The 144,179-nt window shown below is 41.4% G+C and overlaps 4 protein-coding genes across 9 annotated transcripts; 3 read left to right on the forward strand and 1 right to left on the reverse strand.

The window, feature by feature from the left end:
• The first annotated feature begins 26,226 nt into the window (after window positions 1-26,226).
• Window positions 26,227-72,008, forward strand: LOC128757165 (hippocalcin-like protein 1). The gene is made up of 5 exons (XM_053862255.1): window positions 26,227-26,571; window positions 59,514-59,670; window positions 61,707-61,988; window positions 66,227-66,332; window positions 68,887-72,008. Exons 2-5 carry the CDS (start codon window positions 59,575-59,577, stop codon window positions 68,982-68,984), a joined length of 582 nt encoding a protein of 193 aa, XP_053718230.1. The 5' UTR covers window positions 26,227-26,571; window positions 59,514-59,574; the 3' UTR covers window positions 68,985-72,008.
• A 313-nt stretch (window positions 72,009-72,321) lies between these two features.
• Window positions 72,322-79,910, reverse strand: LOC128757164 (transmembrane protein 54-like). Its single transcript, XM_053862254.1, has 6 exons — window positions 79,820-79,910; window positions 77,748-77,944; window positions 77,121-77,180; window positions 73,624-73,815; window positions 73,258-73,404; window positions 72,322-73,191 (listed from the first exon to the last, which is right to left on the reverse strand). The coding sequence occupies exons 1-6, from the start codon at window positions 79,830-79,832 to the stop codon at window positions 72,862-72,864; spliced, it is 939 nt and encodes a 312-aa protein (XP_053718229.1). The 5' UTR covers window positions 79,833-79,910; the 3' UTR covers window positions 72,322-72,861.
• Window positions 79,911-85,037: 5,127 nt separating this feature from the next.
• zgc:91944 (uncharacterized protein LOC436941 homolog) lies at window positions 85,038-100,230 on the forward strand. Of its 5 annotated transcripts, none has more exons than XM_053863623.1 (11): window positions 85,038-85,309; window positions 85,888-85,999; window positions 88,718-89,144; window positions 89,360-89,445; window positions 91,816-91,926; window positions 94,088-94,300; window positions 95,975-96,131; window positions 97,131-97,213; window positions 98,241-98,336; window positions 98,417-98,535; window positions 98,971-100,230. In XM_053863623.1, exons 2-11 carry the CDS (start codon window positions 85,918-85,920, stop codon window positions 99,034-99,036), a joined length of 1,440 nt encoding a protein of 479 aa, XP_053719598.1. In that variant the 5' UTR covers window positions 85,038-85,309; window positions 85,888-85,917; the 3' UTR covers window positions 99,037-100,230. The 5 variants fall into 5 exon arrangements, with proteins under 5 accessions (XP_053719598.1, XP_053719597.1, XP_053719596.1 ...); XM_053863622.1 differs by having other exon boundaries at window positions 85,042-85,309; window positions 98,420-98,535; window positions 98,967-100,230; XM_053863621.1 differs by having other exon boundaries at window positions 85,044-85,309; window positions 98,967-100,230.
• A 17,329-nt stretch (window positions 100,231-117,559) lies between these two features.
• khdrbs1b (KH domain containing, RNA binding, signal transduction associated 1b) lies at window positions 117,560-135,764 on the forward strand. Of its 2 annotated transcripts, XR_008414377.1 has the most exons (11): window positions 117,560-117,854; window positions 119,735-119,856; window positions 122,987-123,103; window positions 123,408-123,554; window positions 125,560-125,684; window positions 126,029-126,239; window positions 126,514-126,581; window positions 126,797-126,855; window positions 127,246-127,435; window positions 129,309-129,377; window positions 135,117-135,764. XR_008414377.1 is itself a non-coding variant. In XM_053862788.1 (9 exons), exons 1-9 carry the CDS (start codon window positions 117,761-117,763, stop codon window positions 127,350-127,352), a joined length of 1,050 nt encoding a protein of 349 aa, XP_053718763.1. In that variant the 5' UTR covers window positions 117,560-117,760; the 3' UTR covers window positions 127,353-129,296. The 2 variants fall into 2 exon arrangements, 1 of the variants encoding a protein (XP_053718763.1); XM_053862788.1 differs by lacking the exons at window positions 129,309-129,377; window positions 135,117-135,764 and having other exon boundaries at window positions 127,246-129,296.
• Window positions 135,765-144,179: the final 8,415 nt, after the last annotated feature.

The raw sequence follows: 144,179 nt of genomic DNA on the forward strand, positions 1-144,179 counted from the left end.
AATGAGGACAGGTTGAGTGAGGCTTATTAGTGCGATGTAAAAACTCATGAATAATTCTTACCGCATGAATACCACCACACCACCTGGCTGAAAGACCAGAGCTTGTATTTGCAGTACACTGCTTTAATTTGCCTTTCTAGCTGCAACACTCATCAGTGTTAGGAAAGAAATGTGGCCTCTAATTAATGTGTTTGCTGCAAGAACAGGAAGTGGCTTCACAGAGAGGGTAGCACAGTGCTCCTCCTCTGTGCAACTGAGTGAACATCAAATCTGTCTCAGGCACTTTTTCTTGGCATGAAGAACGTTCCTCTATTTAGGAGTTTTAGAAACTAATCCTATGCAATGTGTTGTGTTAGCTCTGCCATCCCATCCTGCATTCCTGTTGATATATATATGTTTTTTTTGCTGATGCAAGAAGATTAATCCATGGCCTGAAATTGCAGAAGAATTTTGGAAATGTCTGGAATGTTCTTACAAATGCAAACACCGAAAATGTTCTGTTGACTGTAATGCAACTGCAAAGGTAGGTGAGATTCTATTACTGAAGAAGACAGAAAAAAAATAGTCCCCCTTAAACCTCTGCTGTATTGTACAGTTAACTTGTGAACTTGAACAGAAAAACACATTTTTGTTGTATTATCAAGACAGTTTTGAAGTTGCTTCATCAGTTATTGATCATTAAATATTTTATTTGAACCCACTGTTGAGTTACAGTGAAATTGTTTAATTCTTCGATATACTAGTTGTTTGACCTTTTGTTGTTGAAATACGTATCCAGAAATCATCATAATCTATCATCTTCTCTGATATTTTTGTTTAGTTGTGTTTTTAAACTTTGAAATGACGTTTTCAACGAACAAAATAATTTCCTCTCTTCCTATTGAGTTACTGTTTAACTAGTCAGTTTAAATGAACTGTTTAAGTATAACTCAATCACTGAATGATCCGTTTGAACTTTTTCATAATTCTTTGTTTTAAGAATGATTTTAAATGGTTTTCCAAAACACTAATGTATCACCTTTTACATTTATAAAATCCCCAAAACATTCAGTCCTTAAATATTGACTTTGTAAGCAGAGATAAATGTTTAAATGTGTGTGTTGAACAAAAACACCACCATGACTCTTTCTCCAACTACTGCACATTACAGTCATGAGTGAAAACACAAAATGTGCTGCAGTTTTTTTTTCTTTCTTTGTACATTCAGCATCATCAGACGACTGCTCAAAGTCTTTCTCCTCCTTCAGGGGAACATTACATGCGACCTGCATGAGTGGATTGGCAATTACAACATTTTTTCCCCCACATAATGTGTAAGTGAAAAGCAAACCCGCTCAGGCTTAATGAGCTTGAGTTACCACTTGCCAGCGCCGCAGCAGACAACAACAGATGGTTAGCATCTTTATTTTTAATAACTCCACCAAGCTATTTAGATTCCAATGATTCTGGAACCCTTTACAAAGTGGGATAAAAGCAAATTGGAGGCATTTGGTACATGCAATAAAACCTGGCTGCCTAGGTACCCATTGATCTTTACCAAATCTGGACTGCTATTAAAATATTGTCTGACTGACAATGAACAGAGATGCCTTATATTTATACATCTCACTGCTGTGCGACTAAAGAACATAGTTAAGCACAGAATTCTATGAGAGGAATTACTGTATTTGGTGATGGGTAGATGAGGCCTCATGAAACAGTATTGTAGGGTTGATGAAACAGTGTCCTAATTCTCAGCGGCCACTAGATGTCACTCTTACTTTAGAAGTGATGCAAGGTTTCATTGACTAAGTTGCTCAAGTCACAAACACTATCTAGTGGCCTCTGAAAAACGGGACACCGCTTCATGAAACCTCATCAACCCACCACTAGAAAACACTGTCTTTACCGTCATATATTCACCTGCAATGTCACTGACTTCAAACAGATTGGGTGCTCTTAGTAGATCAAGCATTTTCACTTGCGTGTGGGTTTCCAAAAGGACGCGATGAAGTCAGAATATTTGGGCTGCACTTGTAATTGTTTTTCAACTTGAGAGCCTCCTTCAAAGACCACACTGCGACACCAAGGAAGAGAGCCGGGGGGGGAAAGCTTGCTGAAAGACTTTCAAGAGTGACAGTGCATCAATCCTCTGGCTCCTTTTCTTGGTAGCCTGCCACTAAGCACAACAAACTTGCCACTTTCATCAGCGGCAGAGTGCTTGTCACTTTTCCATCAGATTATAAAACCATCTTTTAATTAGTCCGACTGGCCTGACTGTGACCCACAGTGACCAATTTTTTTTTGTATGAGGAACAAAAAAAAACATCACTCAGGGTGCATTTAAAGTGTTTACTTAGTGTATTGTCTTCAGTGCGTTCAGTGCGCTCTGTGCTTCTTCTTGCGTATCAGCCAGAAACACAAGAGCAAGTATCGTCAAACCGTATGGCGTGAAAATGAAGGCGCTGTTTCATGAAGCTTCATCATCCCATCACTGCTTGGCCACACCCAACTGATCGAACAGTAAATCTTTTGTTGGTTTTGATTGGAATTGAAGTATAAACCCAGCAAGAAAACTGCAATCTCTGCAGCCAAATAATGCTGACAAGGACGTTAACAAAATGATAGTCAATCATTTAAACATATATAATATATACCGGTAAATATATATCATTTGAACTCATTCCTTTAATAGTTGCAAGTACGACTACGTACAAATAGCTCCTTCATTCATTCGGCTTCACACTGTTCCCTAATGCTTTTGTCTTCTTCACAGGCTGTTTTATTTCACACATTCGCTCCTGTCTCAAGGCCTGTTGGACATAGAAACACCGTGACACCATACTTTATTGGGGTCAGCAATTGGATGTGTTTGTTGAGCTGGAAATGGTCTGCTGCTAGCGGTCAGCACTCAGGTCACAGAGGTTCTCTTGTTCATTTCTTTACACAATTCAAATGGTGTTTGTGTTCCCTCCAGACTACCGTGAGGCTCATTCTGTCTCTTTCGCTTTCAACGTTGTGTACTGGACTTTGTTTTGTTTTCACACGGCTTTGATCAGTTCTAAGAGCTGCCTATGGAGGAAGTTGTTTATTTGCATGTTCAAGCCAAAATAAAGACACAACAACCTAGCGGCAATGAAGGATAAATGATTAAAAACAATTTCAAAATACAGAGAGGAAATAAAGGCAGTTACTATGAATGCCAACAGGCTTTAAGGTTGTGAATGCAATGATGAACATAAAATGACAAAAAAGAAAAAAGGTAAATGGTAACAAAGTATTGCATCACTATAAGCTTCCAAAATGCTAAACGCAACAGTAGTATTTCATGCATCAAATTACATCAGTCCAAATAACACACACAATAAATCTCCTAACAGCAACAACAAACAAAAGAGTCAATATTTAATTCAACTATGTGGGTGTTAAACATCTACAAATTTCGAAACATGAGTTCTGTAGTGGAGTCTTTGTGGTGCAACCTGAACACTCCATCATCAATCAAAAGATGCGTTGGGTCACCTTACCCAGGGGACCCGATGAGGAAGAGTAGTCCTCAACCTGTGTCCAAGTAACTCCATCACGAGGCTGTCTCTGCCACCAAGATGCCTTCTGTCTCTGCCTCCCTGGGGGTCCTTAATGCCCGAGGATCTGACGAGATGACTCTCCTGCAAAGCCCTAGCAGCCAACCTTGATGGGTTGGCAATGTTTCCTTCCAGCCTCAAACAGTCAGTCGCTTCTAAAGAGCGGATTGTTGTGTCTCTTCCATCCTGTATTCTCAGGTGACAGTTAACTGAAGTGACACCACCAGGACATGAGAGTCATGTCTGGCCTGAGAGTGGTGGCTATGATGCAGTCTTTTGAGGTCAACAAAGACCTGCCAGTCATTGGGGAGTCTTCCTCACTGGATCTTCTAACTGGATTTGGGCTTCTCTCTGGTACCCACAAAGGAGATGCAGCACCTCTTGAAGGGTCGTTGCCTGCTGGGGATGGTGCCAGCGTGAATGGAATGTGATCGACTGGTACACAACTTGCCTGCAGAAGTAACAATGCCCCTCTCCCGAGATCTTTGAGCGACAGTTCTCCAATGATGTGCACCAAAGACACCCTTTTCTGGCAAAGTTGCCCAGCAAGTGTTCCTGCCGAGCCCCAGGTGGACAGGTTGGAAGGACATGGGAAGGCGTCCTAAATATCATAGACCAAGAATTTGAAGTGGTGTGGTTCCATCCTCCATACTTCTGTGTGGGTAAGGAGGCCCTCACAGAAAAATACTTTGCAGGCTTTTAGCCAGAAAGGCATCTGGGCATCTTGGGGATAGAGAGGGGCCTGAACTGCTACTTATGACAAATTGGATACAATGTTTTTTCAGTGCGACACCCTTCATTTCTGATCATTAGTGCCTGTAACATGAAACTGTTTTTCTCCCGGTAATTTTCTCATGCCTCCATGGACCCAGCGCTTTAGCACTCACATCTGACTGGCTGAGGTGGCATAGAAGAGCGCTGTTTATTGGTGGGAAGCCTGGTGGCTGTGGACAGGTAGAGAACGTCCCACCCACGGTTGAAGGAGACGTGGGACGCCTTGTGCGGCTCAAGGTCTGCTTCTTGGTCAGCCACCCGTCCTCCACTTCAGACGCCATATGTTGCTGCTGATATGTATCCTTGCCAATCTTTTGGCGTCAGTGTAACAGTGTGTGTGGCCGTCTCACCCCTGCAGGAAAGGGTGAATGAACAATTTTGAGTAACTTCAAACGAATGCTCAATTTATCATGCGCATCAAGTATAATTTCAAAGAAAGCAAAATTTAAAGAGAATAATAAATGGTGATGTATTGCAACTAAATAACTGCTTGGATTGATCTGTATGAGTTTAAAAAAAAACAAATACAATTTCTCTAAGTATCAAATAACGACACCATTACACTTAAAAATGCTTATCACACAGTGTGACAAAAAAACACTCCACCAGAACTGAACACCACACAAAAGTCCTCTACTGATTTACTGAGGATTATTATACTCAAACAGATCATTTCCAACACACTAAAACACAAAAAAACAATGTTCATAATAGCCCTTCATAAAGTACTGATTCAATAAATCTTGGTATCAAGGGTGCTTATGAACTATATAACATGCACACGCAGGGAGAAACAGAAGCCATCTCCCCCTCTCCCAAAAGAGCACCTCAAACTTTGTTTCCATAGCAACAGCGCTCTCCTCTTCCCCTCATCCTCTATCTACAATCTCCTTCAATTAATGTGCGCAAGAAGCCAAAGGCCAGTCATCCTCACTGACTCTTACTGTCGTGTTTGCTCTGACTCACTCCGACATTTTCTTTTTCATCACACCAGCACTTGAAGAGCAGTGTCTTTAATAACCGTCAATTTCAGACGGTGGTCTGACTTTCTGACTCACAAGAATGGGTGGGATGTGGAGGGGAAATCTGGAGAATGATGTGTTGATATGAAGTTGAGAGTACCTTTGTTTCAGACATTTAATAAACTTAAGTTAAGTTAAGTTTAAATACTTTTTTTAAAGGTGAAATAAGGTGTCCATCAAACAGTAATTTAAAAGACTTGGTTGAGTGGGGGCAGCCCCCGCCTGGGGTGGCGTGGAGCGATGCCATGTGACCTCTGGGAACATACTTTTTTGCCGCACTAGAATACAGTGGTACCTCAGTTTTTGAACATCCTGGACTTTGAACAAATCAGAGTTCGAGAGGGAGGTGCTCGCTCTCGACACCTCTGAGGCTGGAGGGCGCACTCCAGGGTTTGATGTCCTGTTGTGGGCTGGAGCTGGGACAGGGATGAGGCGAGTCTGGGACAGAGCGTTACTTGGTTTATGACTTTGTCACAGCCAAACTGCACAGAAGCGCACATTCAGAGCTGGACACGCACCGGGCACCTCTTCACTTCTGGAGAGACGTCACTCACTCGGCAACCCCTCCCACATGCAGCGGCCACACACATAGAGGAACAGCGCACCTGCAGCAGACACTCTACATTCACTCCCACAAAAGCCTCTTTTAAGCCGTGGACCGCATTATTTCTTTTTCCAGTCATTGTAATGGGAAAAATCAATTCAGATTTCAAACAATTCGCTTCTCGAATGGCCGTCTGGAACGGATTGTGGTCGAGAACCGAGGTACCAATGTAGTTGATCTATATTACTTTCTTATTTCTTGTCTTTCATGTCTACAAGGACACAATGTTATGCAGAGGTGTACTTAATATTATAGACAAATGACACTATTCACAGAGGCGGCGGAGAGTTGGGGGGGTGAAACATTTACTTCTTCCTATCCTTCATGCGCTGTGTCTCTAGGCAAGGCTACAGTTGCTAAAATGGGAGCCATGACTGTAGTCACTGAGACATCGATAGGCCTTAGTGAACCTTGCCTGGACAGCGTGAGTGATGCGTTCAGTTTTGCATACAGTGTATATACGTGTGTGTGTGTGTGTGTAAAGCAAACCTACAAGGCCACAGCCCGGATAATTGGACTGGACTGAGAGGAGTCCGCACCTCATCTCCTTGTCAATGACCAGAAGGGAAGGTCTTTGACGTTTGATTCTCCGTGTGAACGTCGGACGCAGTCACCGTACGGAGGACAAAAAATCAAACCCTGGCCTAAGCGGATTAAAATAATCAGGCGTTTTAAACAAAGTGTTATGCTTTCTAACAACGCGCGCTCCCCTCCCCCCTCTCCCCAGAGAGACCATGGAAGGAATTGGAAAGCGCAGCACTCATCTGTCACGTCACATTTCATACGCCAGCAAATTACTACTAATTAAGAGCAGAGAGAACCAAATCGGAAACGTTCGACCTCCTCAGGCTTAAAAATAAGCCCCGCAATCCTTTGGGTGAGCAGCGCTTTGGGATGTCCCGCTTTACTCCCTGTGTATTTTTGTAACTGTGTGATAATCACTGAAGTGCCAGGGCTAATTGGGCTAATGCATATTAATTCATTAAAAGCATTTCCCTGCTGGAATCCATTTCAGATCTGGGCCTCATCTGTGGAAGGTTCCTGAGAGAAATGTGCGGTGGAATTCATTTCAGGAATGAACTGACAAGACAAGTGCCCTCCTTCTCTTGCAAGTCTGTGTCCAACATAATGGACAGCACAAAAAGGCAGTTCAACTGTCCCGTACTCTCGGAATCATCGGGAGTTAAGAATTTTGAAACATTTTTCTTATCCGTCTTCATATTCCATGCCTTCCATATACCATACCTTTTCAGTTATCTGTTTATAATTCATTATTAATCCCTTTTGCATCCATTGCATCCAAGAGACTGTAAACTATAATAGCTTACACAAGCGATGATAAGGCAAGAATTTCAATACATACAGTAATAAATCATCCATCGCTTGGTGCTCAGGTCGCAGAGGCAGCAGCTAGAAGAAATAGGTCCAGACTTCCCTCTAACCAGGCTCCTTATTTGGCTCCTCTGGGGAAATATTGAGGCCAACATGTCATTCATATTTTGATTACAGACTAAACAAATTCGTACATACCAGTCTGAAAATGATCTGAACATGTGTCATGTAGTGTTTAGTCATTACAGCTACTATATTTGCTTCGTAAGAACCAATGAAAAGGAGAAAGATCTCGATAACCTGTTTTTTCTTGTGAATGATTGTCGTGGAATGAACAGTCAACAAACAAACTTTTCAGTTGCCCGCAAAGCCCATAATGCACCACTCTGACGTCACCCTTTTGAACGCTGTATAGATATGTTTCAAACTTTCCCTTTGAGTTCTGTAACTATTCTCATCAAAATTCTACATAACTGTGACTATAGGCATTGATTCTATCAGGACGTTCTGAGCTCTTGTAGACTTTAGTAGCTGGTGACCCTGGATGTTTCTTACAAGTGAGCAGTAAATCCTGAATCTCAAGAAGTCATCCTCGTCCACAAAATATTAAATTCATTACCAGTGAGCCGCACTCCTGTTTATGAATATTGATGTGGATGACGGGCATGATGTGCGCGCCACTCTGCTCTTCTAATGTTCCTGACTTCCAGATGGAAAAGGTCCTGAAGATCAGTCTTGATGAGAGCATTGATGTGTGTGATGTAGGACACAACTAAAGGCTTCGAGGGCCCTCAGGGGGGTTTGCAGAGGCCTGCATTGGGATTGGTTGCCATAGCGAGCGGCTTAGTATTGACTTCTGGCATAAACTGAGATGCTCTGGTTTTTGTCTGATTTTCGCGAGAGCTATTCTGCCTTTCAGTGTATGTTCAATGAACCACATGAGCAGATTGCCATCAGCTCTGGAGCCATCTAAGTTCCTGCCCAGCAAGTGTGAGTGAGAAAAACTGACAATGGTCGAAGGAAACACTACAGATATGTCTGCCTCTATATTTCCCCAGGCGCTCACCTGCTTTGACTCTTAACAGCAGATATGATGTGATCATCCCGTGACAGACCTAGAGAGGCGAACCTGAGAGGCCCTTCACCAGAGACAAGTTCGGAGTGAAATCCTATTAGTGCTGATCAAGGCCTTAATAGAGGATCTGAAGAGAACCAGAAAAGACGCAGGAAATGGAGATGAATGTCATGAGAGCGGGAAAGTCTTGGTGGAGTAAACAGATCTGCCAAATGCGGAATGGTTTATGAAAGTCAAATGATGATGAGGGGAAGTGAATGTGGTTAGTCCAGGGGAAGCCAGAAGGGAGAGAAAATGACAAGCTGATAAACCAAACTGCCCTGTGCCATTATGGGACAGGGCCATCTAGGAATTGGAGATGAACAGGAAATGGCATAAGTAACTCATTTGTACGTGTGATGCTTTTAACCTTTTCCTGCTTATTGCTTTCCTGTTGACTGTTTTCCAACGGGGCTTTAATGAAACACACAGTACCAGGGGAACATAAAACCGCTGCCCCCCCCTTTAAAACAAGATCTATGTCAAAGCTTGTCTAAACATTTTTAATTCTGATTTCATTGCAAAAATAGTAATAATGTTTTGGATGACAAAATGCAGTCATGTTGCGCTTCACATTTTTCTAAACTAAGCCAATATGAATAGGTTTCAGAAACCAAACACAGGTAATAAACTGAGATCTTTCTCATTAATTCATATTGAAATAAACTTGACGGCTGTGTTGAAATTAAACTGCAAAATCTGATTGTGTTTTTAATACTTTCTCACGTAAATTTGCACACAAACTGAAGTGTTCGCAAACCCTGTGCATTCTACTGTGTGTTAATGGCACGACTCCCAATATTAATTTGAGAAAGTGATGGTTTATTTACTCAGTTTTTAACACGTTCTCGGTTACTTATTGGCTTCTATATTTATAATGTTAAAAACTGACATATTTCAAGAATTCAGTTTAGGATCATGTATTCGTAATTAATTCAGTGTTTGTAATACACATAAAAAAAGTTTTTTTTCCAAGATGATTTTGAGTAATATTTGAGATTGTGTCCAACTTATTTCCACTGCTGTACTTTTTCTCCCAAAGTATAGTCAATTGGACAGGCATTATTGTGTACTATTGTTCAATCTTCCGGCTTAAAAAATGCAAATCATTAACTCATACAAGCTTCAGTTAACTTTTCTGCTCACCCTGTCTCATTAATAATGCAGGACCAGCAGCCACAGAAGGCTGGCGTTATAAACAAGGAGGCAAACAAGGCTTGGGGTGGGAACATGGCATTTTAATGGCTGAGCTAGACGGGTTTGTTGGCCAGAGCATTATCTCTGCTTGACAGATTTATTAGCCATTCTTGAAGAAAAAGCAACATCATAAAGAAAAATACAAAACAAGAGGGTCACCAAGACACATATTAAAGTACACAAGATTGATAGGAATTTGGATTTTGATAATAGCCCTAAAGTTCACTGTTTTTTTCCAATGTAGTTTTCGTTGATTTTTATTTATTTTATTATATTTTTTAAAACTAACAAACTATTGCAACAATGGGCACAATGACAGACACGATGGTAAAAAGTCATTCAAAAGCGAAGGCAGAGATAATAGAATTAACCCAAATATATCACCCAAAAAGTACTGTGCAACACTCGTGTTTTGTATTTATCGTAGAAAGGGAATATTACCGTGCTTTTGCACTGCAACAGGAGGAACTTGTAGTCATCTCAGTGCCGCATTTGCAAGTTTTCTCAGAGATGTCAGTTGTGATCTGTGGTCTACATGGCCATTACATTAGGGGACGTGAACAAGATGTCCAACTACCACATACAGCCTGGAAAAGTTCCAGTCTGCCATGGCGGTGGACTTTTGGTCGACAAAAACAGATGGTCCAAAGGGATCAAAATATATTGCTGATATACACTTCGAGCCTGCTTTATGTTTTCTCATGTCATACAGTAAATAATAACGGCATCTCATGAGGAGGGCTGGTTCACAGACTGTGGGTGGCTACGACTGAATGGGCAGTCGAAAATGGGTGTCAAGTCTCAATGGCACAACTATTAAACTCAGACTTGTGTTCCATGGTTTGGAGCAAGACACAGTTGGAGGGAAGATTAGAACTTTCCACAATTACATATAGTGGCATGTTCCTTTGTGATACACTAAATCAAGACTGTAGTTTTCAGGAGTAGGTATATTCATTTCCATTTTCTCCTCATCGAACACGCCCAATGTTCATTGAAGCAAAAACACTCCAACACTATTTTGCATCTCTGGAAGTTGACAACCAACCCAAGAAAGTCTCTTACTATTGGGCCTTTTTATTTTTTGTCTTTTTTTTTTGTCGTTTTTTGTGCCTTTCACCTCGCAGAGGCACCATGATTATTTGAATGTATCTATTTAATGAAAGTCACATCTTCCTAATTGAAATTAAACCACTATCATGTCTGCGATCTCAATCTCGTTCCTTAACGACTAAATAATTGTTTTGTTTTGTTTCCTTAAGCACCGTCAACATGGCTGCATGCCTCAACAACAGCAACGTTTTATTTCAGCTGTTAAAATCTAACTCCTACAAAGGAAATCAAGGAACAAATAGTGAAAGTTCAGCATCAGCAGTGCCAGTAATAGGGACAACGCTGAGCAAAGCAAATGTTAAAAGCTATTTGTTGAACTTAAACGTTTGCTACGCACAAGATCCCTTTCAGAATTATTGCAGATGCCCAACTGCAGTGAACGAGAGGCATTTTAAACAGGAAGGTTTTGCAGGGAAAAAAACACCCAATGATTCACTGGCTGTTCTTTGCTGTAAGTCATTGGAACCACTGGGTTTCTCAGCCAATAAATCTTTCATACAACCCCCATCTAGCCTTTTATGAGACTGAGATTAAGTTTAATGTCATTTCAGCATCGTCATCAAAGGTCGCCCCTTCTCTCCAATGAAGGTGCTGCTGTGCAGCATAGTCAGCACTTTTTCTATTTATTTCTATCCAAATGATTTGGTCATGCAGATGTTATTTGGTTTATTAGTGTTTTACCTTTTTTTTCTCAAAGCTATGTAGGAGGAGGTGATCATCTCACTTCCACAGCACAAATAACAGTCTGCAGGGTGCACTTTGCTGTAGATCAGCATGAACTGCCAAAACACCCTCTGGGCGAAAAGCACAGTGACTGCAGTCTTCCTTTTTCCGATGGAATGATTTCCACCTGCTGTGTATCACGACTCCCATTCTGTACCTGGGTGAGGAGGCGAAACACCCACCCACTAGCATGACAGTCATTGGAAACCATAGAAAGATAAATTATATGTTATGGACCCAGAGTGACTCTGGGCTACAAAGTTTCCTTTGATGTTTATTCACCCAAGGATATGGTTCTCATCAGACCATTAAATGGCCATTTATCATTTGTGCATATCGCCCATTCATATGGGCCGTGTGTGTGTACTCAGGATGTGACAGTCACACACTCGGCCATGACCGTTTCATTACAGGGTCTTGGGTCCAGTTGGCGCACGGACTGATCCAAGTGCATGTCTAACTAAAGAACTTAAATGACACACGGTCTGCAAAGCGGCAAGGCAGCCACAACAAATCAATAACTGGAGTTTATAGTATGTGTTCTCTGTGTGATGACTTTGATGTTGGTAGCGAGTGACTGGATCAGGAAGTGGATTGCACATCCCATCCAGATTTAAGCTGCAACAATACCCAATGATGGTCTCCCATTTCAACCACTTAAACGTCGAAGAGGATTTTTTTTAGATAGTTTAGAACCATCCTGCCTACAGAATCAGGCCCACAACAATAAGTTTCATTTGTGTCCTTTGATGTACCGAAAACGTTCAGAATCAAAGCCTTAAAACTTTATATTTATATTTTTTGACTATCGTGACGCAATTATTCCTAAACCTAAACTGGACATTCAGTGGCCCATAAGAAGGGGTCATCACTGAAGTATGAAGTATTCAATATGAGGGTGAGAATTAGTTCATACATAAAGTCAACTTTCATATGCCAAAAATTGATCCAAGTATCTCCAATACGTTTTTCCAATATACTGGCATTCAGCTCAAATTCCTACTCAGATAATTCCACACAGCCACACTAATTACGCCTCCTGGAGCCCAATAAAAGCGCCTCAATGTAAAGACTCGCAGATCCAAAGTGTGTGACTTCCGGCTCGGAATTTTTTAACGGTGCCACTCATGTTGTGGAGAGGCAAAGTGTGCGTTACTGCTTATCTATAATTGATGTTCCACGTTCAGCACACAGAGGGACGACAGTGTAAATGGATATAACCCAAACTCCAGACTGAGAGAAAAGTACACAAGAGCGTTCTCACTCTTGTCAGCAGAATTAATGCCAAGTGCGCTCCACCAATATTTAGTGAGGTGTTGAAAATTTAATGGAGAGCTATGAGGGTAATGTGTGACAAATGTGTCTAGCCTCAGAAGGCCTGGGCCAAAACCTGCACAATAATAGTATCTTAGAAGACGTTTGTATTTTTCATTTTTTAGGTATTTCTGTGACAAAAAAAGACCACATTCATCAGGACACTTCCTGTATTACCATCAGTCAACATACTACTTTCATAATTTGCTTCATTGATTTGATTGTATGCTGTTGTCTTTTCATAAACTCATGTGAAACAGGTCACTTAGTAGTCCTCTTTAGGCGTAAAAGTGATCCATCTGGGTCTTGTGCATGATAATGTTTTCCCTGACAGATTGTTCGAATGGTTTATAATCTGTTGAAGAAGCTCCTAAACTTTAGCTCCTTTTTCCAGACTAGCCACATGCTAGCGCATATAGAGATCAACTTTTGGATGTCTCTGACCACAACTTTGGCTGTCCAGGTGACGTTACACCAATGGAATCATTTTGCTCAAACAGTGCGAGCAACATTCAGCATCAGACTTCAGCTTGTCGCAACACAGATTGTCCGCTTTGGCTTTCAGCTTTCCTGTACAGTGAGAGACATTAAGCCAAGTGTCAAGATAACACACATCACTTCTGACAATCTTGAGAAGTTCCATTACAGGGTGGACACTCTTTTCACATGGTTAATACACTACTGATGCTCTAATCTAGACCACCACAGTTTGAGGTGTGTGCAGTTGCATTTTACAGAGTGACAGTTAGTATATAACAAGTAAGGCATCATTAGTATTAAGGAGCTCAACGGATGAAACAAGTTTGTTCTGACCTCAGAGTGAACTTGCAGCATCACAGCAATTGGCATGTTCACTTCTTCCACTCTGTCCTTATCAAATTCAGAGTGCCGCACAAAAGAGGCAGCCCATTTACCACATCGTGATAATGGGTGTCACACCACGGCAACATTTAGAACCCTTGTTTTACTGGATTCATGTGTTTAACGTTTCATATCAAACCTCCCTCCATTTCCTTTCTGCCTCTGATGAGAATTCCACATAAGCTAAACATAAATAACTAATGTTCTTTTGTGTGCAGTCCACGTGACAAGGGGTTGGACAGAAGATGACCGAGGAGGTGTCAGTGATGGCAGAGCCGCATGGTTCTATGTGGCTTTTTTTCCCCAAAAGCCCACAAAGTGCGCAGCAAAGGGAGATCAAATCATACTTGAAAACATCTGTCTCAGACGGGGGGATGGGAGCATGTGAATATGAAGGTGTTGCTTTGAGGAAACCTTATCTACAAGGTGACCATCTGGGAGGTCTCTCCGTGGATGCTAGGGATGCACTATCGCTGAGAGGTGCTTCCATGCTGCTGAATATAGCAACAGCACCTCGTCCTGGTTCCACCAAGTGGTTCCTCAGAGGAAGCCTTCCCCATAAATAATCCATGTTATGTAATTATACAGCAAAAACACTGCTATAACATAAGACATTTTGAAAGTCCTTCATCTCTAACTGGGATTAATAATCCAAGTGTTGCCATAGCAACAAGCACCTTCCAATTAAAATGATCTCATTTAGGAACCCCACTAAGTGATGGCATTGCTCTCCGTTCCCTCCAGCCCTGCATCATAAAGAAGCGCGTCCATGATAAGATCCATGGAGATTTGGCGAGTGATCAGTGGACGCAGCACAGCGAGGGGACTGCTTTTTCAAGATAAGAAAATTAGTACGATTGCCACTGCGTTAAAACCAAACACACGTTGTGCTCATTTGCAGTTCAAAGAATGACTTCATTCATCACACTGCGATTGTTGAAGCCTCTTATCTTCCTCAGTAGAAGCAAAGTCACTTGTTGTTTTTGTTGATGAATTTTCGATAATGAGTCGGCGTCTCGGTACAAATCAGAAAAAAAGGATGTCTGAAACAAAAGAAACACTTGGCAATGACATGAAAGCCAAATGTGTGAACTCAATGTCATGACAGACACAGTGAAGTGCCTTGGAAAAAAATGGGAATGGAACACAAATGGGGTTCTTATTGTTCAATGGAAAAGGGTCGTGGTGTGAAGAATAACTGTCATCTATGGAGTCACATTACTGAGGGACACATCGTTCACTACCAGAAAGATTTAAATGGAGAATTAGGTCACGAAATGACCATAAAATCCTCAAAAAAGATTTGTTTCAACTGCCATCGATGCTGCACAACTACCTACCGATGTCTTCCACACATACTACATATCTACTATTGTCAGGAGTCTTGCAGTTAAAGGTCACTTGATCAATAAGGTTCCTGCTGATGAAATCAATACAGTGCCCAAGTGATCCATGAGGCCTTGCTCTCACACAGACCCGAGTGTCTTGGCTCACAACCAGTCCTCATTCAGTCCTTATTTACCCCGGTGGTAAATAAGTACCACAATGGGTCAGTTCCCATTAGTGCCCTTAGACGTGCCATCAAACAACACGTGTCGCCCAGTTCTGGACCTGTAGAACTGCATGCTGCTGTGCATGAAAAACAATGTGCGTTGCAGAGATGTCTGGACATCTCCATTTAAAGCCACGTCCATAGTAGAACCATCAAAAATCCTGTGTATATTTAACAGTAATTCCAGTGGTATTAAATATAATAAAAACTTTGAACGTATTTGAGGGGTGTTTATTAAGATCCATCACTTAAAGGTTGTTGGGTCCGGTGATAATGTCATTCCATTCACCTTGGAGAGGCTTATTTCAGGTGCCGACGCCAGAAGGCTGGTGCTGATATTCTCTTCACTCCTCATTTCTTCCAGGATATGCCTTCATTTCTTTTGGATAGTTTTACTGTCTTTACGTAGAAAACACTGCAAATCCAATTTATTCACTTTTGAGTTTATTTAGTTATTTTGAACAAAGACAAAACAGTGGCATTGAAAACACGCCCTCTTTGGTGGAGGTAATGGTTACAATGATGGAAAAACATAGTGATGCTTTCATTCTAAAGGAGGCCAACTTTGGATAAAAAATCTCCACTGCAGAATAGAACCTTTTCTGCAAATTTTTTGAAAATCATTTATTTTTGTTTTTCATTTATTGATTTATGTTTACCTTCTCATTTCAAAGTCGTTTTGCTGGTTTGCTAGTTTTTTTTTTTTTTTTTTTTCCAAATTAATGGGATGACAAAGTGGTGCCATCATTTACAAAAAAAAATTATAATAATAATACAAAAATGCTTTTCTTCTTTCTTATTATTTCTTCAATGTTTGTAGCAGATTTACTATGGACCCAATAAAGCGTAGACAGGTAGGCAAGTTGAGTAAAACTGTACATTTTACCAAGTGAAATTCTTGTTCTTGAAACTCCTGGCGGTCCAAATGGTCTAATCGATACAAACACTCTTGAAAATGTACACTGTTTTGCCAGCAAAACATTAAGCAAATTGCATTCCTTTCCACAGTGCTCGAGGACAGTTGTGTGAACTGTAATTGGTATCTTTGCAAAGGCTAAACTTAAGGTCTGTACATGGCCATGGTCTTTTTTTAATCTCATTTATATGAGGTTATGTTGCTCGACCCTCTCGGTCTTCACTGTGCCCTCTTGTGAATCCCTGAATTCCCGCTCAAAGGGTGCAGGCAGACATGAATGAGTGAACATTTTACTTGAAGCAGCTTGGACGTGAACAAAAAAGGTCTTGGCGAAATTTCTGCTTCTTTTTTTTAAATCAAGTCGAGTGCTTCAGCGCTGGATGAGTCATGCTCGCTGCACTCAACTCATCAATATTACAGAACTCCTCATGGAGGCCCTCATTGCCGGCAGGCACTGGCTGCATTACTAATTTAGCTTTTATTTTTCTGTTTTCTCATCCTGACTCACCTCTGCGTGCTGGTATCACTGGAGCTGGGGAGAGCAATAACAAGCCAGTCCAGCTGAGGATCCAAACATTGATGTCCAGCCATTGACTTGGTACATTATACCTCAGCACCAGGTGTTGTCTCTCCATCTCCTATATGATTCATTTATTTTCATGCTGTTCGAGGAGAGGATCATTTTCCAGATACAATCTTGTGAGCTTCATCAACCTGCGAGATCGTGATAATGAGGATGGCGTGGGATGGGTTTGAACACAGAGGTGAGTCATCCTCACCTCACTGCTCAATGAGGGAAGTATTGATCACGGGGTTTAGCAATAGGTCAGCCTTTAGTGCTCTCAAGGTGAGTCCCCGAGACAAGGAGTTTCTTCTTTCTTTGTTTTTTAGCAGCACAATACTGCACATGTATCATTGTGTTTGGAGTTTCACCTGAAAGCCGTGTAGATTGTTGCGCGACAACATTGTAGCTGAGGTCTGTTCTGTGCAACTATCAAAGTGGCCCTGGCATTTATCTAATCTGCTTAAGCCCTTGGTGGTACTCTTCTCACTGGCTGCTGAGCAACAGTACTCATCATGCGTATCACATTACCTCACAATACCTCATCATTACATTCCCACATTCTGATAAAACCCACTGCTTGATCTTATTGATGTAAGACTGTGAGTGATCCTGTGAGTTAAATTCAACTCCAGGCAAATCCATCGGCAAATGTCTATGATGTTGTAAATAGAGGTGCTTATCATAAAAAAGGTATATCAAAAGCACAATTTCAAAAATAAGTAGTGATATATGATAGACAGGTCAGGCACTGTGACTGTGACAAAGTGCCATTTCCAGAGGGTCACGTCACAGAAGCTTGAGAAGTACAGTGCAGAGTCTTTCCTGAGGGAGGAAAATCCTGGGATTCTCACTCAATCCCAATCGTCCTTCATGTACACGATGTGTGCTTCATCATCACTGGACCCACATACATGACTCATCGTCATTTTGGTCTTCTTAAAGGGGTTCAATTATTCCTGTTGTCCTTCGTGAAAGTTTAAACACATGGCGTTTGTATTTATATTGTGTGGCAGAGCATAATTGAGAAAATGGCAGAGGGCATCCTCTAACAGAAGCGAGGAATGTCAAGTAGAACCATTCTGAGATCAGCGTTGCATTCATACCGAAAGTTTAAGCACCCTTCTTGGATATAGAATTGGACTCGAATAAAAAATTTAAAAAAAAACAGTAATTTTTAAAATTATTCCACGAACACCATGCTGAAGTTCAACCTTTGCTGCAGTACATTAGGAGACGGCATGGCCAATAAACAAAGTTGATACTGTATATACGAAACTTCAATTCTTCAGTTCTTTTTTTATGTGGGAGGAAAACTTTGCAGTGCACCTCACCAACTACTGTATATACTGTTAAACGCAACATGAAACTCAATCATTGAAATGATTGAGTTTCAATAGCCCGGGATACTGCAAAGCAACTACATATATATATATATATATATATATATATATATATATATATATATATATATATATATATATATATATATATATATATATATATATATAACCCGAATAAAAACACATGATATGGCAGAAGCACACAATGTCGCTGTGCCACACCTCCAAGCATCACATTTCATGTCTTCTGCCATGAAAACAAATGTTATTTTTTACCCTGAAACACTACGCATGTCAATTGTGTGGAAGTATCTTGGAAACATCCTTTTTTCTCCCACCCATTTGTATTCACCTGTGATTTTAGCAAGACAATCTGCAAATCCCAAAAAGAAAACTCAACTTTCAAATTTGGTGTATTTTAAAGCCAAGTCTTGTCTTTATTTGCTACACCAGTTACCAGCATATGCTAATCTGTAATTTTCTATGTTTTCATTGTCAGTTACACATCGATATTGTGGGTGCATTGCGTAACGTGTACTTGTTGATAGATGTTGATGATCATTCTCACGATTCAATTTGAATTAGTGGCTTGGATTGACTTTTGATTCTGTACATGATTGTATGGATGTATTTATATGGCATAGAGACTAATAAGACCATGAGAACAGAAATGTGACTGATCTGTTTCCCATGAAAATTCTGACAAATATGTTTCTGTCCTCAGCCACTCAATCGGCTAACCTCGGAAAATCAAGAACGCCAGGGGCGGGGCTTGTCATCCCCAAGATGACCAAGGATAAGCTCTTCATCTGTCAGTGCCATCAAGGTTCAATACGTTTTCTCATCTATGACTCCAGATTCTGCTCTGGTATATTTCAACAGGGGAGGGTTGAATGAGTGAATATTTATTTCAGTCCCACATCAAACACAACAACTCTTTCATCTCAACCTGATCTGGCAGATCAAAAAGACGCAGAGAGAACAGTTCTGATCATTTCTGACCCACTACTTGTATTTTCAGACTATCGTTGAAGTCCGATTTGATTTCCAGATTTCCCATAAGTAAACATAGAGTTTGTAGAAATGTGTGCAGATAACTGTAGCTTGTCAGATACACTACCACAGATCCTGATCAGTATAACACAAGAATGAATCATGATTCTTTTTGGTCGTGTTCTTACACTTCCTTAACAGTCCTTCATGACTTCTGACTTCTCGTTGTTTGCCTCCTTTGGTGATGCAGCTGTGGGCATGAAATTCCCCCTCTGGGGATTGGTAGATTACCACAGAGTTTAGCAAGGAAGAGAATGTGTACCTCACGCTTCAATTTCAGGAACCTCTTCCTCATTGCCACTTGCTTTGTCCAGTCGTTCTAAACCGTACGTGGGTAACTGTGGTCGACTGTTATCCTGGTCTGATCAGTGACAGTGATGCTGCCTGGAGAACCTTGAGTTTCATCACTTCCTGTTGGAATTTAACAACGTTGGAGTCAGTCGATCCGCTGAGCAGAATCAATCATAAAATCTTCTTTGTAATTCGTCAGCTTGTCTGTTTCTTCATGTTGCCTTTGAAGTTGATTCAGCCATCTTTGGCTCTATTTTCTGTTTGTTTTCGTATTTCTTCCTTCATTTCTGAATTACTCTGTCAACTTTGGATGGAAGGAATTTCATGAATCAGTAAATTTTTTGCCATGATCCCTGACTCCTCTGCCGAACACGTGTTGGTTTCTTCTGCTGGGCTTATTTCCACGAAAGTGTCAGGTGGCTCTTAATTGATGTTATTAGCTTTTTTGGCGTAATCACTACAAGTGACGCTTCGCTGATCACTTCAGAGTTTCCGACTGACTCTCCTACCTCCCTCAAAAGGTTGTGTCACACCTTTGTTTATGTTATCTCTGCAGAGCTCTGGCTTTTTTGGGACTGCCCTGTCAAGTGTCTTTTGATGTGCTTTGATCCATGGCAGGTTTTCTGGACTGTTTATTCGTCTCGTGTGGTCGCCCTATTCACATGACATTTGTAAATCAAGGTCAGTTGATCACCCTTCTGGAACATCTGGAACAGTGAAAGGTGAATCCACCATTGTTTTTGTTTGTTTTTTTAACTTGGTTGTAATTTTTTTTAAGTAAGACAAGATGCAGGCAAGTGCATTGAGAGTTTTAGCGGCACTCTTTTTTAAGAAATTGCATCATCCTTCACATCAGTTCCGCCTAAATTTATTTCAGTGTCTGATGGTTGGGTAGATACACTATAAAATATATATATATATATATATTAACCCACAGGTAAGTATTTGGTCACCTGCCTTGACTCACATATAAAGTTAAGTGCCATCTCATTCCTAACCCATAGGGTTCTATAAGATGTGGGTCCACCTTTTGCAGCTATTACAGCTTCAACTCTTCTGGGAAGACTGTCCACAAGGTTGAGGAGGGTGTTTACAGGAATGTTTGACCATTCTTCCAAAAGCGCATTGTTGAGCTCACGCGCTTTGCATTGCACTTGGTGATGTATGGCTTGGCTGCAGCTGCTCAGTCATAGAAACCCATTCCATGAAGCAAACACTTTGGGTCATACAGTGTATGTTTGAGCGCACGCCGCTTTGAGGCTTTGTCTCCTCACCATTCTGTCACATAGGTGCCTCATTCAAAACTAAAGTGCTGACAAAGCAGTTGATTTCTCAAACGTGGAACCAGCATGTCTTATCTATGGCTTTACGACAGTTACTCACGCTGTGTTATTGTGTGCACACTGCTTGAGATATCAGGTCCTTCAGTATCTGACTCATCCCAGTCTGGCATTCATAAGTGTTAACCTTCACCCAACACAATCGACACATCAAAAGCACCTGATGTAGATGCAAAGTCATTCCAGGGATCCAACCTGTTTGGAATGACCGGCCCACAGCTCCGAAGCATTTCAGGCGACATCTGAAGTATTGAATGCTCACATTGAAAACTTCAGCAACAAGTCACAGCGCATTGGCCTAGCTCAAATTTTACGTTCAATGTGTCAAGAACCAATCCTCCAGGAATCTGATGGACCCAGAAGGTTTTCGCTTTTAGTGGACTTCCATGCTAGATACAGAACTACAATTCTGCCTTGGTATCCTCTTTTTTCACAAACCTTAAACCTGTCCATCAGCTGAGTGACCCACTATTTTAACATGAGAGATCAGAAGACGTCGTTGCTGCTGGACACCAACAACCACTTGGATGTGAAAAGCACGACAAGTGTTGCCAGATCATATATCATGTAGACATACCATTGTACTGCTTTGGTTATAATTGCCAATATTTGGCAAATGTGATGACTGGCCTGTTGGGAAATTGCATATCAAGAGAGTTTGAGTTTGAGTTTATATTAGTATGTGAAGTTTTCTCAGTTTAAGCAGGCAATGACAAGACCATTGCTGAAAGATCTACCCTCCACATACACTTCATGTCATGAGCAGGATGGCAGCTCCTTCTACTACTAGTGCTCTGTTGTTCTTCCCACAGTGAACATGCTGCCAGGGGAAGAGGCAGAGGATGCAACGCAACCCGACTGCTGCAGTTACGCAAGACGAGAAAGTGCAGCAGCAGCAGCAAAGAAGCCTGGCTCGGAGGAGGGAATGTGCCCACTGCACACAAAACAGCCAGGCCTGAGGGATGGAGAAGAGGAGTGGGGGTGGGGTTGATGTGGTCACATCACTGTCCTCGCTGATGGGACGACGAGGGATGGAGAGTGGGCATCCTGACGACTAATGAAATAAGCAAAAGCTGAGTCAGATGTTTGCGCCGACTCGTTTGGACAATAAAGGTGAATGAAGGAGAGAATGGAGGTGCGGATGGAGCGCTCGGGAGGAGACACAAAATTATTCCTGCTTTCATTTCACCATTCCTAAGAGTTTTTGAGAATGGGATGAAAAGTGATGAAGCCCTTAAACACCAGATCAGTTTACGCGCTCCAGGCACCTCTCCGTCATTATTGCTTTCATTGAAATAAAATTGAATTATAAGATGTGTGCTGTGTAACTCTGAACCCTCATGAAATCTAGATTGCCTTGTTTTGTTCTTCGAAGGAGTCTTATGATGATCTTCCACATTTAATAGTAATGTACAGGGTTATCAAAACAGAAATTCACTTTGACACACACTTATTCCACGTGGAGTGTGAAAGAACATTTCAGAGTAAGTAAGTCTAAAAAACAAGCCTATGTTGTGCCCATGAAGGTCAAACTATTGCCTGATGTCAGATAGTACTGGCATGTACATGTAAACCTCTCAAAGAACTTTAGTGTCCAGTGTTGACACAAAGAGTTTCAATGGACTCAAGTGTTGCTCTGTGATGACAACAACAAGATAACAACATAAAAAAACCATATATATATATATATATATATATATATGACTAGCATGCCGCCAAATATTTATGCATAGCAAAGCAACTCAAGATAAAATGGGACGTAGTAGTATCTTTTTGATACTTTAAATCTTACCCTGTCCAGTTGCATTTCGTTTTTTTACTCTATGAAATGTCCGACTGAGATTATAAGTTAAAAATAATTGACATTCCAACAGTAGCAACTGAGAACAAACCTGCTGGACCAATGCTATACTGTGTCTGTGACAAAGGATGCTCTCATCAACTAGTATGCAAATAGAGAGCAGGAATAAAAAAAAGGGTTGACTGTTGGATATTCACGGTATAGTAGATCGCGTATTCTATAAGAAATCCTCAAAACAGCTGTGAAAACAATGTTTCTACGATGGAACTATATCACTGGGAAATTTAAAAAGTACTGTCATTTCATAATGGCACATTTCAGTGTAAATAAAACACCTTTAATTTCATTTTTGTGATTTATAATTCAGATAACATTGCACATTTCTGCATATTATTTCAGCCCAAAGGGATCCAAATAAACTGACAGTGATTTGTCCATCCACACTGCTGGAGCTCAACATGACTAACATGACATGTTTGTTCCTCTTCCCTCTGGCAGGAGGCTACGGTCCATCCAGACCAGAACCTCCCGTCACAGGAACAGCTTCTTCCCCTCGGCCATCAGACTGTTAAATTCGTGAACAGTCTGGTTGTTATGTTATTCTATTTATTTTATTTTATTTGTTTTTTGTTGCACTTTATTCCAAGACACTTTCCTAGTCAGTGGGCTCCCCACTGACCATGGCAATAAATCTGATTCTGATCTTCTGATTCTGATTCTGACTACACTGACAGTAACCAGCACACGTATAAGAGGCATGGGGCAAACATCCCGGTAGAAGCAGACAGCTTGTTCTGAATTCATTTTTAGATCTCCTGCTTTGAATTAAATCCCTTTTAGTGACACACAACTACTCACAAACCTCCCAGTGGCGTTGTGTGTTTAAAGACTTGTGAAGAAACTCATTGCAGGCAGAAGGTGATTTTAAACAATGTGTCTTTCCAGCACCTCATCCTGCACTTCCCGCTGAAATGTTTCATTCGTATTCATTTATGATGATAACCAATCTTCAGATGCAAATTTGTACACACAGAGGGACACCAACACTTTGTATTGTCATCTAACTGAGCGCCCGAACACCTCCAACACATACTGTGCCATGGAATTGAACTTCCCCGTCTGACATTCTCCTGCTGCTTCCATTGTACATCTACGTTTGACAGGGACCATGCTGCCATTTTATTTGCTTGGGTTTGATTGTTTTTATTTTCAGAACCTCAATGTGAAAGACGGAAATAGCAAGTGAGCAGAGGATCACGCAGAGAGAGGCTTGAGGGAACAGAACGCAGCAGCCTCATCAACAGATAATTGCGTGCTATTAAGAAGCTGACCATTCATAAGCCTCCGGTGCTTCGTTCTGCTGTCACGCATATTGATCATCACAGAAGGAAGCTGGTGACCAGAGCTCAGTGGACGTGCTCCCTTTGGTAGGGTGCCACGTTTGATTGTTGGAATTGCACAGTGCTGGTTACGCAGGCAGGCTGTCCCTTCAATGAGCAGCCAAACTTAGTCCGGAGAGACCTCCAGCGGTGAGTCACCACCCAACCTTTGCAGTTAATGAAATCCTTCCCAGTGCTCTGTCAAGGTCCGCCAGCCGGAACAAAGTCTAGCTGATGTCTGGCTCAGACGGCGAGACCGCGTTTGGCTTTGTATGTGTGCGAGCGTGAAATCCCTCTGAAATAAACTGGGCCACATTCTAAGGCGTTTTCAAATGAAAGGTTATACATAAAACTTGGTGTTTGACTGTAAAATTGAATGTTTATTGTAATTTAAAAATACCAGTGATTATTTGTTACATGCATACTCAGGTTTTGATAAGTACAATAAATTTAAAGAGGTGTTGCAGAAAGTTTTTGTTCAGAAATTTGGTGAACTCTGATGTGCTACTTCAATAAAAATGTATGCCTTTGCAACAAAGCTTATAAAAGTAATATATTCATAACATTGTTTGAGCTTCTCATCTTCTGTTATGTAGTGCATAGTCTAATCCCCAATTTCCTCTAGGAGCGGAGCACAGCGTCGCGGAGCTGTGGCTCTCCACTCGGTCACGCGAGAATTGTCGATCGTGACTGAATTTGGCCAGTCCGACCGCTGTGCATGACGGGTTTGTTCTCTGTCCCGTCGCTTTCAATTTGAGCCCACGCTCTTTCTTTTCTTACGCTGTCTCTATAATGCTTGTGACAAGTGACGCTCAACCTCCAAATTGAATGAGTCTTGTCCTCTATGTTGTCAACTTGCCAAGAAAAGAAAGTCTCTGTTGTCACTCGTGACATAATGTTTACATGGCTGTTTCACTGTGAAATGTGACGTCAAGTCAGAATGTGTTATTTGTGGAAATTGACAGACTGAAAACAATTCATTCTTTTTGAAAGCAGCAGTAACATACCCGGTGGAAATCTGGGTGGACTCACTTTTGAGCTGCAACAAAAATGCATGAGTTTGCTGGCGGGTAATTCATATGTTGTGTTCCGAGTTGCAACACAGATTCATTGCCATAGTTCCACATTGTCAACATTATCTGTAGGGGAGCAATCCAACAGGCAATCGCATCTTTGGCCGCTTGGAGTGCCCCACCTATCACTCTGATCTGCACCAAAGCTGTTTGAAGTCATGACCGTCATCCCTTGTGTGATCCTGACAGCCCACAAGTACACAGTGTTTGCAAATATCTTCCGGAACATGCTAAATACAGACACTGTCTATCTGAAAGGGTTTGATAACTCAGATATATTATAGCAACTTCTGGGCTATAAGCCGTTTCTTTTATCTCACAACAACGACATGGCTATGGATTTTTCATGCCATCAGAATGTTGAGTTCCATCACATCAGACCAATGCAATTGCATGTATTTTATCAACATTAAAGCACTCGATGCACTTTTTTAGCCCACCCCAAATGTTCCCACAGTTAGGTGCACTCAGTAGACCATGGTACTTTGTAATTCCTGCTCTATGAAGACACTGAATTGCATGTAAACCCCCCAAATTACATATTCACTGTTGCAAAAATACTGCTCAAAAGTCACTTGAATTAAATTGTTGATGTGTGGGAAGTTATTTTGACATAATATGAAAAATAGCGAATCCAGGCACAACACTTGAGATAAGTAAATGAAAAATAAATCAAGCTAAAATACTAGAATGCCAGGTCACTGCTGAAACAATACAGTGATATTAAATCAAAATGTTACAACACTGAGCCCACGCAAATCAGACTCAAAATAAGGTGCTTACAAGTCAGAAATACCGAGACACTCTTTTGAGAGTTCACTCAACAGACTTTAAACTGAACAATGCAGAATCAGGACAAAAATAATGAGTGACCAGGTCAAAATAATAATTCAAATGGGCCCTTCTGTTTACAGGCATGGAGTCCAACTCGCCACTTTCAATTCAAAACGCCTCAACGTGCACCAATACTTTGATTATAAGATTATAAAAACATTGAAACAAAGTTTATTTCAGTACTGGATAAACGTCCAATACGACTAACCAGAATACATTTCTTGCGTTTTGTTGTGGCTCGTACGTCATACATGGCAACATGTTGAAGAGTACAGATTCAATATGTGAGCAAAGAGCTGACTGGGCCGATCATCTTGAATACAGCGTAGTGAATAATATACTGGAGAAGCGCCGCTTGCGGAGCGTCGTCGTGTCCGCGCGGAGAGATAGTGATGGAGAGATGGAGCAGAGGAGGAGGAGTGTCGTGCGCAACGTCAGTGCCAATAGGCGCAGCGCTGTCTAATTAAACCCCTACCACTTAATCCCGACCACACCATCCCCCCGATTTAAATCCACTCCACGGCCGCTCATCGCTCCAGCGCTGCTCCGTCCTCCACGGCCACCCGCGTCTCTGCTCCGGCCACTGAAGCAGAACAAGCTGCCGCCTTGTGCTCGCTAGCAGCGAGAGCCGGACTCGGCTGGGCCAGTCAGCAGTCACGCAGTCCGTCAGCCCCGGCTCGTGCGTGGATGTGTAGTAAGAAGCAGTCGTAGTAAGAAGGAGCTCCGGAGGAAGCCCAGCAGCATCCGCGCAGCTCCCACACCGGCGCACCGGACCCGGAGCGAGGACTCGAATCCGCAGCCCACTATCAGGTGAGGACACGCAGCCGGGCGACGGTGACTTTGGAACAATGTGCGTTTGGAAAGCGTCGTTCGTGGGCATCGAAGCAGCTGGTTTGTTTTCACCCAACGGTGGTTCCGCTGTGTTGCTTCTTCCCAGCTCCTCAGCTGTGAATAAGACAGATGTCGATATTCTCACCTTACAGTGGAGGGCTGATGCTACATTGAGGTCAAACCGAACAACAACACTGTGATATGTGTCTGCAGCCAATAGAAAGGAGCATGTGCCATTTGTATTTTTCTTTATTTTTATGAATGATCCTGACATGGGACAGGAAGCTTGGATGGCTGATGGAGCATTTCACTTCATCCTTGTCATCTTAATCTCTTACAACACTTCTGTGAAAATGCAATTATACAAAACATAATTCAAGGACATCTCTTCGGTGGTCTGTCCCTAGGAAACTGGGAACAGGAGTAGGAGTCCTAGTTGAGTCCTGATGAAGATGAGACGGTTTGACATGTTGAGGTCTTGTTTTTTCTGAGAAGTCTATGCTCAATTTTTGCTTCTACTGCTGAAGCTTTCTGTCATCTTGGATCATCATGCCACCTCTGTCACCATGTGAAAAGGCGAGGGTTTAAGACCAACCCCCTTTTGAAGTCATTCACACACACTCACAGACGTTCATAACCAGATATGCCTTTTGAGAGAGCTGAACCTTCTTTGAGTCACAACAAGGTTGAGAAGTGGCTTTTCCACTCTACCAGGGTCCATGTCTGCTTTTATTTATTTAGCTATTAGAGTTATAGGTTGTAACACTGGATCAGTAATTCAAGCAAGGAGAGGCCAGTTCATGTGAGTTCACACTAATCTGTTGTGTTACCACACCATGCTCTTCAGACCTCTGCTGTTAGCTGTAAACAAAATATGTGTAAACTAGTGGTGGGACTTCAACAAGTACATTACGATTAATTATTTAACCTTAATTAATGCGTTACAATATTTTAATCTCATTCAATCATTTAATTTAATTTAATTTTATGTAATTTAATTTAATGTAACAGTCTGCTCTCTAGACAACAGGGAACCTGTGTAAGTGCAGGAGTTCCTGGTCCACTGATCCCACTGATGCACAAGACACGTGGCAGCTAGGATGATAACAACAACAACAAACATGGAGGAATCCCTGAACAAAAGCAAACAAAAGCATCTGTTTGCTTTTGTTCAGGGATGTTTTTCGCTACACAATAGCCAGGGTTTCCACCACGCTGAATGTACTTGAAATTCTTATAAAATTGAAATTCTTACGCAAATTTTTGCACGACATTGAAAGAGCTTTATTTTAAATAACATGATATAAAAACTTGAATATAGTCACCATCATGATTTATTGTGCTATTGTCAAACTGATGCAAAATAAACAATATTTTGTTGTTTAAATGTATGTATGGGTCCATCATTTGATTCAGTAATATACCAAATTCATTCAAATTGAAAAAATGTGGCTTCTTGTGGCAAATATTCTTATACCATTAAACTGCGAATCCCACCCCAGTTGCCCTCAGGATTTATTCCCAGCATATGGCAGGGAAGGGTGGGGGCAGCGATGTGTTGGATTTTGACGACACGAAACACGTGACCAGAGTACACTGTACATCCTACATGGTCCACCTTTAGGACTACTCAACTGGCATTGAGGGAGCGCTGATACTGCAGTCATACTTCACTACATTTTGACACAAAGAAAAAATTCTGCAAACATAGGAGATACAAGCCGACTCTGCTGTTTTTTTTTTGTCACTGATTCACTGCCAGACTGAAGAAGTTGAAGGGGACTGTTTGCTTGTCTACGGCTACATATCACACTCACCCTTTCGTTTTTTTGCAACCACGGTTCCAAAGATGTGAGATGAAACTGATGATGTGTTTCCAATTAAAAAGATAATTTGAGTGACAATAGCGCTACAGAGGCAGCATACACAGGGGAGGTGGAAGATGTCCGGAAAGTGTGGGAGAACCTTCATAAAGTTTCTTCATAAAATCGGATAAGCACCGCTGGGGCTGCAGAATGGACTGCTGGTGTTTCAGATCACTTCAATGTCGAAAACTGATTTGACATTTGCATAATTGAAGCTGCAAACTCTGATTTGGAACAAATTAAAATCCAAATTTGATGCATCACTATATCAGTGTTACCTTAAACTAGTAATAAACACATTTGAAATGTTCATTATTATGTTCATTACCTTTGTCGATGACAGGTGCTGGTTCATTTGTTTGTCAACAGCATGACTCAAAAGAAGTGGCCTTTGAATAAGATCCTCAGGATTGGAATAGTGTAGAAGTGATAATATGTTGGTGGTGTTCTATAGTTCCATCTGGATCCAGGAAGGTTCCGAAGGTATCGTCCTTCACTTGTATGGCTTTCTAACTGCTGCTGCTGCTTGTACCAGCTCCATTCAGAACTAGGTGAAAGAACTTGACTTCAAACACGCCGTACAATTAAACCACTTCAAAAAGAAAACAATGAAATAAATAATAGGCAAAACATGTGAAAATAACTCTTTCGGGGGTCAGGAAGCTTTTATTGTAATAAACTATCATTGACAATGCCTGGTGACAATGTCTTTTTCGGACAATACTGGGCTCACTTGACGTTTGCTCATGCTGAAACACACTAAAAGTACAAAGTGACCTATTGGGCTTAGCTTATTAAGGTGTACGTCCTTCAAAGGTGGGAAAAAATATGACTTGTGTTTTCTATTAGTATGTTAGTGAATACTGATTATATTCAATAGAACAGGTGTTTATGTTGGTTATATCAATATTTAACACATAGATTTGGATATGCTGCCGTTTGTTTTCGTTTCTATACACTGGAATTATTGATTAGGGATTCATTCCTCTGTTGGTCTGCGACATTTAACTGAAAGTCTAACTGGTCTGACGTTTTCATGCACATAATACTGTACTGCATGAGCTGATTTCCCCCTTAAAATGATGCCTCTTATTCCAATGTATTGCTATGAGCAATGGTATGGTATCTTATTATCGTAAGATACCAAGACACAGCTCTGTTGAATAGTCCCACTCATGTACCCTAAACGTGTGAATGTGTGGAGGAAATGCTATTTACATTGTTTACCGATTTGACTTGTCAGACCCGAGAGCAGTTTGCAAATTGTAAACTTGATAGTGACACTAACAATTGATGCAAAAATGAGGGTTCTCCTCAGAATTTTGTCTCAGCATAGGAGGTGTCTCCGATGCATCATATGCCCTATACAGCTAAAACCATGGGGGCAACCCTGAAAGTTGTTTTCACTGGATCCTCACAGATGAACTCATGCACACACTAGTATCGATGCCAAAGCAAACTAGTATCGTAGGACATCAATATTTTTGCCACCCTTGCAGAAATCGTTTTCATGTGTGCGTTATTGTGCTCCCATGGCTGTGGTGACTGTTGAGAAGAGGAGGGCTTATCTCTGTTAAAGAAAATGCCAAGCTCTTTCCTACTATCTTAAAAAAAGGTGCAGCTAAATTACCTCAAGTCTAAAGTGACACTCTGATCATTACGCAGCAGAATTACTCCCTCAGACTTTTGGACATGCATTTTCGTTCCCACCGCGACCACTGGTCCTCTGAGCTCGGATCAAGAAGAACGATGATATTAATAAGCATCACTTAGCAAGTATCCACCATAATAGGCTTCGTCTTTGGGTCATCTTTCTCAGAGACAGTCGCATGAGTCACACTTGCTCCTCTGCCTTTTTTCCAGGCGTGTCCAGGCCGAACCAGTTGGCGACTAGTACATCTGCACTCTGGCCAGGCAATTTTACTGAATAAAAAAAGAGACAGTTTAGATCAAGGAGAAGAATTGGACTTGGAAGGGTGATGATGCGCTCTGCCTTTGGTTTTCTGCCTTGTGTGTATCTGGTGATTTACAGCTCCTCTGCTTCAGTTACAGCACAGTGAGAGAACAGACGCAACTGAGTGACAGAGCTCCTGGCAAAATACAATAATAGACACTGGGCCTGTGGTTATTATGGTATGGAACACATCAGTTTTAATAAGCATCTTGATGTTTCACATGCCTACTGGCATTAGTAGATGGAAGTTCTTTGTTTCTCATTTATTTAGTGTAATTGCTGGGAAGATTTTAAACCAGCTTGGTAGAGGTGTGTGGTTGATGCAGGACTTGAGTGGTTTGCCCTCAAATGGACGTTGAATAGCTGCAACTATTTGTCAGGAAGCAACTTGGAGACCCGATAATGTGGCAGTTAGGGGTGACCTCAGGAGACGGCTGCGCTGTACTGTAGATGTATGACCTGATGAGGGATCTTCTCCAGAGAAAAACCTGCTCAGCTGTATTTTGTTTGAAAATAGGCCATGTGCCCAGCAGAGGCAGCGTTTAGCTTACGTGTGCTAATGCTAGTCTACTTGTTACGTAAGAGGATAAGTGTGTACTGGAGCGCTACGCTGACACCGATGCGCACAAGCACACTCCTCTGCAAACCCTCCTAACTTTGATATTTTGTGGCGGTGTGGCTCTGACCAGAGTGGAATTGTTGGAACTGCTTTTCAGTTGCAGATAAAGAGCCAGTCACCATCATGAAGTATTTATTTTTTCCTGCGTTCCCTAAACTCTTGATGCATAATGGGAGCTAATACATGGTGTCGGGATGTATCGGTCACCCAGGTGGCAAAGCATCATTGACATGTTTTACGATGAGCATTCTTGGGGGGAAAACTTAGAGTTAGTTGCAATGTATATATTTCATAGATTACATTTCCGCACGAGCTAAATTTACATCAGAACACAACACAACAGCAGGAATTCTACAAAGCAAAAGAACTACGTTGAGATGAGATTATGTCCTCAATGGTGGCTGAAAAAGGAGTGAATAACATCTCAAGAAAGAAGACTGAAATGCAGCAGCTGAATCTTACGATGTTGAGATTAATATTTTGAAAATAAACACGAACACTGTAGAGTGTTTTTTCCCTCATAAAGGAGTCGGTTGTTGTTTGGAGTTCACTTGATAAGTCCAAACTAGGGATGATGATCTGAGGAGGTATCATGAAACAGTGTCCTCACTTTCAGAGCTCAGTTGGTGGCGCTCTTGGTTTAAAATAACGTTGAGTTTCATTGAAATTGAAGCCCAAGAAAAGAGAGCAGAGTGTGTCATCATGTGGAACCTGATTTAAATTCATAACTCAGCAGTGACATTACGCATCTGCCACTATGTGAAAACAGGAAATCCCTGTGTGTGTCCTGAAATGCACTTGGACCTCACCATGAAGGAAGCAGTGTATTTGATGAGCAAAAAAAGTTAAAAAAAAAAAAGCTAAAAGCATTGAATGAGAAAGAGATTTAGCTGGTTGGCTTATTTAGAGAGCTGAGTTGAACTGTGGTGGCCTGCTGTGCCGGCCTCAGCTGGCGTCCCCCTGAGAGACTTGCTGTGTGTACATCCTGTGGCGGCTTGGTGACTGTGGAAACGCCAGGAGCGTTGGTCACAGGACATTTCTATGGGCAGCCATTGAGAGTAGACATGCGTGGTAGCTCTCCAGCTGCCCGGAAGATTCCAAATGATGACGTTGCTTCTGAATGCTGAATCATGTGGCCTCTTTTGGGAAACACACGAGCCGTCTCTACTCAAGTGAGACGTCAACCTTAAGATGCAATCCTTTGTCCAGTTGTACAGATGGAAATGTTTTCTGACTGTCCTATTATCGTAAAATGTCATGCTTCCTAAAGCACATGGTTCATTTATAGGCATTTACTAAACTGTTTTTGGGATATGCAAATGTTGTCAGTGAAAGATTATTATTATTATTTTATTTTTTTTAATGGATTTTATGGAACAGTCCCATTAAGGCGTCACTGTATCTTCTTGACTTCAATGTGATATATATTGTTTGCAGCATCTTACAGTGTCTGTCGTCCTTGAACTTTACTTTTCTCAAATAGGTAATTATTATAAGTATCATGGTGCATGGTGTCAGTGATGTAGCCTCAAAATTTTTTCCCGGTTCAAATCTGGCGTCACTGTGTTAAGCTTGTTTCGGCCACTCATTTGAAATAATATGCACCAGTCTATTAATGTGGCCTGCTCCGCAACAACGACCTGTCTGGGGCTGTCCTCACCTCTGACCAGTGACATTTGGGCTTGGCTCCAGCTCCACGCAGCTGTAGCTTCAGGGAGGGAGCAGTAGATGATGAATAAAACACTGAACCAAGTTGTTGAGAGAAGTAGTGCAGTCTGCTCCGATTACTACCACTGGCTTTGAGCTTAAGAAAAAATAAATATATATATATATCTCAGTAAAATAATTATATTAGCTATAGCGATAGCTAATGGTTTGTTGTGTTTAAATAATCAAATAACAGATAAAAGATGTTTTGCCTTGTCTCTTAGGGTTTCTGATTGTGGTGCACCGCCATGACTTCAATAGAGCCACCACGTAAATTTCGAAAGAAGTGGAAAACACATAACACATCATGGAAGTGGATATGATCATGGTGATTATCCTTGTGCTTTTAACGAAAAAATCCAGAGGGAAAAAAAGTCCCCCCTCTGCTTCCTTGTTTCTCTGTTGGATTCCTTCTTGATTGACTGCTTTCTGTTATATTTATTTATTTATTTTGATGTATTTCTTCGGAAGGTTCAGAAAAATCCTGGCAGAAACCCTGTCTCTGATCATCAACTAACCAAATTTAGTCAGTGAGAGCCACTGCAGAGAGCTGGAAGAGCGACGCGTGGCTCCAGAGCTGTGGTTTGCAGACGTCAATTGTGGAAGCATCAGGCTGGACACGAAACAAAAGACAGCTTTATGAAGTCCTGTGGAAGCTGAATAGTCTGCTATAGAAATGTATTTTTGATTATTCAAACTTCTCTTTCAAGCTTCTTCTCCTCATGCTTTAAGGTTTTTCATACTCACTGTCTTATTAGTTGCTCCCTTTCTGACACACACACACACGCAGCACCTCAAACTTAGTTTATTCCAGAGCCTGATCATGCTGGAGTGCTGCCAGCAGTCAGAGTTACCTTGCTCTCGTTCGAGGTACTGCTTGTCTGCTGCTGAGAGCCCTTGTTGTGAAGGTTGTGCTCTTGGTTTTCTCGAAGAAAGTGGTGTCTTGAACTAATCAGGAATTACATATCTCAGCAGTAACTACAAAACTGTGCACAATGACAAAGCCCACACTTTTTTTTTCATATTTATTATTGAAAGCTATGCGAAAGCCAGAGAAACATTTAATGTAAAAGAAAACACATTTGTACAAAGCATTACATTATGGCCAAATGAATGCACCATTTGAGGAAGACGAAAAACTAAAAAATAAATGTAGAAATAGTTTAAATAGTAGGGATGGACGTTAACTTATCTTACACGATGTACCGCCAAACACAACCTTTATGATGACAGTTCAACACGCGGCTCACTCGCTGCATTGGACCTGCTCACATCAATATGACGAGACCACGACAGCGCGATGCGCTCTCCAGTTCCACCGTGTTTGACAGCAGACACCGGCGTGTGACAGTTGTGGAGAGTGTGGTGGACTTTTGGTTCAGGATCGTAGTTTTAAACTTATTTTTAATAAAGAGAACGTTGATTCTTCTGAATCTGTTTTTTTTTTTTTAAGATGGAGTGGTCCTCATAAGTTCTCTGAGGTCTGCCTTGGTTCACTCTTCTGTGTCCCCATTAGGGTTCACTGATCGAGGACACACTCTCACAGGCAGGCATCAGTTAGGGACCATCAACAAATTCTAAGCCAGACAAGGTATTAGCAAAATCTTCAATAAGGCAATGAAATACAACCATTTTAGGAGAGAGAATTGTGAAAAGGTTTTTCATCACACAAGACAAAGGACTGACGGTTTGTATATTGATTTGGAGAATAAACTATGACTAAATGATAATTTCTTCACATTATTTCTAATATTTCTTCAATAGCATCTGGGAAATGTGTCCAGACTGGACCATAGTTAAAGTCAACTGTGAAGAGACATGAGATACAGTAGACAGACGGCTCAATTTAACCCCTAAATAAAACTAGCAGAACAGTCTGTCAGACACCAGCGGCTTCTACCAGAGACGTGGAACATTGAATTTCTCATCTCCACGCTATTATATTTAAACGTAAACAAATAATAATGTTGGAAACAAACTCCACTAATGAGTTTCATCATAAAACAGTTTCAAGGGAGACTGTAGTGTCCAACACATGGACTAGAAATGAGAAAGAAATTACAACAATTTATCACGATAACTTTTTTTTTTGTCCATATCGCTCATCCCTATAAAATAGTTTAGTAAATAGTTTCAACTGTACATTTACAGATATGGCACTCCTTCAAGGATCTACAGAGACCATAGTCCTTTTTGGTAAATAGAGTGTATTGACTTCATTATGGATTTATCTTAGGTTTTTTAGCTACATTTGTCCAGACATCACGTCGATTATTCTTGTCTGACTTTGGCTGGAATTGGTGGCATACATGGCGGTGTTACCGGAATTCCATAACTGATCTCATCATTTAATGGTGAGGTATATTTTTCAGATGTAAAGGTGTTTGAAAGCAGAATTCAGTGGCGCAGGCTGATAAACAATCATCAACTGTTCCCCTTTGATGTGGAGAGTCTGAAGAGCGCAGCGGAGAACTGCTCTTTTATTATTGATATTGCATGGCGTCGGGCTACACGTGAGTGTGACGACCTCACGTTCCCTCCATCCAAAGGTGTGGATGGTCACATGTTGGATGCGAGCACCATAAAACAAATGACGTGGAAATGTCATTTTTAATCAGCGACATTAATGAGCTGTTTCCACTGCTGTTCTCTCCCCTGGTCATTAGGATTCTGAAAGGAGGCTCAATTACTCTCTATAGCTGACACATCGCTGCTTAATGGAGTCAAGGGAAGGAAATTGTGTGTACACAGCATTTTTCAGCATTAAGGGGTCACACGTTCTCTCATCTTAAGACCTGGTGTTGGAGGCAAGGCTGCAGAGGTGAGCAGAGGTGGGCTTCCGTTTTTCCGGCCAGGTCACATGATGAATACATAAATGCTCTCATAATGGACCCGGACCTGGCCTTGTGCGCTCGTATACGTTCATTTCTCAGCGCTGCATGATGTCCATGAAAAACCACGTTGGTCATTTAGTAGCATGTTTATTTCAATCCCACTTCATACATACAGCAATTCTTTCATCAATAACCTGCTCTGAAGGATCAAAAAGGGGCAGAGAGAAGAACATTTTTTATAATTTCTTCTGTGAATTTTTGCATTTTCGTTTACCAGACAGAGATGAGAAATGAATGTAGATGGTGGTCTAGTGATGGCTAGATAAGGTATCATGAAACAGTATTGCAGGGTTGATGGAACAGAGTCCCAATTTTCAGAGGCCACTAGATGGCGCTCTTGGTTTAGAAGTGATGTGAGGTTTCATTATGCCAGGTCCAAACATTTTAGTGCAGACAGTGCCATCTGGTGGCCTCTGAAAATCAACACACTGTTTCATGAAACCTCATATACCCATCATTGCCGTGGCCCAATATGCGCATTTCAGGGGCTATAATACAAACAAATTATAAGCATTTGAAATGCAATGAACCACTGTTTGCTTGGATTGCAGGGTTATTGCTAGTGCACTTGAATGTATTGGGCTGCCATGCAGAGTTTTAGCCTGTTTAGTGGCTTGCAAAAAGCAATAAAATAATGATGTCAGTGAATAAAACAAGCTGGGCTGGAGCTTTACTATAAAAAATATATACTGTATATGTCACCCCAGTTCATGATTAGTGGTTGAACTATCCCACGCTTGTTGAATTCTGGATCATAATGCGCCTTGCTATGAACACTCTCAAGTTCTTCTTTGTAAGAGAAGGCAGTGAGTATCAACCTCCGTCCCATGTGGAGGAGGGAAGAGAGATGAGTGCACATTTGGAAAAAACATAGGTGTGGATCAGTTTGGGATGCTGTGGTGCACAGCTCTACTGTATGTAAACTCTTTTGACCATCGTAAGTGGGGATACGTCCTTGGATGTCTTCCGCTGAATTAAGTCTTCAAATGTCATCATTTTTTTGTCAAGTTTTGGAGCACACAAACAAAACATGTTTTCAGAAACTAGTCCGTAAACACGGGTTTCAGTGTTCAGTGTGAGTGTTAAGCTTTGTTTATGGCTCACCAGCTTTCTTGCTGTGGTTAAAAACAGCAGGGTGCAGGTTAAAGAGCTGTCAGAATTGTCTGAAACTCTACCATTTAATGCAAGTTTCTTTGGTTTGCTGGATAAATAATTGTTCTGCTTGAAAAAGCTATTTTATGAATTGTCTTCAGCTTGTCAGCTTGCTTTAAACATACACATGTTCATGCTTTTACTGTATATCTGTAGCTATATCAGTGAAGCAAACTACAGCATTTCCCACACTGTCTCATCCGCCCTGAACAGCGTCTCTGGTTGGTGGGTTCCTGGGAGGTTTCATGTAATACGGTTTGGAATCAGCACCGGAGCACAAAAGAGCAACAGGGCTGTCAAGCATTTGTGAATGACAGATTGAGAGAAGGTGTTTGTGCCAGCATACGTGCAAAAATGCGAGTTCATGAATGTGAGTAAGAAGAAATCTGTTAAACTGTTGAAAAAAAAAGTCGCTCAGCTCGAACAGCTGAATAATGATGTCATTTTAAAAGGTCATTTAAACCATCAGAACATACAAACAGGATCAGACATGATCACAGAAGACATGACTGCAATCAAATTAAGCAGACTGTGTCTATGTTTGAATTTACAAGACTCACTTCTGGCAGATGGCGAATAATACAGGGGCTTAAAAATAGTGTCTCACTGCCTTGTCTTGTCTCTCCAAGCTCTTTCCTCTCGAGTTAGAAGGCTCTTCTTACGCTTGCTGAGCAGGACGAGAGAATTTCATGGAAGAATAACCAGCAGCTGAGTCGTCTCCTCGGACATATTTACAGATCGGTGGAAGTTTTGTTTGCACTTTCGACATGAGAGGAGTGTTGTGTTGCTTTCATTTGACTGGCGTGAGATGGGTATTGTTCTCAGCGAGCGGTCATTACTTATTTCATATCACGACGATATCAATTAGGCTCAGTGTTTTTCACCCTATAGGCCTCTCACAGGTGCTCCGTGGACATTAACCAATCTGAAATTGGAAAATCGATCTGGCGCCGGCTGGCTGGGATGCATTTGCGAGCAACTGTAATGGCTGCAGACTAATTTCTCTGGCTGCTGCAATCACATTGCAACCCTGCTTTTGGGAGCTGAGAGAAAAAGAGAAGCAATTTGGTATTGCCTCAGTGCGCGTTTTGAAAGACGAACATGAGCAGGATCATTTCCCCTCGTCTGAGTGAAGGGAAGCTTTGTATGTTCGTGATTGGCAGTTGACAACCCCTGACGCACATCACTTCATGCCACCTTCCTTTTTGAGTGTGACAGAGATTCTAGTGATGCAAGTCTTGCCCTTGTGCTGACTAAACACTGGCTATGACACCGTACACCTGTCATGCATGTTCGCGGGAGCGCAGTGGTTCCAAGCTAGAGATGAACCGATACGATTTTGTGGGCCTGATACCGATACCTGGACTTTGGCTATCGATTGATACAGATCCGAAAGTATTAACCTTCTCTTCATGCTGGTCATGCTATGAGTAAAAGGCAAAAAAGACTTTATATGGAATTACAAATTTATTTGTATACTAGTATTTATTTAAACAAAGTGTTTACCAAATGACGCCTGCACTACTGCATGTTACTGCACCGCTGCTGCAGCGCTTCAAATCAGCAGGATTCTATTTCATGCAGAGCTACCGATTCAACTTTGAGTGGAGAGGATTGTATAAACCCGGAAATCAGCCTGTGAGAAGTGATGTGATTCCGGGAACATTTCATAATAAAACACAATGTGTTGATGTTATTCGCAGTTTTCTGTGAGAGCAAAAGGGAAATCACAACATGAGCTGAAGCTCCGCGCTGTATGAAACCAAAACCATGGCACGGCACCTGGCCGTTCGACTGTAGCTCATGGTCGTAATTTTAATTGTACTTTTGACACAATAAACTCTAAACAGTTGAGATTGGATTAAACCCACCCATATGTCTGTTCGACAAGACTGCAGATGGTCGTCTGATCATCTGATACATGACCCGCTCCATCTGCTGCGAGAGAAACACAGACCAAGACAAAGCGGCATGAAAAGATTCAGGAGGATTTTAAATTTAAGATTGTTTTTTTAAGTGCTTGTTTCAAGAATAGGCTTAACAATGACATCCGCAGTTACAGAGGCCCGGTGGTGATTTTATGTGATGATCTGCAGATCTGAGTTGGATAGCGCAGTGAGACATGATCTAAGTTTTTACTTCAGCTTTTCCTACAATTCCTAACTAAACTTGTGTCGTGTATTTTTTTATTATTCATAATCGATCGCTTAACACATGCCTCAACAAACACAGGCGTAGCTGCTGCGACATCTATTCATTCATTCAAGTCCACGACAAATAGTGAACCACGATTGTATGGCGAGCCCAAATATACATGGATTCACTGGTCTTTTATATTTACCAAGCGATCTCATTCTAGATTACTGGTCTATTTAAACGCATCATGTATCTCAGACTCCAGCCGTCCTCCCGTGACTGAGTGGATAACTGCCGCTCTGCTCCACTCAACTTCAGGTGGAAATTGGAAACTACTAGAGCAACGCTGTGTCTGCTGCTGCCATCTTATCATTACGACAGGCGCAGTGTGAGCACTAAACATAGATTTTAAATACCTTGATCGGGACCCGTATCGGCGATTTTTCACAATGTTCGATCCTACTTTAAAGGGCTGGATCGATAGGGCTGAGCCTGAGATCTGTGCATTGCCAGTTATGGCAGGAGAACGCTGTGGGTTCACTTCCAGCTAGTGGATCCTCTTGGAAATATATTGCTCAGGCAAAGGGTAGTGCAGACCTTGGACACTTGGCGGGCCACCATTGTGCCGAATTGGAGAAGAGAAAATACTTGCCAAATCTATGTGACTTTGGGTGGCCCGGGGTTTTCTGTGGCCAACACATCCTCACTACTACAGTGTCACGTACACTTGTCATAAGGTCATCCATTGTTGATGCATTCTCTGTTTCACTTGAATTAAATGTTTTTCTTCCACAGCATTTCCGGTGTTCAAAAAGGAACGTTTGGTGTTGGCATGGGGTAACAGTGGACAATTATTTCATTACTGGTGATCCGACTTGGTGTATATGTTACGTGCCTAAATTGACAGAAAAATCCATGCCATTGTTTTTCACAACCTCATTTGCGTTGGTTTTATTTACTGAAAAAACATTCAAAAAAGCATTTCAAACATGGCAGAAGAATAAACACGGCACACCAGTGTTTCCTGATGGCAGCTTATGCGTAAAGCAATGCAAATGCAATCAATCGTGAATAAGACTGGACACATTTAACATCGCACTTATCACATCAATATTTGTAGTTGATGTAAAAAATCCTCTGCTTTATGCATTTATGATTCATTATTATTGCATACAGCAATTCACCATCAAAGAAAAGAAATGAATGAATTATTAAACATGGACACAGTACACACAGTTTACCTGAAAGAAGAGAGTTCTGGCAACAGCTGTCTTTTCTTCTCCAAAATAATCCCACCTGGGTTTGGATCCCCGTCCGCTGGGTACAAAACCTGCCCACAGAGCAGAGCAAAACAGAAGTGCTCATTAGTACGACAGTCAGCGTTCACATGCAGTGTAGTGAAGGACACACAGCAAGGTGTGAACAATGTACATGAGGTTCTTTTTGGCCGGTTAAATGACACTCATTCTATATGAAATACTGTGGTCAAAAAAAACTACAACTGCAACTTAGCTTATAGCTTATAACAAACTTATTTACTGTAATCCGACTGTTGATGTTCTGAACTACCTCTGGACTGATGCTGCTTCAGATAAATTTTCAACTGTGTTGTACACATGCCAGTCAGGTGTGTGGTGTTGTAATGCTTTTGCAAGAAGCAACAAAGAAGAAATGAAGTAATATCGTGATAACTGTGATCCGTCAGTTTCATTTTGGAGTTCAGTTGTGTGTCTGAGCAAGTCTCAGTGCTCCGAGTTGTTTTCTGTCATAATAAATATAGTGATAATAATAGTGATAATTATGAAAGCTTGCTCAAAATATTTTGCTTTTTCATTGACTTCTCTGTTGTGAGCATTTTCTACTTCTCCGTGATACTGTCAGCAGCATATTTCTACATTGTTTTCCGTGATTGTTGGCTGCTCATTCTGACAACAGAGGAGCCCTAGGTATTGTGTTAATGTTGGCATTCTGGGGGAGTTAAGGTAGTTGTAGTTTAGGTGCATGGCTATTCAGCTCATTCAGATACATGAATGCTATATTCCCATTAATACTGTTTTTAAGAATAAATATCAGGAATGACTTAATGACTTTGTATGAGTGACAGAATGAGGTTATTGGCTGTAAACTCACCAGAATGAATATTTTGATAATGCAGTAAAACCAGGTTGACCCAGTCCAGTGGAAGTGCTGCTCTACACTTAAACATGTTTTTCTTCCCAAATAAATGGTCGAGTAAAATGTGGGAGAATGTGATTTGATGCTTATTTTCATGGGTTTAATGGACACACTTTGACTGCAGCTTCACACCCTGAGCTCCAGATCGCTCATTTTGTCTTGACATTAGTAATTCCTGCAGTAAAAAGTGCACAGTTCATCACAGTTAATACACTCCTCCTAATTGAATACCTCTATAAATTCATTCAATCAGGTCTTTTGCCATTTCCACTTTACTTTTCTACTTTTCCATTTTTGGAGATATTTCACATTCTTGTCTTCACAGTAATGAAGTATGTAAAAAGTAAGGTGATTAAATTAAGCTCATTCTATATTAAATGGTGTGATCATCAACCCTCACAGGCCAATTTTTTTCCACCGACATCACACACCGAAAAGGCGAATGAATAAAATTGGACAGGGATGTGATGAAGAGAGACAGAGAGATGATCATTTTTTGCCGCCAAAAAAGAGCCTTGTCAGGTTTGCCAGAGAGCAGCTGGAATGGACCTCCTGCTTCCCCATCTGTCTTTCACACCCATCCCTTCGATCAGCAGTGCATGATCACAGCACTTCCTCCCTGTATTTCACATTCAAATCTGTCGCTATGCTTCTTTCTGTGAGGAACCGTCTTCACTTCTGGCTCACACCTCCCTGCCTTCAAGCTACTTGACTGCTGTGCAGAGTTCTGAGGCTCGGGAGTTGAGCCTGCCTCTAATAACTTTACAGTCAAATCTACTTAAACGTGGAACAAAGTGGAAGGATAGCTGCCCCACCAAGCCAGATTAGTGAGGTCACATAAGGGTCATGGCAGATTTTTATAAATCCACCCAATTCAGAGGGATGAAGATTTATCATATCTGCCAGGACCATTGTCGCATATATGAAAACATGGGACGCTGGACTGGACAATGCAGGCTTGAGCTTTGCTCTTGACAAAACGGTATAGTTTACTGTAAATTTGTGTACTTGTTTTTAAGAGACTTTTCATCAAGCTAGGTCTTCATAATTTGTGCCTAATACAGTTAAGATATTTAGCAAGGAAAAATGTTTGCAGGAAGCCAAGGGATGAACAGATGTCTGAAGAGTTTTGTATCATCATGACAAACAATAGTGATAAATTCTGCACAGAAATATTTCAACAAATGACTTTCAAAAGCCAGTTGTGATCATTTTCAAATGTTTTTATATGAAATGTTCTGCTAAATAAAGTCCTTATTTTATCTTTAAAACCCATTCAGTCTAGTACGAGTAGCTGGATTCAGCAGTTATTTCTGTCCAGTTTGTGTTTTTAGATCAGCCCACGGTTTGTTATCCAGGCACATGGCCGACAGTATCATTTGAGCCTGCTCTGGTGTCAGTTTAGTCTGCCGCTCTGGGACATGAGCTAAATTACACGTTGCAGTTTCGAAAGCCTTTCACCCAGGAGGCCTCTCACTGTGAGGGATGTCCCTTTTTTAGTGCCCTCCAGAGAAGCACCGCATGGTGACCCTTAATTCACGTAGGACATTCCACTTTTGCGGCAACGTGATACCACTGGCAAGGTGAAAGGAAAGAGGAGCGAGTCAGTGTCCTCTTTTACCAGCCCTTGCAATATCGTTTACAACCAGAGCTGGGGAAGGTTTCCAGTGCTGTGGAGGTGGCCGGAATGTGTAGAACTGTCATGGCAGTGTGTTCTAATCTTCCCAAGGGCCTCTGGTGCCAAAATGCTACACCAGGACATATTCATGAAATTCAGCTGATGCCCGGGTGAATGCCTTCAGGCTTCAGTTCTACCGTTGCGATTACCCTGTGACCAACTAAATGGAGCAATGACACCAGGGGCGCTTCGGAAGCAGCAAACTCGGCCTCCGGCGATGAACAAAGCAGAGTGTTTAAATATACAAATTGTCATTGAGCGCGTCTCATGTAGAGATGCACTGAGGAGGGCGGACAAGTGGCCTAAATGCAACAAAATCTATCAAGTCACGGTCAAGATTTTTATCTCTGCACTGAGAATGTTTCCATAACAGTTTGTATGCCGCATTTTCCCTAATACACCGATCCACATTTACTTCACCTAAATTTACCATGACCTATCAGCTGCCACCGATACTGTTCTGATCCGATACCAGAGCTCTGTTTGCTTTAATGTTATCATCATTACTGTTGGTAAGAAAAGACAACTTGAGGTAATTACAGTGTAAGGCCATAAAGGTCCGAAAAACAGGCAATCCAATCCCTCAACAACAGTCTCCTCAAAAATAATTAGAACTTAAGATTTACCGAACTTGCTTCTGTGGTACATCTTTGATAATAACCAATAATTGGTAATTTTATCACACCAATAAATTGGTGTGATAAAATTCAGCAACTTCTCTGTAATGGCTTTAGCTTTCACGGTTTCAGGTACAAGTTTTCTGAAGACTTCAGAAGTGATAGCTGCTGCTGCTCACTGTTATCTCGCAAAAAACTCCTGGTGCTTTTTCAAATATTTTATTAGGGTCTCTGGGTCGTAGCCTGCAAGGGAACTTACATCTCTTGATACGTCAACTTGGCAAATATCGCCTTTAGCTTAGCATGTGCTTTTGCTGCTTCTCAGTTGCCTCGGAAATGGGAAGCAGGAGCTGAGAATGATGTCACAGCCAAGCTCTGTGCATTCCTTTTATCAAAGTTGTATAAGAAGATAGTGACGTGCATGCATGTTATTCTCATGAGTGCATGGTACAGCTATAAGCAACTTGAAAAATACGTGCTCTGTTTACAACTACAAACCTGCTGGATGAAGTCGAAATACAAATTTGTTGAATTTGTTTCTTTTAGAATATTTAATTGAGTCGGGCCTTTCACTTGCTGTTTACGTTTGAGGAAGCCACCTTGGATTGCAATTTTGGGGGTAGTAAGAATCTTTCTACTTTCCAACTGGGAAGACCTGCATCGGGTGGTCTCTGTGGGCCACCTGGTGCCCATGGGCTCCACCTTGATGACCCCTGACTGAGGAGCACACACTGGTTACCTTAGTGGAGTTCAAACCCTCCATAGTCTCCAGATGTGTACGGTGACTATGTTTATTTATTGATCTATGTAGTGATGTCTCTGAGATAAATGCTTTGCATGCGAGAATATTTTGGAATTTGGTGGGAGTGGCTCTAATCCAGGTCAGTCAACCAGACTCTGTACACTGTGTTCCAAATTTGTATGCAAATGTTTTTGTTTGGTTTTCCAAAATACTTGATGCAAATAACGGTCAACATAATGTTCAAGTCATTAGCTGTCAAAATGTATTTCAAATGTTATTGAACAAAACTCCTAATGAAAACAGTATTTAAAAAATAAATAGAAAACTTAAAACGCACTGTTCCAAATTATTATGCACCACATAGTTTCAAGACATTTTCTAGTTTGTAAAGAACTGAAATTTACAGCAATATAAGGTCATGTTTGCTAAAATAAAAAGCTATTACAATCCAAAACATCTTAACAGGTCAAGTTACATGTTAACATAGGACCCCTTGTTTGATAGCAGCTTCACAATTCTTGCATCCATAGAACTTGTGAGTTTATGGAGAGTTTCTGCTTGAATGTCTTTGCAGGATGTCAGAACAGCCTCCCAGAGTTGCTGTTTGAATGTGAACTGCCTCCCACCCTCATAGAGCTTTTGCTTGAGCATTAAACATTGGACTGGATAATGCCTATCTCAGTTCCAGCAGTGACATCGTGGTCCCCAGCTCTCTTACATGTGCAGGAACTTTTGGCCTTGTCTATCTTATTGTACTACTGATGCTTTACGTTGCCATCAATCTAATGGAACCTACAATTTTTGGTCACTGCCTTTAGATTGCGATGACATTGAATTAAATTGCAGATCTAATGCCGAAAGCTGTTAGAAATGTCAGTGCTAGTAAAGTTAGTTTAAAAAAGCAATTGTTCTTTATTTATAGATTGAGAATTATCTTAACCCGAATGACAAGACTAGACAGATACAGCTTCTATATTATCATTTTAATTGACAGCAATACTGTCAAATATAGACAAAATGAAGGACGGAATGAAAAACAAGATGAGTGTTAAACGACCCATCTTTTACCTTTCTTTCTCAGCCAGCTAAGTGAAGGTGTTACCTAGTGCATCGGTGAGAACTGTTGCATTAATCTGTCCATAATCCGACATTCATCCGCAGGATTACTCTCATATCAGCTGTGTGTGTTTGCTGTTCACCTGGAGGGATACGAGCATGACACTAAATCAACCTGCTCCACAAACGACTAGGAATGAAGCAGTCTAAAAATACTTTCCTCTTTTACAAAATGGCCTCCAGAGAACATTTAGGATCCTTTTTTGTGGCACAATAATTTCCACCTGTATGCTTGAGAGCTTTTACGACTATAAAAGGAACTAGAACAACATAATTCTGACCTCGGCTTACACCTGTAGTGGACGCTATTGAATAAAAATATTTATTGATTCATTTCTGAATTAATAAATATATCCTGCAGTGGCAGTTTTCCCACCAACAATGGCCTCAGGTGGACATAACACACGATGAACACCTATATAATACATAATTTCAAATCATGAAAAACTCTATAGTCGCTACCCACAAATGCACAAACCCAGCCAGGGCCTTAGTTGAGCACGTACCTGAGATTGGATATCGATGTATTGACTGTCACAGCGTGTGCAGCATGTGAGCAGGTTTTTAGTGTCAGTGAAAATGCTTTTAGTGCCAAACAGAAAAAGAAAGTGAGGTGCTACTTGGACCGTGTAGACTCACTTTTCTGTGCTGCATCAGGATGTAACGCGTAGGTGCTAATGCTTCTGAAGGAGTCTAAAAATGTCAATATAGAATTTAAGTTGAGAGCTGTACAGTATTTCTGCTTGCTTGTGTTTTTTTCTGGAGGTGTCTTTTCTCATGTACACCATACATTGATTTATTTTAGTACTGTGTATAAGGAGTGTTGTAAACTCCTTTTTTTGCTCTAGTTTCTTCAGGTGAATCATAGTAGTTGTTGTTCAAATTACGCTGTGGTTTGTATTTTTTCAAGCTACAATTGCATAATGGGTGCAACACTGGTACAAGCTGTCGAGGCCCACTTGTTTTGTCTGACTGAGAAACAATGTCAGACTATGTGCTACATTGTCAAAATATATATATTTAGAAAACTGAGGTGTGTTCACTCCCGCAGTAAATGCACAAAACGTGTTTCATTTATGTAAAGGCTGGTGAAAGTACTTAATATATAATACAATATATAATTTATTTTACAGAAACAGGTTCCCGTAAGTTCTGTGGTCATTGTGTGAATTATCCTACTATAAATGACTATATAGATTCCTGAGTGCACATCCTGCCTGTTCCTGACAATCGATGGGATGAAGAAATGGTGAAAACATCTTCAATTGCAACTAAAAATATCACTTGGCCATTGAGGAACTGAAGCTCGTATGACAAGCCGGGGATGGTTCAGGTGCTGAGGTCGAGTCAAGTGAAAAGATGAGCTAACTCGAGTCTGTATCCGTCCCGTGGGAATGATATAATAAGCTGTCTGGATGCAAGGTCATGATTCACTGTCTCCACAGCTGAGCCTCCAGTCTTCACTTCACTCAATGGGCCCAAGAAACTATGCATTTTCCTACGATGTCTTGCACAAGCCGATCACTGGAATTACACCCTCACGTCTGGTCGAGATGCTGCCACCGATTCAAACAGTGTCATGTTTCATACAACTGAAATGCACAATGGCTTTCATGAAACACTTTCCCGATATGCTCAGATGGCGTCTTATATATTGTGTTATGAACGACAAAAGCTCCAAGCCCTTAATACGCCAACTGTGCAGGCACTCGGACCCATTTCCTCCCACACAAACACATGTCGCACTACAGTTGGAAACGAGATCCTCCACCCTTCCCTGCTGCGACGGCATGGACAGATGCGAGTGTGACCCCCTCCTTATGTTGCTCAACACAAGCTGTTCTCAATGCAACAGCTCAGCTTTCATAGCACTGTACCAAATGCTTGATTTTCTGCATGAGGTGTCAGGCTAAAAAAGAAAAAAACAAAAGAAAGCTAAACACGACTCTCTGTACGGCCTATAACAGCAAGACTGAAGATGTTAGGATTCTTTAATAGGTAGTGCTCTCATGGCCAATGAAGATCTAGCAAGCTCTCTCAAGTACAAGTGAGATGTTCTTTGTTTTTGAAAGCTCTTTTGAAAGACAAAAGAAATGTAATTCCATACATACATACATCTTCAATTGACCAGTGCTTGACAAGCGAGACTCTGTACTTTAGATACTCCACATCTATCATTCTTGAATACACAGAACACACCATCTCGGGAATATTTCAGTTTATTCAGAAACATGCAAGTGTATTCCCAAAACCTGCAGAAGGAAGTGTGTTTGACGCTCATGGCAGCTCCATGACAGTGATCGCTCCGACACGCTGATTCTGGACCTTTTTAAGTTACACTAGTTAAGCAGTCAGCACAATCGCTGTCTACAGAGTTCAATATCACAGTCTGAAACAGCTTTTTGCTACCGGTCAGCTTCTATGGCTCTTCCTCGACGGTCATAGGATCCAGAAGGACTGAAGAGCTCACGGCGCCTCCCCTCTTCACGGATGTGAACTACTCATAGCTCGATTGTCTCTGAACTGCATGTCAAGTGGGAGAACATGACGCAGTCGGACCCGGCGACTTAATCGACCTGTTGCTGTAGTCGGGCTCCGCTCTGCATGGAATAGAAGTACACGGTTCTACGCAAATCAGCAAATCCAATCACTCGGTCTCAGTAAATGCAACTTGTTTTCCAATATAAACAAGCCATTCTGAACATGTGGTGACATTCTGTCACCACATGTTCATTCTGTCGTGGTAATACGTAAAATAGGGGCAAAATGTTGCCTTCCTGCCGCAGCATCACAGATTCATCCAGATAACCAACTGACTGTGTTGTAGCGCCTCTGTCTCTTCTCCTCTGACTTCTGCGTGAATCCATTGTATGTTGATGTCTGCATTGCCAGGGTGAGGATGAATCAGACAAATTCAGAAAACACTGTTTCGGCTCCACCATCAATTTTTTGTGAGCGTTTTGCTGTAAATATTTCATCAAAGCCTGGTGCAAGATCCCACTCCATAGATCGCACAGCATCCAAATGGTAATGAGTGGTATATACTTTCTCTCTGTGTTAGTGAGCTGCTTGTGAATTCCTGTTAAAGAACAACGGAATACGTGTCAGTAATGCAGTGGTTGTAAAGTGAAATCGTGCTGCCTGTACTGCAGGAAATGAACTTCAGATGTCTTTGACTCAACCTCTGTCACGTGCCAAGAAAGGCATTACCATAACCACTGTGCAGGTTTTGCAAAGACACAGTGTCTGAGGTTCTTTTTGTCATATTGCAATGTCATAGTCTTCATTATAGTGTGAAGGGAGAACATTTCAGCGGAGTGACCCAGGTGGGTTTTGGTACTGTCTTCTCATAAAGGAGTGACTAATGAGGTCAACTGTCTGGTAAATCTTTTTAAAGGCCGAAAGTTGAAGTATTGGTTTTGTCGTTGTTAAACAAGGGAGAATCGATTAGTTGACAAAATCGGTTCCTGTCAGTGAATTTGATTCGTGCTTATGCAATCGCATGTCTTCCTTCCTCTGTGAAAGAGAGGGACTTGTGCATGCAGTTGCTGATCATTATTTTTATTTGAACAATGTATTTGGGTGACTGGTAAGACACAGACACAGTGGCGGGTCTTCCTTGGTGGCATGGGGGTGTCGATTGACAAGACTCATTGGTCTTGTCAATCGATGTGTTCAGCTCTCTACATACGGCCCACAGCGATTCTGCAGTCCATAACATGTGAGACATGGGTCGGAAAGTCCAAACATAGTCATTTCGATCGATCAGTGTCGGGCTGTTCATGTTTGGTCCTCGGCCCTGCAGTGAGGCGAGTGCGTTTTGGGGCGCCAGGAATCTGTGAATGGGGGAGTAGGTTGCCAGAATTTCCACAACCGTCGAACGGCGTGCGTTTCAGAGCCGCAGCGCATAATTGTATTTGTAAAAACAGTGCACTGAAAATCTACCACATACTGTATGAAGTCACTCTGAAAAAGGATGGCCTGAGCCCTGATCCATTAAGTGTCTTTCACAAAACTGGTTTCCCCAACTTCTCTTCAATTTGCAAGAAAACTCCACTTAAACAACACAGCAGGTGTGTTCTACTTTAGTTGGCTCTCCATCTTCATATACTTTGACGCATCTCTCTATCATTCATGTAATGTTAGCATCTGTTTTGTATTGTCACTAAAACTGAAACTGCACAGAATACTTGCAGGCTTTCTTTGACATGGTGAGAATATAAGTGGGGTGAGTGAAATGAAGATGTACTGTCGTACTAGATTTATTATGAGAGCACTGTAAGGCAGGAAGAGTGTGTGCATGAATTTGTGCAGAAATGGTTGCAGTGATTGAATTTAGAAGTAAACTGGTGCGTTTTTCAAGATATTGATTTAGAATTTCACAGGTTAATTCTGGTCATTTTTCCCCTAAAACCCCTTCAATCTTAACCTTGCTGCAGCTATAGTGTCCTTGTGGACATTGTTTTGATCATTATAAACCTTGAGTTCATGTGGTAGCTGACATAAAAATGGATGAACTGACAATGAAATGGACAGCATTTTCGGTGTGAGCAGCGCTCACTCTGTGATGGAACAATTAGCATTCAAAGATGTTCTAAAAATTGCGAGTGAGACAGGAAGAAGCTTCACACAGAGGACCAGTCCTCATTTTTATTTTTAACTCACACCATTGACATCTATTCCTTTAGTATTCCCATCAATTGTTCTCAAAGCCTGTCAAGATAAGAGTGGGCTGGTGTATGATCTCAGGGAAATTAATGCTTTGAGTGGGTGTTAGCCCTTCTTGCACTCTTGTTGTTACTTTTGTAAAATATGAGCCATTTTAAGTTTTAAGAAACAGTACTGCATTTTAGATTTTTTTTGCACGAGACATAAAATATTTATGTTTAAGCTGAGGATCACTCATTTGGATCACATGGTTTGCCTATCCACTGGTAATATGAATGTATGGTCTACATCTGGGTACATGACATGGAAAGAATGAACCATACAATACACCTAAACACCAAGTCATCAGTGAAATATCTCCATGACAGTAGCATATATCGAGGCTCCAATTGAGAGAAGCGGCTGTCTTCCAACACTGAGAAAGGCTGGTCATCCAGCCCGGGGAAATGAATTATTTTGGGGGTGATTGGCTTACTCCTCTGACGCACTCGAACAGGCGAGTTTGACTGATGCCGATGAACCAGGGGTCTTCTTCTCGATTTCTACCGTGCAACTACGCACTTCAAACAGTGAATTAAACGCGCTGCGTTAAAGCCATTTAGCATGTTTTTTAGCAGTATTTTGTGTGTGTTACATCTGTTACAAGATGCAGACTTCACATCACAGACCAATAAAAGTTCCAGTCTGCAGACATGTTGCTGCTGTGCGTGGCTCGCCCGCACAGTGAGTAGGTAAAGGAGGAGGGGACTCTACGCAGCACACAGGACTTCTGCTGTCTACACAATGTCACTGGAGATTGTTGTTTTCTGATCAGCAATGGAAGGCAGTAATTACATACCTTTTCATGGATATCGGCCGAAGACAGCCCAAAGCCATTCCAGTTAGGAGGAGGAGATTCATAAGATCAGATCCCCAGCAGCCCTGCGATCATGTCACCCGTGTTCACGCCTCCTGTGTTTTGAAGTTACACTGGATACTGTTATTGTTCTATGAGTGTCCAGGTACGTTTTAAGAAAAGCTGAGCTATGGATTGTGACTGGGAAAATTCCATCTGATGAAGACTTCATGATCCAGATTTTTAATTTGGGAAAAATTGTGTCTCCTATATTTCTTTGGTCTTACTGAATAGCGGTTCTTGTCTACATGTGTCAAACTTAAGTTATGAGGCCTGGTAACGAAAACTCTGCTTCACACTAGTTCCACCTCTTGTTCCTGTCAATAGAGGCTCCTTGTGTGAATGAATTTGACAGCGCTGCAGTAGGTTGTTGAGGAATTCATTGTTCAATCTTGGCTCCTTACATTGCCCGTAAAAAAATCTGAAAAAAAGCAGAGAGACCTGAATAATTGGAAATGGTTTATACATCTCATATTTTAGGAATTTTATGAAGAAATTGTTTTGGCTTTGTAACAGCCCAATTTTCCACCTTTCCACTGATGTATAATTTGATGATTCAAGTTATTTTTTTGTTTGTTTTAGTCGTCCTATGTTTCTTTAGCATCCAGCCACAGTGTTAATGAATCCCTGGTGTAATGAACTCGTGTATGTTTGTTCCTGCTAGTCAAAGTCTGTTCACAGCTTGGGGAAGCCTTGTTATTTTGACAACCCTGAGTCAGCGGTGTAGGAATTGTGGTTTCACTGATGCTGCTGATTCTGTTCCGCAATGAGAGATCATTTACATATTGTACTATGTTGAATACACTCACAATTTGCTGGTACATTTTAGCGTTGCTGTTTCCTTCCTGTCCTCAGGGCACCAAATAGGCAAACTGATCGAGAAGTAGTGATGGACAGATGTCAATAATAATGCAATTGGCCACCAAGCTTCAGCGTGGCTGCCATATGAAATGTTTTTTTTTAATCAAAAATCTAGATCTCAGATCAGATTGATGTGCTGAGAAACAAATAGATTGTAGATTCTTTTCCATCGTCCTTCATGCTGGAGACAATAATCTGGTGTGTTGGGCACGTGTGGCCTTGGCTACATTGTCCATAAATTTATCAGCTGGATCTGCTGGGTGCTGTTATTTATCATGCGCTCCTCAATGTGCATGTTTTGTGTTCCAAGTGAATGGATTCTATTACTATTCAAATTGGTCAGGAATGTATCCTTCAAGTCGCCGGATTTCCTGCACAGTCCAAAAACATTTTGATCCGTATGGATAAAGTGTCTTTTTGACTGCCTTAGCAAAGAAGATGGATGAATATAATGGAATGACATCCATATTTGATGAGAGCTTTGTTAAAATGAGTGGCCATCTTTCTTTTCAGATGGATCCACATCACACTCGTAGCCAAATAGTTCAGAAAAGAGTCCCCAGCTTGCCTTGTGTTTTCAGCAGTCAAAGGTGCTTTGGACTTCATACACATATTTTTTCCTGTTTGAACTGAGCTACTTGCTTATCAATGACACATTTAAATGTCAAACTTGTTGTTGCATCAGCGATGAATGGGTTTGCCTCTTTACTTGTTTGCTGCTCGTAAATGCCACACTCACATTTCTGTCGGACACAGCGAGCAGCGGGGCTCTTTCGGATGTCAGTCTTCTGTGATCCCGCAGAGATGAATGCCGCCAAAGAATGGGAAAGAGAAGCAGTTTGGTCACAGCAAGCAAATGTAGGTGGGGGAGAAGCAAATGGCAGAAATTATATAAAATTGGACGCCTTAGCAGAAAGAGGGCAAGAAAAGAAGTGCGGATGAAAGATATAATAAGCCGCCCGATGGCCTCGTGCATTGTTACGCTTTTGAAGAGGAGCGACAGGAGCTGGAAACACTTGAGCGGAGAAAAACATCTAACCAGTGCTGCTTGTCAGTCTTCTTGATCCCACCGTTTTTTTGCATGCTAGCACATTGGTCTGCTCTACTTCACTTCATCGCCCTTGCATTTGTTTTCCTTTCCGTATTTTTGCATTCCATCCATTTCCAACACTCGCACCTAAGTCTGATAGACACAAGATGTATTCGTTTCTCTGAACTAGTCAGTTCTATTTTACGCCCGGACGTGTTGCATCAATTTAGTTGACAATATATCGGAGTCCTTTTTTTTAAAGCCTTAATTTTCTGCTGCTGCGAAAGGCACTGATGTGAGGTTTCCTCCTCCAAATCTGGTCTCCTGCTACAATAAAGGGAAAATTCATTTCAGTTGGAACAAGGGTCACCTTCAGCTGAAATCATTGACTGGACGAAACATGGTCAGCCATCTAAACAAATACATGCATACTGGTTTTATATATAAATAAGAGAAGAAATCTTTCTCTTTGAGGTTTTGCAAGACCGTTCTCTCTTTAGACACTATTAAAGGTGTTTAAAACTTGTCAAATTCAATGTTGTGTGGCCCACTGGTGCTTGAAATACTTCTCCAGTAGTTGGTTTTAAATTAAGACTTTCTACTACATAGAACATAGGAAATTAAAATTATTCCCAAAGATTTCATTGAAAGCAAATGGATGTTTGTGCGTCAAAGAGACGTGTTGACGCTAACCACAGAGGTGCTTGATGCTAAAATTAGCCTCCGATTAGAAAAATAGAGACGGACGTCACAGTTGAAAATTTCAGCTGCTTGCGTGACAATCGTGGTTTAAGACATCACATTGCTTTAACTCAAAAGTACTGAAGCACGTAATTAAACATGCTTCACTCCAATTCCCTCGTGGTCATTGCGGACAGGTCCAGTGTCTTGAGTCCGACTGCACGTGGATATGACTGGGTTGCTAGGGCTATTGTGGAGGTTGAAGAATGCCATTTTCCTTTTAAAAACCAATGTGGTCCCTGTGAAATGAAATGGAAAGGTTGCATTTGGTATCTGCTGCTGAATCTGTTGTTCCTGACAAATAGTTGTCTGAGTGCTGTGAAGGGAATTGTTGGCTCATTTGACCAGTTAGAAAGATTTCGTAGTTCAGCTCTGCAAGGATTCCAACGTAAAACATCTTGACAGAAGTTGGATGCTGAATTCCATAGCCTCATTTTGATAGCAGATGCAGTAGGTTGTGCGTTGGTTTTTCACTTTGTCACCAAGATTCCTTTCGGCTGTAGCCTTTAGGGATGTGTGTCAGTGAGTCGTGTGGATATGGTTATATCACTCTTAGGTTACAAAAGTAAAACGACTGTTGTGTAATGCACATTTTATGCAACGCTTTCGTCTAAAGGCTGTTTCACATATTTAGGAACTCTTCCCTCTCCATGCTGTCATCTTTTGTTTTGTGTTCGTCTTCTCTCATCTTCTTGTTGCACGAGGATCATCGACTCGGAGGTTGGTGACCCGCTTACTGGTCCTGAAGCAGATGTTCAAAGGAGACAGAGAGTGAGATTGACGGCGCCAGGCAGCAACTAGCAAGAACCGGACACTTAGATTGAAGAGTTGGATTAGTGCTCCCCGGCTCAGAAGGGAGGGTGGCTCAGAACGATTAAGGGTTAGTTCCAGGAGATTGAAGTCAGGCTTTTGCTTTTGCCGTCTGTGGGGGGGCGAGCATTATAACTATTCAGAAGCTTGTGAGGACAAGCACATTTTTTGTAATGCTTCCACCGTTCAGACTGCCAGCGAGCAACACGATCACAGCAGGAGTAATGAACAGTTCAGAAAAGGCTTAGAGGGTGACGGCGGTGTGACATTGTGTTGGAATTGGATTTGCTGGATAAAGGTTGTTAGTTGAGTCATGGGCACTTGTTTGCTTTTGTGTGCTTGGCGCCGGTTTCTTTTAAATGGTTTAAGTTACTCTTGACGACAAATGACTAACAATTATGTAAGCGAAAAGGACTTACCCCCTGCTGTGACAGTTTCTCAATTTACGTGTATAAAATCTTTTTATTATTTTTTTTTTTAAGATTTTACCAACACTACAACACTATTATTATTTTATTTTTTTTTACCTTTCTTTGTCATTGTGTAATAACCACTAGAAAACCATAATTTTTATCCAATATTACAACCCTACGTTTATTTGATGTGGAGCAGGATAAATCCATGAATATTTTTTTTTTATAATTGATTCATTGTATTGTGCGATTGTACTGAGATATAGCAAGTTGGAGTTTGTAAAAAAATAAAAGTTGTGTTGAGGAAAGACCATAGCAGAGGCCTAGTCTGATACGTGGCATCCTTCATTGTTTACCGCTGCATACGCCTCCTTAAATCACAGATGAATGTGTCTGACAGCACCGAGCCACTGCCCAAACAATGAGGCTGGCTGGAGCTGATCAGTTTGACACATCTACACTCCTCATGGACGGATGCATGACAAAGTCTTAAATTAATAAAATCTTTTCTGATTTGTATTTCTCTCTCTCTCTCTGTCTGTTTTTAAAATAAAAAAGCTCACATCCCCTCTGTAAGTCAAACAACACTCAAGTTGTTTGTGCACTTTGCGAAGTTGATGAACAGATTTGTTTACTTTTATTTATTAATCCTTTTTAATTAAGTCTACAATATAATCGGCTCTAGTATTATCTATATATTTTTTGCATAGTCAATGCAGTGGGATAGACGCTGGCTGTACGACATTTACATATACACTCAGTGCAGTGCTGGGTCTGGACAAACTGTACTGCAGCGGCCACAATGTTCTCAGGGACACTCTAAAAATGACACATAAACATATCCAAACAGAAAGACCTCTGTTTTCCCTTTGCAAAATTGAAGTTCAAGTTCAAAGTGAGACACTCACAACAACTTTTTATTGGTGATATGTTGTCTCCATGTTTGGGTAGAGGCTTCATGTTGTTGCATAAAATGTAGGATACTTTTCACTTCAATGAAATAGTAGTCCGAGTTGTGCTTTTCCTCACATTTCTCCCACTTCAGTTCTACCATAATGTTTTGCGTGTAACCAAAATCAAAATTTTTGCTATGTATAGGTTGACTTAAATTGCGGAAACACAGATTGACTCCAGTTTGCTCTTGACCGTCAGTCCCGCCAGGGTGCGGAACTCACTTATTCCATTCACAACGCTGAGTCCCATTAATTCCAATTTAAGTGTATTAAATAGTGCTGACAAGATTTTCAGTCTGCTCATGGGGACCTTGTGTGGGGTCACTGGCCCCTGCTGGCCTCGGGGCACTTGTGCGACAGCTCACCCCCAGCGAGAGTGACAGATCCTTCAAACATTACACCAAATGTGACTCATCACTTCCTTGTCTCATTAGTTTTACTTCTTATTATTCATTGACATTTATGCTTTCTATTCTTGACAATTGCAGAATGAGTTCCTAGTAGAGCAATGTTTACGTATTTTGATATATCTTGTTGTAAAATAAAGATGGGCTGTTGTGTTTTTCCAATGCATGTTCCGTGCTTGTTTGCTCCAAATAACAGCAACTTTAAGCAAAGCACCACATTCTTCATTGAAAAGATCAGTTTGCCAGATTTATGGCTATACGCTACACCACTATTTAGACATTAGCAAAGCTATTCATGCAGAGTAGTTGCACGATTATCTTACAATTATTGTTGTTGTGAGGGTAAATTACAATAACAATTATTTCAGTGTGTCTTCATTTCCCGTAATTAATGTGTAATACTGCACTAGCTGGCGTCGCCGTTGATAAATAAAACTAATGCTCCACTTCACCAAGGTTCTCTGGTGATTACTGGCCGGGGTGTGCCATGGCTGTCCATTATTTATCATTATTAGTGTGCAGATGCTACAAAACAGCCCACACAAGCACAGGGGCTCATAAAAGCTTGTTCAAAAAAGCCTCCATTAAAGTTGTACATAATGGATGCCTATGTTTAATTCAGTGTGTAGCCAAAAGTGTGCAGGGCAGAAAGAAACATGGAAATCGGACGTCTTCCCGTGCACTTAACAAAAACAAATAAATTGAACGCACTGATGGTGCAGTAACTTCCAGAGGGATGTGCGCCAATCAATTGCTCTTTAAGGACAAACTCATTTCCGCCGGTGAAGCTTTCAAAGTAAATTAGTTTCTGACCCAGCATCTGAGGGGAACAATGCTGTCTGATGTCTGTTTTTCAAGAGGAGCAGCAGCAGCAGCAGCAGCAATGAATAGGCTGTTTATTTTTACATCAAATGTGTCTCAGTATTGAGCGTTCAATGGCCCAGTGCACAGAGGAAGATGTGATAATGAGGCGTTAATGCATCTGTTGAGCTTTTGGAGAGGAGGGTTCCAGGTTAAATTTTATTAGCTGGGAAAAGGCAATTCCATGTTGTGGGAGTTTTTTTGTGAGGCACTGAAACCAACCAGAACCAGCCTTGTCGATTCAATGATAGTCAGTCAAAATGCGTGTGTGTTTTGTGCATGAGAATGAACTCTTGTCATTGAGTGGAATTACTTCCACTGCTGGGCAGGAAGATATATTGTTTTCATTCTGTGTGTACCGAAAATTTCAATAAAATTTGCTTTTCATTGACTACCAAAAATCACTGGGTCAAACACTGGCGCCCTCTTGTGATGCAGTCAGAGGTACCAACTCTTCAAACAAACACGGCTGTGTAGTTGACACTTGTCGCTCATGTAATGTTCCAAGAGGAGGTGTCAAGCCTCTAGATGCCACTAGGTACCTATTAGTGTGGGCAGATAAGGTTTCATGACACAGTGTCCTGAGTCTCAGAGGCCACCAGATGGCACTGTCTGAACAAATTCATTGAACCTTCACGTAGTTTCTAAACCGTAAGAGCCATAGTAGAACACTGTTTCATCAACCCAACAATACACGATACCTCATGTACCCATCAATAGTATCGATATGATCTTATGTGGCCCTACACCTCACTGACGGTGCCATGTAAGTCACCGCGGCTGAAACGCACGCTTGTTGAAGGTGCTTTATATACCAAGTGACAGATAGTAGTCTGCAGTGCCATTGCCTGGCTAACCACAACCTCTGTCTTTCTTTTACATGTCACACTGCCCACAGCGTCAGCATATGCCGCGAAAGACTGAACACGTGCTTCAATTGAAAACCTAAATCATCCACATGCAATGCTGTTTAAAAAAGCCACTCTTGAAGAGAGTCGCCGTTTGATGCCTCGGAAGTGAGAATGTGTTGCCCGGAGAAACTCTCCACTAAGGACTGCATTGGCATCCTCACTTAACAAACAGGAAGTGAAGAAAATCCTACCCCTTCCTTTCCTCCAATGACTTAGTGCCTGCATTTATTTGCTGAGAACTGAGCATGTCCTAATTCAGAAAGACTTGCTTGTCTTTGCAACGCGTATACAGTGTTCGAGTCTCCACCAAAGCGACTGCATGACTGCGCATGGCAGGGCTTACGGCTCCCTCTTGGATTCTTCATTAAAGGTTTAGGCATCGCTGAGCTACTTGTGTCAAAGTCTGAAACAGAAACTTAGGTCACCCTGTAATCGATTTTCTTGTTAGTGAGATCTGGATCAGGAGGCAGTGTGCCAACCTTAATCTGTTCTTCAGTTGACGGAGTTCTTTGTTTACTTAAGCACAGTTTTCCGCGTGAGCATTTGGCTGGAGAGGAAGTGGTGGCCCTCGCTGGCGTTCACGGGATCTGCCCTCTAATATGACATATTGGTTTATCAGCACCAATGCATTCGTCTTTTCACAGCACAACACAGTTCAAGGAATCGTTTCAGTAGCAAATTTGTGAAGCCTCCAAAATTGTTATTATTAACAATGCGAATAATAACAATAATAATGAATATGAATGAGGGCTGGGTCTTTAAGAAATTCATTTTTATTAATCAATTACATAAAAAACGAATATTTAAACTCATGTGGACGGATCCTACTTTGACCATCGTTGAATCAAACTTTAAAAAGAGATAATAATAAACAGCGCGAGAGTCGCTGGTTTGAGGCTGAATGAAACGGTGGCCAGTTAAGATGATCAGGGTGTCCTGTAAGAAGGGTACCTGCCTGCCCTCATCATGGCTTCTGTCGGATTTGGAGACAGGGCAGACAGGTCAGATTACACCTCTGCCCTGTCTTGGGAACATCTTGTGATACTCTCCTGGCTTGGGACACGAGGGGCTTTGGAATCTCCGATGGAGATAGTGTCCAAGCCAACAGTGAAGATCGTGCCGCAGGAGTGAATAAAAGACTGGGTGAAAGTACGTTTTCAGTTGAAGCTGTTTTGCGTCTGCCGTCCTGGCACATGGATGGTAGACAGAGATTAGGTAATCTGGACAATCCACACATCTGATTGACACAGAAACACACAGCTGGCCAGATAAACCCATGAATGTGATCAGTGGGCTAGCGCTTGACGTCACCAGAGTGTGTGTTCCAGATTATTCAATGTTTTGCAAATGTGATGCTTCACTTTAAGGACTTTGCCGTGTTTCATAACATCTCGTGTCAAGAGGATTTGAGAACTAGTCTGTGACAAACCTCGCATTTCATCTCAGCATGATTCACTGTAGAGCAGGGGCGGGAAATCCGGTCCTCCAAGAGCCGGGGTGGTGCGGGTTTTCGTTCCAACCGATTACAGTGTTCATAGACCAGAGAGGAGTGGTGGCCCGTTGAGTGGTCGGATCAAAAACCTGCACCCACTCCGGCCCTTTGTGGGACGAGTTGCTCAAGCCTGCCCCAGATAAAGCGTGTCTTGACCGACATTACCATTTCACATGTCATGTCTCACTGAAATTTCTCTTTTCTTCTTCATGTGTGCCCGACAGGCAGGGAAAGCCACTTGGCTGGTGCCACACTTGCTACAGTTGCCGAGTTAAAACAGTTGCCATGGGGAAACAGAACAGCAAGCTGCGACCCGAGATGCTCCAGGACCTCCGGGAGAATACAGAGTTCTCTGACCACGAGCTGCAGGAATGGTACAAGGTAAACACAATCTTCCTAGTAAACACTGACTCCTCCACTCTGACTGTTTTGCTGTCCGGCAGTTTGAGTCAGAGCGACTCATTAGGATGGATGATTCCAGCAGGATTCCATGAGCCTGAGTTTGCTGACTCATGAATCAATGAATCCATCAGTCATTCTTTAAGAGAGAATACGTGCTAACTGGTCGAAAAATATTGATGTGTATGAAGGATGAACTAAAATTTTCATTTGAGCCTTGGGGAAAATGTAATGGCTGAATCCATACTTATTGATGTCTTATTGACGGGAAAATATAAAAGTGGGAGAAACGTTAAATGCTCACATACATTGTGTCAATCACCTGTCCTCAACACCTCTCTTCCTGAGCGAGGTCATCTCCCTGAATGAGCTGAGACAATTAGGGACCAAGCTGCTGTTTTTTTTTTGTTTTTTTTTAATTCAGAGGAAGACTTCTGTTCGTACCATCCAGTGATACAATCCCTTTAGAGTCAACTATTACTACAGCTATTACAAGATGCTGAAGGGGGAGCCAGTGGCGGGAATTGCAATGAACTCAGAAACACAAACGTATCCAAGTATTAACTCAATACTTACCAATATTGTGAATGTAAAATGTCAATAGTGTTTTGTGGTATTCGAGTCTATTGATATTTTCGTACAGCCTCACTCCCACATACCCTTGGGCCATAACTGACCTGAACAATGAACTGTCTTCAGTATAAGAACCAAATCACTGGTTTTGCATAACTGATGTTATGGCCTCCCACCCAGTGCAGATGACGCCATCACTTTTTGTGGACCTGTGTTGCACAGAAAAAGGAATGAAACCACCCACAGAATGTCCGTGTGAGGATACTTTTTTGAACCTGAAATTTGCTCTGGGACAAGAAGCAGAGTGTCTGCTTCTACACTAGGGTTCATCATTGAGAGGAAGCAGCCGTCTCAGGGCTTTGTCTTCTTAAGGATGCACACTCATGGCTCTCCCCTCACATACTAGGTGGAATTGACTTTGTAGACATGCTCAATGAAATCAACATGTTTTCCAAATCTGCACTTCACTGCCTAGAAGCACTGTTACAGTGTATCAATCCACCAAACATCTTTGAAGTGTAGACTAGAGCGGCAGTTTCCCCAAGTGTCTCTATATTATTCAGCATCAAAGAGCCTCAGAGATGAAGATGATCACTTTCTCGTATTTGTTTATAGTCGATTTAAACTCCATTGAATCAATATTAAATTTGATTAGTTTGAAATGATGTTTTAAAATGCGCTGAGAGACTGCTTCACTCTTCCCGCTGTCGTCGAATCTTAAGAGCTGAACAGTGAGACAGGCCTCATTCACTGCTATTTTGAAACTGAATTGTTTCAAATTCCACCATGAAAACTAGTCTTAAAAAGTTCCTTTCATCTTTTGATCTCCAAAACATGTTTCACTGTCACATATTACTTCTGTGTTGACAGCCTTGCGTATAACACCTGTATTTAAATCAAGATTAAAACGTTGAAATGAAAACTGGCTCACGTGAAGGTTTTTAATTTTCTCCCTAGTTAAGGCGGCGATCTCTTTACCGCACAATTTCAGATCAGATTAGTGCACCACACGATGAAGTGATTGAACCTCATGCTAAAGAATATGTGAGTGTGTATGTGCTAAAGCTGTGTATACAATGCAAGGATTAGACATATGGAACAAGTGTGAGCTGCCCTGAATAACTGACAAAACTGCCATTTGACCTGCAGGGCTGAAGATCAGGGAGTCACATGACGCTTAGCATGCAAGGTCATCTTGCTGTTAGGTGATAGAAACACACCTTGTTTGCTTGTTTGTGAGTGGATGTATTCTTTAATAAATTGTTATTGCTTCATGATCAAATGAAAACACAATTTACAATTTGTTGACTATTTAATTCCGTGTAATATTAATTTGTTAAGTATAAAGAATGGACTGCAAGCAACAAAACAGTTTTGACATCTTTGTTTAATTGATGTGGAGATAGTGTGCGACAAATGACAAGTGTTTGACCTCTTTTTTTCAGGGATTCTTAAAGGACTGCCCAAGTGGAACCTTAAATGTGGAGGAGTTCAAAAAGATATACGCCAATTTCTTCCCGTACGGTGACGCCTCGAAGTTTGCCGAACATGTCTTCCGGACATTTGACACCAACGGCGACGGCACAATAGACTTCCGGGAGTTCATCATCGCCTTGAGTGTGACGTCCCGGGGGAAGTTGGAGCAGAAGCTAAAATGGGCCTTCAGCATGTACGACCTGGATGGAAATGGCTACATCAGCCGAGAGGAGATGCTGGAGATCGTACAGGTGAGACGAGGGGATGCCGCTTCTGTCATAAAGTTCTATTTCTACGTTTCTTTCCACAACACAAAGTTGCAAACCTCTTGTCAGTGCGTCTGCTCGCTCTCACTCACAGACAGTCACACGGTCACAACTGAATCCCAAAATAATACAGAACGCAGTGTGAGACGTTACAGATACGAGTGTCAACCTCCTCGATATATGTAGACATGCATAGGACAGCATCTCATCGACCAGTTACATAAAAGAAGTAGACATGAAAGTGATTGATCGTCACACTTAAGCCATGGGAACAGCTCTGGATCTGACTGATCATCAGGATTCAATGGTATTTTAATGAGGGTTCGGGCAGGGGAGGGATGATTGCTCCATCAGTGAAGCCTGGCACGTGCAAAGAAAGCTGATGGGCTCTGCATGCTTCACTGTCATTAGTGCGGACATAAGACACACTACCATTTTCTTTCTTTAATATATATATATATATATTTATATATATATATATATATACATATATACAAGCACTTCACTTTCATGCCCATGATTTCATGCTGCTTCTTTCTGCTCCTGCAGTATACTGTATCCTTATCCAGTTTATGATTAGAGATCCTGAAATTGGAAAGACAGATACATGAAAATCCTTCAAATTCTATCATTTAGATCCTCAATAGACATCTGTGTTCTTGTATATTTCTTAAAGTGTCAGTGGTGAGGCATAGACAGAAGCACGGCACTGCGTTCACAGGATACTTGGTGCACGATGGGCATTCAAAGGGAATAGTAAACATATGTTAATCATAGAACTTCCTCCGGATGTGTTTTGCTCTTGTGCGCATGCAGATGTGTGCTGTATGTGCATGTTGGTGCCGCAGGTTGTGACACTCATCCGCTGGACTGGGTCAGGGTCACTGCGTCATTATCGACCTGTGTCACTGCATGGCCTTGTCCTGGTGATGACTGGAAAGGAATGGTCCAACACCACTAAAGATTGTCTGGACCACCTTACCCATGTCTCACATGCTTGGCCTTTACGTGATTGCTTTCCTTGTTGCATATTTTGTCAGATTTCGAGTGAGACTGTAGTGAGAGTGAGAAATGTACTGGATCCACTCTGCGTTCAGTTGACTGTTTTCCTTCCTGAACGGTCCACTTCTGGGCACTTCTGGGACTCTCCATGGCACGGCACAGTGCGCCTTCTAGAAACACTCATCGACTGGAATTGAAGTAAACCAGTTGTCACAGCACGTCTGTGTTCTGTGGAATCCACATGTCAAACATCTCCTTCTGCAGAGACCTGTGTGAACTCGATGCAGCAACTGCGGGCAACTCCAAGAAGCTATTTGCCCCGGGGATGGTCTCTCATGGCAAACAGGGTCTCGGCGAGGGTGCAGACCGATGGGGGGATTCCTGAGACTGTTGTGAGAAACAATTGAAATACTACAGTACCTTTCCCAGACATGGATCTCCCATGGCATATGCAAACCGAAGGGCAACTATCCTGCAGTGGTAGTCATTGTCGCTTTTAGTTACACATATAATCTATTTTGGCACCAAAACATCAAGTTGTTGTCTCAAGTCTAATGGTTCAAATATGGTTCCCTGTGTTTGTCATGTAATTGAGACAGGATTGGAACAGGAAAGGAGGGCAATAATCGGAAGTGTTGCAACAAATGAGTTCAAACTAGCTTCTCATGCAAACTTTGCTCTACAGTGACACTAAACAAAACGTCCACTAGGGCTGTGTATTGGCAGGGATCTTGCGATACGATATTCATCCTGATACAGGAGTGGAGACACGATACTGTTCTAGCAATATAGAGCCATGGTTTTGAATGGGAAAATCAGATGATGCAATACAATATGATGTGCATGAAAACAAGTTTATTGCTGTGACGTCAGTTCAAGTTTAATTTTGTAGTCCAACAGAGGAATGAATCACTCCCTTAATCAAATCCTGCAAAATAAAACGTTAGTGTTAAACCGGTCACAAATGCAGCAGCATTTCCAAGTATCGACACATTAAATATTGATATAGCTGACTTAAAAAACAAAACATCTTAACAATCAAGTATTGCGAGATTTCAACAAAAAATATCAATACAATATCACACACTCAAGTATTGCAATATTTGAATGTATTGATATTTTTTTACACCCCTCATATCCTCGGTGCACTGAGCATCAGTTGGAATTTGCCAGGGTCAGAGTGTTGGAGTAGAGTGGCGCCTGTTTCGGGCACAAATAATGTACAAAGCTAACAGAGGTACAGAAACGCCTCAGTTGCCTCAGTTCAAGTGGCTGGGCAATGGCACTTTGTGTGGTCCCTGAAGAGGCGGTGTCTCAGCTAATGTTGAAGATTAGACAAGACAGCCTGTATTTACTTGGAAACTGTTTTAATGCTGAGATTTAACATACCGGTTTTTGATCCTCTTTCTCTGATAAATGATTCCCTCTGTTCAAATGAGGACGATTTCATTATGAAGGACTTTATACGTTCAGCCTCACACGAGGTCACAGGTTTATATACCAAACTACTTGAGTGTTTGTGAGTGAAGTAGACATTATTTTTCATGAAATTCGTCTGTGCTTGTTGTTTAGATACTAATGGCAACATGCAAACAAAGGTGCCCTTGTTGCGAAAAGATTCCATTCTCTTCCCACAGCAAAAATGGCAAAGCGCTCTTGTTGTTTGTTTAAGGCAGAGACATTGCATTAGGATTGATTGTAGCGGTGCTACGTTAGCGTAAACTTGTTAGAGCGCTAATGTGCGATAAGGTGAAAGAGGCCATAATAAATGCATTAGCTTTGTAAGACAGATGCTGCTTTCAGTGATGGTGCTTCTCATGGCGCTCAAGCAGACCGAAGCACTGATGCGCTGCGTGGTTGCAGCTCCACTGGCTGTGCTGCTGTCATACACTATAATACCTTGATATTTCTCTGTCTTGTCTTCCTGTGTGTGTGCGTCTGTGTGTGTGTGTGTGTGTGTGTGTGTGCGGTCTCACGGATTACAGAGTTAAATTTAACTAGACTTTATCCCTGAGTGTGCAGGATACTGGGATTATCCTCCAGCTCATTAACATTGCACACCGTTGACTAAGAACATCATTGATATTCAGAAAGATGCTTTTTTTTCTTGCAAGTTTCAGTCAAGCTTATTCTGTCGTTTGTTTCTTCAGATGAACGTGAGACAGGTTTTCCGACGCTGGACTAGAACAGGAGTCTCAAACTCAGTTGACCTTGGGAGAGTCTTGGTATGCGTGGCAGGGATCGCGGTTGTCGGCAACATGAGCCCCACCTATGTCCATCGCATTAAGTGACGCCCTTCAACATCCAGTGTTGAAGGGCGTCATGCTCAAATGAGCATCGCAGTTTGTTTACGAGTCGCATGTTCGCTCCCTCAACACAGCCAATTGGCGGTTACTCGAGGTATGTACACACTTGCTTGCTAGCAATTTGAGTTTGGCCACCATTGTCGTCTGGTCAGACTGCGTTGCACCTCAGTGACATAGATGCCTCAAGTAAAAATTGATTTGTACAGTCCTAACTTCAGTTGGGAAGTCAGTATGTTTTATGCCAGGGCTAAAGCTGCGACAACAGATGGCAGGCTGTACCCATGGGCTGTGGCTACCTGGTATAGAAAGGGCCAGCTTCCACTTCTACTTCCAGAGTTCCTCTCGGCAAGTTTGCACACTGAGTGGATTAATTAAACCAGCGCCCTCTTGTGTTAATGATGATCATCGATGAGCTCATGCAGTTTATACATACACCTGCATCAGATTAACTAGGCAATGTCATCTGACTCTGTTTTTGCTGGTCAGTCTTGAGTTTGAATTTCTCGGCTATCTTGAAAATAGATTTCTGAACTGTCGCTCGCAGATAGGTTGAACATACTGAGTGTTTCATGATGAGCAACAATCGTTCTAATGGTTGATACAGCAGATGGGCTTGAGACATAAGGCTGACTTGTCATGTCAGGCGCATGTCTTTCCTCGTGAGGGGTCCCTGTTGCTACCTTCTGGGGTCTCTGTCTGCATGAGCACCACCCACAGAGCTTCCCTCCTCTTGACAGAAAGCGTGGGCTGAGAACAATTCTCAATTCAAAGTGATTTATATCTGAAGCTTGACTTTGTTTTTGCTTCATTTAGTCTAGTGCTTCTCTTCGGTTGAGTTCTTCCCCACAGGCCAGATTCCAGCTTTGGTCTCCACCCTGACTATCTCTCCCTCTCTCCTTCCTTCTTTTCTCACAGGCCATATACAAGATGGTGTCATCCGTAATGAAGATGCCAGAGGATGAATCCACGCCGGAGAAGAGGACGGATAAGATCTTCCGACAAATGGACCTCAATAATGATGGTGAGGGGAGGATGGCGGAGGGAAATGTTCTGATGGATGGAGAGCGGTAGAAGCGGAGCATGGCAGGGAGACACACAGACTTAATGAATGCAGATGGATGAGGGTTATACTTAGTAACATTTTACGCTAATTTTATTTCAGGATCCTTTGTTTTATTCTGTCAGCTTTTCAAAACTGATCTCTCCTGTAATACTCTGTGTCTGAAGGAAAAGGACTGTGTTCTCATTTTTTGCATCAATGTTTAACAAACAGGGCACTTGATGCGAAACTGACTTCACTGCTTTCGCCACTGGATTTGAAGTTCCTGAGAACAAAACCCAAGCGAAGATATGATCTTAACTAGCCATTCCAAAGACTGGTGTTTCCACAAGAATTTTTTTTAGTCTGGTGGTTCCCATATAAAAAAGACATGAATAAATATAATAATAATAAATAAATACAATAATAGGTTTTAGGAAGTCGGAACCAGGTGAGGTGCTTGACATACACGTTGCAGACTGGCTCCCTGCTGTTCAGACTTGCACCTCTGCGCCTCAGGCAATGTAGTTCAAGTGATGACGGACCTCCGCCATGGCTTTTACAGACTGTGGCATTTCGCAGCCAAAAGTGAACTTGAGGTTTTTACGAGAAAACAGCGGAAACACACTTCATGGTACTGACACTCTTCATTTGACCACGGTGGGATGGCTTCCCAGAGAACCGTATTATTGCACCAGTCCAGATGAGATGAGACTAAATGCGTATAAACAGCTTAGTCCGATTATGTCAGGGAAATTCACATTTTTCTGTGTCGGCCTACACTAACTGGATTAGGGCTGTGTTGCCTGGTATCTGGAGGTACGATACATAACCCCATGCAGGAGTGATGATATGTTATATGTCATATTGCAGGATTGCAAATCACATCATATTAAAAACATAAAAACTGGTTTACAACAAAGTCAGTCCACTTAGACCTTCAGATTGCAAGATCCCATCTATCGCTAGGAGGTGAAGGGGAGATAGAAATTATGGATGCCTTAATACAACTCAAAAGCACATTCATATCCATATATTTATTTGTCGCGTATTCATATAGTGCTCTTCTTCAGTTTTTACGATATTTGAGTGTGCTGATATTTTTTTGCCTGTAGCTCCACCATGACAGGATTTGATGATCTGTATATCCGAGAGCTTCTGTTGTCCCATGGAAGTGGACATATTAGTGTTTAACAATGATGTGTTAAACTCACTATTATTTGATGTTTGGATTATTTTTTATTGACTTGACGACGAAGTGGGCGTGGTGAACAGAAATTGTTCATCATTGTTCCGTAAATCAAACTGCAGTTTGGACATGCGAGACAAATCTTGAGTCTTAATATGATATAAATAGCGAGATATATAGTTTAAAAATATGATAGAAAACAAAATTACAAAATTGAGAATGCTGACTATTATATGGTATGAGTGGAATCAGTAATAATGTTATGTCTTTAGAATGTCACATTACATAATTTGTCTCTGCTGAAAAATTCTACTTCAAAAGACGAGGACAGCCTGGTGGAAAAAAAATGTATGAGAATAAAGAGAGGTTTTTTTTTATGTCTTGTTTTTGCATTGTTTTCCCTTTGACAACAATATATTTCCATGTATTTTGCAAATAATTGCAGAAGTAAAACAAAATTTCATACTGTCTTCAGGAAACATTTTAATTCTTTGTCAAAGGAACTTGAAGCGTGAACTGTGGAGGACAATATATAAAGAACCACCTGGTTCTGCTAGATGAAATCATTTGGTGGTCATGATCATTCTCGAGTTGTTGCACTGCATAACACCTGACTAATGAACTGCTGAATCTACTGTGGTGCTCATTCTGCCCTCAGATGGTGTTTGAATGTCCTGTATTAGACAAACCCTGCAGGTAGAGATGGGTGGATGAGGTTTCATGAAACAGTTTCCTTATTTTTCTGAGGCCACCGCAGGATTGCCCCAGATCCTTAAAAAGTCTTAAAAGGCATTAAATTCATGAATCCAAAAACAAGGCCTCTTCATGAATTAAAAAAAAATCGTGATTCTTTTTCAGGATTAAAAAAAAAATGTCTTAAATCATAAATTCAGGTCTCAAAAATGTGAACACATTAGTCAGTATTTAAGTTAGTGTCGAATATTTTTTTATTTTAGTTTTTAAGCAATACTTAATATAAATAACTCTTGTGTGATTTTGATGTGGTGTTTTCCTTTTTTTATTGTCGAGTTGATCTTAAATTCAACTTCAAATGGAACTAAAAAGTTTTAAAAAGTCGTGAATTTAACTGGCCTTACAGTGAGCTGTAGCAACAGCACTGTCTGCTGTAAAATGTTTGGACTTGAACAACTAATTCAATGAAATCCTACATCACTTCGAAGCCAAGAGCGCCATCTAGCGGCCTATGAAAATCAGGACACTGTTTCATCAACCCTGCAATACTGCTTCAAGGTTCCTCATCTTCGAGTGACTACCTACAGGAGTGGAGAAATGTAAGCAGGTATGAGCAGGGTGATGTGTGTCTCACCTTGTATGGCTGTCTTGCAGGAAAACTGTCTCTGGAGGAGTTCATCAAAGGTGCCAAAAGTGACCCCTCCATCGTGCGGCTACTCCAGTGTGACCCCAGCTCGGCCTCTCAGTTCTGAGCCCCCCACCTCTCCTGGCATCAATACCTTCCTCTCTCGGTCCATTTTGAATTAATGCATGATTGTTTTTTTGTCGAGTTTTGGTTTGTGTGGGTGTGTGGGTGTGGGTGTGTGCGTGCGTGCGCCTGGTTTTGGGAATGACTTCAGGAGAGCGATGAGGATTAGGTCAAAGGCAGCATCCAATAATGTGACAAAGTCTGTGTTTTCTCTTCTTTCTGATGAGCATTTCGTCAACACTCATGTATATCATGTATATACTGTATGTCTATGTATATCAGAAGATTCAGTACGTTTGTTTTTCATTGATGCTGGCGACTAAGCGGCACTGAATGGCAGTATTATGTAGCGCAGCCTCCTGGCGTGACGACGGAGGCAACAGGAGTTGTGAAGTAATAACTCTCTAAGACCCTTTTTCAAATGATTTACTTGCAATTTTGTTGGTTTTTACATTATGGAGGTTCGTTTGTATATAATATTCCTTTACGGCGCGATATCACATTATTGAATGATTTATATTCTCTTTGTTGTTATTTTGTGAAATATCAATGACAACCATGTCAAGTTTACAAAGACGGAGCGAGTCGAGGGAATGAGCTTTCAGTGGGGAGTGAGAGGTCTCATCCCGATCAAAGTGTTGTTTCTAAAGTACGGCAGCGCTGGGTGTGTGTGTGCATGCACGGTCCGCTCGGAGCAAACTTTTGCAGTATTATCACGTTGTGTTGTTTCTTAAAACTGTAGGTATCACATGCAGCCAATCATGTAAACAAGCCGGTCTTCACTCCCGCTGTGATGAGTCGAGCGAGGTCGCTCCCGCGAGCAGGAAAGGCTCATTTCTTTCAAACTGTGCTCTCCGTTGAGCCCAAATCCGTGTTAATGAGCGCTTCACCTTTGCTCTGATGATCATCATCCTGACGCTCCAAACTGCGCTAAGATGCTGATTAAACCTGGTGATGACTGCAGAGTTGCTCATGCACTTGACCGATTCCAAATGGGAAAATCTTAGGCCTCCGCCAGGGCGCAAATTCACACTGACATAGAAATGTTAATGCTTTATTTTAGCAATGTAATTCAATACTTTTTCATCATTTGAAATCCCATGGATAGCAGCTCTCTCCCCACCACACCATCCTCATGGTGACCTGCAACACCACCAAATTGTAACACTTGGTTCTTTGGACCATGATCAACATGTCTTCAAAAGGAAAATCTGTTCACGATGATCAAACAATCCCCTTGGCGGAGGTAAACATATGAAGCTAGTACTCTCAAATCAAAGGCATAATGCAGGTGTGTAGGTCAATGAATCCCTGCTATTTATTCTGCTGAGGACAAACAGGCTGATAGTTTGTGCTGTTTTTTTTCTGTTCAACTAGGAGTTAAAACATGTTTATATGTTTAGCTGCATCTCTAATGTTTATTCTGAAAAAGCACCAAATGAATAGTTGTAACTTTCACTGTACTGCATGATCCCACCAAGCAAGAGTCTTAAAAAGCTGTAAGTGCACAGCGGTGTCTCTCTGTAGCTCTACAGCTTCCTCGGCTTGTCACCAGAGACACAGCGATTGGATTCTTCTTCTCTTTCTTGTTTATTTGGACTCCTCTCTGCTCCACCTTCCCCTCTGCTTTTCTTCTCCTCTGATAGACAGAGAACTCACTAAGGGCTCGTTCATCACGCTGAATGCTTTTTATATCCTCCTGGAAGAGTCTGCTGATGGAGCAGGTAGATGATGGGTTCTGTTTCTCCAGGTGTTCCACAGGCGGCGCCACATTAGGACTCACGATCAGGTATAAAGGCATTCTGTCAGGTGAAATTTGTTCACATCAAAATATCCTCCAGAAACGTAAAATATGTATGGAGGTTATATTGTCTGACATTTTCAACCCAGTATGGGGATGAGCAGATAGTAGATTCAATATCAAATGCACTATTCAGGCCAGAAAAATCGGGGGTTGTCCGGTATAATACTTCTGTCACTCATCACTTAAAATCCGGTGGGAATTAATTAACTAAAAAAAAAACATACTCACAGTTACCAATAAATAATATACTTACAGGAATATATTTACAAGATCATTTGGTTCTATAATATTAATTCAGACTCAGAAAAAAATGCTTAGTTGTGTTAAAAAAAAGGTAGGTTATTAAAAAAGAAAGTAAAGAAATGCAAAATTAAAACAATGAAATAAAATTCGCAAGGGAGAATAATTATCCAAAAACCGTGACTCTGCTATTTGTGAAAACAGCCCAACTCTATGACTTAACATCCAGTGACCAGTGGAAAATGCCTTTTCTGGCTCTGAAGTGCTGATAATAATTTAATGACTTCAGCACTGAGTCACAAGCCCCTTCATGCTCGCTCAAACCCATGTGGTTTGTGGTGCAGTGCATGTGTCAGATTCAGAAAACGCTTGAAGCTATGTGTGTCTCGGATGGATTGAGTGTTGGCTTTATTAAACTGAGTACTTCAGAAGAGAGGTAGCCAGAAAGTCAGAGAAGATGATCACGTTCATCTGATGTAAAGTGGCGTGATCCAAACTGACATTGGGACAAAAAAAATGCTATATTTTCGTCCTGAGTAGTTTTTATTATTATTATTATTGATAAGTGTATTTGTATTTGGACAAAACAATTCAAATGAAATATGAAATAAATTACATTCATGAACAAGTTAGTTGTATACCATAATAATATTGCATCAGATAGTGCTTTCATATTTTTGACTGGGACAAAAAAAAAAAGGCTGTAAACGCGAAAGACACAAGTCTGATTTAATCCTTGCGAGACTCGACTGAGATCCTAAGGTGCCGCTGCCACCTGCTGGTCAACAAGAGAAAGCACTATACACTCCAACCCTTTTCTATCCCGCCTGACAGAATCCCCCTGTTGTGACGGTAGTACATCACTCTTGCCCGCTCCCTTCCCTTTTTCTGCCTATTTTTTCTGTTGCATGAAAACCTCACAAGAGGATGTCATGTTTGTCCGGTTGGATATGGAATCTAATATATAAAATATGTGTTTCAAAAGCTACACGTGTCATGCTTTTGTGTGTTTCTAGTTATTTGTAAAATGTGAAGAATGCACCATTTTACTGCGACGTAGGCAGTCGTCTGGTGCTCAGAACACACTCCACCATCCTGCAAACACATTCTTTAAGATGACTGTCATAATATGGGAGCGTGTGCAACCAGTCGATCCAGACAGGTGACTAGCTTGTGCCAAGCAAGTCAAGATGTCAGAACACAAATGGAAAATGACAACATGTAAGTCACTCGTTCCTCCCCAGCTCCGTATTACCTTCTGAGTAAAGTAGTTTAGTAGAGTAAAAAACAAGGTGCATGCTTTCAGACTAGAAAATCTTTATTTAAATAAAGGGCTGAACTCAAAGTTCAGTCGTAAAAATCTCCACATTAATCCAGCATTTATTAAAACCAACATGTTTGTAGGACTTTTCATCAGTGTACATTTGTCACCACCGTGACGTTCCCAGTGCGTCCGGCACAGGACTGCCTTCTGCCCTTTCAAAATAAAATTCATTCATAGCAGAGTTCACTTTAGTCAGCAAGAAACAAGAGTAAAACAAAATGTAAAAAAGCAGACCGTTGGCAAACAGATCCTGATGATGTTGGATGTTAAGCAAGTCATGAGAGGTAGAGATAAAAATGCATTAAAAAGTTATATGAATAACATAGTCGTGTATCTTGAACGCTTTAAAATCTGTCGGCAGTCTTCACTCTCTGAGCTGGGGGAGACATAGAAATACTTACAGGCATCACGGTTAGCAGTCAGCGCTTTCCCAAATTCCACCTCCAGTCAAAGGTCCGGTGTTTTAAAAGGATCATGAAGTCAATCCAGATGACACACTGGTTGTTTCAAAGGCTAAATCCAGAAGCTGGACCTGTCGACAGTTCCCCTGCTGAGAAGCTGCTGCTGCTCTGGCGGGCTCATGTGTGTTGGGTCTTGTGCTGCTGGGTAGATGGGTCGCCTCTCAGGGGGAGGAAGACTGCTGTGTTTGCTGTGCGGAGTCCTTCTCTGATTATTAGAATATTCTCGAACAAGCCTGTGGGGTGTAGAGTACTGAGGCGGGGTGCTGTAGCTTGGAGCTTCCGAGTGTTGTGACGGCGCCCGGGAATACCGTGTTGGAGGGGCGCTGCTCGTTCTGTTGCTCCTGGATGGAGACACGTCCTCTAGTGGTCGCACGACATTGATCTGAAATAACACGATGACGGTTGTTGGTTGTTCTGAAAGTGGTTGTTCTAGAGTTAAACATCTCACCCCTCTGCTTTCTCTGGGTTTATGCTTCACGTGAGGTCGACACGGTAGACCCAAGAAAGAGGCGCAGACAGAACAGCAGCGGGCGGAGAGGACCAGCTGGACCACGCAGGTCACGATCAGAGGCATCCAGAGGACCAGGGTGGTACTCTTGAAAAACAGAGCGCAGATGTTAGCTTCAACAACAAGACCACTCTACATTCTATTTCAGTTGTCACACTGCGATATGCACAATGTACTAATTCAAAGCCTGCATCAGTCTTGTTCAGTCAGCAGCATTCCCTTTACTATCCTACTACTTCACAAACATGTCTTGCAGTCCTGAAATTCCAGGTTGAGACTTAAATGATCATCCTTCCGCACACTTACATAAACACGTGTGGGGTCAAAAGGGCACTCGTTGGTGACGCTGGAGTAGCCAATGGCATCAGGAAAGCGACAATGTGTCAGCAGGCTGCGTCCCCCGTGAATGATGGCCCTCACTACCGACACCAGGAGTCCGATGGCCGAAGCCGCGGCCATGAGAGCAGATATCAAACCCACAACGAAGACAGACAGCGTCTAAACAGAAAACAAATGTCAAGCAAAGTCAAAGTCAAGTCACCGTGTCATTTATTTTGTTTTATTTCCCCAGTCATTTTTGCATTTTTTATTTCGTCTTTTCCAAGAACATTTTCTTTATATTCCATCCATCCATCCTCATCCGCTTATTCGTTGCCGGGTCCCAGGGGCAGCAGCTTCAGAAAACCTAGCAAAACGCCCGTCTCCCCAAAAACATCCACCAGCTCCAACCGGGGATCCCGAGACACTGTCGAGATATAATCCCTGCACCTGGTCCTGGGTTGACACCTCGCTCACCTCCCAGCTGGCCAGCAGGCATCCTCATGAGATGCCTGAACCACCTCAACTGACTCTACTCAAAGCAGAGAAGCAGCTGCTAAACTCCGAGTCTCTCCCGACTGACAGAACTCCTCACTCTATCTCTACGGGAAACGCCCACAACCCGTCAGAGAAAACTCATTTCAAGATCTCATTCTTATAGGTGAGGGTCGGGACGAAGACTGATCGATAAATAGAGAGCTTTGCCTTTTGGCTCAGCTCACTCTTACACACAACAGTGCGGTAGAACGACTGCCATACTGTCCCTGTTGCGCTGATTCGCCAACCAATCTCCAACTGCCTTACCCTCCCCACTCCAGAACAAGACCCCAAGATATTTCAACTTCCCCACGTGAGGCAGGGACTCATTCCTTAACCGGAGAGAGCAAACCACCCTTTTCCAGTAGAGAACTATGGCCTCTGACCTTTATTCCACCAACCTATTTTAACATTCATCATCATTCTTTTAGTCAGGAAAGTCAGATTTTACATTTTTCTCAATGTATTTACATAAGTCAATAGTAATCATTGCTCTGAATTGAACATTTTCTGCTCCTACTTATAAGCACTATCGTGAATCATTTGCCTGATGCAAAAAGGTTCTCTCTCACTTAACAATAAGTGTTATATTTGACACCATACTTCATATTTTAGCATTTTATCAGTTAACACAAGACAACAAAACACATTCAAATCAATGTATTTCTCCATCGTCCAGAAAGTCAATACAGTCCATTTTCCGGACATTAGATTTAACATTTGTAGTAAAATGTGACTGGCTAGTCATGTGATCACAGCACTGAGTCAACAAAGATGGGAAAGGAGGGAGCGTTGAGGCGACAGCGAAACAGAAGCGATTAATGAAACAGCTGAACTATCAGGGCTGCAGGTCACAGGTAAAGTGACAAACAAAGAAAACTGGGAGTGGTTGATCATGTCACTTCGCCACCTGGCTTGTCTTGTGTGAGCAGCTGAGCAACTGAATAAACATTTTATTCTGCACTCAGGCAACACGCAGTGGAGCACGGGCTTCACAGATCATAAGTTAAAGGAGCATACTGTATGAGAGTTTTCCTTTTCTTTTTGGTTAGACTGAATAAAAAAAAAAACAACTGGAAATTTGCACATGAAATTCTGATATGTTCTCAGCACCAGCAACACCAGCAGAAGATGATCCATAGATTCTAATGGCCATCAAAGATTATATACAGCCCAGGACTTTGAAAAAGCTACTTGATTGAGCACGACTATCTTCCTCTCTCACAGCCAAAACCACACTTCATCTTTTAAGACAAAAGTTAGCCACAATTATAAAGTCCGTACATGGCAGTGCAATATGAACATTGCTCTTTCACTCTTCGGTATATCCTAAAGATGACATTTCAGCTTGCGAACATACAGTTAAGTACGACCAAGGCTTTTTGTTTTTGAAAAACCACCGCCTCAATGCAACCTTTGCATCAATAATGAATCTCATTTACTTCAGAGAAAAAGATCAATAATTACTTCTGCAAATCATGTATTGGGGTCTCCATCCAATAAGTGAAGTGAGTATTTTAGTAAAACGCTCTGAGAAGGGACTTGATTTTAGTGGTGTTCTGAGGTCCATTTGGATTCACTATGCAAATGTTCTGTTTTCAGTTTGGCCTCACCTTCAAAGTCTCTGGCTCACTACATGATATATAACGCAACCAACCTAAACCAAGTATATCTGAAGGAAAATTCACACACTCAGAGGTGAGAAGGTCAGGGGCTCCACAAAAGGTTCGAGGTCAAATCACATTACCACCTCAGAGTGTGACATCACAATGGTCTGCCATGAGCCATAATGACGAGCTGAGCAGGCATTTATCCCAATACGCCATGTCACCATGGTCAGTGGGGATGAGGCGGCTGATTCTTTAATGTCCATATTTACACAAGCCTTTCAATTCTATCCACTTACTGGTGTATTTATGGAGTATGTTGGCCAGAAAATGTGGCCTTGGAAATGAGCTAGAAACATACCCTGCCACGGTCCAATCACAGAACATATTGCATTGCCACTTGGCCGACCTATCAAATTCTTTGATGCATTTCAGCTGTAATTTTTGCATGACCTCTGCCCTTCACTTGATTTTAAAACCTACTTCACTGCAACTCAGCACAGGGCGTGTTGCTCATGTTGAGGCTGTCAAAGATCCTTCAGAGAGAACAGTAATACGTGCTGTTACTGAAGTGCAGACTCTCAAACTGTAGTAATTTGAAATTAATAAAAACACAAATGGAACAAATAAACTACATTACAAGTAATTCAGCTGACACTTTAATCCAAAGCTACTTACAATGGATCAGCATGTGCCACTAGTGTCCTGGATCTTTGGGGGAAACCACTCACTGAGATTTCAACCAGCAGCTTCCTACTCCTTTAAAAAAAATCATTCACTTTACTCATCACTGAAAAAGCTACTGTTGCCAGACTATATACAGCTGTAATGAGGGGGAGAACCTTTCCGCTCAGGATTTTTGCTGCCGATCACTGATATCAATCAGCCAGAGTGCCGAACACCACAGATACCGATCACATGGATTGACAATGAACTGAAAGAAAAAGAAACTGAAGAATGTCACGCTCGGACTGGCGGGTGCTGCTAAGTGTTAGCTGCGCTAACAGTCTGCTGCTGAGGAACCAGCATTCTCACTTCTCACAAACTGAAAAAACCTCCACAGCAGACATGCTGCTGCCGAGTGAGCAGCGAGTAGGGAGGAGCGGACGCATCACAGCCAGCTGGGCCTCATCAGTGCGCCAGCTGTCACACGTGACCAGTTGTTGTGATCGGCAATGACGGGTAGTAATCACGATCGGTGACCGATTGATCGGAGCGTCCCCATTTTCTAGTTTTCTTCACCGAGAGAACCCAAACATCAATAATTAACTGGTAGAATTTGGTAAAAATGAGACTTAAAATAAATAGATAAATAAAAATGCTGGTTTGAAATGAACTGACCAGACATCTGCTCTTCTTGTTCTTAGAGAGGATGATAGTCAGGATGCCCACGATGACTCCCTAAAGACACAAATCCAACAATCAATGCGCCAGGAAAAAAAAAAAGACTTTGCACTTGAAATGAGAATAATAGCTGACTGGAGAGCAAATGCAGGTCACAGACAGCATTAGTGGATCACAGAATTTCAAACAAACCAGTAAACACTTGGCTGTCACCAGTGTGGAGTCCAAATATTTCACAGAGAAAACAATGAACTGAAAATGTGGACAGGCAAGACCCTAATTAGTTATGTTTTGTCTCCTGTAGCTGCCGACACCAGCGTGTTACACATTCCTTGTGCGTCTGTCGGCTCACCACCAAAAATCACTGATCCCTGTTGTGCAGTGTGACCTTCAACAACTGTTTTGCGCACTTGCAAACGTGCAAGTGAGTTACATAGCACCACTGCTACCTGCTGTCTGATTGAGCTAAGTGATACCAAAGATATTTCAAATACTACAAAGGGTATTGAATTTTTTATTTTTGATCCCAGCGCAAGACTTAAAATTGTAAAATCTTTTGTTGACAAATGTTGAATCACACTCACATGTGCACAAAACAGATTTTAGAAGAGCATTCACACTCACCACAAGGCCAGCTGTGAGTGCCACCACATTAGAGATGGCGTACTCCATGGCTCGTGCCTGCTTGTGAAGGTTGATGTGTCGGAGCACAACACCATGCACGAGCGCCGCCAGCAAAAAGTTGACATGTCCCAAGAGGATCTTGACGAGCCCCATCTTCATCAGGACAGGAGGCTCTTTCAAACTGCCACAGCATAATCCTAACAAAGACATAAACTGGGTTAAGATAATTCTTTCAGGCACTGCTGAGCAGAAACCTGGTGCTTTCTCTTTAGGCAACTGAAAAAAAATAGCTTGACCTCTTCCTATATTCACAATAATGCTTGGAGTCTTTAAAGGTGCACTATTGTATTTCTTTCTTCCATCGTCAAATCTCAAATACTACTAGAGAAGCTTCGCACCAAAATACAAATGTAGCTGTTTTTAGGACTACAAAAATTGCTGATGTGCTGTGTCTGCAGCTCTGCTCTGGTTTAAAAATGTCAATCAACAAGGCACTTAGATCATCTTAAACAAACGTGCTTGTTAATAAAAACAAAACTGACTCACATCTCATCGGTAAGACATTTGTGTTTGCAATGCAAGTCTGACACCCGACTGGGATGATTTGAGGAGTGTTGTGCTCCTGTCAAGACCAGCATCAAAGGTCATATCCAGGACCGATCATTGGAAAATTCCCGATTGTGCAAGAGAGAGGTTTTCTGCAAGACCTGCACTGTAGGTCATGTCTGTGGAACTGTCCACACTGAAAAGCTGCATAGGTTTGAGTCTGTTGACACATGGACACATGTGCCGTCTTAAACACACTGTATTGAGGGGTAAAAAAACATGCTTCCTCATCTCCCAGGAACATAGACATATACATACAAGGACAAGAAGTCGATCCGTGGAGTTTCATTGATCCTATGATCCGTTGCACGTTCAATGAGCAAATCATGCAGAATGTAAAACAATGTTGAGGCTTATTTTAAAACTAAATTAAAATGGATTGATCTTTTCCTCTCATTCCAGTATGCTACGGTCACATATCATATTGCCATTTACTATCAATGACTCACGAACTGTATGAAAGACCCTGTGAGAAATGCTTTAATAAGTGGTTTCTAGTATCGAGACTGTTCACAAGGTTCAGTCCAGGTTCAATGGCCCTGTGTAATATTGATCTGGTGCACAGGGAACATGTCAGGACCACAAGAGAGATGCCATGTAAATGATTAGCTACAGAGCATATATTGGAGACCGAAGCTGTGCTCCAACTTCCCACTGAATGGATGCTGCAGTGCTTAGTCCAGTACTTTTCTGGGGCCATGTTGATTTGCACACATTATTTTTATGTATGAGAGTTTGATCTCATTCGTTACTTTTTAAAACAGTTACACAGTTTAACAATGGCTTGGAAAATAGAGGAATAAGAAAAGAATACATATCTCAATAGGATCGTTTCAGGTGGGATTAATACCGGTTTAGAAAGCATTACAACAGGCAGTGAATTACTCGTTCTCTCTTCTTCTTTCGCTTAGTTTGGTTATAATCCATATCACAGCAAAAAAAGACAAAAGGCCAAATCGACATTTTAATCCAGTGAACCGGTAATATAATCACCTTTGTTGTAGAAGTCTAAATTAGCACCCATTAATGTTGACATGTTGATACACATATTATTCGCTTAGCATTAACAACCAAACTTTAAAATTGAAAGCACAATTGCAAATCCTAATAGTAAACAACATTACGAAACGAAACAAAAATGACTAAATGGGAGAGGCAGTTGTGGTATGTGACATGACTGTCGCTTACGCGTGTGTTCATAGGTAAATGTTTAATGCTACATAATACACACAAAGCACCAATTGTGTTCCTTTTGTTTTTAAGTTTCTGGTATCATATTCGATGAATCCAATGGTGTCTTAGAACACCCGAACACCCTGAGAAGACCGAATAAATGACTTGATAAAAGACAAGTCTTGTCGTTTATCCTGTTTCAGCGCTAAAATAGCAGCAAGGATAAAGCGCGACGAAAGTTTTTAAACAAACTAGGTGCACATTCAAACCATTGACCGTCTCTGTTTGGTTACCTGTCTCTTCCATGGCTGACAGCTCACCAGTCCAGTTCGTCCATGAGGTTTGAGTGCTGATGATAACAGACGGTGCAGGCACAGAATCACCGCCGCCATCTTTTTCAAAATAAAAGTACAGTCAGCAAAACATCTCTAGAAATGCGACTGAAAAAAATGTTTATCTACAGGGAATCGGCATATTAAATTTGGGTTCATTTAAATGATATTTTATATCATTTTCAGTTTAAATGAAGACACGAAAAATATTTTATGTTACAGGTTGTCAGCATAAAGTAACACTCCATAACCAAATTAGACCAATTAATATTAGGATTTACTATTTACTAATGATGTGCAAATACATCCAGACTGTATGTCTTTTTGAAGAGAGAGAGACTTTTATTTTGAATTTGAGGAAATTATAGCTGCGTATGTAAGCGTTGCTAAAACATTTTTAACTGGCATCTATCCAACTTCTTATTCGATTTAAACGTATTATTGCCTTTAGTATTCATTTAGTTCCATTTTCTTCCGTGTGCGTGTCTCCTCACTCAAACTATGGAGTACAAATTTTGTTTTGAGTTTACTGGCATCTACTGGAAACATTATGACATTACATCGAAAACAGTTCAATTCTAAAGATACAAATTGATGTCACAATTACAAAGAATGCAGTCAAAATTATCGATAAATCTTTAAAGTGAGTACAAGCACAGACAATCAGTAACTCACTGAAACCAACCAGCGCTCAAACACACCCCTAAACTCACCACGGTTAGCACAGCATGTTGAGTGTTTAGATGGATTCATGTCTATGCTCACCACGACCACTTTATTATGCTGTGGCTGCAACCATTGTTTTAACTGTACAGTGAATACAGTCATTTAAACTGTTCTCCCACAGATGTGCGACTCTTGCATCCTTCACAATCCGTGTCGGTGCAGGACCTTCTTGCTGACAAGTTGAGCCATGTGCCACACGGGACACGATCGGATAAAGGAGCTCACAAATACTCAGTAGTACACACACAACAGAGACTACTACCATACAATATGAGAAAATGGTCTTCACTGTTGGAGCAAGTGGAGGAACGCCACCTCAACATTTGCCTTGATCAAAAGGCTTATCAGATATATGTCCACCTAAGCCCTCCACACTTCTGGCCGGGGTGTCTATAAAGTTGAGTACTTTCACCATGTTTAGCTCTGTGCTTGCCTTTAATTCACTCCACAGTCATGTTTCAGTTCAATAGGGTTCCAAAATCACTTAAGAAGACACTGAAGTTTTAGTTGCTCTTTAAGCATTGAAAATGCCACCACGATTCCTCACAATGCTAAACAATGGAGACAGGTATCAGTGGTTTACAGTGTTTGAAAGTTTGCTGAACTCCCACAGCTAGGATATTTATATTATCTTTAAAACAGTCTTTGTAAAAAAACAAAAAAAAAAATTGGCGTGGAACTGGTATTGATATTTCATATGAGAACAATACGATCATCATACAAGTCCAATGGTACAAATTAAGTGTCCATCAGCAGTTTCTTACACTAGATTTATTTTGAGTTTAGTGAAGTTTTATTACCATCATGTTAGGATGCTTTTTCACAGTTACCTATTTCATGTGATTGCTTAATTATTAATATCTGCGTTGTTTATTTATTTATTATTTTATGTTCTCGACTCAAACTAATATTGAATTCATCCTGTCCGTTTGTCTGTCAGATGGATTGTTAATCCACAATTTCACAAAAATCTGTATTTACGACTTGAAGATGAATTCAACCGATTCTACAATCAGTCATGTTTATTTGGGTTGTATTTACTGTACTTTCTTGTACTTTTTGTAGACTACGGAATGATGCTGAACAGCCCACTTGGTATTGCTACTATTAACCAGTGCTAAATCACTACTGCCCACTTTGTGAGAGTTAGCCATCGGTGATACACCCAAAATATGGACAGCAAACTCAGCTCAGAATTACTCATCAACAGTTTTTTTTTTCTTTGGGTAATGTTGGATATCACAGTCTTCATTCTCGACATTCTTTTCTACATTTTTTTGATCAGACATCTCCATCTTTGTGATGCAATTCAGTGTGGTGACGGAGAGTTGCATTTATTTCCAAGCTGACTTACCAACTCTTCTATTACATTTAATACTACATACATGGAGCTGTTCTGCTTCCAACAGTACTACTGTTGTGGCTATGCTACTCCTGTATGACTTGGACCAAGAATGCTGCTATTAAAACTAATATTGTCATGATCCACCTACATTTTGGTCCCTTGACTCCCTCTTTCCGTCCTGTTCCTGTGGCACACGTCTTCTTCCAATCATCCCCTTATCACCTGTGTATAAGAACACCTGAACTCCAGCAACGTGTGCCAGATGGACTCCTCTTGTTCCTGTGGCAAAAACTGGCTCTCCTCGTTCGTGCTCCCTCTGTGCGCTTGTTTGCTTATTTTGATTACTCTTTCTGAAACCCTGGTACTTGAGTTACTGATTTGTTCCTTCCTCTTCTACGTGTTTCCTGGTTTGGTCTGTGATTTACTATTTCTGTTCATTGTGTGTACATCAGCCCGAAGCTCCAAGTGGAGCCTGGACACACATACACACCAGTCACCTCCAGGGTTCTCTGGTGTCATTCAGACGACTGTCCTGCTTCTGGCTCAGCTAAAGGTGATCAGCGGTTTTTACTCCAGGTCCAGTATTTTCTCGTTCGCAAGGACAGCTGCTCGCTCCGTCCAATATTGGACATGAGAGCAGTCAATCACTAGTTGAAAAAGCTTCCTCTATGCATGTTAACTCACTGTCAACTGTTCAGGTCGGTACAGAAAGAAGATGGGTTCACTTCAGTGGATATAAATTATGCTTACTTCCACATCCAGATCATGGACAGACACAGAAAATATGATAAAGAAAAACTAGTTTTATGTTCTCCCATTCGGCCTCTCGCTGGCGCAGAGGCTTTTTTTCAGTGATTGTAGAGGCGGCAATTGCTCCTACATGCCCAGGGCACCAGAGTCATGTTGTATCTGAGATGATCTGCTCCTGACTGCAGACTCAAAAGAGCTAGCTCTGGCTCCAACAAATGTTCTGATCAGTCATGACTGACTTAAATCAAATAGATCACCAGGAAACGGACGGCTTTACCTGTGAATGGTATAAAGAGTTCAGGAGTGAATTGATACCAGTAATGCTGCCAACATGAACGTTGAAAAGAAGCCATCGTTTCTGCAATGCTCAAGGAGGGTAAGGATAAGGCAGAATGCCAGTCATATAGACTGATATCGGTTCACAATGTTGACTACAGTACATACCGGTTTCAAACAATTTGAAAAATCCCTTCCAATACATAATGATCAGACAGGTTTTAAATCAATTGAAAGGAACATATTACTCTGCCTCTGATGCCTATTTCAAACTGTGGATTCCAATAAATTGGGGTCAATTTGATGAATTGGACTAAATGTTATCCAGACGTATTTAGCAGAGTAAGAGACCAAGAGCGGAAAACTTTACAGAGTAACAAAAGAAAAAAGAGGTTGGGGCTTAACCTCTCTCCTATGTAGCACAATTAAGGGCTACAATATGGTGGTGTCATTTTTTTTTTTCTATGATGTTCAATGGAAAAACATTGAGGGAGAAACATCCTCTATCCCCATCCAAATTGTTTTAGTGGATAAAAACCTCCAGATTCACATCAATAATATTGACCACCCATGGGTAAAGCAAACTCTTAAATTATGGAAAATAATTAAGAAATAAGATGATGAATGATGACTGAATACTGACTACTTGATTTCAATTCTCTAACACATTACAGATACATTACAGACATTTCAGACACGACTTGCCAAGTTATATGACAGTTTTCTAACTATTGTATCACTTTTTGAATGATACACGGCATACAATTCTGTCAATATATCTTCTTGCATGATACAGAGATTAAAAAGGAGCAGGGTGAAGAACAGTTCTTGCAATGTCTGCCCCTTATTCCAACTTCCCCTACTTTTGGATTAGTGGCTGTGTGCAACTCTGTGTGTAATTTCTGTGTGTGTGTATGCGGGTGTGTCAATTCTTGACAAAACATTATCCTTGTGGGGAACTAATGCCAGTCTCCTCAGGTCCAAACCTCAATTTGAGTCGTGAATAATGTTAGCCATGTGTTTTGGAGGGTAAAGTTAACGGTGAGAGGCTGGGGAAACGGTTACGAAAATGAGAACCCTCACAATGTCCCCACAGGGATAGCAATACAAATATGTGTGTGTGAGTTATTACAATAAACGACAGATTGTAAGTGGTGTGCGTATGGCTCCAACCTCACTTTATAATAAACTTAATGTGAGGTTGGGCATCTAAAAGAATAACAGCATTTTGTAGGGAGATTTGAAGGTTTACAAATGCATACTGTACCACTGGGACTATGGGACAAAACTATGTAAAATGTATATAAACGTCTGAACTTAAAAGTACATTCTATATCTTATAAAAAAAAGCAACACATTCTTCATCTAAGATGTTGTAGAACAAATACTGTGCATAACATCTTAATATGAAGTGCTTTAAATTTAATTTCCATTCCGTGAATGGACAACATTATGAAAGTATCATTGGAAGTGCTCTAATTTGCAGAAATGGAGAGAATACACTTGAGAGAACCCTATAAGGTATTTTATAAGACGCTTAGAGGCATCTCATCCACTCTACTTTGTTGGAGAAATTGTGGAAATAAAAAAAGTGCACCAATTACACATTTTCTGGCAAAGTACTGTAATTAAAACGACTGGTCCACCAAATGATTCCCAGTTATCTCATTGGTATTTAAAGGTTTGTAATTCATTTCATTAATATGAAATTATATGTTTGTGTGTTTGTTCATTTTTACTTCAGTTTTTCAGTCATGAAATCCTTCATGAATCAACATGATCATTATTTTTATGAAATGCAGTTTTTTTTATTAATAAAGTGAAACATTTTCAATAAAAGTGAATCGAGGGAAATAACTTTCTACCGACAAAAATGATGGTAAATAAAGATCCTCCCGCTGCTTTTATTTTGGCAACACCCAAATACAGAAATCAGAGTCATACAAATGCCACTCCTCATAGATGACATTAAATTACTCGTGCAAATGCAATGCATGCAATGAATGCGCTGTCATATAGGTTTTCTGGGTTTGATGTATATTTTAAGTACATCGTGTGCTCGATATCGGCCGGAAACGAATAATTATAATCCATGCAGCTTGACGATATTTCGGGTGAGGGGTCATAAATAAAGACCGACTCTGTACATTTGCATACTGTATTCCCTGCTGCATAGCTCAAAGACATAATGACCCTGCTCCGATTCCTGTACTCCCGCTTGGCTGCTGAAGCTTGGGCATCGTAGAGAAGTTATTCCAGAGGGACACGGGAGACAAAGACTTGGACTTGAGTTCCACCGCCCCGCTGCTCGTCCCTCCAGTCGGCTGCAGCTGTGAGCCAGCTGCCTGCGGGAGGTAGGAGCTCCGCAGCGGGACGGTCAGCCACTAGCTTCGGCTAACATGGCTAGCTAGCCTGCTAATCTACGAGCTATACGTTTACAATTCATCGTTTCAATATACTAATTGTTGTTTTCTTTACTGTTATAAGCGATGCAATGGCCGAAGCAATAAAACTATATGGCTGCAAGTTGTAGACAAGTTGGCAGACCAGACGAAATAGCAAAGTCTTGCAGTGCTTGCAGGCGCGTTTCCGGTGTGCGTCGAAATAAAGGATGAATACTAACGAGATGGATCTGTGAATATGGGCTTAATATTAAACAATATGATAAATATATCCATAAATGCCGAATTCGTGTACACTGACGCGGATTCGGTCACTATTGCACCCGTGAAAGTAGTGTAATTAGTCGATTTTACTGTGGAGACAGTGGACTTCCGACTCGGGCTTCACTGTCAGCTGCTAACTTCACGCTGAAGCAGAACCAGACATAGTTGACAACGTTAGCCTAGCTTGGTTAGCCACCGCCAGCTTGTAGGTAGCGGTGATTTAGCCCTGCATGATAAGAGCAGGGGAATGTGTCCTGTCTGTGCAGCTGTGCAGTCGGCCGGAGCTCCGCTGAGCCATGCGACAGTGGAGCGTCCCCGTCGCGACCCCGCGTTCTGAGCCACTCCCGGGGCGTCTCACCCTGTCGCTGCCTCCATCAGGTGAGGGTTCGGCTGTCACTTGTTTTCAATGTCAGTTACTGTATGGATGGGACACTTCTTTTCCCATTTGTGATGTTGAGCACATGAAGTTGATCAAACCCTCGTAGTCTTGACTGACAATGAAAGATGGAAACTGCTTATAATGCAATGGTGAAGCCCATATTTCTATTCGACAAAGATACACCATATTTTCTCAGACAACAAAAACACGCTATAGTTAAAATATGATCATTACATGGGAAACACAAGCATTTCAATGTTTCGGTCGCTTGAGCCATGTGTCTATTATTTTAAGTTTGTGTTATAATGTATATATTTTCCACATAGTCCATGCATAATTTCTTTTATTGTGGATTGTTTGGTACAAGATTACATTGGTTCATTCGTTTTCTTACTTTTTAAATTCAGGCAATATTGAAAAATGACATAAAATTCAAGAAACCATTTCATAAGAAAACATAATCTGGACATATACTCAGATCATTTCTTTTTCTGTTCCTCAAAGATTTTATGCTTTGACCGCCATTTCCTACCTCTGTTATGTAGTAAATTGTATAGTTTTATTTGGCAAACCTTCCACTCAATTAAGGGTAAACTTTGAAGGGCAGGCATTGGAACATATGCGGCGGTGTAAATTAGTGCACTATTTAATTCATATATAAAGTTCTATTTTTAGTTCAGATATTTGCCTATTTCAGCTTTTTTTTAAATCGCTGTGGACGATCTGAGCAAGGTTATCCACAGTAGTCTGTGCCAAGTTTTGGAGAAGGTGCCAACATTTTCCAGTGACTCAAGGACTCTTCCTCAGAGAAGAGGGCAGAGGGAGAATTGATTTTAATTGACCACTATTATTACGTAGACTTTCATAACATTACAGTTAAAGTCCTTGTTCCCATTCGTTTTAATTAGTGCAACTTTGGAAACAGAAGATTTCCCTGTGTTTTGGTATTTCTTGGTTTTTTATCTATTAATAACCCTTTAAAGGTTTATTTATGTGTGCACTTTTCAGTCTATAAATGGAACTGACTGATGATAAATATAGCTGATGATTTGGGATTTTAAAATAACCATGATTTTTTTCTATTTAGTTGTCAAGTCCAAAGATTACAGCGAAGGCCTTTGCAGTTTGGGAGAGTTGTGGTTTTGTTGAATCCTTTTTTCACTCATCTCACTAACTGCTTTTGTGTGACATACGGTTCTGTTTAACTGGTTGCTGTTGGATGGCCTCACATGTTAATAGTGTTGATATCACTATTTAAAAATGCTGTTGTTTTCAATCTAGTAGAGACAATGGAATTCTGTTAATAAGAAAAATATTCAGTCTGACCCATAGTTCGGGATGGGTATAAATCTGCTCGTAGGTGCCGGCCCTAGTAAATTGCATACCTTTTACAGATTATCTGATCCACTGCTGAGACTCTTCCTCATCTCCCAAGGAACAATGAAGATGCCTGGTGATCATCATTGTTGGCAGGGTTACAGTGGTACTTTGAACACTACTGCTGCCTCCACTATTCACAGCGTATTTTCTTCTGCGTCCGAGGCTGCTTCCATTTCCACATTCCTAATAAGCAATGTTTTGTTTTAAGAATGCCTCTAACATGTCTCTGATCCCGGTGAGGCAGAGCTTCAGCTCCCATGTGCTGCCTGTGAACAGTCACCATGAATACTGTATGTTACTGCAATTTTTTCTGTTCCAACCAATCGACAGCACACCTTCTCACCAATCGGGAGTCTGAAGATGTTGATTGTCTGTCCGTGACTCACATGTCATCTCGATGAAATGTCTGTTGCTGCATTTCAACACCTTTGTTACTAATGGAACAGTGATGCCACGTCACGCTTCACAAGCTTCCGACTGAAGTGCCGTCATATATGTGTGCTGTCATGCATGTCTTCCTCCTTCAGTTCATATGATTGTCCTCATCCATGTCGTGGACACCAGAAATTTCACTGTTTTATTCTCCAACAGGAATTTATTGCTGTTTTAGTATGTGCTGAAATCAGTCTTTAGTATTGGTTTGGTTTCCATAGGAGAAAAGCTGCGTGAAAACAATTAATGGGTAAACTATGCGTGTGTTGAATTACTATGCAACAAAATGAGAAATGAAACCTTCCCATCCCACTTTTGTCTTCATCGATGATGGTTGGGTTTCAGTCTTCCTTACCTTGTTCAATCTCTGATCACTGAACACCAAGTACTTCTGGGCACTCCTGTCTGGAATCTGACGGCACTGAAGGATAATGAGGCCATGGTAGCTTCTTTTCTAGTCTTTTGCTGTTAATTTGAGACTTTATTTATTGCGATATTGCTGAATATTTGCAGGGAGAATTTGAGGGCAGCTGAAATTCTGCGTCTCTGATGTCCATCTTTCTGAATCTGATATCCCCTTCTATCACTGACATGTCCACTGCTGCCCTCCACCGGCTTTCCGAACTGATGTGGTGATTGGATCCTGTTGCCACGAGACCATTTCATTCTAGTTCGCTGAACTACCGCTTAGATAAAAATATAAACTGACAGACAACGGTTTCTTTTTTTTTTCCTTCACAGGGTGATTGATTCCTTTTTTAAAAAAATGATGGGGTTTATGGATGGACCATCCACGCAAAAGATTCGTGTGTGCAATCCTGTATAATAGCGATATTAAGGTCAAATTCAAGCTATTGAAATCTAATGTGAGACTTTTGTGACACACGGCTTTCTGTCATGTCCAGATGCAACCATGGAGTGCAGTGGCACGGAGCCACGCTACACTATCGAACAGATAGACCTCCTCCAGCGTCTGCGCCTGTCAGGTATGACCAAACCTCAGATCATCCACGCTTTGGAGTCCTTGGAAAGGCTGGACCCAGACCACCGCTCGCTGCACTGTGACTCCAATTCCGCTCCATCCAACAACACTCCCGCCACAGCCGCCCAAGCCCCATCCTCATCTTCGTCTTCTTCCTCCTCGCTCTCCTTGGCGTCAGCCACCACTCAGACCTGTGGCCTGGATGCCACTGCACTCTCCCCAAGCAACAGCTATGAAGCTTCTCCCCCACCTCTGTACCCTCCCAGTGTTGTAGTGCAGCGCTCCTTTAGCTATGACATGATTGGAGAAGAGGAGTGGGACTTGGAGGAGAAGGTGGAGGAGTATATGAGGTGAGCAGAATGACGGACAAATGCTTCCAGAAGATTAATAACACAGCGACAGTTCTAATGTAGTCTAATGACAGCTGGAGTCTCCAGAGAAGCCAAATGATTCTCCAGAATTGTAGTCAGGTTAATTTAGGTCAGCGGCCAGGGGACCGCTCAGATCATCCCAGTGAACCAATGATGAAACTTCATTTATGGCTCTGTGTTGCTTTTTTTTTCAGGAGGGACAGTAACTTGGTGAAAGAAGAGATCAAAACCTTTCTCAATAATCGCAGAATCTCCCAGGCCATCGTGGGACAAGTCACAGGTATTTTACTGGTTTCTTTTGACGTGAATAGTTGTGCACTTAAGTGAGAATGTACTGTAGGTTTTTATTTACAAACATCCTAAAGCAGGGGTCACCTACCTTTAAGCAACCACAAGATACTCCAAGGGCACTGAGCGACCCGAAGGGCTTCCATCGGCTCAGTACACACTTCTGAAATCCCGATAAACAATGGATGATGAATGATATTCCTCTCAAATACTCTCATTATTGAGTTTTCATAATAATTACCAACAGTGTTAAAAAAATAAAAACATCAAACACCTGGTGTTTGGTGGCCGTGGGCACCATGTTGGTGACCCGTCCACTGAACAATGCCTCTTTTTAATCTCACTTTTGGGAAAGAAATTGTGGATGTGCCCATCTTTTTAAAGCAAGAAACGGCCTGTCTGATGGCAGAAAATCAATTCCAGAAAAAAAGTAGCTATGACTGTTCCCCGAGAACATGTACCACAAATAGGTAGTAATTTCATGCATGCTGTTGTGGCAGAGCAGGGAAATCCAATTATGTATTCAGAAACACTCCATTACAGGGTGAGAGATGGTATTGTGCATATAGCTATTTGAATTTCTATACCTTATTTAAGTTGTCACATTCATCCCAATGTATTCATGTATTCAAACATTAGTGCTTAAGAGAGTCTGATGTGTTTGTGAAAACCAGATCAGACGTATATTTTTAGCTTAAATGCTAGATGGGGGAAAATAAAATCACAGACTGCCAGCAGTCCTGGGAAATTCATGCATCTCCAATTAAAAGCACTGGACCTAAAATCTTGCCAACTTGAAAAGGAAATGAGATGTTCTGACACACAAAGACAGTTATGGTGGATGCAAAATCGACATTTACACGTCAAAGCTGATGTCATTTTTTTTTTCACTTTTTCATTAATATTGAGGTTCAGGGTTTCTGACAGGATTTTTTGAACTGGTCGCAGCCAATAAAGAAGCAATAGAGATAGGAAGCAGATGGGGAGGTTTTGTTATTTACTGAATTGGTGGCAATACAAATGCCAGTTTTTATCAGTGGGGAGTAAATCTCTCTCCAATCAGAATAGCTCTGTCTCTTCACACGGTATGTACAGCTGGACTTTTGAGTTCTGCGAGTAACGGACTTATGAGGTTTCTTTCAAGATTTTTCTGTTAAACACATGCCTGAAAGCATCATGTCCACCTCCATGGTGTGTTACATGTTATACGCTTATATATTATACGTCGATGTTTCCACTTCATTTTAATGCAATTGATTACATGAGATTTGTCCATTAAAAAGACACCCTTTTTTCTGAAGGCGTGGCAGCTCTTATTTAAGCCCTTAAACCCTGAGTTTATCAGACATTCTCCTCGAGAGATAAAATGTAGAAATGTTGGTTTTGTCTTCTTAAAAATTACAAGCTTTTCACAGGAGTGTGGAAACACTATCTTGAATTGCAATGGCAATATTTTTTCTTTCCTTTTTCCTGTACCACCATGGAAAATATATAGTTCACCCAGTCCTTGATAATACCATATGTTGTTGTAACCTTCATAATATAGCATGTAACTTTTCGCAAAACCTTTGACTCAAGAGAGTGATCACAATTAAAGTCATTTATTTATTTATTACGCCAAAGCAACGGACACGTGGACACATGCTGGACATGGCCACAACCTTGAAATGTGATGATCGACAAAATTTTATTATCCTTTTTGTTCCTAGAAGTTGTGGTTCTATGATGGTTTTAAATTGTCAGTTTAGTAGGTTCGTTGGCCAATCTTTTGTCTATTTTTATAATTGTCAAATTTTCAATTGTGTCTCACTTATTCATTCACATATGATTTGCATGCTCTAGAACTTGACGAAATATTTCCCCAGTTTGGATCTTAAATGTGTATTTTTTACTTTTTTTGTACCTTTTACTTTATTGTACTTTTGACTTTGCAAAATTGCAAATTTCATTAATTAAAAAAAAGAAAAAAAAAAACAAAAATGGAATGCAGTTATAAATAACACTATTGGTTATCTTTTACAGAGAATGTCCACCATTCTTATAAAATCTCTCATGTTGGTGCTGGACAATCTCCACATCTGCCCTGTACGTCTGAGGCACCAATATATCTCTGTTTGTCTGTGTTCAGTTCTTATTTGCTTGAGAAGACGAGGACATGCTCTATTAATGTCCCACTTCTAATAGGAAATGTTTGTAGCGTGTTGGTGTATTTTGCAATAAACCACAGGTCATTGCGGAATAGGCTGATTGGTCTTGGGCTGATGAAGCTGTGGGTTGCAGACAGTCTCGGCACAATAAATTACACTTCACTAAAACAAAGTGTTCTGCACAAACATTACCTTGTTTTTTTTTTCCCTCACAGGCATCAGTCAGAGTTATATCTCCCAGTGGCTGCTGCAACAGGGCCTGGAAATGAGCGATTCCAAGCGCAGAGCCTTCTACCGCTGGTACCTGCTGGAGAGGAACAATCCAGGTGAGAGTGGTTTTCAAAACCTTCAAGATAAGGTCTGCAATAGCTGCGGTGGATTGATGCTGCAAGTCTTCCCATGCATCTCATCTGTTTCCCTGCATTACCCTGCATGTCTGTTCATGCTAACTGTATGTTGAAGTGCGATACATGGATGCAATTGTGCTTTCAGTGCGATTGGGTTGAGCAGAACATGTTGAAATGGCACATACTCTAAAAGGATTTTAAAACTCTGAAGTTAATTATGATCCCTTTGCAATTAGTTTTGGTCTTGTCTACGCTGTTATATGTATTCACATGCAGTCTGGCTAAAAATGCAGTGGTGAGCACAATTGTTTGTGTCTCTGCTGAGTTACAAAGTGAGCTGGCCGGGTTTATTTTAATAAGATATGTCCTCAGAAATGCTTATCATTTTTCTTTATTAAATTGAACAGCAGCGTCTCTCCCAAATCAGTGTTGTTACTTTTGCCTTCAGCCACAGTTCTATAGAGGACAATGGTCAACAAACTCAATCTCTTTACTCCCGTGGGCAACAACTCCCAGGAACTGCCCAGGTTTTTACAGACAAAATTGAAGACCATGGGAAAGCAGAAACAACGAATTGAGCTCGTCATCCAAGCAAGATTTCACCTAGAACAGAATCACTGTTCCGACTGTAAACTTAAGGGATCTGCCCAACACTAGAAGAACTGGGCAGTAAATGGGTGCCTTTAGGCTGAAGGTCATTAGGTATGAGTTAACAGTAATAAAAAAGGTTACACTTAAAAGTCTCATCTGTAATGCATGATTAGTACATGCATAAGACATCAAAAGGCATTCCTGAGGCTTTAATGGTGATATTATGAATGTTTAGAGCCAAATATGACACCTTCTAGAAATGTTTTATTAGGTGCACAATTCCAGGGAATGGTGTTATTAATAATATTTGCAATTACATTATTCTGTGTTAGGTTAATGGTTAATGGTGTTACAGCATCCTGCAATAGATTTTGTAAAATAAATTTCCCCTGAAAAATTGGCCTATAGATGTTTTTCGTCATCTTGATGATGCATTTTTTGACTGGTGCAACTTTTACTCTGGATCGACTTAGTCCGACCAATACTGTAATTGCATTACAATGTCTTATCAATGATAATGCCATTTAGATGATTCTCCGTGATAACACAATTCAGCTGAACGATTTGCTGATGCCCAAAATGGGGGTTACAGAGTGATCAATTTCCAGACCTACCAGTTTTGGAAAATGGATAAAGGTGCGACTTGAATTATTTTCAGAACCTGTTTGTCATATGGCGAGGTTCCAGCTTTTTGTCCTTGATTTGATGGTTGAGTGTATTGATCAAACAATGTTGAAGTAGTAAGAAATACGGCATATAAAAAGATTTTTTATTAAATACAATGTCCTGCAACAAAAATAATCATTTGTTTGATGAAGGTATCGTATTGTCAGATCTCATCATCACTAGTTAGCCAGATTTCCCACTGAGTCTGATGGTCTGGAATAAGAGAAGAATGCCTTTCTTCACTTTGTACTGAGACCTTGGTTGAGTCATGCAGTGCAGAAAACAAATCTCATGTGGATTCTCATCCGTTCTCTGAACTGATGTGCAGATCGTTTGAAGAAACATTTATGATACTGCCGCAAAATTTGTTATTGTTTGTGTTGTAAAACTGTGTGTGAAGTCATGTCTAGAGATTAGTTAACAACGTCCACACAGTTTTTCTGTTAATTTGTTCAAGTGTGAGCCTGCATCCTAACACAATTACAGGTGTTGTTTTTTTTTGAGTTAGCAATATTACACTATGCTTAATGATGAACTCTGCAGATAAATGGTCTGCTGCTGCTGTTTCCCCCTGCTCTGCTACCTGTGTATGTTTACTAAGCTCTACTTCCTCTTTGGTCCGAAGCCCTCTGACTCTGGATGTCCTATGGTGCTGGTTTTCATTCCTGAAACGCTCACAGGCTGGCTTTTGACTGATATACTAACAGTATCGTCTCTGTAACTGATCATGACTTCTTCCATGAGGAAGAATATCAATTGTTTGCCACAAAGAAGAACAAAAAATGGATATGTCTTTCATCGCAATCCAGCACCAAAATTGCAAGTCTTGGTTGGCGTTGTTCCAAAGTGGCCTGGCTGACCATTGGTTTTGTCCTGACTGAAGGGCTGAGGTGGAGTGAAAGCCAGACCTCCATGGGTCCCAGAGCCAGGGGCTGGGAGAGAGATGGGCCGCTTGCAACAGGCAGCCTTACCAACATCCTCCCAAACCCCAACACCACTCTGCACCCCAACCCATTGTGGATCAGGCAGAGAGAGCTGCTGATGCACTTGCTGCCCTGGTACGCTGCTGCCACCGCAGCTGCCCAAGTGCAGCCAGGTAATCCACGCCTGCCCAGTCCCGGCATGGCCCCAGCAACGGCAGCTTTAGAGGCCAATGCATGCCTTTACTCCATTTGAATCACGACGCCATTGTATTTTTCATTAAGATGGAATACTACTGCTACTGATGTGAGTCTCTTTCACACTACATTTTCTCAAAATATACATCATCGTGCTGAGTGAAATAGTGTCCTCCTCGTGTGCATTTTATTGGCCGCTCTATAAATGATGAGCTTCAGTGTGAGCTCATTTTACTACTTCTCTGAGAGAATAGTCAGAAGCCATAAAAACTGCATTTGGAGCTTATAAAGATTCACTTCAGAGTTTTCTGAACATATAACATGGAAATGTCATTTTAGCTTGTAATGTCAAGATACTGCTGTGTACGAGCAATGGGTTTCTTGTACCGTTAAGAGGATCACTGTGTTTGAAAGTAGAAAAGCACTCACCAAATTGCTCATCTCTATGGTTATTGTGATTGTTTTTTCCCCAATATTATGTTTTATTTATTTGTTATATGTTTTGAAACATTATTGTGTCCTTTGTCCCATTATGCCCTGATAATTTCATTGAATTCTGTTCATATTCATTTTTACTTGACAGGTGGACTAACATGACCGTCTCTGTGAGAGATTGTCTCACTAAGATTAACTGTCTGGGTCATTATTCCTAGTAACCAAATGTTGTTTCTGGTTGTGTCTAGCTAGCCAGGTATAACCATTCTCTATAAATTGTGTGGCACATTCCTGATCCTGAGAATGTCAAGGGGAGATGATGCTTTATAGGATATTTATTTTAAGTTACCATCATATGTCCCTCTTGCACGCAGCAAACCTTGGCACACATATCAGATAACCATGTGAAGACTGAAATGTGTAAATAGATCAGGTGGCTGGAGAAGCTCATTTCAATCCAAATACAAAGGGTGTCAGACGTATTCGCACACTCTCTCTCTCAAGTGGAGCTGTTACAGAGGTGTGGGACTTTATCATGAAGCCACACTATGCTTGTTCTCACCCAATCCTTCCAAGGTTTCCCCGGTATTGCTATTCTATGGTAGTATCTTTGCAGACAGTGTACCTTAGATGCACATTTCCATGTCTGTGTCACAATTTGGTATTCAGCTCAGTCCTCAAAGGACCGGGGTGGTGCATGTATTTGTTCAACAAGTCAACCACTTGAATCAGAAAACTTGCACCACACTGGCCCTTTGTGTATCCCGGTTAGGCCTCAACACCTCACATGACCTCAATGGGAAGCGCGCTTTTAGCCTTTCTTTTGGATAGGTAAAAAAAAAAAAAAAGTCAATATTGCGACTCATTGACCATCCAGAGCTTCATTCTTGAAAAGAAGTTGAAATAAAAATCTGTCATCTAAAGGTCAGGACAAAAATGTCTATTTTCAGTGAGAAGGAATTTATGATTTCAATTATGACAATAAATGACTTTATTTAAATCTGTAAATCCACTCATTTTTCCAAGCTTTTCTTGGTTATTATTGGGTATTTTCCTGAGTCAACCTCAACACAAAGAGTACTAATAACTTTATTTTAGCTCCTTCAGCTTGTAGACAGCAACAACAACAACGACAGTCATATATTCATACCATCATCAACCACCTGTTACTTACTAATGTTCTTGCACTCGTGTATGTGCTCTCATCTCCCGTGTAGGAGCCACCTTGTCCATGCGTTCTTTGGTGAAGGAGGAACCTGACTGGCGGGCAGGAATCATGGCCAGTGACCGGGCTGGCGTGGTCGCTGGACCTCTCAGGCTGCGTCGAGGAAGTAGGTTCACATGGAGGAAGGAGTGTCAATCAATCATGGAGAGGTGAGCTTCCATGTGTGTTCATGTGCAGTCAAGCATCTAGACCTAGTGGTACGTAGCGTGATGCTAAGTCATCATCAAGTAGTTAGAATTGATCAGCGATGTTTTGTTGCACTGTGTGAGTCTATACACTGATTCATACGGTAATGGCGGGTGCCAGGAGTAAATCACAGTCCTCCAGTGGTTCTTGATCACTCCTTTAGTGTGGCCACCGCTAGCTTCATCACGCAGATCTTCAGCGCCCACTTAACTTGAATGCAGTGCATTGATTGTTCTGCTGTGGTAAGTGGTGCAGCTGCCACAGATTATACATACTGCAGTGCTGATCATGGACATTTCGATGCAAGGGCAATGTTGTGGAGGTTAAGGATGTGTGTACGTGTAGTGGCTTGTGCGTTTGTGATGGAGTGGACAGGATAGGTCACTGCAGTGAGAGAGTCAAGGGAGGGAAGAAACTGTCCACGGAGTGGTGTGCTATCATCCCCCATAGTCAGTGAAATCACATTTTGTTCAAGTAAAACATAACATATCAGCATATGTCATTCTATTGTTTGGTTTGGATAGATTTATTCAGTTTCATGCATAAATTACATTTTCAATGAAAGCTTCCATCAATGAATGGCATTCACTTATTGAAACACTGTATAAAATATTTGATCCATTCATTATTTTCTACGTACCACTTCACATAAACACTAGCTGAGAATTTCCCCCCGATGCAAAACAACAGCGAGGGAAATGCAGTGTTCTGACCAGGCAACGAATCAGTGCAACATCCGTAGTCATTGCTCTGTTGGTGAAGAAAGAGGTGACTTTGTCTTAGACGCCTCCCTGGTGAGATACTGGTGAGAAGGCCTAGGGCAAGACCCACAACATGTTTCTCTGTTAACCTGAGAAGAGCTGAGGGTAGTCTAGGCCTCTATGTATCGCAGGGGATAGTCAGGGGTACTGTTATGAGCAATTTCAACGCCGTTGATGAAACTGATGTCCACTCTCTTCCAGTTTCTTCATGGAGAACCAGTACCCTGATGAAGCACGACGGGAAGAAATCGCCAATGCCTGCAACTCTGTCATCCAGAAACCAGGTTTTCCTCTGATACCCTGTTTGATATGATTATAAAATGGATAGTGATGTGTAGATGATCATCAGACAATATAGCAGGGTCAATGAAACAGTGTCCTCATTATCAAAGGCCACTAGATGGCGCTCTTGATTTAGAAATGATGTGAGGTTTCATTGAATTAGCTGTTACTAAAACAAGTCCAAAAATGTTACAACAAACAGCGCCATCTGGTGGCCTCTGAAAATCAGGACACTGTTTCATGAAACCTCATCAATCCATCATGAAAAATGGATATTTCTTGCCATCACTGTTGGTGTCTGTGATAAAAGTAAGAAGTGACTGAAGTGAAGACGAAACTCAAACTTTGGTACCAAACTACACTCAACTTTATTCTTTTCTTGTTCAGTCACTGTACTAAACATCTGTGGGATTATTAGGTGAATCTTATTTAAATGTGAATGAATGGAATGTGAATCAGCCAGAAAGCAAACTGAGTCATTGCATCAGAATAATAACATCCGCTGATTATGGGAAAAGTTATGTACTTATCAAGAAATTTATTTATTTTTCTACAACACCTGCATTGCTTATGATTATCATTTGTGATGCTATCAAATATTAGAAGTTTAATCAATCGTCTAATGATTATTTTTTGTATCAATCGAGTTTACTTTGTTTCACTCTGACCATAAATAAATCCATTTTTTTTAATGTTAAAAAACTGTTCTTAGTAATATTTATATTGCTTTGTGTCTAATGTATTTTATTTTTTATTTTTTCCCAAGGTTGCTATCAATATTGTCTCTTGATGGAAGCATGACAATAAGTGCATAAAGGGGCTTGACTTCAACTTATGAGTGCAACATTGGATAACTGGATTCATTCTGTATTGCTGTGTCAAACAACTATGCCAAGCCGAAGACTGATTTCTTAATATTCCAAGCTTCACTGAAACATCAATATTATCGATGTTATACACACCAACTGTTTGATGTCTCATGTCTGTTTCATGGAAAAGTGTGTGACATCCTGTTGTATCACCCTCAAGGTTGTAAACTGTCTGAGTTTGAGCGTGTGACAGCCCTGAAGGTCTACAACTGGTTCGCCAATCGCCGTAAGGAGATGAAGAGGCGAGCCAATATTGGTGAGGCCCTGAACAAACAGCACGGTGATCTTCCTCAGTGAATATTTTTAAACCTTGGTGTCCCTTTCATCCTCGACCAGAAGCTGCCATCTTGGAAAGCCACGGAATTGAGGTGCCTAGCCCCAGCTGCCACTCCAATGGAGAAGACGGTGAAATGCAGGACTTTGCTGAGCAGATTGGTCATCGATTCTCAGAGCAGGTGAGTTGGTTGAAAGGAGGCTTTAATCATTTTCAAGAGTGGGATTTTGTTGGTTCTCAGATGGACTGCTGTCTCATTTTATTGATGCAGTCGTAGCAGAGTCTTGCTTTTGACAGTGATGATGAATGTTACAGTCGTGTTGATGTCAGACTTAAACTGAATTCATGCCTCTGTCTTGAGCATCTAAATGGGATCTGGACCAACGCATAAATGGATCTGTACTGAACTAATAATAATGGAAACCAAACAGGTTTATGGAAGCTAAAGGTCAAGATGCTCAGTCACACCTCTTGCTGGGTTAAAATGAGTTTTAATAGTGTAAGAGTGCGGCCCTTTGCTTATTTACAACAGGCATACATGGCAGATATGACTAGAGTGTCTTATACAGTTAGGACTGGTTATTTAAATTGACATCTTTTCTCAATGACCAGGAAGAATCCTCCTCCCAGAGAATCGCGGATCAGCAGGATTCTTCCAAAACTGCCTGCTCTGAAGTCGTAGCCTCCTCCAGCCCTGACGCCTCCGTTCTGGAACAGAAAGAGGAGAATTCCAAAAGGGAGTCTGTGGAAGAACAGTGACAAAAAATTCTGCATCAATGGAGTTGATCGAAAAGTAAAAAAGCTCAGAAATGGAGCCTGTGCGGGAAGAATAAGCTGTATTTATCGAAAGTTATCTTGCTAATGTAACAATATACACTATACAGTATGTAATCTATAGCGCATTCCAAAATGGTATCCATACTCCTCAATAGCTTTAATCTAAAATGTATTTAAAGACATTTAGAGCCTCTTTTATTTAACGCTTTATATCATAGCTTTTTCAAACTTGGGTCATGTGACGGACATGGTCAGGCCTGCAGGTCAGGTGAGTGTGTTGCTGGTGTTCAATATCAGAACGTTTCCTCAAAGCTTCTCATGCATTCAAACTCAGACCTCAAAGAATCGGCCGATCAGATCGGCCGAGGGCTCATAGTAATCCGTCAAACCCTGAGGGACAACTGGAATCTCAGGTAATCCCAACAACGGTGGATATAGATGGTGAACGCTCGTGTTCTTTTTGAAGTACTCACTGGTTCAACCTCATTTCAAAAGTCTAATCTGAGACTTAAAACTGTGTTTCTCTTAAAGAGCTCATGCTTTTATGCTCGAAGCACCTTCTGAAAGACGACGTTTAGGCATAAACTTGCAACAAACCCAGAGCAGTGATAGAAGCTATCATGGGTGCTTGACTGTATCGACATAATCAGTATGTAGAAAGCGCGAGAAAACTTGAACAATACGTAGCTTACTGAAACTGTGCTTTACTTTAAGTCCTGTATTCACGGGTCCAAGGCCCTCTAGAGCAGCTTCCCAAAATGTTCATGAAATGAACGTGAAAGCTCCTCCCCCGAAGACCTATCAAGGGGACGGGGGCTGCTCTTCTGTTACTTCCTTATGCCAAAGTTGTACTGATGTTTAGATAAGCTCAACCCGAAGTGTTGATTAGCTCAGTAACACTCGCCAACTCTCGCTTACCTCAAGTGTCACAGACTGTTGTGAGACAGCAGGCATATTTGTGACTGTTAACGACACAGACGGTGTGTAGCATTTTCAAAGCGGCAGTGTTATCCTCACCAGTTCTGTTTGTCCAACTGTGGACCAGAACCACGAGCTGCACGCTGATGACAATAATGACACTCCTCCCTGTCTGCTTTTACCTGAGATAACACTAATAAACTTGTTATCAAAAGCTGTGTCTTCTGTGTTGTTTCGGGGAGTGTGTGAGGAAAACGTGGTGACCTTTCAAGGTACATGACGCCGGAGCACAACTGCCACACACACACCGAACTCCAGTGGTTCATTTACCTTTAGACACACATAACGGTGGTGTAATGATACACACATGGACGTGAGTGACGCGCTCTCGTAAACCATCGCTCTGCTTACTGATATTCTTCCTCGAGCTTCTCCTCTATGCTTGAATGCGATCTCAAGTCCACCAGAGCTGGCTTCAAACACTCCTGTTTGGAACAACACTGCTGTTTACCTCATTTCTTTTAAACACACACTTCCATTTTAATTTCACTCTTGTGATGCAGCCCCAGTCCTTTTGAACCAGTGAACTCGATCAGTCTAGCGTAGCCCATTGTGCTCTCAAAAATGCTAACAATGACTACTCCTTATCACTGGAAGAAAGGAATTGTTTGAACTTGATTTCCATTTAAGTATTCTTATTGCTTTCATGGCGGCCAATAAATAGACAATACTTTGCACCACAGTAAAAAAAATGGAAAAGAATAGTCATTTTATTGTTTATATACGATTACTTTTTATTTCGGCTGTCAGTAGATTCAAATTTAACCCACATTAATGGCAAATTAATCACACATTTTCATATCTGTTCTAAATGTAACTTATATGAAGATTTTATCAATCCCCTCAAGCAAACATTTGTTTACTCCAACAACCCAACGTAGAAGCTGCTGTTAAGAACATTCTTTAGAATAATCTCAGACTATAGGTGAATTGGTTCAGAAACATGCTAAAAGTATAACATTGTAAGCAACGCATGTAAGTATTAATGGCCACTCTTGGGATGAGTAAATGTTCCTTTAAGTTACACTTAGAACAGATACCAAATGTGTGATTAATTTGGTAATAAGCGCGACTTAGCTTTAGGGCGATTAAGTGAGATTAAAAATATGTATCTACTGACAGCGCTACTACTCCATCAGTGACGCAAAAACAAGGTATGCTCCTAAGTATCACCACAAGATGGTGCTATTGTTTAGGTTTCGTAACGCAATACAACTTCACTGTGCTTTACTTTTTTAAATGTTGAGTTTCCATGGTTAAAACAACACAATTAACCACATCCGTGATCGTTTGTCAGCCTGCAGCCATGCGTCTGTTTGAGCACACACCAGCATTTGAAGTCGCTTTTCATCAACAATAAAGCAAAAGCCTGATGTTTTTGACTGTTTTGTTTGGGCCATTAGACTTCTGCCAACTAACGTTTATCACACGGCACACTCTGTTAACACCAAATTACAATCTGATCTTGCTATTTCTGCTGAAATGGAATTTGAAGCTTCATAGTTCTGCCCTGCAACTGACAAAAAAATACATACAATATGTATTTGCATCACTGGGTGCAGTCAGAAGACAGGGTCAGCAGGTCACTTGCAGAATTCAGCCTGGTAAACTTGGCAGGAGGGCAGCTGGTGGCGAGTGTGGTACTGAGGCAGTGTTTCTCTGGACAGTGAAATGACTGTAGAGAGGAAAGCTGTGGCCAAAGTTGTGGCCAGGAGCAGACAGGAGCTATTGTTTAGGTTTCATAAGGGTCAAGAGAAAGGTGTGGCCCTCACATCCACGTGTGGGCTCAGCCAGACACCAGTGATGCGCTGATGAAGCATTCTGAGAGATCAGTACAATGGCACTCTTAAGTTCTAAAATGATGCAAGGATTCACTGAAACACAGTTATACAGAAGAGTGCCAACTTGTGAGCTCTAAAATGAAGACACTGCTTAAAGAAGCACCACCGTGTGGTCACCCACACATCGAGCATTTCCCCTGCTTCCTACACTTCAACTGTGAGGATTGTTCATGTTCATGTTCATGTGATGCTAATGTACACCACCTACTGCACCTAGCAGTGCTGACAATTACAAGCATTACCATCCTGCTATCACCTGATTTTATTATTAGTCGGTTGAACTACTGACGCCTAAAACTATGATACTATTGACACAAGTCATGTTTTATGCTTTGTGGGGACATTTCATTGACATGATGCTTTCGCCAGCCTCTCAAATGGCTAACCTTAACTGGGACCTAAACTTGATTTCAATTCAGTTATGTTGACCCATTTATTTTGAAGTTTTGATTTGAGGCTTAACCTCAAAAAGGTCCCCACAAACAGCTCAAGGTCCTCTCAAGGTGGAGTGTTTCCAAGAATTGGTCCCCACAAGGGACGCACACACACACACACGTTTATATCTCTGTCTTTGTTGGGACCTCTCACTGGCATGAGGCTTTCCCCAGCCTCTCACCCTAAACCTAACCATCTAAAACAAATATCTAACCTTAACCAGGACTTTCAATCAAACTCAACTGGACCTAGTTATTGTGACATTTCACCCTCAAAACCAGCCAAATTGTCCTCATAAGATCTGTGTCCTGACAAGATTGGTCCACACAAATATAGTAATACATGCACACACACACACTCCAGGCGTTGAAGGAACCATGGCTCTTCTATCATTCATTCCCTGAGAAGTGTTTTTCATCTTCTTTTTCCCTCTGGAAAACAGAATTCATGACCCGTCACCTTTTTTCGCTGACTGCACGTACACCATGTGCCGCCTCAGTAAACGATTTTCCCAGCTACTTTCGTTGCCTCACAAAACACTTGATGACACCGGTGGCATGAAAAGTGTACGATTCAATTTGTCAGTGGTTATTACTTTGAAGCACGGACAGCAACAGTTATGTCATGATTGCGGTCCATTTTCTGCCAAGTGTGAGTGCGTCTAACTTAGCGGCAAAGTGTTTATTTTCTTTCACTGTTGACGATCTCTAGTTAATGTCCCATCTCCTGTCATCACCTTTACAGTGGGGCATCCTTGCATGAAACCTCTCAGAGCGAGCGATAAATGGTAACTTATCAGGAGAGCACAGCAGGTGTTTTTGTCCCTCCCTTTTTATTATTACATTCAGAGCAAGGCTCTTCAGGGACCCTATTTCAGCAAACCAAATTATTTTTTTTTGGCTTTATTTATTTATTTATTTAAATATAATGGTGAAACAACAAGTGAAATTGCTCATTCACAATGGCATTGCACATAAACGGCATACCTCAGCTGTGTGTCCTTGAAACACTGACACAAGAGTGGAATGACTAAGAACTTTTTATTTATATTTCACAATGTTCTTTTTGGTGGGATAAAGATGGCAGGAAACACAAACTACTCTCTGAAGTGAACAAGGGGGCAGGCAACTCTGTCCCGAATCTGTCAGGGTTTTGTTTGCCCTTACGATCAGACGATCCACAAAGGACTGAGCCTCTTCTCTCCCACTGCATCTGGCAACAAACAACTTTGGCTAAAATGATTCTTCTCTGCGATGTCTGATTTTCTACCAACGCCTCTTGTATCATCCTCTCTTTGCTTTGTCCTTCTTCATCGGGGACTGGAGCAACTCCTTCACCATTGGACGAAGCCCTGTTGGAAATCACACTATTCTCACTCAGTTTGGAACATATTCAATGTGTTGAATCAGAATTCTGTTTCAGTTGCCATGATTTGTACGATTCACATGACTTTTCCCTGACATGTGACTGCATGCATTTACACTTGGCTCTAACATGCATTTTCAGTGACCACGTTGCATAAAGGACCACGAACATTAGTGGTCTTTTGGTGTGGTCTTGTGCCAGTTTAGTGATGCTGGTTTCTGACTGCTGCACTCCAGAATGCTTCACCTTCACACAATCTGATGCATGGCCCATCAGTACCTGGTCCTTCTCCTCCCCTCTGCCATCGGGGCAACGTTGCACCCATCACCTGCCTTCTTTGGATAAATATTTAATCCAAAATTCTCTGCTGCTTCCTAATAATTTTATGTTTAATAGTTCAGCAAAACAAAATTGTCCTCACATGGCGGGCTGGGAGATGCCGCATTTCAAGATATGGAGGGGGAATACAAGAGTTGGGAAAGATAGCACACATCTCATAACATCTCAATGAAGATGGCTATAAATATCATATTAAGACAAAACACTAAATCCACCCACATTCAAACCAAATTTTCGGAAAATAACCAGTCTATGCATGCACAATAATAATGCTTATATATAACATATATGCGTGTATGTTCTGTGTGTGTGTGATCCTTTATGGAACTCTTGCAAGTCACAAAACCGTGTCAACTGGTTCCATGAAGTTGTCAATTGAGAGACTGAAAACATCAGTTTCTATCACAATATAGAACTTAAATGCCCTAAATCAAGGGTGTTTAAGCTAATCACGAAGGGCCAAAATATGCAGTGGAGGTGATATAGTTCTGGTGTTCACATCGGTATTGAATTAAATGTACTGCATTTAAATATCTTGCAGGCCGTATTTGGTCCACAGGCCTTGTGTTCTTATTTTATGAAACATGAATGATCCAGTGAAAAAGAAAAACAAAGGATCGGTAGAGAACGAGGTGTTGAGCGGAGATTCCACTAGCAGCATGTTGAAACACCCCCCGCCCTCACCCCCTTATGGATGTGATCAATAACAAACTGCAGTCATGTTCCGTCCCAGCGTTTCCCAAAATCCATTTCAGATTCTTTCAGCAGGATTTCTTCCCGCAGGGGATGGGGTTGGTTAATAACATATGGCAACAGAGGCTTTTTATTGAGTAAAGACTCTGGGATGCTGGTGATGGGGATGTGTTTAGAGTAATCACCGCAGGAAAACAGAGCGCTTTCTCTCTTTTTTTTCATGAACGGAGGCCACAGACAGCTGGAATTGTCAATTGTCCTCTTTGCTGTGGTAGAATATTCTTTTGAAGTTGTTGCTTTCAAGACTGGAGGAAAAATACAAGCTTCAAATATCAGATATAGAGAGAGCATTCTAACCCAGGCAAGGTGTGGTCCATATCTGTTTTCTTTAGTGGCAGGATTAGTATAAACCAGTCTCAGTGTCTTCCTCTCTCAAAGACATGAGCCATTGCTCCTCGTTCACTACTTGGAAACCCCACTTGGAAATCTGTGGTAGAGAATGAATGACTCGATTAACTTTCAAATGGGTATTGAAGCTCTTTCGAAGTCAACTGAACTCCACTCCTGCGTGATCTGGGCTTGTCTTGTGGAGTTTTTTTTTTCGTGGCGGTCCTATAAAGAGAGAAGTCAGCACACAAAGAACAGTGGGATAAAGGCTTAGCAGCACAGTACCAGACGGTGATGAACACACGTAGCTGGAGGTGACTGCATCATGTGATGATGTCCATCTTCTCATTCAGGTTCAGAGTGAACCCTGCTCATGAATGAACTCAAGGCTTCAAATCCAGCCATTCACCCATTCACCTGGCTTTGTGGATACATCTTCATGTGGAGAACAGCAGGTGTCACAAAAGAAGTGCAAGTCAAGTGCAAAATTACTATTGTATCATACACAATTTCCCTTGGGATTAATAAAGTTTTGGATTCTGATTCACTTGCAAATTGATCACTGCACCATTTCATCCATCGTCCAGGAATGATCTGCCTCAGTTCAGTGTCAAATGTTAGTCTTGCTTGACATTTGCAAAAAGTGTCCAAAGTCACCATGTAATTTTGAGTTCACATGAATTAAACCTCGGCGAAAGTTTTATGTGACACGACTCTAAACTTATGCTCCCTCTATGTATCACATACCGCTTTACATATGCGTGCGTTCTTTACGTTGGTATTGCTGTTCATCAATATATCCACCAGGGGAACAGCCAAGGGTCAAAAGTTTATGACAACAAAAAACCAACATGACGACTGTGGAAATAGTACAAAAGAGGAAAACAGAGACAGCGTTGCAGGAGGCGGTGGTTGCGGAGGCCATTCAATATATTGTGACAGTATCTTCTTCGTGTCTCATTTGAGCGACGTATCGGATAAGGAGTGCAATTCTGCTGCAAAAGTTTCTGGTGGTACAGGTCCATTTGGTCAGTTTCTGTGAGCTTTGTGGTATGTAACAAATCATAAATGGGCCTTAAAACTGAACTGGCTATTCAAAAGACCTCCCTGGAGGGTCATTCAAGCACACAGAAAATCAGATGGGCTTTTCATTTCATTTATTCATAGTATCCCCTTTAGCTGGCACCAAACACAGAATCAGCTACTCTTCCCGAGGTCCCCAGCCAACATCGTACCAAACCATAACCATAAAATTCAAGACAAAAAGTGGACAAAAAAAACAGTTGAATTACAGAGTGAAATGAGGGCGACTTATCAAGTGTCTTCAAAGCATTCTTTTAAAACAATGTTTACCTGGTGCTTCAGTGATCATAATGAATGTGTTCCATATTCTGCCCTAAACATTATTGATGTACACACAGTGTTTTAGTTTAGCCATGTGGCTCCTAGTGGCCTGCCTGGTAGCATAACCATGAGCATACAAACATGCTCAATAATCCCGCGTCAAAAACATTGGCGACATAAAGATTCACTATAGTTAACTATAGTTATAGGCAGCCCTGTTTATCACCTCTCAGTCATTCCTCGCAATTGTTTCCCCCCCCCCCCATCTCTGCCAGGACCCTCCACTGAGAGCGAATCCTGTATTCAAAAGGAGACTTTTTTTGATCTAGTGAGTTGAAACAGACACGCTCGAACGCACAGAATCCTCATGTTCCTAGTTGTTCTTTTAGTTTAATTCAATAAGTTTGTCTTGTCTGTCACTGCTGGTCTTCTTCAGCGCTGATGCTGTCTGTTCTTGTATTTATTATGAACTCGTGTATGCAGCCAACGTAGCTTTGCCTGAACTCTGAGATATGATATACTAGTGAGGAATATCACCAATTAAAGCGAGGAGTTGTTTCACAGAGTTTTTAATTAACGCCACATCGCACGAATCTGCTTTGCAACCAGACAGTGCCAGAAACCATATCGTGCCTGAAACATTTCCCTTAATTAAATTGCTTGGATTTTAATAGTAAGCTATAATAATGATTCACATGAATCAATTTTATGACTCTGCATAACGTCCCCTGAAGTGTAGAAGAATGACGTTTTCGTGAGAAATATCGTGTGCGTGTGGAAGTTTTGGGAAGGAAACGTCAGCCTTATTAGAAAATGATCTCTGGTGTATTGGAGCGTAAAAGATGCCAGAATTCGGTTCTCTTCCTGCGCTCGCCAAACGCGTGCATACACACTGCCACCCTGGCAACATCGCATGTAGTGACATCCTCATGAATCCAGCTCTTTGGTCTATTATCATTAAGAAAGACTCCATTACACGACTTGTCATTTTTACGAGCGCATCACTGTCATGCGAATGCAAATGAAAGCCAGAATACTGAAACGCAGCACGCATAAAAATATCACCCTAAAGATGGAATCTGAACGTGATTTGCAGTCGAATCTTCTGAGCGCCCAATGTCACAGCGTGCTCTGCTTGATGGGTTTGGAAAAAAAGAAGTTCAGCCGATGTCTGCAACGGTTGTAATGGACTCCTCTTTGTTCTGTTTTCCCCTCCAAATGTTTTCCATTTAAAGCTGCGAGTGGATGAGAGAGTAAAAGACTGAGGGAATCTTCATGGTGATGGAGACAGCAGCTCTCAGTTAATATTCTGGAGGAGACTGAACAACAGATTCCACCTTAATCAAGTTTATATGCATTTAAGGCTGAGGAACAGCAGATGAGACATGACAGAATGATTGTGTTATTGTTTTATATCCCCCAATGTTTTCACACTGGTTGACTGGAACACATCAACAATCGAACCCTCTGGTGACTTGACTCCTCGCATCACTTCTCTGTCTGGTCAAATAGCGAACAGAAACTTAAAAGAGCAAATGGATGCTTGAATAAAAATGTTCAGACTGAACAATTCCTGCCTCGTACTTAAACCACATTGCTCCATGGGGCTCTGTTTATCTAGGGGGCTACAGGTACAGTTTGAAACCTGAGTCTTATATCCACCTCCAGCTGAAGAAGACCAGCAGTGACAGACAAAGTTGTCAAGTAAAACAAAAAAAGCAACTAGTGACACCACTCTGTTACCACCCTGGTACGTATGTCCTGGTTTTGCACTGGGGATCTTTCAATTGTATGGGTGAAGCAACGTGTTGCAACACTACCACTACACCACAGCACAGAACCTCACCCCTCTCCCCCTTTCTGTTATAGTTACAATTCTTCTTGCAATTCACTTCCTTCCAAATGTCACGCCAGACATGGGAGTGGGGATAGGAAACATTTGGTTTGTGTAGAACCTCCTCTGCCAATGATACAGTCTGATGCAATACTACTGTATATATACATATGCGTCCTAACATCCTAGCCCCAACCATTCCTTTTGAATGTTAAGGAATGCAGTGGGAGGGGAACCTTTTGCCTCATGAGTCATCATGCATGCGACAAGTGTGAGAATGTGCTGCAGCTCTGAAGGTTACTGATCAGGTGGAACCCAAAATGTTGTAGGAGCAACAAGGAGGCAGAGGACACTTGAAGAATTTAACAAAAAACAATTTAAAAACATGGTTATTCACAGGAGTCAAACAATAGTCTAAAAACGCAGTAACTCATAATAAGAAGTCCAAATGTCACAATTGTCCAAAATCCAAAACGTCCAACCAAACCCGGGGAGAAAACAAGCAGAAATACAGAAATCAAAAGCACACATGGATGTCAGAACAACACACAGCAAAGTAAAACAAAAGGCTCAGGCACCAAGGCAAAAATACAAAAGCAAAAACTCCTCCAACAGCAGTCCAACAGCAAGAGAGTGCAGACGCTTTCTTCACCAGTCTGGCAACTGGACAATCTGACACACGACACTGGAACTGGGTGATTCCAGCAGCTGATTCAGGATTAGTTCCAGCTGTGTGCTGTATGTGAAGCTCAAGAAGACAGAAGAGAGAAGAGCGGAAGTGCAGGGAACCAAAATAAAAGCAGCTCAACACAGCAGCAAATGAAATATTTGCACATTGTGATGCGCCAGGGCCCCATGGCAGCCTCTCCATGGAGTTTCCATGTTCTCCCCATGTGCACACAGGTTTTATCCGGTTTCCTCCCACAGCCCAAAGACATGCTCACTAGGTTCATTGGACACTCTAAAATTGCCCAACAGTGGGTGTGAATGGTGTGTGCGCCATGTGATGGACTGGCGACCTGTCCAGGGTGTATTCCTGCCTCTCGCCCTATGACCGGCGGGATAGGCTCCAGCACTCCCCGCAACTCTGACCACGACTAAGCACTGGTTAATTGAAGATGTATGTATATGATGCGCCACAAATCCTCATCTTGCTCTTTCCAATAATGTTAACAATACTGAGTTTGTATTTACTGTATATTTCCCACTGCAGGGCTTTGACTTTTAAACATTAATTCAGATTAATTCACTCTAGACAAAATAACTTACATTACAGATTGATCGTGTACAAACTTTGTTTCACTGGGAACATTTCTCAGAGACTGAATGAGACTGGATTTTTAAGTTTAAAACAGACACAAAAATGTTCTGTCTTCATCAACCCATCCTCGCTCCCGTGGCGTAATGCATACCGGGAAAGTGGACCTTTGCGTACTATATGAAAAAGGCAACCTTCTTAGGCTGAAGGCTGCCTGTTTTCGTCAATATAGGACGCAAAAGGCAACTTTCCCAACGTCAATATATGACACCATGGCGGTGAGGATGTGTTGGCCTTTACAGTATATAGTCAAGAGGTCACACATAGCATCTTTCCACTCTGATGTTTTTAGGTAATGTGAACAGATTCAAATTGCATAATTAATGAATACATTTATTAATTATAAACCCTTATCTTGATTAATGTGTAATTGAGACAGCAAACACACGTTGTTTGAGAAACCGGCCAACAGATTTGACTTCAGCGTTGTCATGACACTGGTCTGTCTGCTATCATGGCAGCGCTGTGACTGAGAGCTCAGCAGAGAAGGCGATAAGAAATGAATCCCACTTGTTTGCTCGGCTCATGTTTGCGCCGTAAGCTCCAGTGTGCCAGCCCACTCTGACCTTCACCAGCATGCGCACTCAGAGCGGCTGCTCTTCCTCACTGGATGCCCTTTTTTTCTCTTCTCCCCTGGCACGGAGACAAAGCCATTGTTGTTTAAATTCAGAGGCAGTCTCTCTGCTTATGTAAAAAAAAATGCATTCATCTAAATCAGATTTTACATCATATGTTTCTGCACATTTGCAAAAGCATCTTTAATTCACACCCTTCCAGCACTGACCCGCATTTATCACTGCTATATCATGTGGATGATACTGGGGAATTGCTTGTCTCGTGTTTAATACTGTATGTGTAGAAAACTCCAGATCTTTGTGCTCGCTGCTTTGTTAGCTGCCCCAGTGTTTCACCGGCTTGTCTTTTGTCTCGGAACAAAAGCTTTGTTACACGGGATCTCGACGTGTATCCTTGAGGAGCAGCAGCAAAAGAACTGATTGTGTCTCACTATAGCAGCATACTGTAGCGTTAACTCGATGACCACACCGGTGTTTGCAAATGATCTGCTTTTCTAGCAAAAATAAAAACCCTGCAGATGGATTTTTTTTAATTAAAAGATGATTTGTGTCATTTACACAGTCGTGGAATATGAAACTGATCCAAGCAAACACATGGTATTTTACAGTTGCTTTTCCTTTGAACCCTACTGGAATAATAAAGCACTCACTACAAAGACGTTATTTTAAAGAGAGCAACCTTGCTTTTTTTTCCTGTCAAAATGCGGTCAGGCCACAGGATTGCAAGATTAAAGACCTGTCCAAACAACTAATACTTACCCAGGTTCCTTGTGAAAAAAAAGAACAACAAAAAACTGCGCTCTTCTTGAGAGCTTTCCAACGAACTCAACCTCAACCACTTGAGTGGACCAGACAAAGATGATCTCTAGATCAGAAGAGACCTATCTGGTGAATGTGGTGTGAGGATAATTCAGATGAGATCCAGTTTACCTTAGGGCCTTAGTTTGTTGTTACACATGGTTCATTTCTATCTGAAGAGGTTTCAGCAACTGGCCACCCCCATTCCAGCAGGAAGTTTTACTGCTACCATGAGTTCCGGATGAGACCTAAAGACCAAGAATCACTCCACCTTGAGCATTTGCAGTATCTCTACCTAATAATGTCCTTTTTGTAAAAAGACACAACCCCCCCCCCAAAAAAAACAGAGACAGATCAACGGACAAACAACAGATCTCAACTTATTATGGAGGTAAAACTCTGCTAAAGTAACTACTTGCAGAAGCACAAAATAAGTTTATTTCATCAAACACCGTTTATTCACCATTCTTCCTTCTAGAATGAACTTTTTAATCACATTCCTCTTTGACTTTGAGGTTTTTACACAGCAAGCCAGCCTCCTCCACCTAAACGTGTCCTGGTCATCCTCCCTGGTCTCATCATGCCCTTTATCCCATCCATAACCGCAATGGCTCTTTTACCTGCTACCTCCCTTTCTAAGATCTTTTGTCCAACATGTTCCCTGTTTCTCATGACTGCTTTATGAAAGCTTCTTAATTGCATTGTGTTGCTGTCAAAGAGCTTTTGTTGGCTGTTTATAGCTCTACAACACAATAAATGCCGGCAGGCGCGATGTTATCTGTATATTTGATGATGTTTCTCTTATTCAACATCCACAGGGAATAAGTAACATAATCCGAATGTTTTTGGAAGCCAAAAGGCTTTAAAAAGAAAAGAAGGCAGTAAACTGTAGCCTTGAAACAGGTACTGGTCAGAAAAAGCCATCTGCTTGTCTTTGGTTTGGCCTTGTTACGTCAAGCTGGTCACCTCCGACAACTCAGCCAGGTGAGGTGTGTCTCATCTGTTAAAATAACCAGCAGGTTAGTGTGTTGGAGCGGCTCTGTCTTGTCTGTCTTCCGTGACGCAAAGTGTTAATATTGATTTGTTTTAAAGGATCTCAATTCAAAAGCTGTTGTCACTGATCCAGAAATGACCCAAGTGCATGGTTGGTGCAGTTGACTTCTTGTTTGTCCCTGGTGCTTGAGCTTTTGTGTATGCATTTTGACCACTACATCATCTCCATCTGACAATCTTCCAACGTGTTTCACCCCACTGAGGTTTCTACTGTCTAAACCTCCACATTAGCCCTCGGATTTGCGTCTGTTCCAGGACTTCCTCGGTCATTAGTTTCCTCTTGGTTTGTGGCGCCCTTGGTTCTTTCTTGTCTGCCTTTGTTGTAGAGTGTGTATTTTTTGGAATGAACTCAGTAAAAACTTTTCACAATGTTGAGTCTCCCTATGTACGGGGAAGGAGCACGGATGATCTGACACCACAGCCTGGAACCAGGAAGCAGAGCAGCAAGCTGGCCGTCATGATCTGTCAAGGAAGCAGGAAGATCAAAAACTAGAAAGTGATACAACAAAATAGAAGCAAACATGAATCAGACTCTGACACCCATATGTCTGTTTATTGAAGGAAAACCACAGAACACATATCTTCGAAGAAGACAGACAGGGTCATTATTTTAATGGATTGATGAATATACAACGCAGTCATATAGAAAGTGGAAGATCAGATGATATGCATGATACATGATGGACCGATCAAGCACACACAGTTTAACCAGTGAGAATCAAGAAAATCCAACTAACAGCTTATTTACCACAGATGGGACCGTCCAAAGTCACTATTTGCGAACGTAATAATTTGTAGTTTTGCTGTTCTTTAGAGCGTGTTTAGCTCATGGAGATGTTCAGGGTAACAGGTTAGATCACCGAACAGTGAAACAGAAAGACTGTTTAAAGCTGCATGGACTCTTTGAGCACCAGACAATACAGTAGCAAGCCGCTGGTCCATTGAGAATTTAGAGATTCATACGCCCAAGGCCACATCACACCTCATCAGGGCCTCAGTTCAGATTCCAGTGAGTCCAAAAGCCTAACCCTGTGCTTTGCCTATAGCTTGTGTAAGAATGGATTTTTCCATCCATGCATGTTCTCACGCTGGTGTGTGTGTGTTTGTTTATGCATCCTGTCCTTAAAGGCCAAACCAGACAAATCTTACTCGACACTCAAGAGTGACCCCCTGACCTCGGCGAGAGCCTTTCTTGTATGCCTAGCATACTGATTCCACAAGAAAACAAACGAAGCAAAGCAATGTGGAAGAAATGTTTTCACAGCGTTTAGCAGATTGCGGCATTTTCCTGGTGCTACAAAACTGAGGGGAACATAAAAAAAACCCCTCTCATTTAATACAATAAATAATGTTAAACGTGACACTGTCTTTGGAAGCACTATCTATCTATCTATCTATCTGTCTGTCTGTCTGTCTGTCTGTCTGTCAGTCTGTCTGCACCGCGAGTAAATAGAATTGATCATTTTGATGATCACGTCATTGCCCTTTGGAACTGTCGACATTCTGACTCGCTCACATCCACACTCGCGTTCTGCTGCGGTGGCCCATGGCAGTCATTAAACCAAATGGTTGCAAATTAAACCAGGAGGGCAAAAGGCAAAGGTAACAGAGTTTACAGACGAAACATTCATTCCATAGCAGCATCGAAAAACTCCTGTTCTGAACACGATCAAGAATTTATGGGATGACAAGAAAAGTTCTTGTCTGAAAACAAACCCAGCAGACTCCAAAAGCTGTGTTCGAATCCATCACACAAGCAAAGAAAGAGGAATGATTTCAATGAAACTACAGTTTTCAAGACTTTTGTATTCACTGCGTGTGAAACAATGAATGCGATAATGGACGTAGCTTTGTTGTCTTTCAGAGAACTTTTACTTTGCACTGAATACTAAGCTCGGCTTGAAGCGTCATCTACCATTAGCAGTGAACACAGTCCTCATCCTTCTGGTTTATTCATGGCTTATTTCTTTACTGTATATATTTATTTAAAGCCACTGCTACACAAACATTCAAAGCTGGATCAAAGCAAATTCAGACGCTCAGAGGCAGGATTTCTCTCCTTTCCTCACCCCTTCAATTTATACTCAAAAGAAGCAAAGCTATGAAGCTACGAGATGCAAACCGACAACAATCATTAGAGATGAATATTGGATGAATCAGAGCTGTTTTCTTGGAAAATGATTATGCTGGGGAGGGAGGCAAAGGTGAGAGCAAATCTCAGCATGCATGAAATGTCTTGGCAAACACCTGAGAAAGACCTCTGATCTAAATCTGCAGGGTGCGTTTTAATAATGCATCCGCAATCACCCAAGGCTACAATCAAAATATCTTAACTGGATCTTCACTTTAACGGGAGATTGTTTAAAGAATCAAGGCTTCTCTGAGAGGAGGGAGAGATCAAAGAGACTTTCAGACATTCTCTCGATGTTGCCAAGTCAGGCCATCGAGTGAGAGAAATCCATGTCCTTTCGTTAAGATGGTCACACCATCTTTTTCTTCCCTCATAAATGATCCAAAATGACTATTCAAATTGTCCATCCCTCCTCTGTGTCTTGGAGAAAATGGTCAACTAGCAGGATGAGATAAAGATCAGACGCAAAACTATTTTTTCTCACTCACAATTTTGACAAGTGAATTGTCCTCAAAATAAAAAAAATTCAGGTAAAAAATAAAAGATGCTGACGTAGTTTTGAAAGGGCTCAATATATCACAGTTGAACAACACTTACTTTGGGAAAATGTTTATTTGCCTTGCTCGACTGTCAAAAACGAATTTGTTTCTCTGCCTTGTGAAACCATTTCAAATGTTTCTGTACTGAACCCAGCTCAAAGTCCTCGTAAAACGCCCCCTCTATTTAACTCCTATATGTCCTACCGGTATGTCCTTCATAACAGGAGTGAAGACTCCAAATTTCCGCTGATTCCCATGTTTCTCATGTGGCAGTCATGTATATTTGTTCAATTTTTATCCTGACTGTAACGGTCTGTCTCTGTGCCTGAATGTTTATGTTTTCCCCAACTGTGGTTTTGCTCTCTCTTTTAGTTTGGTGCTTGTATTTCCCACTGTGATTGCACCTGACCTGCCCTGACAGTTTGGCCTTTGGAACTTTTGTGAACTGGACACACCCAAAGTCATGTTTTGCGCAGCCCCTGCTGGGGATCTTCATTAGTAGTTGTTTTTTTCAGGGCTGTGTCCCACTTGTGTTTTTTTTCTGCATGAAATTGTCCTCCTCTTTCCTTGCCCCACTTTTACTTCCATTTCCGTGACGACCCATTCCTAATTTGTCACATTGCGTGTGCTGGATGGCATCATCATCAAAATGGTTTTTCATGGCATAACTGAAGAAAGCACTTAAGACCACTAGATTGTGAAGCACTCTTGAACAGACTCACATTGGTGGACGCACTGGACTTAAATAACCTGAGAACCAGCCTCACTTTATTATTGCTGCCCTTTGAGACTTTAACTTTGAAGCAAACACAGCATGTTGTGAATTTTATATGAAATAAATTTGTGAATAGTTGGCTGAAAAGTGACTGATGGTGGAGTGTGGTGGGAGATGTGCCAATGGCATGTACCGAAACTCAATTTATCTGTGGTGTTGATGTAGCAGGATCTTTGGAAACCGCTTCGAAAATGTGTCAGTCCAGTCACATCATATCAAAGCTTTCAGGTCGCAAATTCCCAAAAATAATTGATTATTTTAATGTTGTATTCTCTCAGACATAAAAAAAATGCAGGGTCAGCATATCTGGCCAAATTCTAATAATGATAACAAGCATGATGAGGGTCACGCCATAATGGAATAGAGTTTTAACCCTCTTCAGAGTGATGGCAATGACATATTACCAGATGCTAAACTGGAAAAGACAAAATTTATGAAGCTAAAACTGAAGTGATGAGTGCGATTTAAAACAGCATCCCAAGTAGCAGACCACTGTACCACAGTTTCTCTTGCTGTGGGTTCCCAACGTGTGAGATGGACTGAGCATGGGTGCCATGAAAACATGTACATTGAAGGTGAGACAGTATGTCTTCATGGTGTTGTACGATGATATTGCCATCAAATAACAGAAAATGCGTGAAGGGTTCATGAGAGCGTGGATGAGGACAAGTGTTAGGTATCAGCAGAAGGGCTTCAACACTGTAACTCCTCCTCCTCCTGCCATGAGAAGTAACTCTTCCCTTTATGAGCCGATTGAAATTCAGTTCACAGGCTATTCATCCAGTCAATGACAGGAGAAGTCAGGACCGCCTTGCTACCCTCAACACTAATAACACCGTAACGGTCAGAGATACATCAAGTTGAGCGCTGATAGTTAGAGGCTCCCTTTAGTGCTTATTGCAGACAAATTTTGCCTCAATTTGTCGTGAATGAGAGCACGCTTGAGCACACCTGTGGTCGATCATGATGGTTGCGCTCCTTACTTGGTTAGACAAATTACTGGTGCGTTTTATGATCTGCAATAAAAGCCTCAAGAGCACAGAGCAACCCAGATAAATTATTTGTTTTCCTAATTGCCAGAGCACAGAGGCAGATTGACTTCTTATCATTTGGGACAACTTTGACCTTTAACCTTTTTGGCTTGTTCAGTGTCACGGCAGGTTCATTGCCAACCCCGAAATGAATTTGATCCGTTCGTGGTCTAGTTTCTCTGCTTTTTGCTGTCACATATCAGTTGTTTTTTAAACCAATACTTGCGAAGATGGATTGGTAGAGGTTGAGGGAGGTGTGGGGGCTACTCAAAAAAGTCTCAAAAGTAACAAAAGAGCACTATTTTGGGGGTATGGACCAGGGTCATTGAAAATGTTCACTGATGTCACCATAAACCGACGTTTCTCAGTTCAATTCGTGTCATCCTTGCAGTCTTCAGCACTGCCACAAGGAGGCAGTATAAATCCTGGAATGACGACCTATTTTACCAGCCTCACCTACGGTGATCCATGTCCCTGTCGGTTTGTCATTAGTTTATTACATCATTCGGGTCAGTTAATTTGACATGATTCATTTCTATTATTTTTATATTGCCTTCTTTAAACATTCCCTACTGTTACTCTTATTTTGCGTATTAATTATTCTTTAACTGTACAGCTTTTTTAGTCAATATATCCACTATATATTTATACATTTGACAGAACTGAACTTCAGGGACTAAGTCAACATTTCGTATTAAAAAAAGAATGTTTCATGTTGTGGCCAATTTTCAGATGAAATGCGTTCATGAAGAAAACCAAATGAATCAATCTTCTTCATAAAACAAGTTTCTCCCAGAATGTAACTTCAAAGGAAAATATTGTGGCGAAATCCCCATTTTATTAATACAGTTTCTATGAGAACGTTTTCAGTCAGAAGAACATGTATGAAAAAAGTGTTGTTGTTTCGAAAACGCTGACCACGCCCATATATGGGCAAGGGGCGGGGTCAGGCAGGAGAACCACTTCCCACTGAGCTCACTTCCGCTGCTCAGACTTGAGTTCTCGACTTGTACGGAGACCGCTCTTGTCTTTTCGCCGGTCTACACGGACCACCACAACGCAGCAGCGGAGCCCTCCACACCGAAACGCCCGCATGCGAGACACAGAGGATACCAGGAAGATAATTGTTACATAACCGGACTACTTTTTTGTTTCTCTTTCGTCTTTGCGTACGACCCGTTTTTGAAGTCAAGATGGAGAACGATGATAAATATCTGCCCCAGCTGCTGGCAGAAAAGGACACGCTGGACCCGTCCTTCATTCACGCCGGGAAACTTTTAAACGCTGGTAAATACTCATTCACTTTTTAGTCGAAGCCTTGCATGAAGTATCCGGGGATTGTGAAGCGGAAGGGCTTGTTAAAAAGTCTACCGCGCGCTCTTGTCACGGTTAGTGCGTGATCCGCTGTGATCCACGCAGCCGGGCTTTTTAAAACCGTCATTTTGTGCCGCTCCGTGTCGTTTCCTCGACTCTTGTAAATAACATGAAACGTCAAGTCTCGTCTTACTCTTTAGGTAAACTGCAAAACTCTATTACTAAAGTTTCGTACTCATTTTAGTATTCGTCAGTTTGACGTGTCCTTGTTCCCAAATGGGTTAAAAAAAGAAAACAGAAAACTTTAACATGGGTCGTCATAATAACAATTAATATCACATTTTAATTTACTGTTTAATACAATATACTCCTGAATATGTCTGTTATGTCATAATGATGCATGATAATGATTCAAAATGAGCTTTGATATGAATCTTCAAAGCGTGTTACTTTTAAATAAAGGGCTTCTTTCCTGCTTATTCCATGACCTGTGATTGAGAACCTTCACAAATGACGTATGCAGAACAGTAGATGGCAAAAAAATGGCCACAAAAAGTGCGGTGATTAAGCAATATGAATTTGGGGTGAATGATGAAAATCAATATTTTGCTCTTAATCACTTACTTACATCTGCAATCTTGTAATCTCTGATTTTCACACCACATGATGTTGGCCCCGCAAAGTATATAGATATCTTAATCAAAATGTTTACTTACTATGATCTATTTTCGTTAAGTTTTAATAAACGCTTGCTTTCCAAGACGCCTTTTCTAACCTCTTTCAATAAGGCAGGCTATTTTTTCCCAAGTTGAACCACCTTGCACCACTCCACCAACCTCGATACATGTTGTTGAATGATATATTTTAAAGAAAAAAAGGACTGTTTTGAATAGCGACCGAGCAAGCCTACTCAACAGTCCTGAAACATGCTTAAAATGATGGTAATCGGTGTTAAAGTATCCATGACTGTGGGTGGATTTGCCGGCTGGTGACCATGACCTGAAATGACTTGCATGGGCACTTGGCGTTCTTTGAATTTAGCCTGTAAGTCTGGAGCACATTGACTGAATAGAAGCTGACGTGTTTGTACATGGTGCGCTTCAGACATGTCACAGCTTAGAACAAGCAAGCTGTCATATATGATCAACTGTAATAATTCCAGAAATAAAATATTTTATTACTCACTGTACTCTTCTACTGACTTTTGGATATTACTGATAAATAGGGTTTTGTTATTTCTTATTATAGTAGTGTTGTTTTAAGAACCAATGCAAAGCGGTTGTGCGCAAAATGATCACGTAAAATACAAATAAATTTACATTGGGTTTTTTTTGCAGTTACCTCCGTAAAAAGTTGGAGTTTTAAGATCATACTAGTAGACCACGCACATTAAGATCTGAGTAAATTGATTTATGGGTGACAGTGTGTGTGAGTGTGTTTTTCAGGCTGTGCGTGTGTCGCTGCGTGCACTTTTGTTCTGGTCTCTCCTGGTGAGTGCCAGGATTGACCCTAGCAGGCACTCGGCAGAAGTGATGAAGCACTCTTCCCATCTCAAACTGAAGCCAAGCTCGCACCTCTAGCCTGTTAACATTTAAAAGATGCTCCCTGCTCCCAAGACTGTCCTGGATTTTGCTCCTAAGTATGCATGGAGGACATATAATAGAACTTAATAGGTCCTAAAATGACATGTCATTTCTTTAAAACAAGTGAGTCTCATGACTGACAAATTCTCTCGTATATAGGGCACCATCGTTCCAAAGGGAGCAATTCCAATGCGTCTTCTTGGAGATGTAGCGTGCGCCTGCACCTGTCTTGGGCTCTGATGTCTCTTAGCATTGTCTGTCTTTTCCCAGAAATTGACAGAATCCAAAAGGGCGACTCTAACAAGGGAGCTGAAACGTATCTGGATCTGTTCACGACAAAGAACATCAAACTGAAGGAACGTGTGCTCATCCCTGTTAAGCAGTATCCGAAGGTGAGCTATCTTTGCTGCTTTATTTTTGACTCGCTGCCACAGGCTCCGCCGGGAATACAAAAGCAAAATTAGGAAGCGTCTAAGAGATCCACTCTAAAAGCATTAAATAATTACTGTGATAAGCTTACTATTGATTTGTAGTTGAAGTGGATCCCAAGCTCGGAGGGACTGAGTGTGCATGTTCCCCTCCTTTGCCTTGTGGGCTCTGTGAATCAATATTTGGGTCATTTCCATCCATGGAAATAATTTTACAGATTGCTAGCGCGAAGGGACTAGATCCTGTAAGCAGCGTAACTCGAACCTTAAGTATGTAACCTGTGCGCATTTGAATTATATACTCGTCCTGTCTAGCCAGTGCTTATTAACAAAAGTGAAAGGACAACTTTTCCTGTTGTCATATGGTTTGTATTTCCTCATTCTTTCCCTTTCATCCAACCACCAAACAAATTTTAATTTCCTGGTCATGTTTCATTATAAGAGGATTAACTGTAATCTTTTAAGTAAATTTGTTTTAGTTCAGTTCTGGAAATTTAATTAACCAGCCCTCATTCTGACAAAATGCTTTTATTTTCCGCATATATGCAGCACATTTCTTTTCTCACGGGGAGAGCTTAGACGCAAATACCTCTCCAGTTCTTTCGTCAGTTAATTGAAAACCTTTATGCAATTCCCTTCTGAGATATACATATTAGTTGGTCTAATCTAATGTTATAAATATGTTTCTTGTTCATCATTTATAGTTGGAACTTAAGAAAAAAAAACAAATTTATGGTTATCAAATATGCCTTTAAGTTAACAAATGAGGGGAAAACTGACCATTTGGTTTGCGAAGTCGCACTGCTTTTCACTAACTGTCCAGTCATTGTGATGTTCTGGGTGTGATCAGGATGTCGTTCGACTTGTTAAATATAGATACATCACTGCTGAAGGGACCAACTATGTACACAAACAGGGTGCTGCATCATTGTCGTTGTGGGGCAGCAATACATCAAGAGAGCCTGGTGTAACCTGTTTAAATATGCATGCAAGTGTCCTTAGTATTTATGGAATGATGACGCATAAAGGGATGAGGTGACTAAACAGTCTTTGACTTTATGATCTTGTTACTTTTGTCAAGGAAACTTCTGAAAGACATAACGTGGGAGTATTGCCCTTCCATGCCACTAGTACCAAAAGTGTTTTCCACCATTGCTTTTCTGCCATATAATCAAGTCATTTCTTTTCACTTCAATGTTGAGAAGACAGTCTTGGTTTAGTGCTTCACTTGATTTAAATGCTTTGTGTATTTGCAATTGAACAAGTCACAGTCACACAAGGGTTTAGGATCAGGATTATTTAGCATCTGTCTCGTCCAAAAGTGTAAAACCAATGTGGAAGTAAGTTTGACCCAGAGAACCACACCCTCTATCTGTTTGCAACAGCAAATGGGAAATGTATTTGTTGTTGTTCCACCATCACTTGACACACGCAGGAGCAATTTGACGACTTTAAGGAATAAAATTATTCAAGTTACCCCTGTTGTGTGAGCTCCGTGCTCACTCCCACACACCTCTGGATCCCATAGGTGTAGCAGCATGCTGTGTCTGCACCCTCAGCACGGAGGCCGAGGGACATTGGCTGGGGATGGGAAGTGTACTGAATATGCCGCAAGAAAAGGGCATAAGAGACGCCAGTTAAGTCTGTGAAATCCAATTTTGAGCTTTGGTTCATGCTCATGTCTCCAAATGTAGTCTAGTGAGTCAGCTTGTACTGCACATTTGATACAGGAGTGCAAAAGCTATTTTTGCTCCTCAGCATAAATAGTACTCTTGTTAAATTGCCATTCATAGAAGATGCACCAGTAATATTCATGTTTGAAGAGAGTAGCACCAACAGCACAGGTCGATAACTGCCTAACCTAGAAAAACAGTGCCTGGAATTAGTTATTTCTAATGATTTCATGCTTGTCCCTCATTGTTGGAGTATTTTTCAGCTCACCACGTTGGTTATTGAAATGAATACTTATAGGTCTATCACAAATTGTATTCAGAGATATAAAAAAACACCAAAATTTAAAACATTTGGTGTTGTATGTTTATGTAAAATACATATTCTGAGCAGTGTTGTCTGATTCCTAAGTAAGTAGCTGTAACTTATTTTATGGATACGCAGGCTTCTGTCATTGTTTAGATTAGGTTCTCCCCACAATTGGGAAATTTTTGTTGTCACAGAATACCAACATTATGTCTACTAGGTTGGTTTATAAACATAATGGTGTCATTTATGAGCACTTTCGTTTTTCATAAAGCAACATTCACATTTGTCAGCTTCTGTTGAATATTTTCATATTGTATTGCATGCAGGAGAATTCAGTGGCATATCTAGTAAACATATGCAGGCCATGTTATGCAATAAGGTTTGCACTTGTTTAAATTATACTGTTGTGAAAGTCACATGGGAAAAGAAACAGATATGTTTATTGATACATGAGTCCCAATCATGGAAGGGTATCAAACTCATACTCGATGATATTCTGCAGCCTACTACTTGGTGTACACATTCAGCATGGGTGCGGCCCACAGATACTTGCTTTTTGCACTGTGACAGCACTGTTTTCATCAGATGCTACTTCTAAAAATATATAATTATTGTTATTACAGATCTAAAAATGTATGTCCACGTGACAAAAGAGATGTTGCTAAGATTGTCAGTGTGCATATTTCCTGATAGAAGTGGGGAAGGCTCAAGTGTAAAGTGTCCAGCAGGAAACCTTTGTTCATCATTATCTAGCTCAACAAGGAAACAATGCTTTTATTTGTGCTTTTACATGGATGCTGAGGCACCCCAGACCCAATACCAGAGAAGGTTTTGCATGATGTGGGTCCATTACCTCCCAATAGACGCTCTGGCTTTTCATCAGGTTTTTAAGAATAGATGCACTCCTCTGAAAACTGAATCAGAACACACCCATTTATGAAAATCAATTTTATTATAATTGGCCATTGGCATTGTCAAGGTGCCCTCCCTGTGGTAACATGCTAAAGTTTTGAAATGAAGGGTCAGAGGTGTTAAGACAATGTATTAATGTATTATTGTATTGCATTTCCTTCCCAATCCTGCATTTTAACTCTGCTGCTGTTTCACCCTGCAGTTCAATTTTGTCGGGAAGATTCTGGGACCCCAAGGCAACACTATTAAACGTCTTCAGGAAGAGACTGGAGCAAAGATCTCTGTGCTTGGCAAAGGATCTATGAGGGACAAAGCCAAGGTAAATCATCCTCCTCACACTGCCAGGTCGCCTGAGAAGATGACGTTTGTTTCTGCAATTTATCAGGGGTGATGCTGGAGTCTCTAACATTTCAGCAGAGGATTAAGAAAAAAGAGGACTCGTGCACTCGTTGTATGAATCTCTCGCACAGACTTGTAGAGTCTCAGTTTAATGACATGAAGCTCTCGTAATTCCACACACTCCTTAAAGCATATTCGAGAGGAAAATTTAATTACACTGACTGCATGCTTTGCTGATTTTAATGATGCTGATCTGATGAGACAAAAAACCCTACTTGATTCAGGAAGAGGGTCTGCGGCAGGGAGGAGAGCCCAAGTACGCCCACCTGTCCATGGAGCTGCATGTTTTCATCGAGGTGTTCGCCCCTGTGCCTGAGGCCTACATGCGAATGGCGCATGCGATGCAGGAGGTCAAGAAATTCCTGTTTCCTGTAAGTGTGTGACAATGAGTCTGGTTACACGAGTGCACATTGTTGTTTTTAATTCAATTCAACAGGACCTGGCAGGACTAGCCTGCTGACTGGAAACTGCATAGGAAGAGTTGTTTACATTCCCGTGCTGGTCATAAACATCTGCTTGATCTTCCTAGTTAATATGATGCAATAGTAATACCAGCTCTTTGCCCTTTAATTTAATTTTTTTTTAATTTTATTTAATTAAATGTAATGTTTGTACAGATAACTCCAATGACTGTGAATGTCAAATCAAACCAAAAATAAACACCTGGATGGTAGCTAAGGCTGCTGAGCTACACAAGCATTAGATTAATACAAGAAAACCTAGTGTTCTAGGGAAAATGAGGGTGAAAGGTCATCTACAGGAGCTTTGTGGTAGACTTTTAAACCTGCCCTCTTAGAGGCAGGTGATATAAATTATTTTTTTAATTATGGCATCATGACTTTGCTTTATTCACGAGCATCACAATTATTTTTGAAACTGCTAGTTTGTGCTCAGTACAGCAAAATCACTTCTGCACTCTTCTCCACACAGCTCACAACTTTTAATATCAACGACTATATTCTTTATTCAACAAAAAGACACCAATGCAATCTTTCATCATGTGTAGAACTAAGCATGCCATGAAGGTGTGTGATCGAGTGAGAGGTACAGCTGGTTTAAATAAAACACAACTTGATGTTGACTTGAAGTTTTAACTGGCTTGTTCACTGTGTATGTGGCAGACCGACATGCGCATGTTCCCAGTGTGCTCAGTGCACAGTTTCCTCTCTGATAGATTTCTTCTCGGCCCATACGATCTCCTCACTATGGCAGATGGTCAACATGTTGAGACCGTTGTCGATCTAATGTTGTCATGTTGCAGACCACTATGCCCACGTCATCGTCCATGCTAACTAAATATGCCAGGTAACGTTTCAAGAAGAAACGTTCCCCCCATGGAGTGGAACGCAGCTTATAAAGATGCGATAAAGAAAGAATGAATCAGAGGGGAAAGTTTTTACATTTACTGAACAGGTAACAATAAAAATGTCAGTTTTGATCATGAGAAGTTGATCTCTTTTCTTGATCTATTTTGTGACTTTGAAATACACCCCACTTAAATTGGACCCGACCCCACTTAGTTCTGCACTTAAACCATTGGCTTTGGCCAGTGTGACTAGCAATAGTGGCTCAGGTTGGCACTGACGTTGAGAAAAGAAGAATCGGCAGCAGCCGTGCAATAGTTGGTTGAGGTGCAGTAGACAGCAGGATGGCGTGTGCGAAAGGTAGGTAGGAAGAGGGTAGTGATTGTAATACATTAAGATAACAGACCACTTGTCTAAGTCTGTCAAGAATCTAAGGTCACCTTGAAAATGTAGTGATGTTTTGAGAAGTCTGAGCTGAGGGCTGATTGACAAGGATGCACTGGTGGGTGTCAGAGCAGATGTGCTCCGATGGTGCGTGTCTGAAATGTATTTAGGTCAGTATGTATTCAGCAGTTCATAAATTGGCGGTAATACTCATTCTGCAGTAGATAGATCATATCTAGCAAGCAGTGTGTTCCTTTCTCCCGCGACACAGATTGTAAGTGTTATTACACTGGCTAAGAGGAGTGCGTACTGCCACACTACTTGTTATGAGCAGCTTTAATATAGATTGGATTAGGCATCATACATTGTTGCTGATGTTACATGCCATTTTGGTGTGTCTTCTAGTACTAATGAGAGGAAAAAGTTTCTACCTACAAAATTAGATATTTATCATGCAGCTAACTAAAGCTTTTTTCTTTTCATTTACATACAATTATCTAGAATTTTTTTCACTGATCTGGAAGTGTTTTTCTGTCTAAATGTCTAATTATTGGAATGATGGAGCGGTTTAATATTGGTTAACATTGGTTTTCTACTCAGACATTTTAATACTTTGTGTATATGCTGTTAAAAGAATGTTGCAGCTTAAGCGGCTCTGTGATTGAATCTCTTCCTCTTTTTCGTGTAGGACATGATGGATGACATCTGCCAGGAGCAGTTCATGGAGATGGGCTATCTGAATGGAGGCCATGAGCCTGGTGTGGGCAGAGGGGGTTTTAGAGGCAGAGGAGGACCCCCTCCCGGGTTGCACAGGTAACAAGTTGGACACATTAAAAAAACAAGACAATGTGCATCTTATTCAGGAAATTGACTGTTTCTGATTTGCTTTAGATCTCATTAAAAAGATGTTCATTTCTCTCTTGAGCTGTTGGGAAGAACTGTAGCACAGCACTTATAACACCCACACGTGGAAAAAACAGAAAGACATGGGACCGTTTCTTCACAAAACCTTCACCAGTGCTGCTTACGCGATAATGATTTGAAATATGTAATTTTCAAGTGTTTGACTGTGTATAGCAGAACCTTTACCTGAGAAGATGACCTGTAGAAACATGTTTCCAAGTAGAGTTGTGATCGAAACTTGTTCCTGAATCCAGGGGGAGAGGAATGCCACCCCGCGGTGCTCCTCCGAGGGGAGGTGTGACTCGAGGCGGCCCAGTCCGGGGTGCTCTAGCAGGCCGTGGTGGACCACCTGCAGCTGCTGCCAGGGGAGCGGCTGCGTCCCGAGCAAGACCACCAGCTGCTGGACCGCCCCAGAGAATGGCTCCACCTCATCAGCATAATGCTGCTGAGGGCTACGATGAATATGTAAGTTTGAGACTTTGCTTTGGTTAGATGCCCAATTGTGTCCTGTGTCCAAACGCAAAGACGTTTATCTCTGACATCCAAACAACCTCTATTTCGGGCCTCATATTTGCGTTGCTCATCCCTCAACAACCAGCAGGTCATTTGAAGTACTTGAGAAATAAAAGCTTTGTCGGTTTGAATCCAAGTCTGGCACCGTGGGGACATCTTGACATCCATGATTCATGAACGAGCCCGCTCTTGACACGTCACTTTGAATCTCTCCTCCTATCTTCAGGGCTGTGATGAGAGCTACAATGAGACCAGCTACGATTCTTACAACAGCTACTACAGTCAGCCGCAGGGGTGAGTGAATCAGCTGTCTTTCTGCTCACAGCCTGCTCCGCTCACATCTCAGTGTAGCATGTGGTCTCTAATTGAAATTATTTTGACATACGCACTCACATGAAAGTCCTGAACTGTGGTTTGCATTTTAGTGAGAAAAGATTTTGACATGACTCTATTCTTTTTTTTTTTTTTTTCCAAAGATTTAAATCATGTTTGTTCTGATTGACTCCTAGAGAGCAAGAATTCTACGACTATGGACATGGAGACAACACAGAGTCGTATGAGTCGTATGGTGAGTCTAAAGATATTTTCCAGTGTGAGCATGCGGCAGATGAAGCGTCTGTGTGCGTGACTTGTTCACGTAGTCTAGCACGAGACAAACATAATTTCAGGAAGCTGTGTGACTGTTGGATAATGACATAGCTTGCCTTAAGTGTTGATGTGAGCAGATGAGAAAGGGGAAGTTGTTGCCAGTGCCACGTCAAATATCTGAGTTTATTATTGAATGACTCAATAACAGCTCATGGCTTTGTATTTATGTTGCATCACTTGTGACGTCAATGCAATAAAACAAATATGCAAAACGGTGCCTAGATAGGACAAATGTTTAGTAGTTTTTGCATGAATTGTGATTCTTTATTGGTACTGTGATTGTCATGTCAGGTGTGTATTCATCTTCTAGGCCAGGATGATTGGAATGGGACCCAGCGATCCACTCCAGGAAAGGCTGCCCCCGCTTCCAGAGGAGCCAAGTCCACTTACAGGGAACATCCGTACCGACAGTACTAAAGCTCACCCACCACCCCTAAAGTGTCACCCTGACTCTCGCCTGTCCAGACATGGCAGCTCTCGCTTTAAGCAGCCCGACAAAAGTAATTGTCTGTTTCGTCTGTGTTTTTTTTTTTTCCCATGTTGGAGTTGGACACTTCAGAACTGTTTTTGAATTTGACCTCCGACCCCCGCCCCCATCCATTCGTCATTCACCCAACCATTCAACCAACTGCAGGCTTGTAAATGGGTAAAAGGGAAAAAAACAACTGGTATCCTTGGTTCATTTGAGTTTTTGTTTATTTTGCTGTATTTTTCTGACCCTCTTTATAACCCTCTGGCTTTTTTTGCATTGTTGATTTGTTTTGTACTGTTTGGAAACCGATTTCTTGTAGTTGTTTATCAAAAAGAGTTCATTTAGACTGAACACAAAGACTATGTCGAGGGTTAGTTGCAGACTCCCATTTAGGCTACATTTCAAAATTCTGATAATAAAGCCGTGTAAAACAACATTAAAACTTGAAGTAGAGTCAAAAATCTTAAAAAGTGAAGCTTAAAGAATCCTTGGAGTAAAGTTCCATTCATCCTTGACTGGTTTAAATAGTTCTAAAACCTTGAGCTTTAGGGAGCATTATGTTTCTGACCTCGAGTTTTGAAATATAGCCCCAGCAGACACTGTTGAGATGGACTGTCCTCATATCCTCAATTTGATTTGCAGTGAAAAACTATGAATTGTCTTTCCCTTTGTGGCCATATCATGGCCTGTGCTGTTAATTGAATTTTCAAATTGGATTCTCTTTTGGATCTGTTGACATGCATGAAAAAAAAGTCTTATCCAAAAGGATTGGGACAAAAATCTCCACATGGGTCTTCTCTGTCTGTAGAGAAGGGATCCTGCAGCTCAATCCCAACTCTTGTATATATATTAAAATATAACTGTACTTATTCTGCCACTAGTATCTGTACCCTCTCCATTAAAATGCAACATGTGTAAGCTTGCCTAAATAGGTTACTAAATCTGTCTAAAAGATGTTTTACTGCAGTTTTGTCATTAAAGCTTAGTTTGTTTTATATGAAACTTAACCTGCCTTATTTCTTTCTTGTTAAATCTGAAATGGCCTTTTTTAGACGCAAGTCAAATGTCCGTGTTTTTCCTCTGTTTCTGATTCAAAACCGCCTTTTAAATCTAAATGAATGTATTGACGACGGTAACCGTACCAAATGATGTCTTGAATGATTATCAAAAGAGCACAACTTATTCTTTCTCTCTCTTTCTATACTTTTTAAAAAGGACCCAGAGGTAAGACCTCTAAAATAACCTGGATAGCTTCCTAATGTGTATAGAGTTCTAATGCATTGAATGCCTGGGTATGTATCAGACTTTTTCAATCCTCTTACCTGTGGTCGTAAATTAACTGACTTCAAACCACCATTCAGGTCTAGGTTCATTGTCATGAATGACGCTGGCGCAATGGCGATTTAATACACAGTAATGGCAGAGCAATGGAGAGGATGGTTATAACCTAGAGAGCTCCACGGTAAAGGTAAACTAACCATAAATGTTTAATTTCAAAGTGTGTTCATTTGACTTAAACTTGCTGGTAATACCGTAAAATTTCGTAAAACCATTATTACTGTCATGGCATCGCAAAAAGTAAGACCAAGCATAATTAGTTGTACCAAAATAACATGTCTGTGTACAGTTAAAATATCCTAGTGTTAATGCAACTCTTGCTAAAAATGAATAAATCACTTCCAATATCTTTTGTACACTTTGAGCTGCTGTTACATTTCTTTATTTGCAATATTTGTGAAGTGTAATATTTAAAAAAAAAAAGTTGTGCCTGTAGAAGAAGTCCAAAAAGACAGCTTGAGTTGCATGAGCATATCTTTTCCTGTAGACATTGCATGTGATCTGTCTCAGTTTCTCTCAGAACCTCAGACGGGGTATTGATTTTCTTCTTGTCCTTCCTTCAGGCATAGCTATTGGTCACTGCGTTGCCTGGGGACTGACAGTCTGCTGTGGTGGGACCAAACCTCTCTCAGGTTAGTCACCCAATCATCTGGGTTTGCCTCAGAAGGTGTTTGACCTGCCGTACTGGTGACCTCCTGGTCAAGTGGTGATGGGTTTGTGGGAGAATGGTGGACGTTGATGCCCATTTAAAGTGGAGTTCTTGTTGAAAGCTCCAACTTTGTGCGTGTCACAATCTGTAACCTATCGACCCATTTGCAGTCAACGCCATAAAAAAAGAGTATGCATCATGGCAACGGAAGTGACACCTAGCTTCATCTTCATCTACGTTGTAGTCAACATGTCAGAAAAATAAAGTACACAACTCACTGATGTATGGCAGCATCCTTTTACCATCCATCCAGTTTTTTTTATTGTAGGCATTGCCCATTCGAATGGGCCTAGTGGTTAGAGAAGGCAGTGTTCACCGCATTCAATGAGAGAGGGACTAGTTTTGTTTTGCTGCAATGAATACGTGTTTTTTTTTTTCCCCTTAACATGGCTCGGAAATATACATTGCCGTCTGCTCAACTATGATTTTGTATCTAAAACATTTTGGCCCCGCTGACCGACACTAATGGCTAATAGCATATATAACTCCTGATTCCAAAGTCCTAACAAGTGTGTTGAACTTTGTATCAGTAGGTACGGTATATATGGCAGGCCATCTCTTTCAGGTTGTAGGTCTGCCCTATATGTGATGGTCTGAGCAACAATAACTCCTCACTGTGAATACAAAAAAAAAAACAACAACAACAAAAGCTCCTTCAGGGCTTCAAGCCTTTGATCCTGTCCCAGAGAATTTCATTTTCTTCATTTGTCTGCGTATGAAAAATATGGAGCGCTGCTCCAAATTTGCTGTGTAGTTGTGTGTACTATGCCATGACCGCGATCGGTGTGTGTCATATTAACTGAATTATTAACTGAAATATGAAGCCAAAGTGTATTATGCCCTTCATAATACCAGTCCATTTTTGCAGCTTTATTTCTGAAGAGGGTGAGTTGATAGTGTATGCAATTGAAAGAGCCATTTGTCAGTCTTCATTTTAGCATATAAGTATTCAAATGTAATAATCCAACTGTATTTAAGTGGCTGAAGTGTGACCTAGCTAAACGTATTGGTAGCATTTATATAGATTTTACTTGCCTCATTTCGTCAGTGTCCTTTTTGTAAACCCAAGATCAGTTGGGCCTGTATAAGCAGTTGAAGGCTGTGCTCTCACTGCAGTTGTGTTACAGCATATTTCACCCATTCTTTTATTTGGTTGGATTAGATAGCCTTTCCGCCTTCCCCTGTGTTAGACGCGTGGCCGTGAGGATGTAGATGGGCCGTATCAATGGGTTGCAGGGACAATCCGGCATCACCAAGGTCGACTGGTGGTTTAAACAAAAAAAGCGTAAGAACTCATCATGCTTAGAGTAAAGGCATGACTGTAAAGTCACATGAAAGATGAGTGAATGTGCCACTTTCCTTGCTTTTCTGTGACTTGAAGAGAATGGATTGGATACATGAAATTGAAAAAGAAAGCTGTTTAACTGTAATATGGAGTGGCTTTCTTGTGTTAGCCAAAACCAAGAGCTGCTAAAGTCTTGGGTTTGCCCTTATAGGTCTTTAGTTCCACCATGAACTAACATGTTGGTAATAAAATCTGTGTCTAAATGTAAACACCTTAGTAAATGCTGGTGTATTCTGAAAACTAAGATGGTTCTGCTTTGAACAAATTAACATTTTTTCGACGGCAAATGAGCTTAAATCCCAAACCCTTAAAGCTGGTGCTGCCTGTTTTTTTTTGTTTTTTTTTAACCAATTATTTCCAATTCATGGTTTTATTTCCAGCAGCGACCACACCACGAGACACTCTCTGTCCTTCGTGAAATTATAATGGTCTGAAGTCATCACGCTGTGATGAATGTGTCGCTGAAAAACATGTCTGGTTCTTGTTAGTGCTCCAAACAATCCAGTTTACCATTATGGCTGTTTCTTGTGGTGTTCCCGCACTGCAAAGTTGGGTTGCTGAAGCATATTAATGATGTCGGCTGGGTTTCAAAGCTTGGTTGGTTCCGCTTCCAACTCCTGTAGTGTGAGTTGGTGTGTCGCAGGAGTAGCTTTCAACGTGTAAGGAGGAGAACTCTGGTGCACTCTTTGAAGGAGGAAGTTGCTAATGGGGACCCACAGCTTTAAGACTCGCTGTCACAAAGGGACCTTGCCACTTCCTAAAATAGAATAAGCAAGGGAAGCACTGCCACAGGCGTTTTTAAGGAATTGTGCTTGGTGCCTGGAGGGCGCGGAAAGTTAACAAACGGCTTGCAAAGTAAAGTTGTGTGGTCAGAACAGGAGACAGGAAGTTGTTTATTCAATGCTAATGTCCCGGTCTGGCCAAATGAACCAATGTTGGTCTTGACAATATTCGTGGAAGTTTTTAAACTAAGGGTTTTGCTATTAAGGGAAGGTGGAACCCAAACCAATGGGGCTATGTATGAAAAAAATGGTTGTACACTGAACCTGGTAACTAGTTGACAGCAACGACTGCATTCAAGCGTATGTGATGACTTGCTATGAGTGACTGCTGTGCATCATGCATGATGCCTTTTTTTGTTTCTTCACATCATTGGGTGTCAAAGAAATGTTTTATTATTATTATAATATTTTGCTCAGCAGCGTTTTTTTTTTTTTTTTTGTCTTGGACCTTGGGATAGAAACAAGCCTCCGTGATGTCACTGGAGGTAGATCCAGTTGGCACACCATTACAATGCACATAAAGAAGCTCTTCAGCTTCGTATCAGCGGAGAAAAGGCAAGTCGGTCCATCTAATGCTGCCAGTGAACATATACGCCTGTTCTTCTAACCAGAACATGAAGATCATCACAAGAAATAGTAAACACAAGTTAAAAGAATGATAGACGAGTGGCAGCCATCAGTATTCTGCTGCTTTGCATTTTTATTTTGCTCTTAAAGTTTGAGGTTTAAGGTTTCGAAAATCAACTGCAAGTACCTACGATTATTGAGCGTCGACAAATGGCAAGCAATGATACCAACTTATCAAAACATCGGTGAGGAGCCATCAATACTTGCCAGTGAAAAACGAAACACATTATATATTTTGTACTGTTTACATTTCTGAAGAAAGCTTGAAATTACCGTTCACTGTCGCTGTCTGTCTCTGATCCATTCAGACACAATTCATCCTCTCTCAATAGCCCAAGCCCAATCGCTTCCGCAACAACGTGGTTCGAATAAAAATGTCCTTTGTTTGACAAGTCCCTATTACTGATACTTCCACCGTTTCAGTGCATAGCACCTGTGTGCTACCTGCAGTGACTAGACTCACTAGAAGGCATATGACAACTTCGACAGAGTTACAATCTATTGTATGGTATTATGTGGAAACAAAGTTCTTTTGAGTAGTTTTATATACATGGCATGAAAACCCATGTACACAAAACTATACATGGGTTTCTGGTACTTTCTGATTAGGGGTTGGGTGATGTCGATGTGAGTGACTCTTTAACTCACTCAACTGTTGTGAGGGCTCCTGTGAGCTCTTGGATGAGTTGTCACTGCGGTTTGTTATTTTGCCGCTCTACTTTACTTAGTCAGGCAGGTGCTACTGAATGTAAGTGATGTATGGATTGAGAACTGGCGTGACAATAACCAGGCCACCCTTCTGTTTTTGTTGGGTTTTGTGTTTACCTCTTTCATCTTTGACTAACATTTCCATATGTTTGATTTTCAGGAACATTTGGGTGTGCCAAAAAAAAAACATGTTTATACAGGCTAGTGCCATACCAGATGGTGGTTGACCTTTTGCATCCTGGAAGCACATGCATGAGTGTGTGAGAATTGATTTGGAAAGATAGTAGCCGTCTGTCCCTTAAATTACTTTCCTTTTCCCTCAAGGAAAATGCTCTAGATCCTCTGACTTCTGGGTCACACCACTGAAAGGAAGCAGCACTATATTCCTCAATTGAATTGTGGTTTGTCTTCCGCATGATGAGCTAGAAAAACAGCCAGTCATTTGCCTTTCTACTCCTGACGCCTGTAAGATGAAAGAATCTCTGGCCACAAGAAGCGGGGAAAACAGCTTCAAAGTCTCAGCGGCTGTCTGTCAGCACATATTCCATTTTCAATAATCAGGATTCATCCATATCCACCATCATCAAGGTAGATCCAGCGCAGGTCAAGGCCAGCAGAGATGCACGCTTTTATTCTTTAGTCCTCGGGAGATTGAAGCTTGGAAGACTTTATTTAATACTGCTATCTGCAGAGAAATCATTGTCGTTCCAGTTCGAGTGATTTGCATTTTACATCCTTCAAAATTTCGCACTGTCAGGCTTATTACCGCTGCAACGCTGTGAGATCATTGCAGTTAATTTTGCTGAGAGACACCGAGTGTCAACCTTGGTGCCAGCCAGGGCTGCTTCACTTTCTTTACAGGCCTTTAATAAGAATTCTCATCAGATGCAAGGCTGCCGAAAATGCGTCACAGATACCTTTCTGCAGTGCAACTGACCTATTTCTATTGGAGAGTCTTTGAAACCACCATGTTTACAGGGCTGTGGTTGGTTACTTTTTCATACTTAACACTTGTTATTTATCATTTTCCTTTTCAGCTGTAAAGAATGGTTGACAGGGAAATAAAAACAAAATAAAATTTAATCTCTCGCCATTTAATCTCTGTTCATTTGTTCCATCTCTCTTCACTGTTGTATTGCTTTTAAATAATGCACATCGTTATTAGGTAGTTGTTCATGTAGTTCTTGCATCCACAGTTCATTTAATTTTAAGTACTGCAATACTGATTTGTTTTGAATAAAAACTGCAGTTATCTTGAGTTGGACTTTTTGGCTGAAAATCGGAAATATAGAAAAGAAGCATCAAAAGGGTGGCATTGGTGTCAGGGGCCAGGTGAATTTAAGTTTCCTCGAGGCAGTGAAAACGGGCTAGTTTTTCAGGAAGCCTGGCAGAATGGTATCCTGATGGAGAGACGGACGGCGACCAGAACGGTTGCTGTTACAGTGCATCCATTTGTAGAGCTGTGATGCTGGATGAGGTTGAGCTTGAACCTTTGGTATGCATGTTTGGTCTGGCTCCCTGTTGGCATTTGTATGCTTCTCTCCCTGACTGCAACAGACCAAGACTGAAGCCGGAAATGAAATCCTCTGCTTAGATGGGATCATCTTTTTTTGCCGACTCTGTATTCACTCTTCACTGTCGTAGCATCTTTCAGTATTCACTTGCAACCTCTTGTTTAAGGTCACATGTATCGAACTGAAGGTCCATTGCATTTAGTTGGCTTAAAATTCAGTTTGATATTGTTATCTACAGAGGCAACCGCAACTCCAACTACTTCTTCTTATGTATATTAGCCGCATATTAGCCTGTGATTCATCACCATGAAACACTGTGTAGCACTTGTTAAATGAGGGCATATTACCCTGGCATGGTCACCAAAATGTCCACTTTGAATGACCTCATAATTGCCAATGTATTAGCAGTAAATAAGCAAGTTATTAATAGCTCTTATGTGTGTGAGACTTGGGCTGTGTTTTGTTGTGAAATCAGAGAAAAAGACAGCCAGAGGAAAGAAAATCTGGTTTGTAGTGTGGCCCTTTTTGTGACATTTTTTGTGCAGTTAATTCTCAACTGGAATGACAAGCAAAGGAGACCACATAAACTGACGGAGTCTAGAATATGTATAGCAACGTATGACTTCTAAAACTGCCTTTGTTTTCAAACTGCTGACTCGTCTCTTTTGGTTCTGTATCCCCTGCAGCGATGCTCAGAATCAGCTCAGCATGAAGTTGGTCGGATGAAGCCCTCAGCTGTCAGCAGCGGCTGAAGCCCAGTTCTGTTCCTGGTGGGCCGATTGCCAACTGACCCACAACAGGCAGCTTGATGTAGCTGTTGGGGGAGGATCCGGCTCAGACTGGAACAGGCTGAAGACCACAGCTGGTCCTCTCAAACACGCCTTTAACTACCAGAGACCAATGAACGGTGTCATCTCTCTTTAAAAAAAAAAAAATCATTCTTCACTTGAATGTTTATCCGTCTTCCCTGGTTAAGTGAGCCTTTTGTGCGTTGCTACAGTTTTCACCTCAGACTATAAAAAGTGGGTAAAGTGGGGCACAAGCATCCTCTGATATAGGAGAGTCAAGTCACTCCAAAGGGCGCCCTGTGCTCAGTAGTTAAGCGTCTGCGTCAGGTTTGTGGCCTCAACTACAATGCAAACAGCTGTCCTGCGTTCCTATGGTTTTCCAGCATCATAGTCAATAGTTATTAAAGATGTTTGCAAATGCAAACTAGAGTTGAATCGGGTCTGCAGCTTCTTTTGTCAGTTGGTCGCCAATTTTTAAATAGATGCCTTTTTAAATGCCATTTTATTTTTTATCTGTGTTTTTTACTCCTGAAATAAAGTTGACAATTTGGAATATGTTTTTGTTCCCTGCTTTTCTGACTGCACATTATGTCCGTCACAAATATAGTATTGCAACACATTACAGAAGCCATGCAGCGGCGTGGTGCTTAAATTGTACATCCACTTATTTTTAATGGGGACCTTGTGTCTCATCTAATGTAATCATATCTTGCACACTAATAGAGTAGCTTCTCTTGAAAATGAAAATATAAACGTAATTTCAAAGTTAGTTTCCAAAATGGCTTCCACCCCGTGTCTCTCTCTGTACATTGAGTGACCAACACTACGAACAGGGGTCGCTGCGCCTGTGTGTCACATATGGTTTTGTCTGATCACATGTGACTCACCTCACACAGCTTAAACAAACCTGTTAGTTAATAAAAACAGCCGACTCCTGTGTCACCTTGGTGAGACGCTATTGCTGCATTTCAAAACACAAACTCCAAACTGAAACATTGATGTGTTTATGTGGATATGTTCTCTTCCCCCTCACTTCATTTTTGTCCTCATTCTCATCACAGACACCATAAAGTTTGCAGTTCTATCCATCCAAGAGGAGTTTATTGGTGTTTCAGTATGTGGCAAAATCACTTACCACATACACTTCGGCCACTGCTGGCATCTGAGGTCGGACCCTGAAAGGGTCTGTGAAAAAGATTGTTTGCTCTGCTCTGCATCACCAATCCCATGATCCTTCGTGTATCACATGAACCAGCTTAGTGATGTAACAACGTCATGAGGTGAACAGATCACGTTGGGATAACGTATTGTGCACACTTATTTTTAGAACAAAATCACTCCAAAATGGACGAACATTGTTACTGAACACTTTACCGCATGTGAAGGTGATGCACTTAAATGTTTGAGCTTGGTTTGTTTTGCTTTAACAGCTTTTTCTTAGGGGCTGATTTTTTTTTTTTTTTTAGAAAAAGATGGTTAAAATGGAGGAATGAAAATAAAAAACCCTAAACTACTGGCTAAATCAGTGACGAGTGTTGATGAAAATAAAATGTATTTTGAAATTATCATGAGGTAAATCTCAGGGATCATTGATCATGTTCAACAAGTTTCAAAAGCTGCTTTTTAAAATCCACTTTTGTTAACAGTCTACGATGTGGAATAACAGAAATTTGCTGTTGTAAATGTCTGATGCTCCAGGGTCAGATTTTTGGGTTGGGTTGAAACATATAGACGTTGCAGCACAACTTTAGATGGGCCTTGACCAGAATACCTCACACATAAGCGGAGGTTAAGACAGACTGGTTCTTCAACCAACTTTTTCAAAAATAATTTGTTGAGATTTTAAAGATTTACAGGCTCTGAGCTGCATATGTTTCAGCGATTATCTTTCATTTTACCCAAACAAGCTGCTGAGCTATTCACTTCTCAATGTCCTGTGTTCATTTCACAGCTTCATTTTAGTTTTCCTCAATATGTTCACTTTGTTACATTCCTTCTTGACAAGACCCTGATTCTCAGGAGCGAGACGGTCTGTGCTTGACAAAACCAAATGGGAGTACTGGCTAGCTGCATGTTCCCTTCTTGCTAATGTGCGACGCTTTCTCGGCCAAAGCTGGTGTCAGTCATTAGGGATTCAAGTATAATAATGCAGCGACAAAGACACACATGCTGTCTTCCATCCAGCTCATCTGTGTTGTCTCTCCTAACATCCTGATGTAACTGCTGCTGTCTCTGGGTACATTTGGAGGTCAGAGCTGCACAGGTTCCATCTGAATGTCTCAGCTTTTTGGGTCCGCCACGGAATTTAGTAACTGTAAAAGTTCATTCCGTTTAAAGGAAAAGCCAGGTAAAACCCTTTCCGATGCCCACCAGCCAAAGTGGAACGGCTCATATATCAGTCCGTGTGAGCTCTGATGACCAAAATAATGATTTCTGTCTCCTGTAATCTAATGGAATATAAGCCACGGTGTGGAAAGCATCCCGGTCGTTTGAATCGACGACCTGTCAGGTGAACCGTGGGTAAAGGAAGCCAACGCTGTGATCAATAACTAAAATATGAGTGAGCTGTGAGTCATGCAGTCCGGCTCCAGGCAGATGTGTTGCTTTAGAGACGGCAGAGCGACACCTGTCCTGGCTGTCGCGTGTTTCTCAGGCGGGAGGAGACAAAAGGCTGTGTATCAGAAATGCTAAGACAGCTGGATCACATCGTCTGGACCTGACAGATTCACACCAGCAGCGGAACATCGCATCCCGCGGCTCGCAAAGACAATCAAACTCCCTGGATGCCGAGCACCTGCTCTCCTGTCAGAGCGGGCGACACGTGGGTTCGAGTGAGGACAGCTGCATGTCCCTGAGGATGTGAAGGTGGACTGCTAGATTTTGCTCTCAATTCTACTGTGATTTAATAGTAGCACAAGCATAACTTGTTTGATGCTCAAATATTCTAATGCTAAATAAATACTGGACCTCAGACAAACCTCTATAACTACGACTTTACAAACAAGACCTGCAGGGTTTTCTTGAGGCTTGTCTTCTGTTGGAATGTGAAATGTTTGTTCCATAATGATATTAATTCAGGCAACATGGTAGAGCACTGCATGGCGTGCCATTTGTTTTTGTTCACTCGGGCCGGTTTTCGTTGGCCACCTCAGTCACTGCCACTTTAGAGAAGACTATTAAAGCCCAATGACTGTGGCTCAGGTAGAGGAATTGGATGGATGAATATGAGTCCGTGTTTTATACTAAACCAGTCGAAGTGTATTGTACTACTAAATGAAAAACATTTTCCTTCTACGATTTTTTTGAAAATACATTACATTAGAATCAAAATGGTTCCCCTTTGATGAATGTTGATATTGTGTATGGCTGAGTTTGCAGAAAATTCATCTGGGATGTTCTAAAAATTAAAAATAAAATGATAATAATTTATGGAGATGGGGGATGAAAGATGAAGGTCTGGAAAAATACGGCAATGTTTCGCGATACTTTGTCTCATCTCTTAATATTGATGTGTGACGTTAGTATTTTTGCTGAGAAGGAAGTAAACTACGACATTCTCGGGAATTAAATCACTTAGTTTGATTTGAAAGGATGAACTTCATTAGCGGAAAGTACCTTTTTTTGGGCGAAATTAGTTTCACGTCACAACAAAGTTGGTGCTCTCTTTACTTCCCAAGAAAGTGTATGTATGAAACACTGCATAAATGCAAAACATAAAATGTCAATGTTGTTTTCAGTCAAATAGTTGTGACTTGCTTGAGTAAAATTGAGTCACTGTTTTACATGAACTCTGTTGAATATCGCAATATATCACGATGAGTTCCACTGTGGGTAGAATACGGGTAATCTAATCTCATCTAATGGAATACCGCGATGCATGTCGTCACGTGAGGTTCTCAGCAACACTATTCCATTGAGCTAGAGATGCCTTAAGCCTGACATTACCATCACAAAATTTTGTATTGTTAGCCTCATATTACTTTACATTTAAACTTGTGTTTCCTGTTACAAACTGCTCCAGAGATGTATTTTTTTCAACTGACAATTTGCACTGTGTCAAAACGTTTGGCCTCTTGCGTGATTGAGTTTGACACCCGTGGTGTCGATGATGCTGAATTATGTGGCCTGTCTGTTCTTTTTTGGGCAAACAGTTGTTTGCCATCTGTAAAAAGCCCATTGCTTTGATTTTTAACATCATTCATCATTTATTCATTTCTATTTCAAGAAGCAAGAGCAGCAGACTCTTAGATGTTTGAGCATGTGTTTGTGAGGGAGAGAGAGATTTTAGACTGTTGGAGCTATAAAGCAGACACCGGTCAGTCATCGTTGTCATATATCCATCAATAAACAAGTGCTAAATCAATTCCCACTGTGGGGAAGATCTAGTCTGACTGTGGTGGGCAAACTAAAGAGCAGTACATTGTTCATGAAAGACACAGGATGACCAAAGAGCAAGGCGATGGAGACCCATATTCATTGTAAATCTCCATTAATGTTCTCACTGGGGAAAATGTGGCCATTACGACGGACTCTAAAGTGCATTTCCTATCAGAACTAGATGGGAGCTTCATCAAGAATCCGGACCTTGGCTTCTAAACCATTTTCAATGAAGTTTGGTCATGAAAGCCTCGCCTGACAGGTGTCGTGTGGCGTCTCTAATCTAAGAAGAGAGAGTTTAGAAAATGTCAGAAGCCCAACGTTCTTGAGGGGACCAGTCAGTAGGCGAGTCGCCACGCATCTTTTCAGCAGGTTTCCGATCTGAAAGCTGAAAACACTCAGACCTTTCGCTAATCCCATTGATATTTGGAAGGGTGCGTCGCATGTCCAATTCACACAATTCCTGAGTGGCAGGAAGAAATCAATAAGAATCGAGCTCCTCAAGAGACGGCCGCTTCCTGGCTGCATCGACTGCTCAGGTGCGGAGCAGCTCGTGGCCTCGCACCACACCAGACCTGGCTCTGTGATCTCCACCATCCAGCCTGATTAGATGAATGCAGTGTTGTGTATCCAAGTCGGCACGGGGGGCGATTTTGGAGAGTCATCACAGGGATGCTCCGAGGAATTTTCAATTCGGAAAGATGACAGAAATAGATCTTTTTCACCTGTGCGGCCCACTTCTCTGAACCCTACCAAGAGCTGCTCTTTCAGATCAGGCTTCAAACAGTGGAGGAGGAAATCTGATCTTTTATTTGCCCACTGTGGCCTGACTGGGCGTGCAACGTAGAGCGCCCTAAAGAAACTGTGCATACCTCTGCACAGCGCCACCTTTATCATGGCCTGCCTGCTTCCTCCTTGTGTACCTGGACAGCACCTCTCAACAGGTGAATCCACCCTTGATCACACCTCCACCCTAAAACCAGACAGCATACTCCAATGCTCACCATAATAACCAGCTATATACAGTATGGCCATCACTGCATTACACAAAGTAGACTACTTCCCCGCACTTGGCCATCCCCACTGGTGATAAACCCAGGAAGTGGGTCTCATGGTGAGTAACAAACTAATGCACTAATGTCTTAACATAACTGATATTTAATGGAACCAATAGACCTATTTTAATGTGACAATACAATGTCAAGCAAAACCCGGGATAGTTTGAACGCTTTATACAGAATAAAAGTGGAACTAAACAAACAACAAACAACAAACAAAGTGGTGACTTAAGAGACAAATGAAGTGACAACCACCCACTTTGTCACGCCCACTCACAAATAAAGTAACCCAGATAGAAGCTGGATCAGGGATCCGCCTACAAGTTGTCAGAACCACACAGGTGTCAGATGTGTTAATTGCCTCCGCACCACATCCGGCACGTAGTCAGCGGCTACCTGGAATCTGTCATATCTAGGACAGTTATGACATTGCACGTCAAATGGATCCATACAGGATGTGGCCCATTGTTCAAGAAGACTTGAGGCCTGGATCCGATTTACGGATCCCATAGAACACCCCACCAGATTCATTTTTGCAGATGTTTATTGCGTGTGCAATAGACAAAAATAAAATACATAATATATAGATTCTAAAATCCATTTTTCCACTCATGATCTTGGAACCCATCCTCACACTGATGTGGGGAAAGTGGACTTTGGTGCACGATTGCAAGGCCTAAGGCGGCCTTCAATGGATGTGGGCGATTCAATGGAGTACATAATGTTTCCTTACCAAGCGACGTTTGGAAGGACAAGCTTCGAAACAAGCATATCAGACAGCTCAGGCAGAAATGTTTGGAGATGAAGTTAGCCAGGCTGGACTCAGATGGCACCTGGATACAAGAGAAAAGGAACATGTTGCAAAAGAAGAGGGACGCAACAAATGAGGTTCATGGATGTGAAGAAGGAGGACATGAAGAAGATGGGTGGGACCAGGGAGGATGCATAAGATGAATTAAAATGGAGGAGGCCCTGTTTCTGTGGCAACAAGAAATACTGAAAGATGAAGAAAAATAATTCTGTATATTGGCATAATGTTTATATCTTCGCGAGTGAGCAAAGATAAGAATTCAGCAAAGATTAGGTAATTTTTCTTCAAGTGACAGAGTGGGAACTTGTGGTGGTGAGTTACTGGTGCTGTCGTTCAAAGGCATCTGGTATCAGCAACAGTATGTGTGAATGCAGGTACAAATTCCTCATGAACTGACCAGAGTTGAAGAGAAAACTCCAGTGAAGCCAGACGCCCACATGCGCTGACACTCTCCTCGACTCCTCGCTCATTTATTTATATAATTAGTGCTGGAGCTGGCTGCAAATTTCCATTGAAAATTCAAATATTTCCCTTCTTCACTTGTGTCTAATTTATCTTTTCTTCTCCACTGTTCGGTGCGAAGGCCTTGTAGTTCCTGTCTGCTATCTCGTTGTGCTCTCCTGCTTTCCTTGTTAGCTGGGCTCAGGTCTCTCACCTCTCATTAGCTTCTCTTCTGCTGACTGGAGGCACCTGTCCTCGGGTTCCACTGTGGATCGCTCGGCTTCTGTTTAAATCAATTTCCATGTTAAATGGCTGCTGCAGGGTGAGAGGTGCTGTGGACCGGGTGGACAGGAATGGATGGCGGAGGTATTGGGGGGATGGTTGGAGTTCAGACGCAGCGGCACTCTCACGCCCGCGACCCTCCGGGCTGGTCTTCATCCCCTCTCTCCTGATTTAGCCTTTTATCACTCTGTTTTTCACCCGTCGGCTTTTCTCTTTCATTTCATTGCACCCTGTCCATTTCTCTTCTCTCTGTCTGCCTTTGACTCCTGTCCTCCCAGTGTGGCCCAGAGCATGTTCTCCTTTCAGATGGGAGCTCTAAAGACTTGTTACAAGGTAATGTGTGAGTGCGATTGTGAACCTGAGCTGGGAAATCTTGTCGTGGAAACCCTCTGACTTAATAATGATAAGTGACTGGCTGCAGGTCGTCTTTCAGATGCATCAATAAAAACAGCCACGACAACCTAAAATGACCTCTGCAAACAATCAGTCAGTCAGAGCTGTGGAGTGTAGTTCAAATAGCTGAGGAATGAATACAGTGAGGTTCACCTCACCTGTTCACTTTAAATGGGTTACGATGGCTTTAAGGGTGTTCACCGTCTCACGACACTTTGTTGTACAGACTCACAAGACACGGGGCAAATGTGAAGGATTGTACAATGTGTCATCTAAAAAAGCACAGTCTGAAAATAGAGACAAAAGCAAGGAGCTCTCACATGTCTCCTTGTCTTCTGCAATATCTAATCCTAATCTTTCAATATGTCACTTGCGATTGGTGACATAAATGACAAAAATGTAAACATAATGTATTCATAAAACTTGGAAAAAGATATTATTGAAAAAGCAGCCATTGGGAGGAGCACATACTCAGACCAATGTCCTCAGTACAAAAGGCTCTGAGGTTGATAAAAGTTGGGTTTCACTCTGACCAGTGACATCATGAAGGCCCATTCATGCTCCTTGTATGTACGAAAATACGCCTGTCCTTTTCAAACGTTGTTACTGTCGCTGATCATATGCTTCCATGCGTGTACACGATGGTAATGCTGTACACCAATATATCCACCAGGGGGTGCAACCCACAGTCAATAATTTAACAACAAAACCAACATGGCGACTGTGGAAAACGTATTGCTAATGTAGCTCTTGGCACAAACAACAGGAAAACGTACACTGCTGTTAGAGGCGGCGGTCGGTGAGGCCATTAAATACATAGCGGCTGGAGGACGGAGAATTTCCGCTTAGTACTACCTAGTTCTGTGAGACAAACGAAAAGATTTTTTTGTTGCTCAATTCTCTTTCGAAGATAATGGAACACAGAACTATGAGTCAATGTGCGGTTATTTATAATTTGGGTGTGTTGGCTGTTTGTTCACAGCGAACAATGAACAATGATAAACCCCTTATTCCTTGGCCAAAAATGACCCAAAAAATGACTATTAATGTAGTTGAGCAGTGCAGTTCAACAGCATATACCTTCAGTCTCTGAACACTGCCTTCACACCGTGTGTAAAAGGTTCAGGGGACAAACTTCCTCGATGTGGACAGCTCTCAGTGGCCTGTAGGCGTCCTTGCAAATCCAGTGAGATCTTTATGAAATACAGTGTAAGTCTGTCCGATAATCAAGAAGGCTTACACTTGCTCCATTCTGTATCCTGACCACTGTAATTTCCCATAGAAAGATCTGTATAAAACCAAACAAAATGCAGCGACTCACACCGCGCCGTCTTTAATGAACCCGTTGTCTGGCCAAGTATAATGACGTCCCTGGCCCAAATGAGTTCCTGCACAATGCAAACTGATCCGTAATGACTGCGTTCACGCTTGTTGCCTCTGTGTAAATCCAGCAGGGTACATCTCCGCGTGCAACGCCGGCGAGAAGCCCATCAGATGAGATTAAAGATTAATTACAAGGCCTTAATCCCTCAATGAAGGCGGGAGCTTGATCGCAGATAAGCCGCTCACCTGAGGATTTATTAAACGCCGAAATCACGT

Source organism: Synchiropus splendidus, chromosome 4, assembly GCF_027744825.2.
Source record: "Synchiropus splendidus isolate RoL2022-P1 chromosome 4, RoL_Sspl_1.0, whole genome shotgun sequence".
In the NCBI taxonomy this organism is placed as follows: Eukaryota; Metazoa; Chordata; class Actinopteri; order Syngnathiformes; family Callionymidae; genus Synchiropus; species Synchiropus splendidus.

Coding starts and splice junctions, on each gene's coding strand:
- LOC128757165 (XM_053862255.1), top strand. CDS start 59,575: ATGGGGAAACAGAACAGCAAGCTGCGACCCGAGATGCTCCAGGACCTC. Junction 59,671..61,706: donor AGCTGCAGGAATGGTACAAG/GTAAACACAATC, acceptor TCTTTTTTTCAG/GGATTCTTAAAGGACTGCCC. Junction 66,333..68,886: donor AATGGACCTCAATAATGATG/GTGAGGGGAGGA, acceptor GCTGTCTTGCAG/GAAAACTGTCTCTGGAGGAG.
- khdrbs1b (XM_053862788.1), top strand. CDS start 117,761: ATGGAGAACGATGATAAATATCTGCCCCAGCTGCTGGCAGAAAAGGAC. Junction 117,855..119,734: donor CGGGAAACTTTTAAACGCTG/GTAAATACTCAT, acceptor GTCTTTTCCCAG/AAATTGACAGAATCCAAAAG. Junction 119,857..122,986: donor CTGTTAAGCAGTATCCGAAG/GTGAGCTATCTT, acceptor TTCACCCTGCAG/TTCAATTTTGTCGGGAAGAT.
- LOC128757164 (XM_053862254.1), bottom strand. Junction 77,181..77,747: donor CACTCACAGCTGGCCTTGTG/GTGAGTGTGAAT, acceptor TTGTGTCTTTAG/GGAGTCATCGTGGGCATCCT. Junction 73,405..73,623: donor TTGACCCCACACGTGTTTAT/GTAAGTGTGCGG, acceptor CTGTTTTTCAAG/AGTACCACCCTGGTCCTCTG.
- zgc:91944 (XM_053863621.1), top strand. CDS start 85,918: ATGCGACAGTGGAGCGTCCCCGTCGCGACCCCGCGTTCTGAGCCACTC. Junction 94,301..95,974: donor AGCTGCCCAAGTGCAGCCAG/GTAATCCACGCC, acceptor TCTCCCGTGTAG/GAGCCACCTTGTCCATGCGT. Junction 97,214..98,240: donor CTCTGTCATCCAGAAACCAG/GTTTTCCTCTGA, acceptor ATCACCCTCAAG/GTTGTAAACTGTCTGAGTTT.